Below are 134,148 nucleotides of genomic sequence, written 5' to 3' on the forward strand. Positions count from 1 at the left end.
GTTGTCTCCGCTATGCAAATTAAGCGGCTGCTTAGAAAGGGGAGTATGGCGTATATTGCCACAGTGGTTGATACCAGACAATCAGATCAAAGATTGGAAGATATTCGAGTAGTGAATGAATACCATGATGTCTTTCCGGAAGACCTTCTTAGCTTGCCACCAGATAGAGAAATTGAATTTGCAATTGATTTAATTTCTGGTACCACACCAATCTCTAAGACCCCCTATAGAATGGCTCCAGCTGAAATGAAAGAATTAAAGGAGCAGTTGCAGGATCTTCTTGATAAGGGTTTCATCAGACCTAGTGTTTCACCTTGGGGAGCTCCAGTCTTATTTGTAAAGAAGAAGGATGGTAGTATGAGATTATGTATTGATTATCGAGAGATAAATAAAGCAACAATAAAGAACAAGTATCCTCTACCAAGAATTGATGACTTATTTGATCAGTTAAAGGGTGCTCAGATATTCTCTAAAATTGATCTTCGTTCTGGGTACCATCAATTAAAGATAAGGGCTGAAGATGTGCCTAAAACTGCTTTTCGTACTCGTTATGGGCACTATAAATTTTTGGTCATGCCTTTTGGACTGACAAATGCCCCTGCAGCTTTTATGGATCTGATGAACAGGATGTTCAGACCCTTTCTAGACAAATTTGTAGTAGTCTTTATTGATGATATCTTGATCTATTCTGGGAGCCAGGCCGAGCACGAGCAACATTTGAGGTTAGTACTGGAAACTCTAAGACAAGAGCAGTTGTATGGTAAGTTGAAGAAAAGTGAATTCTGGCTAGATAGTGTGATGTTCCTAGGGCATGTAATATCTAAAGAGGGTATCTATGTGGATCCAAAGAAGAACGAGGCAGTGGTCAACTGGAGCAGACCCAACAGTGTTACTGAGATTCGCAGCTTCTTGGGCCTAGCAGGATATTATAGACAATTTGTTGAGGATTTTTCCTCTATTGCTGCATCTTTGACTCGACTAACTCGTAAAGGAGTTAAGTTTGAGTGGTCAGATAAATGTGAACAGAGCTTCCAGGAGCTTAAGCAACGTTTGGTGTCCGCTCCCATCCTTACCCTTCCCTCTAGTGGCGAAGGTTATACCATCTACAGTGATGCCTCAAAGAAAGGATTGGGTTGTGTGCTGATGCAGAATGATAAGGTTATTGCATATGCTTCCCGATAATTAAAGTCATATGAGGAGAACTACCCCGTTCATGATCTGGAGCTTGCTGCTGTTGTGTTTGCATTAAAAATTTGGAGACATTATTTATATGGTGAATCTTGTAAGGTGTACACTGATCACAAAAGTTTGAAATACCTTTTTACCCAGAAGGAACTAAACATGAGACAGAGGAGATGGTTAGAGTTACTGAAGGATTATGATTTGTCTATTCATTACCATCCGAGAAAAGCTAATGTGGTAGCAGATGCACTGAGCAGAAAATCCACTGGTAGTATTGCTGCCTTACTCACCTCTCAGAGGAAAATTCTGGAAGATCTGAGGAGAGCAGAAATTGAGGTATGTTGGCATGACCCTGATGCACAATTGTCAAACTTACGTGTCCAACCTACCTTGATAGAGAGGATCAGGATTGCTCAAGCAGATGACCCTCAATTGCAAAAGCTTAGAAGTGATATTGAATCAGATTCTCAATCAGAATTCAGACTTCATGAGGATGGATCATTGAGATACAGGAATAGAATGTGTATTCCAAATGACTCTGATTTAAAGAATGAAATTATGAAGGAAGCTCATAATACTGGATATACAGTGCATCCTGGGGGTACTAAGATGTATAAGGATTTGAAAGGTACATTTTGGTGGAATAATATGAAGAGAGAAATTGCACAATTTGTGGCTCGGTGTTTGACATGTCAGCAAGTTAAAGCAGAGCATCAAAGACCGGCAGGGTTGTTGCAGCCCCTACCACTTCCTGAATGGAAGTGGGAACACATCACTATGGACTTCGTCTCCGGGTTGCCTCGCACTCCTAAATGTTATGATGCTATATGGGTGATTGTGGACAGATTGACAAAGTCGGCACACTTTTTGGCATTCAAAGTAGGAATGACCTTGGAAAAGTTTGCAGAGCTCTACATTGAACAAATAGTGAGGTTGTATGGAGTACCCGTATCCGTTGTTTCCGATAGGGACTCGCGGTTTGTATCTCACTTTTGGAGTAGTTTGCATAAAGCCTTGGGGACCACTCTGAGCTTCAGCACAGCTTTCCACCCTCAGACTGATGGCCAATCAGAAAAACCATTCAGACCTTGGAAGATATGCTAAGAGCTTGTGTAATGGATATGAAAGGTTCTTGGGACCATCACTTGCCTTTGGTTGAGTTTGCATATAATAACAGTTACCAGGCAAGTATTCAAATGGCACCTTATGAGGCTCTATATGAAAGAAAGTGTAGATCACCTATCTGTTGGGATGATGTTGGTGAAAGAAAAATTATGGGCCCCGAGATTGTGCAACAAATAGTAGAGAAGATCCAGCTGATCAGGGAACGCCTCCGGATAGCTCAGAGCAGACAGAAAAGTTATGCAGATAATAGAAGAAGGGAATTGGAATTTCAGGTCGGAGATCATGTGTTTCTGAAAGTGTCTCCTACTAAAGCGGTGATGCGATTTGGAATACGCGGAAAACTCAGTCCACACTATGTGGGCCCCTTTGAGATTTTGAAAAGAGTAGGAGCTATGGCTTACAAATTGGCACTTCCACCTTCACTGTCTGGAGTTCACAATGTTTTTCATGTTTCCATGCTAAGAAAGTATATTCCAGATATGAGCCATGTGGTAGAAGTGGCTCCCTTGCAGCTTAGAGAAGATTTGACATATCCCGAGCAGCCTGTACGTGTGGTTGATAGAAAAGAGCAAGTGTTGAGGAGGCGCACGATTCCTTATGTTAAGATTCAGTGGAGCAATCACTCAGAACGTGAGGCTATGTGGGAGCTAGAGGACGAGATGAAGGAAAAATATCCGGACCTTCTTGCAAGCTAAGGTATGTTAAATTTCGAGGACGAATTTTTTTTTTAGGAGGGGAGAATGTGAGATACGGGGCTGAAGTCGGCGAGGGCTGCCGACTTCAGCCCCGATTCGATTTGGGAGGAACCGGAATAGAGGATCGCGATTGCGATCCTCTCCGGCTCCTCCGGGGGACAAACGGGGCAAGGGCACCGCGGGTATCCCGCGGCACCCCTCCCAGTCCATCCGCGGCCAATTCACGTCCGCGGATCTCGCTTGACCGCCGCAAAAATCGTGGCGGAGTGCCGTTGCAATGGGGCGTTAAAACCCCATCTTTCCTTCCCCTAGGGCCACCGCCGAGCCCCCTCTTCTTCCTCTCCTCCCTCTCCTCTTCCTCTCCTTCCTCTGCTCCCGCTTCCCAAGTCGCCGGCGAGCCGCCTCGGCCAACCACCACCACCACCCGAGCCTCCCCTGTTTCGAGATCTCCTTCCTCTTCGGAAAGTGCCGTCGCCGCCGCCGCTTGACACCGGATCGAGCCTCCCTTGGCCGAGACCCACTACCTCCGTCGACCGCCGGTAAGCTTCTCTCCTCCTTGTCTTTGTTCCGTTGCCATTTATCCTTGATTTTCCCCTCTATTTTGGCCCCAAACTGAGACCACTCTCTATCTCTTCCTCCCTGTTGGCCACCGCAACGGCTGCCAGCCGCCATGGCGGCCAGCTGGCAGCCGACCGAGGGGTGGCCTCCGGCCACCCCGCCGCCCTCTTCCTCTTCTGCTCTCCCTCTCAGTTTTCCCCTGCCGTGGGGGGGGGGCGTTGGGGAAGAAGAAGGCCCATGTGGGCCGAACTGAGCCAAGGCCCAGTTCACTGTGGGCCCAACTTGGGCCCAGTTGGAACCTGAAAACAAAAAAAAAAAAGAGAAAGAGATGAAACCCAGTCTAGACCCGAAATCCGAAATCCAGTTCAGACCCGAAACCCGAAACCCGAACTCGTTTAGCCAATAAATGAAATTTTGCAGATAAGCCCTTGACAGTATATTATTTCACAAAAAGGGTATTCTGTAATTTATGTTTGATCCCTATAAGAAAGATTTATTGCGTAAAGGTCCTCAAATATATTATTTAGTCCCTTCACTCAAGTTTTATTATAGAATAGTACCCCGTAATTAAGTATTAGTCCCTGCAATGAATTTTTATTGCATAAATGGACCAATTAGATTCCAACCTTGGGGGCCTTATTGGGCTGGGGTATGCGGGCCCATTGGCCCGTGTTCGATGTGGGCCCTATTGGGCCATGCCCATTATGGGCCAACTCTGGGCCCTGTTAGGCCGTGTCCAATAATATTATTTTTAGTTTTGTTTAGCTCCGAAATTAACAATGAAATTAATTAAATGTTAACAGGTGAACCTGATCCGCCTACCTGAAGTAGGAATTAAGCGAGAAGAGGTAAAAAACTTAATACTTCAAGTAAAATTTCCAAATTATTTGATAAATAGATTAAATTCTGATAAATATTTTGTATTTTGTAAAATGGGTCAGGCATATTAAATGTTATTTAAAAATTATGTTATATGCTCTGAAATCCGCAAAATATGTTTGGATAATTTATGAAATGTATTTTTCTATTTATATGCATTCTCAGCATGGCTATGATCTGTTCTGTTCTGTTCTGGCCCCGCCAATGGGGATTATATGTTGGACCTGTCGACTTGTAATCTGTGAGGAACCGGTTTCGACACCGCGCCACCGGTGATTAGAATAGTGGTTTCTGGACACCGTTGCCACCGGTGACTAATAATAGTGGTTTCTGGCACTTTGTGCAACCCATGCCACTGGGTTACGTGGCCGTAGCCTATCATGTTGAGATTATTATATCAGAGTTTTGTAAAAATGATATTATTTGTGATTTATTCCAGACATTATCCTGTATTTTGATCTGATATGCTCTGACCCTACTCTGGTGTATTTTGTTGCTTACTGGGCTAGTGTAGCTCATTATTCTGTTTTCTCCATTTTTCAGATCCAGAGGCTTGATCGCACGGGATTGGGGAGTGCGTTAGAGTTTCCGATGATTCTTCAGTTATTGGCATTTTTGTTAGTTTAGTTTGGACATTTGAATTATGTTGGCATATGTTATTTTGGAGTTTTGTAAGTCTGCTTTTGAATGATTTTAAGTATTTTGTCAATTTTAAGCATCTGCTATTAATCCTTAAATAAAGTCTTGAGCATCTGTATTTGCTTTGATGTAATCCGATGCCTTGCACGTCTACGTGGCCCGCCGTGCGGGCGTGCGGCGTCTGCCGCGCCTCGGGCTCGGGGGGTGACAAAATGCTTGAAAATGAATGTACTTGTATGATTTTGCATCAGTTCATGCACATCTTATCAAGATTGTATTTCTTTGCAGGCCATGCAGCTGACCTGCTCAAGAATTAGAGGGGTTAGTTGCCACCGGAATCGCACGTGCGCAAAAAAGTGAAGTCTCCACTGGATGAGCCAGTCCAAATCAACCAATCAAATAAACGAATTAACAGTTATCCCTTAAAAGAAATTCAACCCAAATGGCAAATGACACACCAAATGGCTTCTCTCCAGTACTTTTTGTTCATTAGCAACATATTTAGTTGTGTTGCAAAATGGCAATGACCTGCAGTGTGGGCAATTCCGTATTGGAGGGCAAATCCTTCATGACAAATTAGGCTTGGGATAAATATGAGGACCCGTACGGGCGTATGTTTAGTCTCACATTGATTATTCACTGAGTAGATCTTGGATATTTATACAGGATCAAGGAACCCAAATAATATCTTCCAGTCAGCCATTTTAGGTGAGGTTTTAGCTTGTTACAAATGGTATTAAAGCAGACCCGACCCATAACCTATGTAAACTATAGAACACTGCAGTACGGATCCATTACAGCTGACGATGAGCCGATCGTAGTATTTGTGATTAGATTTGAATGGATTTGAACTCTTAGCCTGGCGAGGACGTCAGAGCTTGAATGAGAGGAGTATGTGAGGACCCGTGCGGGCGTATGTTTAGTCCAACATCGGTTATTCACTGAGTAGATCTTAGGTACTTACATAGGATCAAGAAATTCAAATAATAACTTCCGGCTAGCCATTTTGGATGAGGTTCTGGGTTGTTACAGTAAATGTATTATATTTTTATTTTTAGCATTTGCCATCACCAGAGCTTCTTGTTGAAAACTTTGATCCTTCACAGCACACAGCCATATTTTTTTACCACAGAATAGCTTTTATACAAACTCTGTCCTCTTCCTTCCGTGTAAATTAAACACTTCTGGCCTTGTCAGCTGGAGGAAACAATTTGTAACTAAATTTCAATTCAGTATGAGGTATAAATAGTTTGACAGTGCTACCTACCAAGTTGATGGTAAAAGTGCAGCATTTATGTTCTAATTGTTCAAGACAGCTGCAAATTTCATCAAGCTGTTCCCTTGCTCCAATGATGCTGTCTATGTCAAGGGTGGAAAGCAGCGCAGTGTTGAATGTGAGCATAAGTTACTTTATGTGAATTCATACTATACATATAATAGGCGCCAAGGAACTTCTATTGCAAATTTACTCCTTAGCCTACCTAAATCAATAGGCCGCTGCCCCTCTATTTAATTTCTAGTGTGAGGTCATGAAAGGGATGGTACGTAGCAGGATGATGCATCATTGGCATGAGGGCCATGTGGCCCGTTGAGATGGACAGCAGTAATGAGAGAATTTTGGTCAGAGTAGAAGACCATTGATCTGTGCTTTGGGGAACTGGGTGAATTATTCTAGCAATTAAACTTGGATGGACGCCTCTTGTATCTCAGTTACGTCTATGTTTATGTCTGGGGCCAAGGCCAACCAAAGGGCACGCGTCGTACTCTTTCATTTTCTGAAGCTCTTCTGTGACGAGGATCTCGTTTATTTTCTATCTCTTAGAGATAAAGATTCTTTTGAGACTGTAAGAAGTTCGTGTTGGTAGATAAATGAAGTGGCGCATGCGTTTCTGTCCACAAACCGCGGTTCAAAAGCCCACGAGCACAGCTAACCTCTCTAATTGATAAGCCATCTCACTACGTTATCCACCTCTCCTCACTGTTCTCCACTTAGTCAATTGCACCCTCCACCTTTCTCCCTAATGCCCCCACCTTCCCCCTTCTCCTCCTCCTCCTCCTCTCTCTTTCTCTCTATATGTGTGTGTGTGTGTGTGTGTGCGCACGCGTGAGAGAGAGACAGAGAGAGAGAGGTTGTTATGTTATCACATGGGAACTCCACCCACAAGTCAAAGTTCACCTCCTCTCAAATTGGACAGCCACAAAGATTGATGGGTATGACTTGATAGCCTATATAACTTTCTACTACTTGAAGCCCTGGAACGGATCAGCATGCCATGGGATTTGGAGTGAAGGTATGTGTTGCCCTGGGCCTTGGTGCAATAGCATCATCAAATGTTTTATCAAGAACAAGCTAAAGCTATGGAGTTTCTCTCTCTCTCTCTCTCTCTCTCTCTCTCTCTCTTTTGATACTTCTTGCTCTCGTTTTGTAGGTAATTTCAGAGGATAGGCGCTGTCTGAGGGGATAGATTGATGTGGTGGTTCGATAGCATGTTTGGGTGTGTGATATCCTTGCCATGCTTTTGTCAAGTCGACAGTCCTTAGGGTATCAGCCTTGCTTTCGTTGTCTGTTCGACCTTGCATCTTTCTGGTATATAGTAAGCATGCTTAAAGAGGAAGATGCTGAAATTTCTTACACATATAAAAGGAAAAATTGAGATGCTCAAGGAATTTACTGCTCAGCTTTACTAATTCGTTTTCCGAGTAGTAATAGTGGTTGGATCATCAATATATAGCTTCTTTTCAGTCTATGAAAATAATAATAACTTTAGTAATAGTATCTAAGTTAGGGTTATTGGCAAAAGATGATATACGTATGTAAACTAATATGAAACGTGAAAAATATAGTCTAAATAACACTTAGATAAGCATTAGCAAGAAGTTGTGTGACTGAACCCTGGTTATGAATTATGTGTGGAAGGCTTCTGAATTTGAACAATTGCTTCTTGTTATTGATAGTAAATGAAAGAGCATTTCTAGTTATAAAAACGTTAAATAGTTAGTTGTTCAGAACTTGGTTGCAGCATGTCACTACATATCATCTATGGATGGATTAGAGTGGGACAGATTGTAGTGCATAGAGTTGACCTTTAAGGTTTATGAAGTGTGATCAGTAAACAATATATTATTGACATGTAATGATACTTTTTCTTTTTTTGAAGAGGAAATTAAGATATACATATATACTGATGGTTACTACCAAAAAAATTCTTTCATACAGTATGACCACCTTCTTGGTCCAAAAATTATCAGATTTCTATACAGTGTGAACCGGGGACTGTTTATATATCATCATTGTTACTCCCCAGGCAGTTCCCATATCTTTAGCTTTCCCCATCATTTTTTCATTCATTAACAAAGAAAGAGGGTATCTCTTTTCTTTAGTACGCCGACCAACATATGGTGTCTCATAAATTCGCATCCTCATCCTATTATGACTTCAAGGATAACCAACAAGGAAAGAATCTTTCCATGCACATCCAATAGGGAGAACTTTTTCCCCTCTACATGGATGAAAACTTGTTTAGCTAGGTGGAAACGATGTCCATGTCTGGTGTGTTAGAATCAGCAAGCAATGGTTACTTGTAACACAGTTTAGGTTGATTTCAATTGAAGACTACTTGACCAACATGAAGTTCATGCAGTAACCATGAAATCATAGAAAATTAAGCTGCCTCTCTGTCCCTCTCTCTCTCTCTCTCTCTCTCTCCCCACGCACACACAAACACACTCGCACGCGCGCGCGCGCACACATAAAACATAAAAAGAAAGGAAAGAAAAATTAATATTGATGAGCACCTTTACTCTCATATCTTGGTACAACCAACTATGTCTTACGTTCTTTGAACATGCTAATTCTTTATCCACTTTTCTTCAGCACACCTCACGATGGGGAGGTCATGGCTCCCACAGTAAAGCTGAAAAATCTTCCTCCTTTAATCCAAATCGTCCTTCTTTTTCTCGGAGAGGGAGGGAGAGGGGGAGGGATGGAAGGCGAGGGAGGGAGAGAGATCAAAATTAACCATTTGCCAACAACTAAAGTTTCTCCGGAAATGTTTTACAATACATTATCGCATAGAAGCCAAGAAAAGCAGTGAACTCCAGTGATGAGTTATCTAATTAAGATCTTTTTTTTTCTGAAAATATATATAAAGAAATGAAGCTGTGTTAGGAGTTATTGTCCAAAACTTTCAATAAATAAGAACCCTATGGGGTTGGATACGCCTTTGATCGAGCATTTGTGGGGTCTTCAACTGTCGTGGCAACTGAATTTATGCGGTTAGTTGCCGACGTATGTTTTAGCTTGAGCTTCCGGCTCTCTCTCTCTCTCTCTCTGGGGACCAGGCAAACTGCTTGGACCCATACTGGAAACTCCTTTGGAAGCTTTCTTACATGGGTACCACGCACACATCCATGCAAAAAACTGCCAAAAAATTGCCAGGGCCAACTACCAAGTTGGGATCCTCTATGGTCTGTGTTTTGGCCACACAAAGCTACACAACCCTACTAAAAGAGTCCTATTGGGTGCCAAATGCAGCGTGTTGCGAGGATAACCAACAGCCGATCATTTCATTAAAGAAAATGTTTAGCTACACCATGTTTCCTACCAGTTAGGTTGAGGTCAAATAGCTGGTGGTAGGTTGATGCGTTGGGATCCTCTACTACGCATGCTTTACACCAAACAGGGCTACCATATTATATCCATCTCGGAGATTTGGATACTAGGGCGTCTCTATTTCATTTATAAGATCTTTAGTTCTAATATCAGCTGGTGGAGACTGTGTTACTTACTGAAAAATATTTTGGTGACCATTATGTGTCCTTGATGTTCTTATATCATAGTTTATTACATAACAGAATAATTGATATTAACACATAAACAAATAAGTATATAGCATGCAGTAGGTTATTATGGAGTAACTTTATTTGCTTAGATTAATGCAAACATGTAATATTAAAAAATCTACTTTATTATTAAGATCTCAATAAACCCGATTATTTCTTTATAGTTAACCATGTTCCAGTAACTTGTAGACTCCCAAATTCTTTTGTTTTTTCTTGTTGTGAGAAGGAACTTTATAATCCAACTTCAAGGTCGAATAGAGAGCGAAGATGAGGTATAAGCAAAGGACTGTGTATTTGACAAGGCTTGGCATGGATTAAACCATCCTTATTAAATATAATTTATGCAGTTTTCTTATGCAAGGTACGTAAAACTACTACCTTGCTTATAAGAATAAGAATAGTGATTTTGTTTATATTCTCTTATATGAAATGAACAATTGAGTTAAAAAAAGATCAATAAATTAACATATGCAATCTATTCTATTCTCTTTATAGCTTAGGGTGTGCGTGTTGTAATTTAGTTGAATATTGACATTTTTTTAAGAATTTATCTCTATTTTGCAGCAATTTCTTTTCATAAATGATGCATTTTATAGCCTTAGCTTCAAGACACTAACTAAAAGAGACAAGTACAGCTACCTTGCAAAGTAAGAACTCCATAAATGACTTACAAGAAGTACTCATAGATAGAACCCAAAAATAAAAAGAAATGTGTAAAATTATAAACAAAGAAATGCTATGTTAACTTAGAAAAATCACTCAAAAAATCTACTCAACTATCTTCCACCATTTCCGTTTCTACATTAAATGGTACAATTCAAATACAAAAATACAAAGGAAGCAATAAGAGTATAGCACATCGGTGGGATGATTTTTTGATTTACGTTTTTGAGTTACCTAAGTATTATAAATAACATAAGGATATAAAATAGGCAAGCTCTATAGTGGAAAAAGTCTTTTCTTACTTAAGATTGTGAAACAATTACTATATCATATATATATATATATATCCCAAAATGTTAGCATTATAAGTAATATAAAGGCAACCCCTGGGACTTCGATAATTTAACAAGTTATACAAACAAAACGCTGTTTTACTATGTTATCATTAACCTTTGAGATTATTTCTTTTGTTAAACTGACCTAAAACATGGTCTAATACTTCAACTAAAAACCAAGAAATGATATTGTTGTCTTTTATCAAGAGAAAGGTTGGGGGGGGTGGTGTTGTTGTGGTGGTACAGAGACAGCGACCCACCAATATTATAACATGTCCAAATATTTGGGGATGCATCACAAAAGAATTGAACCTAGAAGCAAAGGGATGTGTTATTGTTCCTTCATTGCACTAACATTTTATGCAACCATGTACTAAATGCAAATTAAGTGATATTAAAAATCTTTTAAGGTCTCCACAAAGTAACTATAAATACATGAAGCTAATACCCTTATCTTTTGAATAAAGAGAAGCTATAGTTAATTGTGATAGGCACCACATATTTGATTCATGAATTACAATCTTCAATATTATTCCAAACTTATATTGAAAAATTCAAAATCTACTCATACCAAAATGATTAAAGTTACCTGAAAAAGATAGGCACTCCAATCAAAAAGACTATAAATGGCAGAATTTTTTTATGACAACACAATCATCAACAAAAGTATAACTGTGGTGTTGAAATTAACTTTCATCATGATACTAGCATTAGCGATTTTTTGATTATGAAAATTATTTTTGCTGGAAAATTATACCACCAATGGCGCCAATTCCGTCCATAAAGAGAGAATTTTATTTATAAATTTATCATCACCGACAATTCATAATTTTCATGATGAAGTATTCTGCATCAATAAATATTTATGCTTTTGGTAACTTAAATTGCTCATCATCTATTCTTGTTTCATTTCAAAGAATTAGAAATTATCTATAATTACTGTTTGTGGCAGAAAATGATAGCACCTCCAATGATTGCGATTGTGGTGATGACAATAACGATTTGTCAACAAACTTGTAGCTTTTTTAGTGATGGAAATTATTTTCGTAGAAAAATTTTATCATCCCAAGTATGGTGCCAATGTTTCACATAGCTTTGAGAAAAAATTTCAATGATGATTTTTACTAAACCATGACAAAAAATTATTGTCATTAATAATTCATATAATTTGGGACAAAATCTATTATGTCACTAAATATTAATGCAATTGTCATTTAAAAAGTATAGAAAATAATTATTTGTAGCTATCATTGGGGACAAGAAATTACAAATCCACTGATGACAATTTTCTAATAAAAATAACATTTGCCATCAAATTATTTTTAGTGATCTTTAATAAATAAATTGTTTAATAAAAAATTATAATGATAAATATGATGCCAAAATATCGCACCAACCATATTGAGAAATTCTTTTGTGACAAAAATTAAGGTTTTCATCACCATAAATGAGTTTTATTGATTGTTTAGTGATGAAAATCATTTTCATATAAATTATCATCACCACAAATATAATGCAAAATTTTGGATCACTATATATAATTCTATATAATTAGTATTTGGTGACAAAAGAATTGCATCACTAATTATTTCAAAATATTTATGATAACTTTCCTAGTACCAATTATTTATTTGTCTTAGGCTATCAAAAATATCATCACCAAAAAATCAATTTCAACATAAAAATCTTTGGTGATGAACACAAAATTAGCACGATGATGCCATAAGAAAGTGCATTGCTAAGGTACACAGTGATAGCAAAAATATTTCATCAACAAATAAATTATTTATTGTGATAAAAATATATTTATCACCAAATAGTAAAATATTTGATGATGATAGTTTTTATCACAAGAAACTAAAAATTTTGTCATGATATAATATATTTTTGAACATCAAGGTTTAATCTCTGATGCTATAAATAAACTTGTTGTCAAAGAGGTTATATTTTTTCTAACAATATAATTCATCACAAAAAGTAAAAAAAAAAATGTCAATAAATGATACATCTTCATCACTAAATAATTCAACAAACGTAATAGCTCGGATTCGGTCTTAAAAAATCTTCATCAATAAATGTTATTTTAGTTTTATGATGAGTCAGATTTCATCATAAAATGTTGAATATTATTGTAATTATTTTTGTTACTGAATTTCATATGATTAGGTGACAAACAAATTCTGTCACCAAATATTGAATTTATGAAAATAAATTTCATTATCAAAAGTGTTACATCTATGATAAAATTATGGTGACAAAATATTTTATCAGTAAATAGTAATGAAATTTTGTGATGAATTAATTTTAAAGTTAAATTTTGTGACAAACAAATTTCATCACTAATTTCACTATTGATAATATGATCAATATAACTCGCCACATTGAATCCACGATCAAGATAATGATTCTAAAATTATCAAGAATCTTCAAACCAATATTCATCATCAATGTATATAAAGCTAATCAATATCTATAACATCAATAATAGCTCTAAACTTAATATCATCCATAAAGAAGGAGATAATATCCAGTATAAAATCTCCTAATAACTCATAGACAAAAGAGAGAATGAATAGAGTTTGAGTCATGATTACATAAAACTTTAAAATCATCATAACCATAATAAGCCACAAGTATCATCATCAATCTATATACAGAATATCAAAGATGAGTTAGAGAATCATAGTAAAAGAATTAATAAAAATATATTAGAATAACTCACCAAAGGGATATTAAACAATAGTTTAGAATAGTATATTGCTCTGATCTTACCATGAACTAGGAGGTGCATTTGGAAAGGATGCATAAGTAGCCATAGATCAAAGTATAATTATACTCATCTTAGAGAGTCAATGTAGCCCCCATCTACATTAAGATATTTTCCATCTTGGACTAATAAGTTTGTATCTTATCTCTCAGCTTACGTTGAACTCTATCTACCTCCTTCCGAGTTTTCTGAAGAACTTTCTCCAACTCAAAGTCCTTTTAATGAATGAAGTGGAACTAATTGATTTTGGACTATCCCCAAAGCCTTTAATTTATTGTGACCTTATCCAAAGAACATGATCATATATTTCATTAGGACCCATAGGGGTCTTACCCTCCGGTGTGCACTGAGATTGTAGCTCTATTATTCTATTCTAGGAAAAAAGAAAAGTAATATATATTAGTTTAACATCTCAAGTACGACGATATAAAATTTATCTTGTAAAACACGATATTTTCTTATGTAAACCTTTTTAGCTTCGTTGCACACATTTCTCTTGCCTTCTTTATTTTGGATATGATGGATGAGCTCAATCTATTCATCTTCTTTCGATTTTTCTTATTTTTTTGCATATTTTCCTTCATGACATGTTAGAACTTATAAGTTCATATATCTTAGTAGCAAAGCAACAAAATTAACATCAATGAAATTTCAATAGTAGAAACTTATGCCTTGAACTTTTTAATTTTTTTGAGAAATCCAAAGGGGCAATCTTGAAGTGCCTCTTCCGAAGTATTGTGCTTCTTAAAACACAAGCTTAACTTATATCGCGCTTGTCTAAACAATTTTATTAACTTCTTCTCGCATCTTTTCTCTCACATGATCTATCTCTAATTGTATATGAAACTTTGACAACAAGAATATAAATAACTATATTGTTATTCTAATAGTAAGTAAATAAAATACATAAAGAAAAATTAGAAAAGTTGACACATATAGCATTAAATAACTTTCTAATTACATGCGCCGCTCAAGCGCTTCATTCTTCTCATGATCTTTTATAGCCTTTCATTTTCATTGGCACGAGATGAACCCTCGGGATATGATTCGAAGTACAGATAATAATTTGGAAGATTGCACATAACTAAAAGTTCTCCCCTTCACTTCAAGTACGTCGATAGTCATTTTTCCATGTACCTTTTGGATATATTTTTTGAGATCCTTCCTTCGGACCTCAACCTATCCTAGCTGAGATTAGAACCTGCATTTGCCAAATATTATTGCTTAGTAATTCTTTAGATAGGTTCATATGTCAAACAAAAATACAACCAACTTAATTATGCCAAGTAAATATGGACAAATTCTACCACATGTATTACATACACTTGTTGCTGGAAATTGGACCCGAGGGCGACCAGTGGCTGAGAAGGAGGAGCTCCGGCGAGAGTTGGTGGGTGGCGGTCCGTCGACAGGCGGCGTCCTCCGGGGGACCTGCAAAAAGCCGGTGGCCGGGGTTTTCGGTGTCGGCTCTCCGATACTTAAGTCAGAAGGGGGCTTAATTTTGGAGAATGAGATAGACTCTCCGTGGAAGTCCGAGAGACCCCTTTGAGGGGAAGAAATATTCCTTTTATAGGAGGAGTGCAGGGTTACCTGAGATGTGACTGGACGAATTAACGAGTTACCGTCATGATTGACTAGACGGAGTTGAGTAAGTCAACGAATTTTCGTGGATAGCCCGTTACCATCATGGGAGGAGATGGTGCACAGCCAGAGCTTGCTTGTGGCGCACAGTGCAGTTCATTCTTGGGAATGGTGAGGCGTTGACAGTCGTAGCAGGGTATGGTCCCTGGTTGATATGTCGTGGCATGGCCGCAGCATGTGGACGACGAGGTCGGCCATCTGAGGTTGGCTCGATCTTCTGAGCTCGGTTCGGACTGCATAATGTCGGCCTGCATGAGCTTAGCTCGGACTATATGAACTCGGCCTGCATGAGCTCGGTCTTCTGGGTTCGGCCTGCATGAGCTCGGCCTTCGGAGCGCAGCCTGCATGAGCTCGATCTTCTGAGCTCGGCCTGCATAAGCTCGGTCTTCTGGGCTCGATCTGCATGAGCTCGGTCTTCTGAGCTCGGTCTGCATGAGCTCGACTCGGGCTGCATGAGCTCGGCCTACATGAGCTCGATCTTCTGTGCTCGGCCTGCATGAGCTCGGCTCGGCCTGCATGAGCTCGGTCTGCATGAGCTCGGCTCGGCTTTCTGAGCTCAGTCTGCATGAGCTCGGCTCGACCTGCATAAGCTCAGTCTTCTGAGTTCGGCTCGGGCTACATGAGCTCGGTCTTTGGAGCTCGGCCTGCATGAGCTTGGCCTGCTTGAGCTCGGCCTTCTGAGCTCGGCTCGGCCTGTATGGGCTCGGCCTGCTGTCGGATTTAGGTGCTTTAATTGTACTTGTGGGGTGGTCCATTTTTTTCCCAACACTACCCCCGACTTTCGAGTTCGAGCTGCTTTTTGGCTCGGGCGAAGGAAGTAGTCCAATCGTCGATCATCCTGTAATATAGCCAAATATCTATGAAAATGTATGTGCTAAGTAGGATGTACCTCTCGTGTAGTCAGAGCTAACGTCCTTAAGCCGAACTGTCCAAGCAGAGCTAAGCGACTTTACTTTGAGATCTACTTCAGCAGTCTTCTTAGGCTCGTGGTCGACTCAGCAGGGTGCCCCCACTCAGATCGGGGTGTGTTATCGTAGGAGGCATCGAATAGTGTTGAAGGACATCGAATAGCGTTGAATAGCGTCGAATGGCGTCGAATGTCATCGAATGGTGTCGAATGGCGTCGAATGTCATCGAATGGCGTCAAATATTGTCGAAGGGCATCAAATAGCGTCGAATATCATCGAATGGCGTCGAATATCATCGAAGGACGTCGAATGTTATCGAATGGCGTCGAATGTCGTCGAAGTGGCGTCAAATGGGCATCCCAAGCTTGGTCGGAGCATCATTGGAGACACATACAGGAGACGGACTTCGTCCGTTGGTGATCGTGCGCCCTTATTCAGAGCGGGGCGACGTTGGAGATAGAGATACCCATAGGTCGTTTTTTGGATTCTCCGACCTGAAAATAGATAAAATATTAAAATTATTTGAAGCCAAAGTGGCGTCCTGTACCTTTTGGAGTTATTTTGATGGCTCTCGAGCTTCGAAGTCCCTTAGGACTTGGCTCAGCTTCGGTCTTCTGAGGTTGGCCTTTGGAGCTCGTTTTTCTGAGCTCGGTCTGCATGAGCTCGACTCGGCCTGCATGAGCTCGGCCTGCATGAGCTTGGTCTTCTGAGCTCGGCTGCATGAGCTCGGTCTGCATAAGCTCGATCTTTTGAGCTCGGCCTGCATGAGCTCGGCTCGGCCTGCATGAGACTGTTGCAGGTCGTGGCTGCAGCATGTGGATGACGAGCTCGGCTTTCTGAGCTCGGCTCGGCCTGCATGAGCTTGGCCTGGATGAGAGCTCGGCCTTCTGAGCTCGGCTCGGCCTGCATGAGCTCGACCTTCTAAGCTTGACGGGGGCTTCGGTGATGGCGATGCTCTGCAGGAGAGCAACATTGCGAACGCCGTCCTGAGGACTTACACCCATGAGGAGGGAGTACATGCTGGTCTCTTACTTGCTGCAGGAAGATAGAAGAGTTTGAAGGGCAATGGGATTAATGAGACTGTACCCTTTGCCACATAGGCTTACAATCCCATTTTAAAGCTCCATAACTCTCCTCCTCCAGACCTCAGCTTTTATTTCTCTTTCCCTCCAACTCGTTGACGTGAGACTTGGGCTACTACTTGCCCCCACGTCCCACGTCGTTGCAGCGGGAGCCATGCCTGATTCGAGGCGGCTTGGGTGAAAGTTTCTTCCTCCGCTTAACGTAGCTCCCCGCGTCCCATGCTTTCGCAACCAAACTCATACATAGCTTGGGAAAACTCAAAGATGACACCGAGCTCATCATGCGTGGGTCTCGCACGTCGTGCGTGGAACTCGGAACCGCCAGGGCTCGTCGTGCATGGGTGGGCACGAACATGACAAGCTTCCTCCTCATCGAGCGTGGGCCACAATGGGCGTTTGGACTTGTTGGATAAGCAGGTTGAACTGCTTCGGCTGGATTTAAAAAATTTGGTCCGCCGGTTCAGCAGGGGGTAGACTTTGGAGAAGGTGGCTGGGTGGTGGGACCCGGCTACTTGATGCATTCGGAGCTCCATGACTCCTTAGCCTCATGATCACGACTTGGGCCCTTCCTCTAGCGCCAACTGTTGCCGGAAATTGGACCCGGGGGCGACCAGTGGCTGAGAAGGAGGAGCTTCGGCGAGAGTTGGCGGGTGACGGTTTGTCGGCGGGCGGCATCCTCTAGGGGACCTGCAAAAAGCCGGTGGCCGGAGTTTCCGGCGCCGGCCCTCCGATGCTTAAGTCAGAGGAGGGCTTAATTTTGGAGAAGGAGATAGACTCTCCGTGGAAGTCCGAGAGACTCCTTCGAGGGGAAGAAATATTCCTTTTATAGGAGGAGTGCAAGGTTACCTGAGATGTGACTGGACGAATTAATGAGTTACCTCATGATTGACTAGATGGAGTTGAGTTAGTCAACGAATTTTCATGGATAGCCCGTTCCCATCATGGGAGGAGATGGTGCACAGCCAGAGCTTGCTTGTGGCGCGTAGTGCAGTTCATTCTTGGAAATGGTGAGGCGTTGACAGTTGTAGCAGGATATGGTCCCTTGTTGATATGTCGTGGTGTGGCCGGCAAGCAAAGCATGGTGCGGTGAGGCTGCTGCAGGGCATGGCCGCAGCATGTGGACGACGAGGTCGGCCTTCTGAGGTTTGCTCGGTCTGCATGAGCTCGGTTTGGACTGCATGATGTCGGCCTGCATGAGCTCAGCTCGGACTGCATGAACTCGGCCTGCATGAGCTCGGTCTTCTGGGTTCGGCCTGCATGAGCTCAGCCTTCGGAGCTCGGCCTGCATGAGCTCGGTCTTCTGGGCTCGGTCTTCTGAGCTCAGTCTGCATAAGCTCGGCTTAGCCTGCATGAGCTCGGCCTACATAAGCTCGGCTCGGACTGTATGAGCTCAGCCTACATGAGCTTGATCTTCTGTGCTCGACTTGCATGAGCTCGGCTCGGCCTGCATGAGCTCGGTCTGCATGAGCTCGGCTCGGCCTGCTTGAGATCGGCCTTCTGAGCTCGGTCTGCATGAGCTCGGCTCAGCCTGCATAAGCTCGATATTCTAAGCTCGACTGCATGAGCTCGGTTTGCATGACTCGGCTCGGCTTGCATGAGCTCGGCCTGCTTGAGCTCGACTCGGCCTGGATAAGCTCGGCCTGCTTGAGCTCGGCCTTCTGAGCTCGGCTCGGCCTGCATGAGCTCGGCCTGCTGTCGGATTTGGGTATTTTAATTATCCTTGTGGAGCCATTTTTTTCCCCAACAACACTCATCCTTTCTCCTTAGTTTGTATGAATGAAACAGCAAACATATATGCGAAAAAATAAATAGTCGTTGGTCGCCATGGAGATTATCCCACAAGAAAGAAGCAGCTTGGAAGCAACAAGTGAAATTCTAGTTGCATGAAGAAAACATGACTGGGGATTGAACCAAATATGTACAAAGAGTGAGTGAAAGATTCATAATATAAATATGGGATTAAGTATAACAAAAGCTAATGATTGGCATCATACATAGTAATATTGTGAAAGATTGTTCAAATATGATGATTTGTCCTACATAGCTTAGTTAAAAAATTTTAAAATAATACAAGTTCCCTTTACTTTATTACTAGACTTGTCAAACGATAAGCATTATCCATAACTACCCCAATTATGGCCTCAACTAAATAGGAACCATACTGTATTGTAAAATAGATGACAAGAAAAAAAAGGCGGTTAATCTTACTAGAAAACAATTACAAAAACCTAACTCAGTTTGCAAATTATCTTGATTTGGACCATAACTAAAGCCTGCTAAAACACAATGCTGGAAATTGGACCCGGGGGCGACCAGTGGATGAGAAGGAGAAGCTCCGGCGTGAGATGGCGGGTGGCGGTCCGTTAGCGAGCGATGTCCTCCAGGGGACCTGCAAAAAGCCGGTGGCCGGGGGTTTCTGGCGCCGGTCCTCCGATGCTTAAGTCAGAGGGGGCAAGTGTATGAAGGGAGAGAAAATATATCCCAGAGTTTCAGAGTCCAACCCTTTCTAAGATGGAGGAGTTTTTCTTTTATAGAGGGGTACAGGATTACCTGTAATGTGACGGGACAAACGGGTTACCGTCATAATTGAGCATATCGTATGAATTAATGCACGATCGTGTGAATTAATGCATTGTCGTAGGAGATCAGGCCGGAGCTAATGAGTCGTCGTGGCTGATCGGACGTAGCCGAGTGGGTCAGCTACTTGCCGTGGAGGGCTTGAGATCCGTAGATAGCACGCGCATTAATTGTTGAGTGAGCCGGAGATCAGTGGAGGCCATGCGCATTAATTGTTGAGTGAGCCGGAGATCAGTAGAGGCCATGCGTATTAATTGTTGACTCCACAGTAGGTTATCTTCCCATATTGGCTCGGGGGACCTTTCTTCTTCTTATTCTTTTCCTTTATTCCTTGTTTTCTCCTTCATTTTTCCTTTTCTAGGATGGGTCGTGGTCCTGGTGAGGTCGAGTCTACCCTGACCGAACAGGAACTGGAGTTGGTCCATTTTCGATTTTTCTTCCGGCCTGAATTTCGTCTCGAGCTCGCGGGGTCGGAGGACCGGGTGACGAGACCTCCTCCATGTCGGATCGGAGTGTACGTCGAGACACTCTAGGCCGGCCTGCGGTTTCCTCTTCACGAGTTCGTGAACGAGTTGCTGGTAGAGTACCAGCTCGTCCCAGCACAACTCGCTCCAAACTCGTGGAGGACCATCATCGGGTTCCTATCCCTTTGCCTTGCGCATGGGATACCGACCTTGGTGAACGTCTTTCGCCGGTGCTTCTTGCTAAAGTCGAACCCGGCGAACAGAGAGTGGCTTTACTTCGCCTTTTGGGGCGATATGTCACTCTTCTGAGGTGCCCCTTCCTCTATTCATGAGTGGAAGGGAAAGTTTTTCTGCATTTCCTCCGAGCTTTCATGGGGATTTGACCCGAGATAGGGGCATCCCCGGCTGAAGGCCCTCAACCGGCTCACCCAGCTTTTGGCGGACGAGCAGAGGGCTCTTGATGCTCTACATAGCCTCGGAGGAGATATCCTTCTGACCAGCCTCCTGAGCGAGGAGGCTCTGGTGAACGTCGGCTTGAGCTCGGCGTGCCCCGGGGGTAAAAGTAGTCGCGCTGCTCCTTCTTCATTTTGTCTTATTCATTTCTTTCTTTCTCTGATCTGATACTTAGAGATTTTTTCTTCTTTCCAGACATTCCCAACATGGTGACTAGCAATACCGCGCTTTTCGCCCGATTGAAGAGGAGGGCGGCCGAGGCTGGCGAGGCTCTTCCCGAGCCTAGGAAGAAGGCCAGGTCGGCCTCAACTTCTGCTCCCGCCAAGGCGAGGGGCTCTGAGGCCGGAACTTCCGGATTCATTCGGGTAGAGGCCCGGCTACCGAGCAGGCGAGCTCGGGTTCTAGGTGGGTGACGGGTTCGACGCCCCCTGCTTGCCTCGCCCCCATTTCTCAGCGGCCAGGTCGGCCAGTCGTTCGTCTGCGACGCTCGAGGCCCCGGAGTTTCGAGCTCGGACAGGCCGAGTTCGTCAGGGGCCGAAGATCGCTCCGGGAGGGGGTCTAGTGACCCGGAGTCCCCGATTCATGAGGACAGTTCGGCCCTCCGAGATAGCGACGTCGCGCACGCAGTATTTCGCCGCGTGTTGCTCCCGGCCGATCGGGCCGAGTTCGAAGCCATCGACGTCGGGGATCTTGTCGATCAGACCTACTACAACGCTGTCCGGCTAAGTCGCCTTCTCATTTTTGCTTTGGTTATTGGCATTTTCCCCACTTTCACTTATTGTTGTTTTTCTTGCAACATCTCCATGAGATCAACACGCTGGTATTCATAGCTTCGGGATGCCAGAATGAGGCTCGGAGATTCCAAAGGCAGCTGGAGGTGGCCGAGAAGAGGTTCGCCGACTATGAGGCCGCGCGGGCGGAGGCCATCACGCGGATGGAGGCTGCCGAGGTCGAGCGGCGATCAGCGGTCGACCAGCTCGAGGAGGAGAGAGCCTCGCATACTCTGGCGAGGTCGGAGTTGCGCGCCTCCAAGGCGCATCTAGCCGAGGCCCGCACCAAGGCCGCCGGCCACAAATATAAAGGCGGGGTTCTCTGTCTGAAGGTCGAGCAGCTTGAAACCCGAGAGAAGAGGGCGCTGGAGCAGGCCCAGAACGCGGTGGAACTCTTCAAGGAATCGGAGGAGTTCCGCGATATGTTGGAGGAGGAGACTGTGGACGGATTCCTCCGGGGCTTCGAGAACTTTCGGAGGCAGATGCAGCGGTTCTGCCCTCAGATCAACCTTACTAGCATTCGGCCAAGAATGGGGGTCGGTGCGGAGAGCGAGCTCGACATTCCCACAATCCTCCAGGCCGAGCAGGAGATAGTCGAAGCCGAAGTTGGCGCGGCCGAGCAAGCGGCTCAAGAGACTCCCCCTGGGGAAGTTGCCGGGGGCGTTTCCGAGGCTACTGGTGAAGCCCCGTCTGAGGCCGCCCCGGAAGGTCCCGAGCTAATTCCTGCCAAGGACCCCCGAGTGATCATTGTGGACGACCCTGAAGTCGAGGCCGATGCAGCTGCCGCCCCCTAGGACTTAGCCTTTCTTTTTTCTTTCTTTGTCTTTTTTTGTAAGTGAGGTCGGCCTTTATATACGGTCGAACCTCAATTTTGTACTTGGCCTTCGGGCCTTCATCAATGAAAAGTTTTCTTTTTCCAAACTTGTGCCTGCTTCTGTTTTTGGCTGATTGGGTTGGATTCCTCTTTGGTGAATTTCTTCAAGTCTTCAAGCTTGGCTAAGTCTCTAGACTTAGATTTCGGTAGAATTCGCCAAGTTGTTAGGCTTATCTCTAAACAGGATCATGTTGAGGCTTTAGGCTTAGACTTTAGGAAAACTCGCTAAGTCTTTGAGCTTGGGCTCTGAAGAAGTCCCGCTAGGCCTTTAGGTTTGTCTTCTAGAAAAATTTCGCGAAGTCCTTGGGCTCGGCTTCCAGATTGCCGAAGCTTTGAGCTCGAACTCCGAAGAAGTTCCACTAGGCCTTTAGGCTTATCTTCTGAAAAAATTTCGCCAAGTTCTTGGGCTCGGCTTCCAGATTGCCGAAGCTTTGAGCTCGGACTCCGAAGATAACATAGGTCGAGGTCGGAATATCGTTGGAGCTTCCATGCTTTCGATCTCGAACTTGGTTGGCGCACCAGCAGGTAGGATTAGGTCTTATGGTGAATGGCTTGGCACCTCGGAGCTTGGCTAGAGCATCATCGGGCGGAGCTCGAGGTCGCCGTTACAGGCTGTCTCGGCTTGAGTCGACGTTCGGACTCGGCAAAGCCCTCGTCCAGGGGGTCCGGAGCAAGATTGAGCCGGAGATTGACAGTGAGGAGCTTCTCGCACTCGATCAGGAGATTACGTGCGAGGTCGAGGGAACCTCGGCTCGTGATCAATTCAGGAGAGCATCCCGGTCTTAGTCGGAGTTTCGTTGATCGTCCTATAATATAAACAGGTAAGCACAATGATGTAGGTGCTGGGTGGGATATACCTCTCGCAGCATCGGAGTCGGGCATCTCATGTTGAGGTAAGCGATCTCGCTCTGAAGTTGGCTTTCAGTAGTGCTCTTTGGCTTGTAATCCGTTTTGGGCGCGCCTGCACACCAGGGGGTCCGCATAGGTCCTACCCTTGGGTCAGATATACCTCTCGCACCATCGGAGTCGGGCATCTCATGTTGAGGTAAGCGACTCCACTCTGAAGTTGGCTTTTAGCGGTGCTCTTTGGCCTGTAGTCCGTTCTGGGCGTGCCTGCACACCAGGGGGTCCGCGTAGGTACTACCCCTGGGTCGGATATACCTCTCGCACCATCGGAATCGGGCATCTCATGTTGAGGTAAGAGACTCCGCTCTGAAGTTGGCTTTCAGCGGTGCTCTTTGCCCTGTAGTCCGTTTTGGGCGTGCCTGCACACCAGGGGGTCCGCGTAGGTACTACCCCTAGGTCGTGCACTACGGGGGGTCCACGTAGGTACTACTCCATCGTCATCGTCGCGCGCTGTGGGGGTCCGCATGGGTACTACCCCGTTGTCGTGCGCTGCGGCCGTCCGCGTAGGTACTACCCCATCGTTGAAGGTCTCGGAGGTCCGCGTAGGTACTACCCCATCGTTGAAGGCCTTGGGGGTCCGCATAGATACTACCCCGTTGTTGAATGTCTTTCCGAGGCCGAGGGAGCTTGGGCTTACTGTCGACTCAATCGGGGCATCCCGACCTTAGTCGGGGAATCGAGCACGAGGTCGAGAGAGCTTGGGCTCACTGTCGACTCGGCGGGGCATTTCGATCTCAATCGGAGGATCGAGCACGAGGTCGAGGGAGCTTGGGCTCGCTGTCGACCTGGTGACGCTTTTCAAGGTCGAGGGAGCTTGGGCTCACTGTCGAACAACGGGGCATCCCGATCTTGGTCGGGGTCTTTGAGGGAGATCGAGATCGAGCTTGATGTTGATGTGGCGAGGTGTTCTAGACTTGGCTGGGGCATGACAGTTTTCCTGAAGTTCACAAGCGTCCCAATATCAGGAAGAGCATGGAATAATTAAGGGTGAGCTGTAAACGAATTATCATAAGAAGGGGGCGAGAGTTGTGTTTCCAATCATTGAGGACCTCTGGGGGCTTTACTGGTAATACATCCGAAGGTTTTCGGAATTCCAGCTCGTGGAATGAGGGTCCCTTCGAGAGACTCCAACTTGTATGCTCCGGGCCGCTGGACTCGCACGATCCGGTAGGGTCCTTCCCAATTTGGGGCAAGCTTCCCCTGCTCAGTAGGCTGAGAAACTTCAGTTCTCCTGAGGACGAGATCTCCAACTTTGAAAAACTTGGCCTTTACTCTGGAATTGTAGTATTGTGCCGTCTTCTATTGGTACCTCGCCATGCGAACTTGCGCGGCTTTCCTTGCCTCTTCAACGAGGTCCAAATTGTTCCTGAGCTGAGAAGAGTTGGAGCTTGCATCGTAGTGCTCTACCCTTGGTGAGGGGAGTCCGATTTTCAAGGAGATGACAGCTTCTATTCCATACGCCAGATTGAAGGGGGTCTCGCCGGTGGGCAGTCGGAACGTGGTCCTGTAAGCCCAGAGAACATTATATAGGTCTTCGACCCATTGCCCCTTGGATCGGTCGAGCCTAGCCTTGAGCTTTTGCAGAATGGTGTGATTCGTCACCTCGGTTTCTCCATTTATCTGTGGATGGATGACCGAGGTGAAACGGTGGTCGATGCCGAGCTCGGAACAGAATTTTCTGAAATGGGCGTTGTCAAACTGACGGCCGTTGTCAGATATAAGGATGCGGGGGAGTCCAAATCTATAGATTATTGACTTTCAGACAAAATTCCACATCTTCTTCTCGAAAATTCGGGCCACTGGTTCGGCTTCGACCCATTTGGTGAAGTAATCGATGGAGACAACCAAAAATTTCCTCTATCCGGTGGCCAGGGGGAATGGTCCCAGGATGTCAATTTCTCATTGGGCAAATGGCCAGGGGGCAACGATCGAGGTCAGCGGAGCCGAAGGTCGGCGTTGAATGTTGGCATTCCGCTGACACCGATCGCACCTTCGAACGAAGTCCGTTGCATCCTTCTGAAGTGTGAGCCAGTAGTATCCCTGGCGTAGGATTTTGTGGGCCAATGCTCGGCCTCCCAAATGGTTCTCGCAGATCCCTTCATGAACCTCTCGCATAGTATAATCTGCCTCTGACGGGCGGAGGCATCTGAGGAGGGGAGAGGTGAACGACCTGCGGTAGAGCTTGCCTTCATATAACATGTACCGAGAGGCTTGACGCCTGATTCGGCGGACCTCGAACTCGTCATCAGGGAGGATTTCATTCTGCAGATAGTTGATGAGTTCGTCCATCCAACTCGGCTCGGCCTCGATGCAAAGGGTTGGCTCGGGCTCCTCAATGCTGGGTGTTTGGAGGTATTCGAGTACCGTCGTCTTTAGGAGCTCGCTCATGCGGAAAGTCGCCAACTTCGACAGTTGGTCTGCCCTTAGGTTCTCTATTCTGGAAATATGCTGGATGTTGAAGGAGCCCAAGGTGGACGTGAGGTCTCACACCTTTTGAAGATATCTCTGCATCGATGACTCTCTGGCTTCGAAGTCTTTCAAAATCTGGCTCACGACTAGTTGGAAGTCACTGAAGACCTTTAGGTCCTCCACTTTCAGCTCCTTTGCCAGTTTGAGCCCGGCAATGAGCGTCCCGTATTCTGCCACATTGTTCGAGGCGGGGAACTCGAAACGTAGAGCCCATCCGAGCTGGTGAGAATGAGGTCTGCTCGGTCGCGCCCCGCCTGGAGGCGATAGCCTCTTCGGCCTTCGCATACTTCCGAGCTTGGACCAACATCTCCGTGAAGTCGGCGGGGAAGCTCTTCTTAATAGAGAAGAAGAACCTGTAGGATCGAGCCCCAGTCTTAAGTACTGACATGGCTATCGACTGGTCGAGCTCGCGGATCTCTCAGGTTGCAGCGGTGAAACAGTCGAGGTAGTCTTTGAGAGACTCTCTCTCTCTCCTTTTGCTTGATGTCAAGGAGGGAGTCCGACGTCTGCCGCTGACATCGGCTGGCAACGAAGTTGGAGGCGAACTGCCTGCCGAGCTGCTCAAAAGAGGATACTGTGCTCGGCTTCAGTCCAGAGAACCAGAGCCGGGCCATTCTCCGAAGAGTCGCTAGGAAGGCCTTGCAGAGCACAGCCTCCGAGGACCCTTGCAATGCCATGAGGGCTCAGTAACTCTCCAAATGGTCGAGAGGGTCGGTAATTCCATTGTAGGGCTCCACTTGGGGCATTTTGAACATCGGTGGGACTGGCTCATTCTCGATCTGGCGAAAAAAGGGGAACTTAGTGGTAAACTCAAAGTCACCCTCGCACCTTGCCTTCTTTCTGTGGAGCGCCTTAATCTGGCGCTCGAGCTTCTCGATTTTTCTGTCGAGTTCCCCACCCTGAGGGATCGCCACGGTAGTCTACTCTAGTGCGAGCTATCCCGGGCTGACTCAGCTTCCGATAGCTACGGCCCATTGCCTAGGCCCCTCCCTGGCGGCTCTCTCCAGGGAGACGCTCGGGTTGAACCTTGGCAGCAGCATCGTTCCTCGTTGTTGGCCCTCGAGGAGTCATGGAGGTTTTGGCCTTCGGGTGCCAGTCTGTCTGGGGGGAGTACTGATTGGACCTGGACTTGCGGAGGTGGCAAGGGCTCCACACATTGCAAGCCTTGGACCCCGTGGCCAAGGCTTGAACTTGTTGCACCAGAATGTTGAACTGTTCCGGCTGGACTTGGGGACTGGGTCCGCCGGAGGTCTTGGCGGTGAGTTCTGAACAGAGTGTCCAGAGCTTGGTGGGGGACGTCGGGAGACGTTGGAGGCTCCTTTGCTTCTTAATTTCATGGCCGCAACTCGGGCCCTTCCTCTAGCGCCAACTGTTGCTGGAAATTGGACCCAGGGGCGACCAGTGGCTGAGAAGGAAGAGCTCTGGCATGAGACGGCGGGTGGCGGTCCGTCGGCGAGCGGCGTCCTCCAGGGGACCTGCAAAAAGCCGGTGGCCGGGGGTTTCCGGCGCCGGCCCTCCGATGCTTAAGTCAGAGGGGGCAAGTGTATGGAGGGAGAGAAAATATATCTCGGAGTTTCAGAGTCCAACCCTTTCTAAGATGGAGGAGTTTTTCTTTTATAGAGAGGTACAAGATTACCTGTGATGTGACGGGGCGAACGGATTACCGTCATGATTGAGCATGTCGTAAGAATTAATGCACGATCGTGTGAATTAATGCATTGCCGTAGGAGATCAGACCGGAGCCAATGAGTCGTCGTGGCTGATCGGATGTAGCCGAACGGGTCAGCTGCTTGCCGTGGAGGGCTTGAGATCCGTAGATAGCACGCGCATTGATTGTTGAGTAAGCCGGAGATCAGCAGAGGCCATGCGCATTAATTGTTGACAGCAGTAGCAGGGCATGGTCCTTGATCGAGCTGCAGAAGGATGTGACCGCTGCAGGTGGATAGCGAGATCGGACTTCCGAGGTCGAGGATGCTGAGGTCGGGTGCTCAGGTCGGGCGTCTCGGAGTTGAGCGCCTGGTCGGGCGCCAGGTCGAGGGCCCTGAGGTCGAGCTTCCAGTTGGGCATCTTGAAGTTGGACGCCTCCAGGTCGGACGCCAGGTCGAACGCCCCCAAGTCAGACGCCCTCAAATCAGACGCCTCCAGGTCGGGCGCCAGGTCGGACGCCCCCAAGTCGGACGCCCTCAGGTCAGGCGCCTCCAGGTTGGACACCCTCAGGTTGGGCGCTTTCGTCACGTGCCGGCGATGTGTTCATGCGTTTTTGGGGCGATCTGCTTTTCCCCCCAACAGGCATCATTAAGGTAATAGTAAAAACAATTCATCGTCTATTACAATAAATTATAATAGTAGTATGTCATCCTTTGTCAAAGATGTTTTATAACATGTTTTAGCATTATATGACATGAACTATGCTTCTCTCAAAAGGAGAGGGTATATAATCTTTCAATTTGAGAATTATGAATAGGACATTCAAATTCAAGATCCATATATTTATTGTTATATATATCATTAGAAGTTCCTATAAACCAAAAGTCACGTATTTTGGTGATCTCTATTCTATGTATCAAGTGGATGCAGAAATGAATGGGCTAAATGATATGAAACCATATTTCATTATGATCTAAGAATTAAAATCTATTTATTGTCAATCTACGCATGCACATTTTAGCATGCGTAGATTATGACCAATAAGATAGATTTTCAATTTAAATATTTTATCATGTATTTTAGCATGTGTAGATTAGAGACTAGCAAAATATGTGATTTTTGATTTTTAATCATTTTTGGTGGTAAAGGTCATCATTAGCAGTATAAAACTCCAATCTAGATGCCCTATTATTGATTTCTAGAGAAGAGTAGGTACTCTCTCATCTAGAAAGAAGCATAGTTTATCTCATATTTTAATCCGCTATATAGATATTACTCAAAATTAAATAATATAATTTGATATATTGCTATATTTTAACTATAATTAATAATTTTAAAATAATTTATCATCTTGCAAAATTAGCCAAATACATTCACCCATTCAATGATTTTAGAATAATGGAGACTGGAAGGATAGATACACTTGTCCAATTTCCAAAAATGCCATTCTTACACCTAAATAACCTGCAAACGGTATTCTATTATTTCTTGTCTGCAGCCAAACACTCAAGCATGCAGGATAACTGCAATTATTATATAGGATAATCTTCTATTTTTCTAAACAGCAAATAAGATTTACATACACTAAACTTGGCATAAGCTAAACACTACCATGTTTGACTATCTTATTCTCGATTAGACCGTCCGGATTCCAGACGAGGCCTTAAAATAATATAGGTGTGGCTAGGTATAGGATTGCTCCAAGAGTACGAAGGCCTTGGCTTGGTGCTGGTGACGGGCCAGTTTCGTGATTAATCTTCTCGCCGTATATGATTTGTGAAGCTGCAAAGAACTCAATGTGTTTACTCATGCTTATGAAAGCTATTCCTTATTAAAAGAATGTACGTTGCGATTTGCTGGAGATGACCGGGTCAAGCAAATGACCTTTCACCAAAGGCATGCACATGTAAATAGGACCAACTCGCAGTATGTTGCTGTCCGACCTGCTCCCCCTTTAAAAAGTCCAATTCCTCATACGCGGGTTATCCCAGAGCCAACCCGCTTAGCTTGCTTGGAGCCACACGTTTGTCGGTTTGCAAGACCGGGATTACAGGAGACCTAACCAAATTAAACAATCAACTCGTAAGATATTCGGCCGCCAGCTTATGGCTTGTTTAAGAAGAAATTAAGCCTTTAAATCCTTCACTCCTTCTACTCGCATTCCCTCGCCAGTTACTAGCTAAGGAACTCTTAGACCTTCTTTCATCTAGCTATTTGCACCAACCACCACCACAGCCATGTCCATAGCCGAGTACTTCAAGCTTTGCTGCCACTGCTTGTTCAATAATTTCCTTGCTATTTCACTCGTGTCTAGTCTTATGGCCGCCCTCATCGAGGTGCTTGGTCTTGGTCCTGACGAGGTTCAAAAGCTCTGGACTTCATTCCAGGCCTTTGATGCCTTCTATCTTCTCTTCTTCTGGCTTGCCTTCATCGTCTTGGCTACCGTATACTTCATGTCAAGGCCCCGCCCCATATATCTCGTAGACTTCGCATGCTACAAGCCACCGGCATCATGCCGGTTCCCCTTCTCCAAGTTCATGAATCACTCGACGAAGAACGAGGTCTTCGAGCCCTCGAGCATCGAGTTCCAACGCAAGATCCTCGAGCGGTCGGGTCTCGGCGAAGATACCTCCCTCCCCCCAGCCCACCATGTCATCCCCTTTACCCCCACCATGGCCAAGTCGAGGGAGGAGTCCGAGCTGGTCCTCTTCTCCGTCGTCGATTCGCTCTTCCGGAAGACCAAGGTCAAGCCCAGAGATATTGACATACTCGTCGTGAACTGCAGCCTCTTCTCGCCGACCCCCTCCCTCTCGGCGATGATCGTGAACAAGTACAAGATGCGAGGCAACATCCGGAGCTTCAACCTCTCCGGCATGGGATGCAGCGCGGGGATCATCTCGATCGATCTTGCACGCGACGAGCTGCTGGTACACGCCAACTCCAACGCGCTCGTCGTGACGACGGAGATCATCACCGAGCAATGGTACACCGGGAACCGGCGGTCGATGCTGTTGGCCAACTGCCTCTTCCGCATGGGCGGCGCGGCCGTGCTTCTCTCCAACAAGCGCCAGGAGAAACGGAAGGCAAAGTATGAGCTCCTCCACGTGGTGCGCACGCACCATGGAGCCGACGACCGGGCATACCGGTGCGTCTACCAGGAGGAGGACGCCGAGAAGAAGATCGGGGTGTCGCTGTCCAGGGATCTCACGGCGATCGCCGGGGCCGCATTGAAGGCCAACATCGCGGCGCTCGGTCCGCTCGTGCTGCCGCTCTCCGAACAGGTTCTGTTCTTCCTTAACACGCTCGGGCGGCGGTTCGCCAACCCGAAGTGGCGGCCGTACGTGCCGGACTTCAGGAAGGCCTTCGATCACTTCTGCATACATGCTGGGGGGAAGGCGGTGATCCTGGACATGGGGACGAAACTCAGGCTGAGCGAGGAGCAGACGGAGGCGTCGAGGATGACGCTGCACCGATTCGGGAACACCTCGTCGAGCTCGCCGTGGTACGAGCTCGGCTACGTGGAGGCGAAGGGGAGGATGAGGAAAGGAGACAGGGTGTGGCAGATCGGGCTGGGGAGTGGGTTCAAGTGCAACAGCGCTGTTTGGCGCTGCCGCCGGTCGGTGGGGAGGGAGGAGGAGGAGGCGTGGGCCGACTGCATCGACCAATACCCGGTGCAAGTGGCGGAGAGGGACCTGCAACACTAGAAATTTACCTCCGCCCTGCCCTCTACAATAAGGTTTGGATTAGATTTAATTATGGAATGGAGTGGATTGTGGTGTGGTTGGTGAATGATGATGCGGTGTGGGGTAGGGAGAGGCTTCGATTGCAATGATTTCGTCCAATAAATAGTAGAAGTTGTGATGCAAGTTATTTCGATATACCTTTCTTATTGCATGCATGGTAGTATCGTACTTCATTTGTTTAAGTTACGTAATACTTGGAGTAGTTTAATTCATACAGGTTCTAGAAGAAATTAAGGAATTCCAAAGGGTGTATGTGACTTCACTGCCATATGAATGATCAATCTGTATGAAATAAATTATACTAAAGACATTGCCACTTTAATGCAAAATGTGCTTCTATTTTGACTGTCTTTTTCAGGTATTGTACTATTCTATATGTCATGTCACGCAGTTTGTATGAGAGAAAAGAAAGGCGTATATCTGCTTCAGCTTGAACCTTGCGTTGTCTTGATAGTTGATACCAAATAATAAATATGATGGATGCAGGGACAGAAATACAGAGTTAGTACATCAAAATATTTTTTAATCAATTAATTTTTGAAAAAAATAATGTTTTAAAAATAGTTTTGGCAAAAAAAAAAAAGTGACATATTTTAGAACGGCTTTTGTTAGGCTTAACATCTACTTTTGTAGAAAAATTACATCACCTATCTATTGTGTCCCTCGATTAAAAAAAAAAAAAAAAAAAAAGCTTGTCTATGAATTTTGATAGCTTAATGATAGTTTTTTTAAAAAAAATTCCAATTCCAACCTGTGAAAAAAATAGCTTTTCTATGTTCGTCATAGGTAAGGCTGCAAATAAGTCGGATTGGCCCATGACCCGACTTAACCCGACCCGATTAGACCCGATTCGACCAGTTTAAAAGTAGTAGGGCCGGGTTGGATTCTAAAATTGGGCCGCTCCATTTTTATGACAAGATTTGGGCTTTCTGAATTTGAACCCGAATCGACTCGTTCCGTTTTAAATTTGGACAGTTTTGGATTTCCAATCCTACGACCCGATCCGCCCAAACCCGCTAAACCATTTGGGCCTGTGGGCCGTAAGGGTCCAGGCCCGGCCACCTAGCTGGTGCTTAGAGTACTGGCTTATATCCCTACTTGGACTCGAATCGGACACGACCCAAATCCGAATTTTTGATGTTGGGATCAAGTTGTACATGGACCCGACCCGACTCGAATGACCCGATGGGTTAAAAATTGTGGCCATTGAATCCGATTCGATTTTTTATTGGGTTAGGTCTAGATCCAACATTAGGACCTGAATAAGAAATTATATTGGATTGGGTTAGAATTACTCATAATTCAGTTTGACCCAACCCCTAAGTTTTTTTCTAAAAAATATAAAAATTTTATTTTTATAAGAATCTTATTTTTTTATCTCTCTCATTTAAGAACTTCAATCAAACAAAAAATATTTTTTTGTTTAAACATTCGATGGGCCTGATGAGCACCCTGCCATGCGGTGTGCGGGCCGGCTACGTGTTACCGCCATTGGATGTGCCACATGTTCTCTTCGAAAGCCGCCACCTGTACACAGCTGCAGCCCGAGGAAACGCCTGGTGTTTATAATCCACAGTGTCATTTGTTTTCATTAAAAAAAAGGGAAGGAAAAGACTTTATCTTTTTTATAAAAAAAAATTGGGTGGGGGGTAGAGCATATTTTGAACTAGTTTTCAGCTATTTTTTTATTTTCTTTGTTTCCATAATTATTGTTAGAATATAAAATTATTGTTTTAGTTTTGCATTATTAAAAATTTTATTCAAGTTTTTTATTTGTATATCAAGTTGTTTTTTACTCCCATGCATCCTTAATCCAACGCTTCAGTAGCCGAAGCTTAACAGCCTTCTTGTTTCCGCATGCTTATCCTGACGTCTTACATCAACTGGCCCAGAGACAAGGCCCATCCTCATACTTTGAAGCTAGATTTTGTCCTATTTTGGTGAACAATGATTGAAGAACAAAGTCCCTGGAGAAAAGCACGGTCTGGCCAGCCCAGCTCGAGATTTAGTGGGCTTGGGCCTGAACACCCTGGGACGGGTCTGGACCGAAAGGTAGACACGATTTAAAAATCAGGCCAACCCTGAAAAAATTGAAAAATAGCTCGACTATATATTATATATCAATTATATTAACTAATCATATATTATAATAAAATAATAATTATGGTACAGTTAATAAACCAATTATATTGTTTGGCTAAGATAATAGTACGTAGTTGGAAGAGGATTTTGGGCTTGATGGGCGGGTCTGGGATGGGCACTTTGAGATTGGGCCAAAGCAAAAATGTGAGCTCGATTCACGCAAAGCATGTCTACCAGAAGGATAATGGGGCGGCCGATTGGGTGGATTCCTTTGTTGCCGACCATTCGGAGGGACACCAATAGGTGGGTGAGGCAGAGTTACCTAGTGCTCTTCACGATGTTTTGTATTTTGATTCTCTTGGCTGTATTCATAGACGTTTGTTATGATACTTCCGATTTTAGCAAAAAAAAAAAAGGGCAAAAATGTGAGCTCGATGTTCGGGCTGGCCCAAACCTAAGCATAGGTAAGCCTAGCTTGAGTTCTCTAATAGCCCGGTGCTGGGGTGAGAAACTGCCTCAAACTCGATCCTAAGGGCTCGTTTGGTTCGCGGGAAAAGAAGGGGGGAAAGTGTGGTCAACGGAAAAGTAATGAGATGCCTCTTGTTTGGTTGGAGTTTTCAAAGGAGAGAGAAGGGAAAGTAGTATTCCCATGGGAATGTGATTCCCACATTTCATGGGAAAGTCTTTCCCATGAGAAACATGGGAAAGTTACTTTCCCATGAGGCGGGAATCACTCCATTTTTACTTTTTCCCAAAAAGTCCCTTCAGCATTAAAGAAGCATTAAAGAGGCATTAAAAACTTAATTTTTATTAAGGGCATAATAGGAATTATATATAACTTTCCTAGGAAAGTAGATGGCCAACCAAACATAAGCACCTTGGAAATTTGTCACTTTCCCATGGTCAACCAAACATGCCAAAAGTACTTTCCTAGGCATCCTCTTCCTAGGAATTTGTTTCCCAGGAATCATATTCCTAGGAAGCAAAATGCTTCCCGCGAACCAAACGAGCCCTAAGAGTCTGGAGCTCTTTTCGATCCCAGTCTCGTTTCTTATATATTCTCTTCTTTTTTTTTGATTTTATGAGCTATATTCATACCTATTGGGTGGGAGCCCTAATTAAAATAAATAAATAAATAAAAAGAACCCGGAAGAGAAGCCTCGACTCGAACACGGAAATAAATAAAAGAGTAAACGGAGGTGAGGTGATCGCCAGCCAAAGCAAAACCAGCCAATTGGCCACTCGTTCGATTCGAATTTGAATTTTGAAAGATGACGTACTTTAGTACAGCTACAAGCTACCAAGGGCCATATTTAATGCCCATATTGCCACCTGAGTTATAAATAATTATGCTATCACTCCCCACTTCCACTTGCTTGTTTGAGGGGGGATATTTCAATATTTTACCATACGAATAGCAATAAATAATAATACTATTTATTAATTGTCAATACTCAATAGTATGATGGCCGTGAACAAGCATCATGACAATTATCATTTAAATCACCATGTCTAATAGTTTGCCATGCAAATAGTGATAATAACTAGCACTTACACTTTAGCATGCTTTTCATTGATCACCAATATAATAAGTATTTTTTCATCCTCAAAATTTTCATTCCAGTATTGGACCGGGCGTATAATCGACATTATTTATATTGTTGAATAATATTTTAGAAAAAGTGCTGCAAATTAACTGAATATATTGGCCTAGCTGGGTCTAGTGGTGGCGTGGTTGTCCAATCTACATATATATATATATATATATAGAAAGGCTAATAGGACTTCGGACTGGATAGCCTCATATGTAGCCAATCAGAAGATGCTTTATGGGTCGGAAAGAAGGAGCTCTCTAAAGCGTTTCTGGAGGTACTGCATTTTAATTTTTTTTATGTTCCTACTAAAATTGTATAAATCAAAAAAAAAAAAAAAAAACTGGTCTGGGTAAGTCGGCGCTTTGTAAGACGCTGGTGGCATTTGAAGTTAATCCCTTAAAGTTCGGTGGCATTTGTTTACCAAGTTATTATAATAATAACATACCAGCAATGATAAGGGTCGACAAAGAGAAAACAAAACGAATGGCAACTGCTCATCCCATCCACTTCGGCGATCCGTGTCATGTCTCCTCCACCACTCAGCACGCTCCGATCTCGACCTCCTCCCCACATCTCATCCGTCCATCCCCACCCCTGAACAAGCGCTCCCCTCCCTTCCTTCCCCTTCTCTTATCGTCTCCTTCCTCTCTCTCTCTCTCCCTTTTTTTTTTTGGCTTTTATTTTTTTAAATTATTATTACACTCTTTTCCTTCTTCCAAACCCTTTTTCTTTTCTTTTTAGTAGACACCCCAACCCCAGAGCGTACCCTCTGCGCTCGCCCACCATGGCTACCGAGGAAGTTTGCAAGCCTCCCAATCTCCCTCCTTATCCTGAGGTACGTCCCTACACACTCAAAGAAACATAAAAAACAAAAAATATTCTCGAAATCTTAGGTGTGAATGTTTCATTCTGTTAATCCTTAGTTAGTCTGGAAAAAAATTTGGATTTTTTTGGGAGTTTTTGGTTGATCGGTTGGGTGTGGACTGTAGATGATACTTGCAGCGATCGAGGCTTTGAACGAGAAGGAGGGGTCGAACAAGTCGGCGATATCGAAGTACATCGAGTCGTCGTACGGGGAGCTGCCGCAGTCGCACTCGTCGCTGCTGACGGCCCACCTGGCCCGGATGAAGGAGAGCGGCGAGCTCCTCCTCGTCAAGAACAACTACTTGAAGCCTGGGCCCGAAGCGCCCCCCAAGCGGGGCCGCGGCCGGCCCCCCAAGCCCAAGCCCGTCGTCCCCCCGGACGCCGTCCTCCCCCCTCCCCGCCCCCGCGGCCGGCCCCCCAAGCCCAAGGACCCCCTCGCTGCCGCGGTCGCCAAGGTCAACAAAGGCCTCCCCAGGGCCCGCGGCCGCCCGCCCAAGAAAGCCCGGCCTGCCGTCTCCGCCGCGGCGGCTCCGGCTTCCGATGGCGCTCCGGCGAAGAGGGGCCGAGGCCGGCCCCCGAAGCCCAAGCCCGTGGCGGCGAACGACGAGGCCTGACTTGAATCAATCAGTCTCAGGGGAGGTCGACCGCTGATGAGAGCTCTAAACCTGTTCTTGTTGTTGTTCGCTGTTTCTTTTTCTTTTCTCTCTAATTGCTGCTGTGGGGTTCTTAGAATGAATGGATGGATGGATGGATGGACTCAGCTGTTGTGTTTGTAATTTGTATGTACGTTGTGGTAGCTGCACTCGTTGACCGTGTTATTGAAAATGACTGACTGAATTAATGGTGGTTATCGCGATTTCTAATCTCTTCTTTTTACTGTGTCCAAGATTTCAATTTTTCTATAATAATATTTTCCAAATAATTGTGCTATGGGTGTTGAGAAAAATAATGATAAAATGGGATGCTTATTGTAAAAAAATTTCATATTATTCTTCTGATGATAGAAACTAATAGGATGGTGCGGTAACTTTGCCTGCCTGCTGGTATATTGGTGTCTGTAGTTGTTTTAATGATCCATGATCTCTTTCTGTGATGTCTGTAGTAATTTTAGTGATTGTTTCGAGAGAAAAATGGTAGAACTTGAGAGCTGGTCTTGCATGTAAGAATTGATTGCAGGTGTGAAGATTAATTTTTTTTCCCCTTGTTGTTTCATTTCAGGAGACTTGTTCATGGTACTTCTTGATGAGTTCTTGAAAAAGGGACATCATCTTGAGGCTGAGCTGGAGTAAAAGCAATAGGTGCTCCAAAATTTATTTTCAGGCCTTACATTGTTCAATAGCGTAACATCAGTGATGGACGAATTCAATTAAATGATGGATTGCCAGTTGCTTTGTGATAATGTCCTTGTGTTGCCTTAGCATCATCTCCAATGTAGCTTCTAATTTTTGCACTTTATGTACTCATTATTCACTCTATGTTGGGATAATGCGTATTGTAGTCTAAAGGACTACTTCATGCATCATGAGACTAGAGATTCACTCTTAACTATGGTGCATTATATGGAGCTTATATCCGACATTCTTTTAGATGTTCATGGTTGTTGCATGAAATTTCATATAAGGCTGTCTTCAATGTTGTATAGCTATATATGCCCTTTTTTTTAATGCTGTAACTTTTTTCTTATTTTCTTCAGTGTTGAATTGTCAAACTTGTGGTCTTAAGTTGATTTGCTGAGAACTTGTTTGGGCATTTGTTCTTTAATGAAGGTAACTGGTTGGTTTGAGTTAGATATAACCAGACAGGATTTTCGGAATGGAATTTTATCTTGATCCAAACACGAACAATTTAGTAGATCGTTTGAGCAGGATGTCGATGGTTGAAGCTTTCCAAACACGAACAATTTAGTAGATCGTTTGAGCAGGATGTCGATGGTTGAAGCTTAAATTTTGTGGGTCGTGTTTGATGTTTCAAATTGTTCATCCTAGTTGTGATGGCTTTGGTTTCCTTTGTTTGTTTTATGCTTGTTAGACCTTGTTTGATTGAACCTTCTAATCTTAACTATGAAGATTAGTGGCTTAAGTGTTCAGGTTTTTTTTTTTTTTTTTTTGTATGGGTAGCGTACAATCTAGTAAATTTCATTTCTATGCAACCAACTTATGTCCATATTTACTGGCTGTGCTGAGAGAAAGGTGATACATAGTTCGTTTCTTTCTTTTTTTAATCTTATTTAATGATGTCTTCAGTAGACATAGTTCATATCTTTCTTTTTTTAATCTTATTTAATGATGTCTCCAGACTCCAGTAGGCACAGGCTCCTTATTCTTTCATTTTTTTTTTGTTGAGTTTGCCTCCCAAAAGTTGCGCAAGCAAGCTCTTGAATGAAAACAACTGGTTACATAAGTTGAAAGCCGTGAAAAATTTTCGGATGTGAGTTCCTTAAATTGACTTGTTGTTCTGGAAATAGGTGTAACAAAAGGTTTACAATTTAGAACCATGATAATGAAATGCTCAGTTATGATCAACCATAATCAAACTTGCTCGATCACTCCCAGTCGTATAATTTTTTTTTAACAGGGTTTGTTCTATTTGAATGTAAATATAAAATTGTATTAAAGAAGTCAAAACATTGGAATGCTGATCTTATGGATGTTATATCAAAACAAGTTAACTCATGCCTCGAAAGTGGTAAGTGAATGTGGGAAGTATATATTGTAAGTCATGCCTTGAGAGTGGGAAGTATGTACCGTAGGTCAGTTGCATGAGTTCCTGGACTTTTTTTTTATTCCAAATTTCAGAAAGAGGTTCTAACTTACATGTTTTTTGTGCCCACTTTGTTCAACAAAAGATAGCCTTGAATATGAGGAGATTGCTCCTAAGGTTTCATTTCTTTCTGAATTCTGGTTGTGATTCTTTGTGCCACTTTAGCACTGTATTCTTTTTAGATCATTTTGTGGATTGGGATTAATTTGGATGCTTTCTTGGATTCTAAATTTCCAAATTTCTACACCAAGAAGTTTGCATGTTGAGCCTGGCTTGATTTTGTTTGGGTTCCGATTGAAGGTTTGTATTTGTAGGATTAGCTAGTTTTGTGCGTGATATATTATTTCATGTGGCCTATGTTATTGATTTATTGGCATGATAAAGAGCAAGAATTGACCTCTTTTTTGGCTGAATCTGGTTTATTCCAGCCAAAGATTAATTTGGAACTGGTTGAAACTTTTGTGTTTGATCAATCTTGGTTACTTTCTATCTGTTTTGGTCGATTTTGTGTGGCTTCGGGAATTTTGGCCAAAAAATAATGGAAACTACTATTATCTAAATATAGTTAGCTCTTTTTAAAGTTTATTAGTACTATTCGATCACATATTTATCTATGATTGCAATTATTTAACTAGATGATGCATAAGCTGCATCTAAAATAATGAATAAAATATTTCTTATTTAGATGATTTTTTTCTTGCTTGGATGGATTACTCAAATCTCAAATAATAATTGTTTATATTTTTTTCTGTTTGAACAAGTTTTTGAATAAAATAATAAAATATATTTTGGGTAGGTTTTCTTTGCTAGATGAGTTATGAAAATGAAATAGGATGAAATAATGCTTAGATGCATAGTTCTTGCTTAGATGAGTTATAAAAATAAAATGAAATAAATATATTTGGATCAATTTTTCTTTACTTAAATGGTTTGTTAAAATGAAATAAATTGTGATATGTATAGAGAGAAGTTTAGCAGGATGCAAAAATTAGTGTATGGAAAATTTACAAAAAATAGAGAAAAGTGTATGAAAATTATAGAAGTCAGGGAGAAGTGTAGGAAAACACAGTACATTTTATAGTGAGTGAAAAGCTTAGCATAACATGTTAAGCATCTATGTAATTTAATTTTGGTCCATAACTACCCACAGTATGATCCTGATAACTCAAAACATAGTAAAATAATGTAAAATAACTTTCTTATATGATTGTTTTTCTAAAACTAGGAAAGAAATTACTGAAATAGCCAAAATTGTTGAAATCAGAATTCTTTCTAGGGGCTGAAACCCAAGTTGAGATTTACAACCTTGGTACCCTCTTTTGATCAATTGGAAGTTGGGAACCTTGAAGTGTGTGGTGGGCCTAGGGGCTTTTGTTAACCTTGTCATATTTCAGTCAAGGACAAGGGGATTTTCATCCTTTTTTGGATGGTGACTTGGGTCAAAAGCTTTGTGAAACTGGTAGTAACTATGTATTGTCTAAAATAAATAGCAATGCATCTATGTGATGGAGGAGATGATTGAGTATCATATGAGGATCTTTGTGGAACAGAAGATGTTTAGTGAGCATATGAAGGGCAACTGTTGATGATTGTATAATGGGGAAACTTGACAATGCTGATACCTTGATATTGCTTCTTGCAATGTCCACTTGCACAAAATTGCAGTATTTCTTATATATTCTAGAAGGCCATGGTTCTCATTAAAATTTCAAACATATTTGGAAGCAATCATTTAATTGAAGTGCCATTTTATAATTTATACTGGAAATATAATTCTATATTTATTTTTACAAATTTGTAAATATTTTATTTTATCTTTTTGAGTTTTGAAGTATTTCTTGCTATATCAGATATGAGAATTGTGATGGTTATTCTTGCAAATATATGGTTTCTCTAGAAGCTGCGAACTATAAAGTCTTTCTAAAGTTGAAAAGGTAGTTCTAAATGATTTTGCATTTAGTTCAATGATGTTTTTGTATGACATTCCATGTATTTTATTGAATATTCTATTTGACATATTGTATTTGAATTTTTCATTCTAAGAGCTGTTTGAGAAAGGGTTAGGGGTGTATCTTTCGTGTGAAAGAATGATTCACCTTCCTTCAAACAAATCTACTGTTCATCAGCTGCTCACTTTGAGAGCTGTGCTAAAGGATGAATGAGTGAATGATAAAGTTTGGATTGCTTTGAGATCTATATGGTGGGTGATCGAACATATCTATGCGGTGGGTGATCGAACGGTGGTTTCGTGCGAAAGAAGGTGGACCCTTTTGTACAAAAGATGCAAAACATCGGTAATTCTAGTATCTAATAAAAACATATCAGAGACCACTCAGAAGTACATCCATTGTTTTCTAATGTCGGCTTATTCAAGTAGAGAAAATGTTTAGAGTTTTTTTGTTTATTTTCAAAAGAAGTCTCATATGAATCCTATGCACAATAATTAACATGCATCCAGGACAAGTCCCCTGAATCTGAATTCTATGTTCTGTGAATTTGGAATATGATTTTTAGTAGGTTGATGAAGATGGGAGTGCAGCCACATTGTCATCGCCAATCATTCAGTTGTTCTGATTAATAGTTATAAAAGGTGGAAAGGACTGGTAATGATGTTCTGCTGCATATGTCTGTCAAAGAACATGGTATTTTTTTTTTTGGTAGAAAAAAAGAACATGGTATTTAAAGTCTAACATTAAAGCATTTCTGTGGTCACTTTGGGTGCGAGATGGTTGAATATTCTTTAGGAGTGGATTGTTTACTTGATTAAACTATCGACTCCTATCTGGATTAATTTAGTTCTCTCTTTAGGTGAACATGATCCATTCCTCCTACTTAAAGATTCTTTTGTTGGTACATATGGTGAAAGATATTGAGAAGAGTATCTCTCACTTCACCAACACACCTGAGAGGCAATATAACCATAGATCAGTGGTGTAGAGGCCATGGAGCATTTTGTTTTTTTTTTTTGGGTAATTATGAAGCATATTGTTTATAACCTCCATTGCTGCAAACCGGTCTTTTGTTGCATTTGGAGACCAAAACTGCATGGAGATGAAATGTCAGCATAACCCAACTGAAAAGCTTGCCTGATTGAAAGTTTCATGAGGAAAGCTCCAGTTACAGCTCTTCTCAGAAGAGTGGTTACGAATTCACTCAATGGCTGCGACACCAAATGATTGAATGCAGGACATTAGCTCAGTGATTTTCTTCAGCAAGCTGAAGATCATGAAGGCCGTCTGCACTGAAGGGCCATATATTTTTCAAACATTTCCAGACAAACACGAGTATAGTTGTATTTTGGCAATGCTTTAATCCATGAACAACTACTATTTATTTTTTTATTTTTATTTTATTATAATTTGTATGTTTAATGTAACTTTGTGGCTAGCATTGGTTGAGCCAAGCCCGGCAGGAACAATCTATTAAAATGCAGATCAAAGGGTCAATAAAAAGAACAATAAATAACAATTTGGCAAGATTTTTTTTAATGGTAAGGAGACAATGCCATGTTTGAAGGCATATGCACCAAGTCTAGCAGTCAATACAAGGTTTTAAACATAAATGACAGATATAGGGAAGAGGAATGAGCTCTTCTCTGCAATCAGCTATAAACTTGTGATTATTACCATGCCTTTCCTGCCGAACCGAAGAGATGCATCTTCTCTGCAATCACAGCTTGCATTGCCTCCTTTGCAGACGCCATCACATGAACCAAGTCTTTGTGGGGCTTCTGGAGAGACTCCAAGTAGGAACTCCGGACTTCTGTGTTCACGTTGAACTTTCTTACACCTAATGCTATGCATTCCTGTCCAAAAAGCTAAGAAATATTAGTAGTATTTCAGGCATTCACATCTTTTCTTTCGTTGTTTAACCATTTTTTTTGTCTTTTGACCCAATATTTATTTTACTTACAGAGTAGAAATGCAAGAAAATATACGGAGTCCTGAGGACTGGGAAATATATATACAAAGATTGCATCAAGTTGCTCACACGGTGATTTAAAATACTCAAGGGCTGATAAAAGGAACCAACCACTGATGCTCCCTAGGTCTGTCGATAGATCAGGACTTTATATGGATCTGAACTGAGTTTGATCTGTTTGTCTCGAATTGGTAAGAGTTATCTATCCAATAACTTGATAAAGATGTAGATTTGATCGACCCAATTCTGTATGCAGACAGGAATGAACCAATTCCCATAATAAATGATCCAAATAGTTTATAAATAAGAGGGCAGACTTTGGTTCAATAGTTATTTTGCTCCATTATGACCTAGGTGTCATGGATTTGAAACACGAAAACAACCTCTCCGCACGTGGGGGTAAAGCTGTGTATCTGGCAGTCCCTAGATCTCGTAGTGGTAGGAGCCTCATGCATTGCAACGCCCAAATAATGTATAAAAAATAGAATATACATTGAAAAAAAATAGAAACTTGTAGCTTCATCCTAATCCTACAACATGACACAACTCATGCAAAAGAAAAAGGACATGGTTTCCCATGTTTTTCTTTATTCTTGGCCAAATTAATGGCAAGAAGAGTTCAACTTGACTAAGAGCTTCCTAGTGTTGACCAACGAATCATACTCTGTGCGTGTGACAAGAAATACAAGCAAAAAAAAAAAAAAAAACAGAGTGCTAACCCTTGATGCAAGCCTATAGTAACAAGAAATACATTTGTTGTACTGCAGTAACTTCTAATACTTGTCAATGCCTCAGCATTTATGTCCTTCATTATTTCAAGATACTATTTATATATGCCGTTCCTTCTTAGAGCCTACAAAATTACTTTTCTTTACACCTATCATAAGCATTTTCTAAATCAAGGTAGACCATATATAGACTTTCCTTTTTCTTAAAAACATTATGATTTTATAAAAAATAGAATATACATTGGAAAAATAAAATTTATAGACTTGTAGCGTCATCCTCACCCTACAACATAACACAGTCCGTGCAAAGAAAAAGGCATGGTTCTCCATGTTTTTCTTTATTCTTGGCCAAATTAATGGCAAAAAGAGCTCAACTTGACTAAGAGCTTCCTAGCGTTGAACAACGAACCATACTGATCAAATTCCCGAATCATGCAACTCTTCTTCCCTTCCTATTCCTTCACCCCTCTCTTTTTTCTCGGTTTAGTGCTAGCCGCTAGGATGATGGACATCAGAGCCCACGACACTTCAAAAGAGGTAGCAATGAGATAGCCCACATCAAGTCTGGGACCTGGTACCACTTAAAAAAAGTGATGGGCGACACAAATAAGGTTGAGGAATGCACTTCCCTAGTTTCACTCAGGGATCGGGAGTCTCAAAGTGGCAAAGCCATCACATACCACTCGATTCTGAATTAATTAAACAATAAAAAACTATCGGGAATCATGTGAGGTCCGAGGGGAGTAAGGTATGTGTTTTTGCTTGCAGCCTCGTTGTTCCTTTAGGATTGGGAGCTTCTAGTTACCCAAATCAATGGGATGGTGTAGTGCATTGCCAGTTTTGCCCTCGTCCTAGGTGGGACCATCACGGGACGAGTGAGGCATCCCATGTATGATAGAATCCGGGTCTTGTTTCCATCCCATGCCCCACAATCTCAAAGGAACCAGACAGGACATACAGGATGCCCTTGTCTCAGCGAAACTTAAATCCATGACTTTTAATAAGGGCTTGTACACAGAGGCAGCCCAATACATTTGGGGGCCTAAGGCGAATCCAATAAATGAAGCCTTTTTTTTTTAATAATAATTTTTTTAATAAGTATAAAATACTTTAAAAAATGATATGAAAATAGATAGCTATCAAGTACACTATTTCAACAAAGATACATGAATCTAACAAAGATGGACAAGAAGCCTTTTCAGTTTAATATAAGTTTTGAATGAAAGCACGGAAAAGTAATTATGCTTAAGGAAGGGCCATAAAACTGATTAAATAACTGAGATAATGCTTGGCAGTACCGTTTACCATGTCAAGCAAGAGCAGAGTAGGAAAAGGTTATGAAATACCGTTTACCATGCTTGTCTGGTTGTATTCACGTTAGAGGTATATGAAATGAAATACCGTTTTGACCCCAAAAAAAAAAAAAGGTTATTCCATGGCACTTCATGGTCAAGGTAAAGAAAAGAATTTGTCCAGAAAGGAACCTCTCTATGGGAGAAAGTAGGGGCATTATGGGAAATTCACTCCATCTAATTAATAGAAGTCCCATCCCACCATCTCCCCTTCAAGTGAGTACCCAAGCAGCCACTGCAACATCACAGCACAGCAGCCGTTCAACCCCCCCTCCCTCCTTTTCTTTCTCTACCCTCCAAGAAGTCCATCTCCAATCCCCCTATCTTTCTTCCTGATGGCCCAGCTGGATTAGGAGTAATGTGAGGGAAGGAAAACCAAGAACAAAACCAAAAAAGAGAAGGGATGAAAGATAAGAGTGGCTTCAGACGTGTATCAAGCCAACCAAATCCCTCCTCTCTCTCTCTCTCTCCTGTCTCCACCCAAAACAAAACTACTGTCCCCAACTTCCCAAATTGCCTCTCTGCAGGCCGGGAAACTCTCCACCTCCCTTCCATCAAGGGGGAAGAATCGTAGCCAGCTCCTGTTCCCATTTTATATGGGGCCTTTGCTTCCTTTTGGTCAGCCTCCCGGAGGCCTTCCATTGGCCCGAGGCCTTAGGCGACCGCCTCGGTCGCCTAGGACTCAGGCCGGCCCTGCTTATACAGATGCCTAACTATTATATCCAAGGTCCGCCGAGCCAATACCGAGACCCATGCTCGTTGGCTACTAGTTCCGGTTCACCCTGGTTCAATAGACCATGATTCAAACTTTTTAAAGAGGTAGGGAGCCCAAACTAGTGCGAGCTGAGCGGTTTGCACCGGTTCGGCTCCGAGCAGAGCGGTTCGCACTAGTTCTGCTCGGAACCACCCGGTTCGGAGCGATTCGGGACAGTTTAGAGTGGTTCAGGGCAATTTGGAGAGGATTTCGAAATTTAGGGCCGAACTGATCTGGTTTCTCGCCAGTTCGGTTTGGTATGGGACAGTTCGGCCCGGTTCAGCATATCTTGACTGTATCTATGTGGGTAAGGCAGGAAGTTAAAAGTGAAAAAGGAAGGAGAATGCAAAAGATTAGGCATTGCGACTGATTTTGCAATCTTAATGTTTTCAGGATACCAAAATCCATCTAAAAGGTGATCTTTATATCTTGAATATCTTGCACTTGCAGATAATGGTTCTCTGATTTCTTTGAGCTGTCGAATGTAAGTAAACTTTACATGAGAAGTGCTAGGTAAGCGACTATGTTATGGAATTATTGCAGTGCCTAGATTTGTATAGGAACATCACTTTCAAGGATCTACCGGTCGTCTTGGTTTCCACGTGTATGACACAATCTAGATCTCATTGGGATTTCTCATTTTTCTGTCTCTTACATTACTATTTGAAGGCTAATTATACTAAGGCATTCTGATATTAGGAGTGCTTCAAGGGTCTAAGACTCTTTAGTCACCTTTTTAGGGTATGACAACTACATCTTTACCTAGGAGGTAATCATGAGTTTGTTTCCATGACTGCTATCCATACAAGTATAAATGTAAAAGCAATGTTGTTAAATCAGTGAAAAAAGATATTTAAGGAGGTAAATGATGCTTCTCTTTGTAATTGGGAAGTTTTTGATCCCAGTGAAGCAATTGATCTTCCATATGCTCTCTATGTTCAAAGTTACTTTTATTGAGATGCAACAGCACCATATCTCTGGTATCAGACAAGGTTATTTGACACCACCGAAACATGTTTAGGAGATCTTGAGAAGGCAATGCAAGAGAGTTAATGCTAGGTATGATAGCATGGGGAAGATGCTACCTGACATATACCATGATATCCACGTTTCATTGTCAAAATATACCACAAGCTTCAGATATGAAGTAGATGGTAAAAAAGATGAACAACTCAATAGTGATTGCTCCAATAGGAAATAATATAAAATCAGCCACCCAAAGATCATAATATTGATGGTCAACAATTACAAAATTATTCATTGGAAGATCAATCGGTTGCTAAATTCAACTACCGGTTAACCAGGAAGTTGTGCTTGTGAAAGATTCAATGTTTTAAAAAGTAAAGGTTCCAATCACTAAGAGATAGCCCATGTTTGAACAATAATTTTGAAGTAATATGATGATCCTTTCTTGTACAGATTCATCAGCATGCACCATCTCTTACATAATTTGGATTGACAAGGGGAAAGGCCATAACTAACCAGTGTTGAAAACAGTTTGACCATTGCAGCATACAAGGAGCAAAGATCCCATTCAAATTAGATCCCTGTAGTTGTACTCAATGTTGTTGGATCTAGGAAGATTCTGTTGTACTCATATTAGGTTCAGAGTACTTTTTTTAGGTCTACGTTTGAATCTTGAGTAACAATAAACAATTCCAACCTTTAGGACAATATTGATTTCTAGGGGTGAAATTTTACAGTTGATATATGACTGAGATTCCCTATTCATCTATTAATCAATAGTCACCTAAATTGATATTTGAGGGGCTTATTATGCTGCGTCCTTTAGTATTAGTAGTCCATCATAGGTCTGAATTACCTTATTAATGTAGGATCTCTCTTCTTTATATAGGACCCAATGTTGGGCTGTAGCCCTCAGAATCTAGAGGTTATAATAGTTCCAACACATTCTTTTAATTTGTATCTGTCGATTATATTCAACTAATTCAAGGATTTGTTCATATATAAACCTCCTTTTGTGGTGGCTTTCATGTTGGTTGAGAGTCTAGATTGAATTCCTTAATCAGAATTAATGTATTCCCTCCAACAAGAATTCAATCACTTTGTTCAATATGTCTCGGTGGTAGAATCACCTTACCTTTCTTATTCCTCACTCTGCAACTACCTGACTTTCCACACCCAGTCCTGCAATCAAAAATCACATTACTCTGCGACAACCTAATTCTCCATGTTTATCCATGACTTTTAATATGTATATTATGTCCAAATGGGAAAGTTTACAGTTAGTATGCTGCTAAGATGACCACAAAAGCACTATTTACACATATTGTGCAATCATCCTGCATTGTGGATGAAATGAACTATCTTGTCATTCCAGCTTCCAAGACAGATTAATCAATAAGTATAAAAATATCTTCACATGAATGGTGAGTGTCCAGACAGTTCTTTGCCGTGGACAAAACTATGATTATTGGAACAAATTACTTAAGTTTGAGGAAGTGTGCATTTGCAGGCATATCAAAATGTGATGGTTCTGGTATGTTGCTATCTTATCACATTAACGGGAGAGCCTATAGTGAACTAAATGGACTGTTTAAACTTTAAATGTAAATCTAATTTGTTTCCTAACAGAGGAAATGGAATAAAAATTTGCCGACAGTGAGTGTGAATTTCCCTGTTACAAATTGAGGGTACAATAGGCATTTTATTCCTTTGTAGTTCAGTGTTTATCATCCCCGAAGATAATTCTATATCCTTTTACCATGGAGACATTTCTAAAAATGAATATAACCTATTGAGCCTTACAAGTAGACCGAATATGTTTAACAAGTATTTGGATGATAAAACACAGAAGTAGAGATGCTTTCGGCTTTTGTAGCATTGCAAAATATAATATCATTAAAGGTACCACCTTATATATGCAAACTGAAAACTCTCAAAGACCTGAAAATAAATTGTCAAAAAGCTGACGTAACCCTTCGAAAACATAGCAGTACCTTTATAATCTCTTTGGGCAGACCGGATGCTCCGTGCAGAACCAAACTTACTCCTCTCTCAACAGTTAATGCACGAAGTTTCTATAACAAAATCAAGGAGTTAACAATAATTTGAAAAAGAAAAAAAAGGCAAAAGCAGCTGCAAAAAAATTCTTTGACCATGCTTCGATATGAAATATCAATCATCGGTGACATGATTCATGACTGTTGACACATACCAGTGCCACAACTGGCACAATATCGGTGCAGTACAATATGAAATTTTTTTGGCATACCGTATGTCGGTACGCCATCCGTACCATGTACGGATACCGAACCGGTATGGTACGGTACGCCCCATACTACCTGGTTCGGGCCGGTACGGCGTACCAGGTAGTACGCTCGAGTTCAGCTTCCACAAGCAGTCCTTTTGTGTGTGCCAAAACTAATATGTACTTTGTGCACAAGATATTCTCCTTTAATGACTTCTTAGGGGATTGAGAATTTGACCATGCAAAAAGGGCATTTTGGTAAACAAACTCTTTTCAATAGAATGCACACATCTTAATTTAGCTGTCCCTCTATTTGAGAGAGAAACAAGAGAAGTTCAATAACAAAACAAAAAAAACGATGTATTTGTAAATCTTTTATTAGATTGAGCTCAAAGTCATCCATCATGCTTCTTCTTATGTGCCTTGCATGTGCAAAGTACAGTAGCCCTAATTGGAAGTCTGCTTTGATGTATAACAACCTGAAAACCTTGTATAAAGATATCTTACCTTTAGCAAGTCAAGTCTTAAATTGGGACCACTAGATGGGTATTTTCCATGTACATTTCCTATGCAAACCGCTAAAGCATCAATGCCTGTCTTATCAATAAATTCTTGAGCCTGAAAACAAATTTGTGAAAACTAATAGTAAAAATCCCGAGTAAGATTAATATCTAACAGTTGCCCAATTTTGCAGAAGTTATATATACCTGAGTGACATCAGTTAATCTGGCTTCATAATCTTCAACTGTCAAGTCATCTTCAGTGCCTGACAACCGCCCGAGTTCAGCTTCCACAAGCAGTCCTTTTGTGTGCGCCAAAACTGATATGTACTTTGTGCACAAGATATTCTCCTTTACAGGAATATGTGATGCATCAACCATGACTGAATCAAAGCCCTGTATGATTCAAAGATAAGTAGCACACTGATCAATACACTAAATGATCAACTTGTCCACAATAAAAGTTGGATGCATGGATGCGCATTCGATGAAATTATACACTACTATTAGGGTATTGAGTAACTTCAGGGAAACCGAACCATCTTTCACTAATACATACCAACTCAAGAGCTTCAAGCAGCTCAGTTTTTGAATTTCCGTGATCAAAGTGAATAGCAATTGGCACCTGCCAAAAAAAGGCTGTAAATAAAAACCATATAGAAGTTTAATGAGATGAATAAAGAAAAGTGTCACCATCTTAATAATTTTTGAGTAGAAACACAGAGAAGTGATGGCACCAAGTGCTGTTCTCAAACATTATGAAAAGATACTGTGCTACTCACTGCTACAAGAGTAGCTTATAAGGCAGAATTATATACCAAAGAAATGTATGGACATTTTGGATAACAAAACATGTTTCTTAAAGAGCTGTAACTAGATATTTTGCATTTCGATCTGCAGTAAATGGGTTAAGCAAGAAAACTTAACCTGATGATGATAGTCCAAACATGGAAATGCACATCAAGTTAACATGACAGACCTTGCACTTTTATTTGCTGTTTGACTCTTCCCCACAGAAAATTTCTAAAATTTCTCTGAAGTTATCCCATTTAAAATGAACTATATTCAAAATAAATGCCTGTAAATATATATATTAATGTATGTACACTACATATGTATGTACTATGTACATACTACATACATAAGCTGACAACCTATTACCCTGGGAGGTGCCATGAGTAACTTCTAAAACTAAAAAAACAATCGGTATTTTCCTTGAAATATGTAGTAAGTCCATGCATTTCTAACATAATGCAGGTGGTTAAGACAGAAGACTTGCACAATGGTACCACATCTACATGAACTTACTCTGGCCTGTTCAGCAGCAGAAATGCAACATGCAACCAAAGAGAGCCCTCCTACCTTCAAAGCACCTGGATGTACCTGGATTGCAGAAGACAATAAATTTAGATGCAACAGCTATAATATATAAAACAGTCATCAATTTCTCTAACTTCCTCTCATTCTAATCCTCCAATTAGTTTGCACTTCCTGATAACATAGAACAAAATTAAATAATTCAAAATAAAAAATCTGCAAGTTAAATGAGGCAAATGCAATATAACTATTACACGCCTATCCCAGCATATATCACATAACAGAAGAAATCGCAAAACAATTATGATCAAGGTTCGCCGTCCTGGTACCAGACCCTATACTAGTACCATCTTATTACAATATTGGTATGCCCGGTACAGAGGCTAGTTCAGCGTATTGAGTGTTAGTACGCCCTCTATACCGTGTACTGGTTCGATACCGGTATATAATGGTACAACTGTATGCACTAGTATGGCAAACCTTAGTTATGATACATATTTTCGAAAAAAAAGGAACTCAAGTTACTGAGCATAATCCATTAAAAAATAAAATTCTTAACACAACACTGTAAAAGTAGTTAAACTAGATATCTGAATATTTAAAAGCTAAGCTGGAAAATATGAATAGAGATCAATAACATAACATGCAACATGGTGCACCTATTTTTATGAATAATATGTTCCTATGCAAGAGCTTGTGTGAATCTTTATTAATACAAAAAAATATATTCCATTGAAATTAACTCAATACATCGAATTTACATATTAAAAATCTATAAATAAAAATAACTCTGCAAACTCAGCATGTACACAAAAATATCAGATGACACTAAACAGAGAATCACATGAATCTCAATTTGAAATTTAAGAAATATGTATTATAATGGTAACTTTGTGTAAGTACTAAGTACCCATGGATTCACTTGAGATGATTAGCTCTACCAAGAAACAACAGTGTTCATTCATGGAAAAACACCCAATGAAGTAAGATTCCATGACGAGGGAGAATTAGTCAAAATCAATAAATCATTTTGGAAGCTATGTACAAGCTTATTTTTCCATAAGAAAGACAATGTGCAAACATGTGTACAAGTATATATTCTAAAAATCTATGTTGGTTGTTGTCTAAGTCTCTAATATCTGCATTAGATCATCTCAATTTATTTATTATGGCCTTGCCCCTGTGGGAGTGCAAACTCAGGTGCATTACGCCCATCAGGCGGGGGTTAAGGTACGCCGTACCGGTACTGATAAGCATACCGATCGCCTATCGGAATGGTACGATTTTTCCATTCCGGATTTGTACCATTCAGTCCGGCCCCAAAGAGAGCCAAAACCGTTTTCCACACTGGAACCGGTCCGGTCAGGGTTCGGTATGGGCTGAATCGGACGGCACGAGCCGGTTCAGCATACCATGGGCAGGGTAAAGTTGCCAATGCGATTCATAGCCTGAAGACCTTAACTGAAGCATGATGCTGATAAATCCATTCCACAAGATACTACCTCTAGGGCCTAATGGGGAAAGGCCATCATTAGTTTTAGCTATTGATGACATGGCTGCATCTGGGGCCAGAACAGAAAAGAGGGTTTACAGAGATACTTTTAGATATACATTAATACATCGTAGATGCTGAGTGTGACACGTGTTCTGTATTGTGAGATGCTTATGTAGTGCTTGTATGATTATTATGGTCACTAGTCTAATACATAGATTATGCCTTCAAATCTTCCAAGGGAAGAAAAGAGGGGAATAGTTCAAGTTGGTCAAATACAGGACCCAAGAAGAAAGTACAAGCCACTATTATGTATGGGGTCTGAACTGCTCCATGGTTGTAGACCGAAGAAATGATATTGATCAAGTAAGATGGACAGCAATACATATTACTTACTACATAACCCTGAAACTCGAGGTACCTACATAAATTCTACATCAATTATTGAAGAAGCTTGAAAAATTTCCATTAACTGTTGGATGACCAGCAATTGCTCACCTGCAATATAGCGGGACTGCTTTCAGCCTCTGCAGCTGAAATAACTGCTTCTACCCCTTCAAGATTATAAACATTGAATGCACCAACAGCATATCCACCCTTCTCCGCATTCTTCAAAATAAAAATACTTCAGTAAAACTAAAAGATATATTGAAAACCTTCAAATATAAGGACCTTACAAGAAGAATAGCTTTGGTTGAACTTCTAGGAGGACAGGCCCAGTTTTTTACAACTTCAGCCAGTGCAGTTTTATCGCCAACATTACCTGTTGAAAAGTAGAAATAGCTGAGGACAAGTTAAGGTTACAATCTGTTATGAGATAAATTGGTGAAAATTTTCAATCACCTGGGAAAACAATGTATGGAACCCCAGGGTGTCTACTTTCTGGTCCTAACTGCCATAAGGGCACACCGGCTGATGCTTGTCCAATTACCCTAGCACGCTGGGCTTCTAAAGCTTTCGTAGCAAGATCTGATGAAGTGATTCCACCCTGAAACCAATTCGATTAAATATCAGAATTCAGAAATTTCACAATTATATAAAGTATATTTTTAACTGACTCAAAACTTTACAAAAGGCATGTCTAGTATCGCCATTGTTTGAAGCCATACTAGATGAGGCGCAACTTGTTTCAATAATACAACATAGAGCCTCACTGAAAAAGGCTAGCTAGATGGGATTATTTGGATTTCTTGTTCTTGTAATAAGTATCCGAGATCTACCCAGTGTACAAACGATGCAGGACTAAACACACTCCCTGCTTGGGTTCTCACAGAGCACATATATCAAATTTTGTTGATTCCATGTTTCACTCTTAAATAAGATTCATCGTCTCAATACCGGATTCTGTACCGGTACCATCATTTACAGTATCGCTACGTGGTTCCAATACGGTATAACTCGGCATACCGAGTGTCGGTATGGTATGGTACAGTATATCGATTTGGTACAACCGGTACAGTACGGTACTGATCGGTACGACAAACCTTGTTCTTAAAGTTTATAGTTTTTTGTACTTCAAGATCATTGATGATACAAACAAGTGAAACAACAAGCACTACAGAAACTAAAATCAAGAAAAGTAGTCCAAAATCACATGCTTAAAAGGATGATTAATATTCTATAATAAGCTCATTATATTAGAAGCCAAGTTCCACATTGTTGTGACCAATATAGGAATATCGAAATAAACAAATAGCATTTACATGATTATAATTAAAATATTATTATCAATAGTTGTAGGGTTACCTTAATTATAGTCAAACAACGAAAAATCCTACAAATGAAATATTAGAATAAACAAAAAAATCGACAAGATTATGATAATTTTAAAATGCCATTTAGAAGTATAGAGTCTAGAGCAAGGTAGGTGGAACCGGTATCGGGCACCATACTGGTTCTTCAGTGGCATGAGTCAGTATGGGCCATGTCGGGCCTGTACCGATGGAGGAGACGACACGCAGACCGTGGGAGAGAGGAAAAGAGAAAGAGAGAAGGGGGAGAGAGAGGGAGGGAGCCCGGCGGAGGCCGCGGGAGCGAGGACGCGACCAATTCCCAGAAGGGGTAAGGTCAAGTGTTCTTAAAAGAAAAAAGAGGGAGGGAGCCTGACGAAGGACGCGGCAAATTCTCCTGTTTCGAACTAAACAGGGGTCCAACTGCGACTAAAAAATTTTGCAGACTTCACTTAAAAATCACGAATTTTTTTAAGCCCCGGTCGGACTCCGGTTTTGAAACAGGAGAACCGGCCGCGGCCCGGCCTCTGCTGGCATCCCGCCCTCTCCCTCTCTCCTCCGCTCACTCTCTCTTTCCTTCTCCTTCTCCAGCTCGAACAACGAATTTCATTTTCGTTGCCGGAATTGTACCGGTGAGCCACCGGTATGGCTCGAACAACGAATTTCGTTTTCGTTGCCGGAATTGTACCGATGAGCCACCAGTATGGCTCGGAACGACCAAAACCGCCTGGTTCGGGACGATTCCGCCGTTCTTGGTCTAGAGTTACCTTAATTATACTAAATCAGTGAAAAATCCTACTTATCATTCAAACAGATTACTAAGCTGGTATACCTACCTCCAACTCCGCCTCCCCCCCCCCCCCCCCCCCCAAAAAAAAAAGACAGTGGAACTCAGGGGGTCATGAGTCTTACTTTTGTCCTGCAGCATCACATGAAAGGAGAAAAGAAAATCCAAATTTTCATTGATCATCTATAAAACCTCTGATTATATAACTCAACACAGAAACTTTTAGACTCTTAAAATACCCTCCAAACCGCACTAATTACCGTTTAAAGAAACTATAGTAGAAGGAAGCTAGTAGAGCTTTTGCCTTTTTCCCGGCTTGAGAGAAGTTGAATGCCTCCATTTTCTGCTCGCTTGAAAAAGGGACTGCCGGAAAAGAGACGGCGTGGTTACCGTCGAAGGTAAGGACAGAGACTTCTCCTTTTTGGAATGGCACTACTATTATTGACTGGACAATAATCACTTACAATAACTGAGCCCATCAAGGTTCAATAAGACTGAGATCGTTTAATCTTGGCCCTTGATTCAAAATAACCCAATAATAGCTAAGAATAACAAAAAATAAAAGAAAATACAGTAAATTGAAACTAAATAAATTTAACAGAAAACCTAAGTCCTGTAGCAATCTGACGCGTCATGATGTGATCTTGATCTCCATCATTCACTGTAGCTGCATAGGAACTAGACTCGAGTTTTTTAGTCAAAGCTGCATCAACTTGATCTTTATTTTGATGTTTAATTCATAATGTTCCACTATTGAATTTTTTGGAGTACTCTGAACAAATTATAAACTCCACCTGATGTGTGATCCCCTTGAACATGATTGTACTTGATTAACATATTTCTGGACCCGCTCTGAATCAGGTCCCACAATAATAATCAAGCTAATCAAGCTATGAAATAAGATCCAAATATATGTTAAAGTTCTGTGGAACTTTAGAAATGTAGTTACCAAACAACAAACAATTTTTATTAAAAGCTCTAGTAGGGAAAGCTTTACTACCCAAGCTTTACAGGAAAAAGCGCAACTACCTACAAAATGGCAAATGGGGCCTAAGCATTTCTAACAAGAATTACAATACTAGAACCAAGCCCCATATGGGTAATGATATATAACTAGGATGCCAACTATTCTTTTTTTTTTTCTCATTATTTTTAATTTTTAATTTTTTATCTTAAATAAAATTTTAACAAATACTCATATGTTTTTGAGTCAACGATGGGGTATATGGTGCCAATACTAGTACCAAGGTTTGAATAAAATTAAAAGATTACCAATAGATAGAACTGAAACATCACTTATCACTCCCCTGTTTTTCTCATTTTTGGCCAAACTAGTGGCCAGAAAAAGAGGGAGTGAAGCCTTACAGGATGTGCGAGGATTTCAGTGTTAAGGATGCCAGGTCACACTAAGGGCAAGTCAGATTTGCCGTCTTTTCCCTCCTTATGCCTCTCCCTTCCTCACTCCCTCCCTCTCTTTCTCTATCTCTATCTTGCACACCCCTCCATGACTAGACCTATGAGAAAAGAAAGCATGGCGTCCTGCTCATCTCTTACACTTTTTCTAGAAAACATGCAATCTAATCAGTTTGCACCTAGTCCCAGCCGAACCAGCATTGGTACTAGGTGGTCCTAATCGGGGCAAGCAGGATGTCCCGACCTAATAACATACTCGTGTTCCACACTCGTATTGGGTACCGCTTTTCTCTCGGAATACTACGATACCAATAGTCCTAAACCATTCTGCCTATGCCTAAATCCTTAATTTCTAGAATCAATGATATTAATTACGGGATCATTTGTAGAAAAAAAATTCCATTATCCTACATTGATGCAATATATTCTTGATGAATTTTCTCCCCAGTTATCAAGGCATTGAAGAGACGATCCTCATTTTTATAGTACAGTTTGCCAATGTCATACTTCCGAATATTCATATAATCTGCCAGACAATATTACTAACTTTTTTGTATGAACCCGTAATATGCATTGCTATGATTCTATACAGATCCGAATAGGGGTCGAAATCCATAGTTGCAGCTTACTGATTGATTCAAAGCTCTCATGAGATCTTGTTGGCATGCCTACCAAATAGTGAGAAAGTAACAGGAAACCCTTCCTCAAAAATCTCTGGATAGACTTAAAGCAGAACAAGATTTACCACTTAACCAAAATTATGATAAACACAGATATAAGCAACCACATTTGGAAATCCTATAATAGAAAAAAAAATCATAATATATTTTAAGTATCATTGCTTATAGTTCTACAATATATATACATATATATAATAAAGGTTCAGCTTCCAGCTCTTTTACAATAATATCCTTTTATTAGACCAAGTAAACACCCTTGTCTAGGCCTTAACTATTTGATGTTGGTATCAATTTGTGATAGAAAATATATCAAGTGTCATTTTTAGGTTTTAGATTAAGTTCAGAACAGGGTATATAGTAAGGTATATAATATCGAATCAAACCGTTTAGTTTACCCAGTACCATACCACACTGATCTTGAATCAAAATGGTTCTTGGTCTCGGTATGGGTTTGTGCCTACTCGATTCAAAGCAGATCGACTCAGTTCGAGGGCCGAATTGGTCCAAGTATCTTTAGACCCACCACCCCAGTTCTCACTCAATCCTACTTGCCTCATGCGAGCCTCTTGCTCGCAATTCTTCCTAAGGTTGAGATCCTCGTCGCTAAAGATTTTGACTTTTAGTTGTCATCACCATTGACAACGACACCAATGATGAGGCTGACAAAGCCTCTCCCTCTCTCTCTCTCTGCCCTCTCTCCCCCTCTCCCTCCGTTGGTTCCAGTACACCTTGGTCGGGAAGGTATGTACCGGTATGGTATCAAGCCTATAGCCGACCAGTATGGACCCCAACATTGGTTTGGTCAACCACCTTTAGAAATATTGTTTAAAATCAAAAATCATATTTGTACCATAAAACTAAAGACTTCAAAGTTGAATCTATCGTATAATTAGCCCTTCCCCATTATCTACTCCTCTCTCCTTTCTTTTGAGGTTGCTTCCACAAATTTATTATGTACACATCATGTGAGATATGGATTCTAGAATAGAGAATATAATATCAAAGTCGATAATTGTAATGTAGTTATGAATTTTTGTCAGAAAAAATGGTTTGTAGTCCATATCAAGGTACACCCTCTCAATACCGGGCCCCGCACTGGTGCCACACTATCACTGTCGGTATGGTGCGGTATGGGACTTATTCGGCATACTAAATCTTGGTACGCCCCTTGCACCATGTACCAATACCGAACTAGTACGGCATGGTATGCTCCATACCACTCAATTCGGTATGGTATGGCGAATATTGGTCCATATCATACAAAAAAAAAAAAGAAAAAAAGATCCAAGGGCTGCATGATAAGTGGATGACCTTGAAATGCATTTTTAAGGACAAGTAGCATTAGGCACACTCCCTATCCTATCATGCTTTACTATTCAACCTATATCACAATAACCATCGAGTACCGATTAAAAAGAAGAAAGACCGACACAAAGTTAATGTCAAAAATGAAGAACAAGATAAGATTCGTAGTTTATAATTAGCTATCAAGCCTTAATCCAACAGCATAGCAACATAACTAGAAATCTCTAACGTTTTCAAAAACAAAGTAAACAAATGTTTAGGAAGAAGACAATATATTCCATAAAAACAGGGCATAGCAATATAAGCATTACTTTCAACAGTTTGTTTTGATTCTTTAGACTGCAAACCAACATTAGCCATCCAAATCACATCTTATACTTTATCCATCCTTTGTTCAAATTGATGTTGTATATTGTGAAAACCAATTACAGGACAAGCATTAAAGTTTCCAAAACTAGAACAACTAAAAATTTCTACATTAGCATATAACGTGTCAATTTTATCAAAAATATTAATGGGAATAAATTACCATTCCAACAGCTCTAGGTGTTAAGAGTTAATGCTTCTCCAAAGAGAAAAAAGTAGGACCATAGGGAGCTTGTGATGGAGTACTTGGTCAGTTTCGATCATCACAATGAAGTAAGTAGGCACCTCTATATTATGCTTATTGAATACCTTGGCAAGGATATAACGAGGTCGAGCATTAATTCGCCTAACAACGTCCACAAGTGCAGAGCTGACCTTGTAGTTAATTTCTAAACTTTCTTCTGGAGCTGCATAAGGAAAAGAAACAAAACAGAGTTTTTTATATAGAGTTCTGATTAAGAAATTAAATTAAAATAAAGATATTTCAAAGACAATTATTTAATTATTCCCCATAAGATGCAATTTGATTTCATATAAGATTACATTGAGTTGAGCATTTTACAGTGTTATGGGTCTCCTGATAAGAATGAACAACAGAAAAGTATCTTCAAAAGTTCTTGGGTATTATTGATAAAAATCAAGCACATGCACAGATCTTTTGCTACAAGAAAGCAAATCTGATGGAACTTATCAGTTGGAGAGCAGTCAATTTTGGTTAACACAAAACTTTTGAGAATATCTTTCATTTCATATCAAGGATGAACTTGAATGAGTCATTCCATCTTGAGTCTTGACAAGATTTGTACACATGAATGAACACTGTAGTAGCATTATCGAAGAGTAACATATTCTAGCAAAATATGTCAATTACTACAAAAATGTAACTAATATTGGCCAACCATAGCAAACTAGGAAAATGGATACCTTCACTTATGTCAATATATAATACTGAAAATTGCATTAATGTGTAAACTAGTGTGACTGGCCACAAGTGGTCATAAGATAAAATAATATCAGGAGTTTAGGACTCAAGTGTATATACCCATAATTCACAAGATTTATCCCAACTCAGATTCAAAAGAGAGATTAGAGATGCAACATAGAAATTGTATATACAAATGTTTGAGCTAGTCAGAGCAAAACTTTAGCAGACGGACCCTGTTATAAATCAAGAATAATAAAGATATATTTCAAAACTCTATATGCACCTATAGTTCTTATCTCATGCAAGGTTCACCGTACGTACCAAACTGAGCAGTACGGGGCGTACCCATACTAGTTCGGTACCGATACACGGTATGGGAGCGTATCGATACTCGATACACTGAACCGGCCTCGTATCATACCGTACCAACATAGTGATAGGGTGGCACCAGTACGAGCCCGGGTACCGAGATGGCATACCTTGATCTCATGTATACCGGTTAGCTGTACAGATTAAATTATGACCCATCAATGTTTAAGGACATCATATGCCTACTGCTTAGTTCCAGTATGGGTTCATAACTAGCAATCTGCTTCTTAATTAATCAGGTTCGCTCTAGAAAATTTAGCTTTATCATTTATACAATTTAATGTCAAATTTATTTTTGTTAATAGAAAGAATGTTGATAGAAGTGTCTTGGATTATATACTCTGAATATTTTTATGAGAAAAAGATATAGAAGGAGAGATTTAGCATCTTTTAGGTCTTAACCAATAAACCTTAAGATAAAATTATAAACTTGCTTAACTCTTTTGTATTATACTGAATTATATTGTGAAACAGTTTAATTTGTAGCAACCACAAATTGCTTATTACAAAGAATTAGGTAACTATGCTATATATATAGACTATACACTTAAACAGTTTCTTTAATATCGTTCCTGCATACTACTTACAGGAGCCATTGATTATATATTTAGGGATTATTTTAATTTTCTCTTAATAGTGGATTAATGCAGCATTCTGCAGCCTTTCAACTCCTCTAGTTTCATGACATTAGAATTCCCAATTTGCACATAGGACCATTTGCATGACCTGTGGAGATTGTCCAGTGAAATTAGCTCATTCAAGAGGAAATTCCATAATTTGATTTAATTCCCGTTTAAAGCACATAGTGATAAACTTTCCAATTCTTGAGCCTTGATTTCAAGATAATAAAGTGCTGATCCGAAAAAAATGATCAAAACTGACAAATTTGAAGTCATTGCATGATGTCTAAGATGACATATTATTACTCCATGTTTCACAAGAAAATGACTTTCCAATTTTATGCATTACTCTTTTGGGAACACACTTCTCAATAGCTGCTTTACGATATGCAAAAATGCCTGCTAATGGTTGGCTAATAAAAGGTATTTTACTATGTTTTAGGTCATTCAACAAAAGAAAAGTAGGATTTAATGCAATAATTTCAGCCTTCATAGTGCTTTAAGAGGATACAATTCATGTAGCAGAATTCCAACATACTGTTGCACCATCTAAAAGGAAAACATAGTCTGTTAGGAAGTTGTATCCATAGCATAACTAATCCTGTTGATATCACTATGACCTTCTAAAATTAGTGCAATTTCTAATTTACTGCTGAACTAATGTACCTAAATTTGTTTCTGAAGCATTCCAGTTATTATTGCAAGGTTACTCGCTTATGGACTCAGCAGTATCTGGTCTAGTGCAGATTGCTATGCATCCTAAAAGCCTAGGATTTGAGCACATTCTTCCTGTGATCCAGGGTGCCAAAATTCATTACAAGAATCATAGGCGTAGACATAGCTTAGCAGTCAAAGTAACTAAACTTGTCTAGGATATTGTCAACATGATACTACCGGGTCTTCTATACCTTAAGAAGTCCTGCTAATAATAATATCCATAAGATCACGCCCATGGTATGAAGGGTTTTAGCATGTTATAATGCGCAGCGGAAGTTAGGAATTTTAAAAATTTCTTGATAAAGTTCCTTAACATAAAACCCTTATAAGCCAAGATCACCTTAATGGAAGCAATCAAATAATATAATATAAATGCAGAAATAGAAGAATACCTCTAACGCTAATCCAATATGCAGAATTTCCACTAGGTGCCCAAGTGTTCACCCTCCAACGTTGATCCACACGAAAACTTGATTTAAGTCTTAAGCTCCAAAGACTTTGATCCTTAATGCAGAATTCTTAAAGAACTCTAATGGCTTGCTTTCCTTTCCTTTCTATTTTTCTTTAACCTTCTAAAATCACTTCTAATCCTTTTGTCCTAAAGAAGACCACCTTGTCTTGGCTTAGGACACACTAGAAGCAATGCTAGAAAGAAAGAAACTAATGTAAGAAAGAAAGAAGAGAGGAGTGGGGTGGAGTTGGAATGATGAAACCCATGGAGTGCTAGCCTATTTATAATAGGTGTAGGGATGCATCTCCAAGGGATGCATCCCATCCACACATCCTTTCATGAAAGGACATCATCTAAGGGCCATATCAAATAAGAGGAGGTGCAGATCAAGTGAAGAGGTGTATCAAATGATATGTCCTTTCATGTGGTGCCATATTTTGACCAAGTCAACATCACATGCTAATCACATGTCCATCACGTCTCACCTCTTGATCTTTCATGATGATGATCCAAGGGCTCCAATGCAAGGCGCCATTTACTTGACCCATTATGTCTTCATCCAATGGTGGGATTAAGATCCAATGGTCAATTATGGTAGCCATCCTCTAACCCAATCCAATTGGGTTAAACCAACTCTCCATTATGTCTTCATCCAACGGTAGATCAAGATCTAACGGTCTAGATTGAATGATTTATTAAATCTAATCCAATTAGACTCAAACCAAGCCAATTAGGTGCCAACTCTTGGCTAACCCATATTAGAATATGATCTAATCAAATTAGATCAATTAAGAATCAGATTCGAATCCAATTCGAATCAGATTCGAATCCAATTCGAATCAGGAGCTAAGGTTTGCAACACCTGCTAGGATGTTTATCTTGCAAACATGATCTAATCTAATTAGACCCTTGATAAGTTTTCTTGTGTGTGACCCATTGGGTTCCATACTTAGCCAGCAATAGGTGTGAGTGCGAGTTGACCCAACTTGATTAGAACTCTTCTAATCGATTTAAGTCCAAACTGCGCGAACCCGAACTTAACAATTAGAATCCTTTCTAATTGGTGATCGAATTAAACTCTTTAATTTGATCAAACCTATAAAACAAGATTGACGTCTAGCAACGTGTCATGTCTACCCGGAAAATATGGAATTTGGTGGAAATACCAAAAATACCCTTCAGTGGCAAGTTACCATGCAATTCAATCCTTTAATCAAACTGCATCCCAAATATGTATATGAGTATGAATATATGTCAAACTCAATTTCATATTCATATTTTTCTCAATCTTTTAATGATAATTCAAATAATGAAACATTAGAAACTCTTTCTAATTTTCATTCTGCTTTGATCAAAGGCTTCCTGAATTATCATATGATTAGAATAAATAGGATGCTATCTTCTCTTACTAGAAGTGATTAATTCCTTGTTGACCTACTCATAATCTTCGTACACAATCCACCATATCCAGAAGACCTCGTACATAACTTATTGTCATGAATGAGTGTAAACCAAAACATAGGTTCATGTGCACAAGATACCATGGTGATCTCAGGTCAAAGGATCAGTTGCACAACTCCCACTAAGAGAATCATCTTTTGACATGTAAGTAAGACTTCATAAGATTTCTCTTTGTAGGTCAATTCAGTGAACTCATTTATCTAATGAGCACCCACATCTTTGTATTAGTGTCTCCACACAAGTGATTGTGAGATCAATCACCCTCTGCATCGAGCATACATAAGATGTGCCAGTCTTTCCGGTAAACATTGATCCTCGACTCAATGTACCAATGACTGGAAATATTTAAGATTAGGATTTTAAGATTTTAGGTCTCACTAGTATGATCTCATCATAGCCTCAAAATCATTGTCTTAATTTAAGAGGTTCATCACAAATATAATCAACAGCACAATGCCTTTATTTATATTAAATGTCATGTACATGATTTAGAAAATCAAAAGAAAATCCTTCACAATACATATTGCGATTGGCTTGTAGGGCATCTACTCTTTCATGGTATGCCATACCGGCCCGCACTGAGCAGTACGGGGCATATCGTACCATATCAGGCGGTACGGAGCATGCCATACTGTACCGGCATCCTATACGGATGGCGTACCGACACTCGGTATGCCGAAAAAATTTCGTACCATATTATACTGATACTGTCCTAGTGTGGCATCGGTATGGGGTCCGGTATCGAGACGGCGAACCTTGATCACACCAGCTTCTCCTAAGTGTTTCATTTCATTGACAACGAAATGGTTTTAATCTGTTAAAGGATTATTAGTACATTGACTACATATCCTACAATAATTCTCTATTGCTTTCCTCCTTAAACATGTATCACACTCATCTATTGAACCAAGTGATGCTTTGCTCCTTTGATGCGCATGGCTAAAAGGATGTGAGGCCAACTAATCTGTCTTTCAAATGAAAAAGTTTTAAGGAAAAAAATGACAAATTAACTTCAAGAAGGAAGCAAAATAAGAGTCAAAAAAGGAAAGCATTGAGATGCCCAGCAATGGTAGTTTCTATGAAAGATGTAGAAGATATGAGGCTTTCTAGTGAAGATGCCCCTCAAATGTTAAGGTCAAATACTTGATATATCCAAGGCCACCAAGGACTCAGCTATGCTGGGATTTTCCTTACAATTATAACTGGATTCACAACAATGGAACTTCACATCAACGATTCATATCGAGGTCATCCTGGTTTTCCTACAAAATGGGATGCACCACTTCCGCCCCGCCTCGACAGCAATCTCGGTCAGGCATCCTAGTACTTCCTTGCAACACGCTTTTTTTTTTAATTTCTCTTGGAGATTTTATATGTTTATTTGTTTCTTAAGAGTACTTGGACTTCAAAAATAATGTATTTAGGATAAATTGGCCCTATTTAGTGCACTCTAGGGTTAGAAGCTATGAAAATATATTTGTATCAATTTTTCTTTTTGTCTTTATTGATTTTTTTGTCGCTAATATTTAACAGTAATCCTTTATGTAATTTAGTAGTTAAATTGACCATTAAGATATTTGCATAATAGGTAGCATGTGCGTAATAATAATATAACAATGCTAATTTTTCTTTCCAAAATTATTATTCTATTATTTTAATAATTAATAATTCTGAAAATATAGAATCTTGCTACTTGATCTTTACGCTACAATATACCACAATCTCGTGGATGGTTTTCCTTGTTTTTCTTTATTTTTGGCCATATCGATGGCCAAAAAAGAGCTCATCTTGACTAAGAGCTTCCCGGTGTCAAGCAACCAACCACCTTCATCGAAATCCCGAATCATGAAACTCCTTTTCCATTCCTCTTCCTCTCTCTCTCTTGATTTAGTGCTAGATGCTAGGGTGATAGGCATCAGAGCTTGTGATGACTCAAAAGAGGCAGCAGTAAAACAACCCACATCAAGTGTGGGACTTGGTCCCACTTTGAAAAGAAAACATGATTAGCAACATTGCATGAGGCCAAGGGGATGCAGTTCCCCAACTGCACCCAGGGATGGAGACCCAAAGCATCAAAACCATCAAACACCACCTGATCCCACATTAATTAAAAAATAGAAAAATATTTGGAATCACCTAAGGAGCAGAGGTAGCAAGGGACACACTTTTGCTCGCAACCTCACAGTTCCCTTCATGGATCGGGAGCTTCCAATCATCCAGATCAGCAGGATAGGGCTATGGATCGCATGCTTAACCCCCATCTCAGGTGGGACCATCACAGGACAGGTGGAGCATCTTGCATGTAAGGGACCTAGGGTCCATCATTCACCCCACACCCCAACAATATGAGAGGAATGGGATGGGATGTGCAAGACACCTCCGGTTGCAAACAAAATTCCATGCTTCATATACAAAGAAGTTATAGGCCCAGTAGAAAAGTTGTTTTGGCTGTATCAATGAGTTAAACCAGAATTTAATGTAAAAACAATAAAAAATAAAAAAATAAAAAATAGAATAAAAATTAATTTTTAACAAAAGCAAACCTAACTTAATCCTAGATGATTATAGGAGGCCCTTTTATGTATTTTCTGCCACAAAATGACACCTAGGAGCCTATTTTTTCCATTGGTGGGATAATCATCCATTTTCTTCAACCAGCAGCTCAAGTTTAGCGCACGGCAATCATCAAATTTTCTCTGTTTTGTTTCTCAGGGCTCGTTTGGTTCGCGGGAAGCATTTTCTCTTCTAGGAATATGATTTCCGTGAAATAAATTTCTAGGAAGAGGATGCCTAGGAAAGTACTTTTGGCATGTTTGGTTGACCATGGGAAAGTGACAAATTTCCAAAGTGCTTATGTTTAGTTGACCATCCACTTTCCTAGGAAAGTTATGTATAATTCCTATTATGCCCTTAATAAAAATTAGGTCTTTAATACCTCTTTAATGCTTCTTTAATGCTGAAGGGCCTTTTTGGAAAAAAAATAAAAATGGAGTGATTCCCGCCTTATGGGAAAGTAACTTTCCAATGTTTCTCATGGAAAAAACTTTTCCATGAAATGTGGGAATCATATTCCCATGGGAATACAACTTTTCCGTCTCTCCTTTGAAAACTCCAACCAAACAAGAGGCATCTCATTACTTTCCCGTTGACCACCATTTTCCCTCCTTTTCCCGCGAACCAAACGAGCCCTCAAAGATGATTGGTAGTTTGGTACTGATCATCTCTATTTTTCAATTGTTTAAATTTTTCCTTATGCTTCAAAATGTTTTAAATTTGGGCTCCAACATCCTTGAGCTTAACTATTTTTAACTTGGATGCAATTTTCTCTTGGCCAAAGTCCTGATCCATACAGTCATAAGAAAGGGTATTATCCATCTTGTCACTTTGCATATATTGTTCATGACCTAATTTATCTATGGAAAATGTTTTCCCTATAGTTTTGCATAATTTTTCTCTAGATGTCTATGTATCAGGATGCTCAATGTTGTTTATACTGCTCAGTCACAAGCTTAGGTATCTAATACTTTTTGGAAGGGAGTAAAGATTCAGAATCCCATTAAATTGCAGAGATTTGACTAGTTTAGCAGGAATTCAAGTAATTGTAAAAAAGGTACAAAGAATGTAAAACTTGTGTTACCTGGACACTCACATTCTGCTCCTGGAATGTGCTTCAAATACATATCCAAACTAGATACACATCGGATACTTGGATTCTAATTAGTTTTATTTAATTGCAGAGCAACTTGTTCAACACATTATAATCAAGTTAGAAGCGATATTTTTTTCTTTTTAGAGACTAGTGAAGTATGTAGATGTTAAAAAACCTTTGGAGCATTTTTCTAAATGCTTAAGCTAATTTGGAACTTTAGATGATAAGTATACATATCAGAGGACATTAACAAATAATATCATTTGATGTTTTCTATTTATCCATGCATCTCCTTCTTTCCTTGTGCCAAGTCCAACACTTTGGCACATGTCTAAACTTGATTCTCATGCCTGCATCCATGCAACCATGGTCTGCCGTACCGGTCGGTACGGGTCGGTACCGGCCGGTACATACCGGTACCAGGTCCTACCGGTATGGTACAGCTACATATTTCGGTACCGAACCGTACCGAGCAGTACCGGCCCGTACCGAACCAGTACCGACCCGAGCCGACCAGTCCGTACCGGCTACAAATTTTTTTTGGCTTTCAGCCCCATCGGTACCGTACCGGTTCGGCTCGGTTTGGTTCGGTACCGTACCGGTACCGATGCCCACCAGTACGTTGGTACAGTCGGTACCACGTACTTTGCATGCAACACTATAAAACTCTTGACGTATCTATTTTTCTTTAGGTAAAAATGAGTTTTTTGAATATTAATCCCTAAAATCTAGCATATATGCATGTTAAACCCTCTTGTTTTCATGTTTATAGAAAAATCTTTGTAAGTTCTTTATTTGCACAAATTGGTCCATTTGCTAATTAGGAATGTATAAGGCCAAAAATACCCTTGGCCTAAAAGATGAATGAGACTTCGGGCTTGGCCTCTTCTTTCTCACTTTGACCTCTTCTAGTTAACTTTACATAAGGGGTGCATATTCTAAGATTTCAGGGATTAAAATGAAAATACAAAAAAGATAGGGATCAATTTGCAATATGGAAGATGTCAGGGACTAATTTGCAAAAAAAAGTAAAAAACAAGAAAGTGCAATAATTGCACACAACAGCAAAAGAAGCACCATGTCCAACAATCTTAGAATTATTAATGTCTAATCAATTAGTCCTCTTTGAGTAAGATACGAGTCAACAGTAGATATATCACAAAAATTCTAAAAAGTTGAACAAATCTTAATAATCTTGACTCAATATACCCTTGACTAATGAAAGAATCACTTGGTTAAAAATCTTCAGAGAATATTTGTTATTACGGTAAAGTGCCCAACAGTCTCAGGTGATCAGATTCTTCAATCATTTTTATGTTCGTACTGAAATATCTCTTCATCTAAAATGAGGATGCTTAGGGAGATGGTTAGTCTAAAAGGAGTACTTAGCATACGTAGAAAGATTTCCCATTCATGAAGAAATTTCAACCACATGTATTGAATCAACTGCATCTAAACAAAAGATGAGGGAGAAAAGATGAAACTAACATTTTCCTGTAATAAGTTGCCTGCTGGTCATCAAAAGAGTATCTTTCCTGGCCTTCAAGGAAGCAGATGCAATTTCAGCTAAATGACTAATCTCTTCCTCTCTCTCTTCAATCGACTTCATGGAAATTTTATCAACAGACACCTACTCAAGAAAAAAGAATAGGAACTCAAATACATAATAAAGATGACAAACAATTTAAATCATAAAACAATTTTAAAAAACATTATGTTGCAACAGTCAAAAACAATTACATCTAAAAAGAAGCTTACGTGGAATCACAGAAATAAATAGGAGGTTTTATCCATCTTTCCAAATTCCAATTGTAAGTAAATGATTTCATTTGAAAAAGTAATGTACCTCTATGCATCTTAGCGTATGGCCCAACTGCGCCTTTAGTTCTTCAACCTGAGCAGCACATAATCATACTAAGTAAGATGGATTCACATCAAGAGAAAGGGAATAAGACAAGCAAACGACAAAAAATCAGAAAGTCAGACCTGCTTGGTGGTTTTTGGAACATATGAACCGACAATTATGAGACCTCCAAATTTATCTTTGGTTATGCCAAGATCCCTTGGACAGATAGGAGGCTTTGGCCTTATTCCAATTCGAGCAGATACAAAACTTGCAGCAGTGCGGCATAAAAAACGTTTTCCTTTCATTTCTGCCTGTCAAGAGATTAATTGTAAAATACTTGAGGCTTGAGCAATACATGAACAATGCTAAGCAACTCTAATTAGAATATACAACAAGCTGGCTTGCCTGGATCATTCCTGCGGCGATTACAGTTACATCTCTTTCACTTGCAGCATTAACGATACATATTGACCCCTATTAAACATGCAAAAATAATATGCATTGGTAAGAAATGGATATTGATGATGAACTGACAATACACCTGTAGCGTATGAAAGTGAATACCATGTTATCTTTACAAAAGTAAGAAATACTTCAACTCAAAAAGTTTAGGTTTCTTATGATCCTTAACATTTTCTAAGCTTTTCATAATGACTACATCCATAACCATAACCAACAGGCCTATTCTTAAGCTATGCTGGCTCAGCATTGTGAGTTCTTATATGCCTATTGTTCTGAGTTAAAGCTACCTTTGATGTCATAAAAAAAATTTCGATATCCTTTCTTAGTGCCTCACAACTTCCGTCCATGATAGCTTTAGATGTTGCCTCCTCTTTGAAGACCCATTGATAGACACGAATTTGAACACCTTTTGTCAAGGTTCGCCGTCTAGGTATCGGACTCCGTACCGGTGCTACACTAGCACAATGTCGGTACGGTACGGTACGGAGTTTTTTGGCATACCGAGTGTCGGTACCCCATCCGTACCAAATAACGGTACCGAACCGGTACGGTATACCTTGTCTTTTGTACCTGAGGCCACCAGGTTTTTGTAAAAAAATTTGTTTCCTTATTTGTCATGTTGATTTATTTGTCTTTTTCTCATTTACTAGCAATCATGCACATGCAATGTATGTTTAAAGAGAAAAATGAAAACAAAACTTTAGGCTGCATCATGAGAAAATTACTAAAATAAAAATTTAATAAAATGATTGAATAATTTATTTTTAAATAAGATATTTAATATTTGTAAAAAATATATTTTTAGACTAAAAGAAAAAAATTACCATATGAAGATGAAATATTCAATATTGAATAGTTCTATTAATTTTAACATTTACAATTTAGATGTCAATTAATTTATTATAGTTTAGTTGGTTCGTGATTGGATCAAGGATCGCCAAACTGGTACCGGTTGGCGTATCAGTCGGCGTAGGTACCGGTTCGGACAGGTCCGAACTGGCTAAAAACAGCGCATTGTGGCCTACAGTTATGGCATTAAGCTGTGGTAGTGGCATGCCACAGCCCCAGCTATGGCATTAAATGCCACATATTGAACCACACTCGGTGCTAGTTCGCACCGAGTCCTAGCCGAATTGGACAGAACCGATCCGGTTTCATCCGGTTCGGCCTTGTACCTATGGGGCCGAAACTATTTTCTGTTGCCGAACCTAATAGGTCAGTGCCAGTACCGGTTCGGTACAAGCTGAACTGGCCGGTATGGGCCGATTCAATATTTCTTGGACTGGATACATGTGGAAATTAAATAATTAAAATAGAAAAAAAAATAAACGTAAAAGAGCTACTATGCTGCCTCATTTATTTTTTGAAAAATGGAAGTCATTTGTTTATTGGCTGGATCTACATTTTTCCTAAGATTTGATGCAGAGAGAATAGTAGTTTTAAAAAAGATTAAGGGCATTCTTGTCTAAAATGTTGACAAACAAAATCTAGAAGGGAATATGTTGAAATTCAAAACTATTATTTGTTATTACAGTATGGGTGTTGCTTGATTCAGCTACTAATAATTAGACTCGCATGAATATTTTTCGTTTGAGGCATCGTATTCAAGTGGCTACTACCTTCCACAACCTCAGTCAGCTTATGGGTCGGATTTCACTACCATGATCTTCAAATGGCCTGTCTAGTATCAGAGAGAGGATTGGCATTAGGGTGGCTATCCAGCAAGCATAGGTTTTGGGAATGCAGGGATATAGGGGAGATTATCTATAAATTTGGAGTAATATCCTAAGCCCAGATTATGACTGTGATATCAACATCTACGAGGGACATAGACACACACTCTCTCTCTCTATATATATATATCAGTTTGTCCTTTATACTTTAAGTCCATTCGATATACTATATGTATATTCAATTATATGTACTCATGCATTTATTTATGTTATAATTGCATTAATTGCACTTCCAGTCCATTTGATGACAAAAAAGATATCAACACTATCAAAATCCTAAATTAAACAACCACAACCATTAAATTAATAACTGAAACAAAAAGAATGACAAACAACAAAAAAAAAGAAAAAAAAGGAATATAATGTACCTGTCAGATGAATGGTTTACTATACCATACCAACATGCTGAACCGGTACCATACCGTACCAGTCACTGACCAATATAACTCTTAATACCAATTTAGCGGACCTTGGTAAGGATGGTAGTGATGGTTTCCCTTATCTCAAAACTCCATCATGAAAAAGTGAATTACTTATTGTCTCGACCAAAATCCTAGTTCTGTTGTGGCTCTTATACATGAAATGATAGCAAGTAGGAACAATAGGGAATTACCTTTTGCAAGCTACAGAGATGCTTGCAAACAGCAACAGGCCCTCCTTTACGCAAGAGATCAATAGAAATTGAAGAAACACTGCCGGCTGGAATTCGCCCTTTTGTTTTCTCTTCAACCCACTGTATACTCAGATCAAGACTCACACATATCTTTTCAGTGCTATTTACTTATGCTTTCATACGAGACAGCCTGATTAGAATTTATTTTACCTCTCTGAGATTAGAAGATTTGTAACCAAAGGCAGCATCCTTGGAGAACTCAGTCTCCCCAGCAGGTACAAGCCTATGTAACAGATCAAGCTCCCATTCAAAGAATCTGTATATGTGAGAACTGAAATTTCCAACGTGCAAATCACTATTTACCTATCAGCATCTGCAACATAGTGAATGTCATTAATAGTGTAACGTCCACCTTGTAGAAAGAAAGGACAAATGATCCACGCATCCATCTCGCCTAATACTGAAATAGCCGCATCAGCTTCCTGAAAATATTTAGTAATTAGGATTCGGCTTAAGATTGGAAATACTTTCAAGGTGAAATATTATAACAGATACATAATTTGATAGATTAATAATAATAACAAAGAAACAAAAAGCATAAATAACCTACTTCTGGAAAGTGACCACGAAGAGTTGAATCACCTCTCAACACCACTGTGTAATTAATGCCTGTAACTCTTTTAGCTGCAGTGTCTACATTTCTACAGATATCTTTTGTTAACAAGATAGCCTGTGAAATTTCCAGGACACAAGAATAAAATTATCATGAATTAAATGAGAATATTTTGTGGTTTCTAAAATAAAGTTTCTTAGCAATACTACCTTTCCCAGATGAATTGAATATAACAAAAGCTGAAAAAAAGGTTATAATTGCTCAAATCTTAAGGTTAATGCTATTGAACATTGAGAAGTGTCTACCTTCTCAGTGCTTAATGATCGTGAATTAGTTAAAATAAAGAAACAGGTAGGCCTTTTGCTGAACTGCTCAACAAGTGTCTCAATTCTCCTGCATTTTTCAAAATTGCACAAACACTAAGATGAAGAAATTCACCTGGCAAACAAAAATTATACAATGTTCTCTTCTTCTCATAAACAGTCAATTCCTTCTATCTTAAAATTATTGTAAGTTCATTAAAACTTAAAAATCTATGATAACAGTAAATGAAAGAGGAAACATCATGAGTTTTATCAGCAAATAAGAAAGCACATGCTCATCAAAACATATTGTTTTTCTAATAAAACAAATGATAATCACAGTTAATCATACATTACCAATACCTTTTCATGTCTTCATCTCAATCTTACGACAAGATAACAACAAAGAAACCTGGATAGTTTACCATTCTGTTAAGACTTCAATGTCATGAACAGTTTGAGTTCCAGTGGGGTCATCATCCAAAACTACTAAAACTTTTGAGGTAGTCGGGTACTCCAGTAAATGAAGATCTTCCATTGGATCCGCTGGCCATTCAGATGGAAGAGACTTTAACAGGTCTTCTTTATTAAGAAGAAAAGCTTTCCCTTCAACTTTAACACCAGTTAGTGTCTCATAGACCTGTCAGGACACCACCAAGCTGTGAGTGATCAACAAACAATCAAATGTACAAATGTGAACTTCACATCAGCTTATGTAATCCATGAACTCATAGGTACTTTGTGTGAGTAGTTTTGAGCCTCTTGGCATAGTATAATTAGCTCACTCTGAATTATTGTCCATAAAACAATATTGCACCATATTAACCTTCTTGAGTTTGTGTTGGCCATACTAGTGGTAGACAACATTATACATAAGTATGATGACTTTTGTTCTGCTGACTGAATATAAAATTCTTTTGTTTGATGGTGACTTACAAGGATTAATCTCACTTCAGGAATTCAATGCTTATTAGTTTCTGAAGCAAAACATTGATACATATATAACAACTTATTGATAAACCTGCACTTTCCAATAATTACCTATAATTCTATAAAACAGAATTTATAAGCATTTTCATTGTATTAAACTAATTTCAGAAATAATCCAGCTTCTAAGAACATGATTTGAAGAATTTGACTCTTACAAACATCAGATGTAATATCGATCGAGTGAACAATCAAAGTGAACAACAATGAACTTCATGATCATAAAACTACATTATTTTTTATGTTAAATTAAATAATTATATATTTATCCATGATATATGGATGACCTTTATGTAAGAGAACAAAGAAATCATCAAAAACAGAAGTCCACCATGTAGAGTTTGTAATTGTGACACAGAATGAAAATAACAGATATTACAATCAAATCATTAAGGAACTTAAGAGGGTAACAACATTCCTTCTATTTTACTTTGCCATCATGTAAGTTCCCTCAAGTCTGATATGATAGCAACCTACTAAATATCAAATAAAATTAATATAGAGCACAATATAGTGAAACCTTAACAACAGCAGCATCATCATATCGACCCCAGCCAGAAGCAGAACCTGGTCAATAAACATAACATGAGGCAACCTGAGTCAAATATTATGTGCACTCAGAATAGTAGAATAGTACAAAGATTACAAAGAGAGGACAGATTATCAATTTTAACAATGATGAGTTGAGATGAAATGAGAGTATACAGAACTAATGAAGTTCGAAAATCATAACCTTCAAAAAGAATTGAACATAGGAAGCAAGGATCACTATGCCGATAATGGGGCCCGTACCGGTTGCCCAGCAACACAGTTCAGCATGCCCCCATGCTGTTCCGTGCTGAGGTTGTACCGACACAGCAGAGAGAGCGGGGGAGAGGGAGAAAGGAAGAGAGGAAGAGAGGAAGAGAGAGAGAGAGAGAGAGAGAGAAGTGGGAGGGAGGAAGAGGGAGAGGGAGGGAGAGAGGGTGAAGGTCAGCGAAGCACGGTCTGACACAACAGAGAGGGTGGGGGAGATAGAGAATGGGAGAGAGGAAGAGAGAGAGGAGGGGAGGGAGGGAGAGGGTGAGGGAGAAAGGGACGAGAGAGATAGAGGGTGGCAAACGGCCGGCGGATGGCCTGCGGAGAGGCATGGAGGGGCGGAGGAGGGAGGAAGGGGCCTCCCCCCTGACCCTCCATTGGCCTCCACCAACCTCTCTTTTCCTCCCTCTTCCTCTCCCTCCCTCCCCCCTCTCTCTCTCTTCCTTTCTTTCCTTCTCCCTCTTCCCCTCCTTCACCAGTTTCTCAATTTGATTGCCAGAATCATTCCAGTCCGCCGCCGATATAGCTTGGTACGCTCTAGTTCGGGATAGTTCCACCGACCTTGATATTCCTTTCTCAACTCTCAATAAACAATGATTGACATGTTGTAACAACAAGATATCCACTAAACTTAGAAAACTAAAGGGTAAAGAAGCAATATGAGAAAATGAAGATATAGAACCTGAAAGAAAAAGTTGGTGGGCAGCATTTGAAATATGAAGTGGGATCTTAAGATTGGAGCTTTCATTAGACACGATGCCCTGAATACATCAAAAAGGAAAAATAAATATACATAAGAAGCAACATGATATAATAAGATGATAGTAATGAGTAGGCAGACAGGCGTACAAGATCTTTGACAAAGATATCAACTGCAGAGCATGGTGTGTAATCATTTTCTAACATGTGTGGCACACGATTTCCAAACATCCTGCCAATAAAAAAATAGATGCACTAATACAATTGTTAATAAAACATAAACAACCTGTTCTAGACAAAGATTCTAAGAATTGACATGTAATAGTTTACACTTCATGACTGTTCATACTAAAGTAACCGGTCAAAAGTTTTGTCTTATGAAACTAATACAATAATTTATCAATTAAATACACCTGCCATGCCTGACTTTTTTTCTAACATACTTGCATAGAAGTTACATTTAAGGATCAATACCAATTGTTATATTTGAGGGCAGGCCTTGGCACAATTGTAAGGTTCCCCAGACCCGACAATGGCAGGAGCCTGGTGTAGCGGAGTGCCCTTTTTTTACCAACCGCCACACCCATGGTAGTCTATGGCTCACAAAGTCAGATATCATTTATTGTACCATGCTATGCTATTTAAGTATACTCTAGTGTAGTTTTATCAAATTTTATAATTCCACCCTCCAATCAAATAGAAAGCAAAACCATTTGAGGTTAATTTTTCTAATAAAGAAGAAATAAGTGGAACAAAAGAAAGCATGAAGCTTTAACAAAGAACTCCACTCCACCATGTATCTTCTACCACTGTAGAAGACAACAGAAAAGAGAAATAAAAATGGAGATAGAATCCAGTCACCAAGGAAACAACCACCAATTCACTATTTATTATCCATGGCTCTATGCACAGGAGTTTTCTTTATACAAGATAAGAAGCAAGAATAAAAGGTAACATAATCCTCATGCCCACAGTTTGAGATGGCTGAACAATCCATTCGATGCAGAATACATGAGTTAGAGATAAAATAGGCTGCTCAAAGCAGAACTCCAGGAGATTAATATTTTGAGAATCCAAAGTGCATCTACTGTCTGTTTATCTCAACAATTAGTTGTCCATTTTCAACAGGTAGGATTTTAGGCACCTTAAGATAGACGTCTAATTTCCTACTTGTATAACACATGCTTCTTCCTTATTAAAGATGAAAGTTGAACATAATGTGTAAAGCATGCACCTTGGTGTTCCATGTTTCACCTGCCCAAAATACATTATCTTTTATTTCTTGCACAAAGCACTCCCATAAAATGAAGTGACGAGTTTCACCTTAATAACAGGAAGTCAGTACTCGGACTTGGAGTTACTGCAGACTGATAAACAGAAAATACCGATGAGGGATACACTAAATCTCCAAACATTTCATCTAATGAAGAATACAAAATGTTCATTATGACGCTTAGCCATCTATCCATTGATAAGCAGAGTTCCTAGTAACTATACAGAACAGGAAACTTATGTGAACTCTCTACACTACATATCAAGTTAAGCTCTATAGTAGCTTATTTGATGTTCACACCTAATATAATTTACCAATGGTAGGATATGAGTATGTCCGTTGAAGCAAAAGTTGTAAACCAATTTTTTAGATAACAAATTGGCAAGATATGTGAAATAAGAGGCGAACCATGAATAACCTCCTCCATGTTTAATTATTTCAAAAAGCATTCTGGTGTTTAGATCCAATCGAGCTCCAAATGCCATGGCTTCTGCTGCTGCAGCTATATGAACTCCAGCAAGCAGTTGATTAACCATCTTCACAGAACTGGAAGAAAAACAGAGGTAGTTAGAATTCCTCCCAGTAAGCTAAAAATGTATTTGATAATACATCCTTGAGTTATCATGCTTGCTAAGTTGAAACATCTTACCTTGCAGCTCCACATCCACCTTCAATGACATAGAGCTTCTCACTTAGCGCTGTAATTTACAAAGGTTAAGAACCCATCACATTCCATATTTCATCTAATAATATAAAAGATAGTATCTTTTCCAACAGTAACTGTTCCATATGATGATTACTTGAGAGAATAGAACCAGCACATGAGAGAGCTTCATCTGTGCCCGAAACCATTATCTATTGAAAAAGGAAATTTAAAAAGAGCAGTTTCAGTTAATCAGTTACATAAATCAGTCTCTAATTTCCCTATATGTATTACTTAATAAGAAAATTATTCATGAGACAGGAATTAGATAAATTAGACCTTACCGTAAGTGTTCCATCAGCTGCTCTTTTGACACCACCAGATACAGGTGCATCCACCAATTTTAAGCTCTTGTTCTCATCTGTTAAAATTTCAGTACTTCATACAATTAAGATAAAACTTCACATAACAACAAGCACTAGCAAAAGGAAACAGTGACACAAACGATGACATCGAAGAAGCACAAAATATGATAGTCCTACTCAGGTCAACTGTGAATGCCAGTAGCTTTAACTAGAGGCAAGTTCAAATTTGGGAAAACATCTCATAATTCATTTATGATACATGGTATCCACCATTTGGCCATAATGAGCTAATCCAATTCTTTATTCATGTCTTTACTAAGGACTGGTCGCTAGCACAGTTTTGGGGCATACTGAACCAAACCATTCGAGGACTAGCAAGGTTCTGCCTTTTAAAATGGTTTGACCCCATCCCCCTCACGACTTGATTCCGACTCGATGCCGCACTCCTCTCCTCCTCACAACTCGATTCCAATGCTCTCCTCCCCCCTCACAACTCAATTCTGCACTCCCCTCCTTCTCGCGACTCGATTCTGTGAACTGTTTGCCGGCCGGTAAACCCTCCGGTAATCGTTCAGCAAACCTTGCCTATAGATATATCCAAACAGGCCCATAGAGGTTGAAATGTCTACTTGTAGATCTTGAAATAAGGAGAAAATCAAGAACTAGTTCTACTCCTAGAGGTGCTAAACATGGATGAGAATTAGAGTTGTACTGCAAGGAAGATAATGCAAGATGCAGTGCATTAAATCCTTTAGTGGCATGACATAGAAATTGAGTTAGGGCATAATTTTTAGTATGCAATAGGATCAAACATAGGTCTTTTAGACCACAGAATTTCAGAGTTTAAATATTTTCCTCTGAGATTATAGTATTCACAAAATTCAGTTTGTAGCATATTTGGAAGTTGCTGGAATTTTCATCTTTGAGGCGGATATTGGACCTTGTTTGCCTATCCAAAATTTGGATTTGGTCTCAAATTCTCAGGATTTTAATACACCCATGAACCATTTCCCCAACTGATTTCAGCTTGAAAATCTTATCCTAAGTTGGTAGATTGCACCCAAGGTTCGCCGAACCAGTCCATACCGGCTGGTTCGGACCACATTGGACCGGTCCGGCTTGAAACCGGTACCGGAGCAGCGTGGAAACCGGTTTTGGGGCATTTCGGGCCGGAACCGACCAGTACACATGCGTACCAGCCGTGTACTGGCCGATACCGGTGCCAACCGGTCGGTTCGCACCGGTGTAGTATTTTTTTTTATCCATAGCGCCGTGTGCTATGGATTTTTAAACCACAGCGCGACACTGTGGTGTCAAAGCGCGTGGCCGAAAGGGCCATGCACTACCTCGATGAAAAGCGCCCCGCGCGTGGTTGCCCACCCCCACGTGCAGGGAACTACGCCTGCACGCGGTTCACCGAGCTGAGAACCGCCTCGCGCGCGGTTCCCTGCACTGGGAAAAGCCCCGCGCACGGTTCCCCCGCCCGCGCGCTACCCCGCGTGATCATTAATGCGCTTTGTGGTATTTAATGGGGACCTGCGCATCCGCGCACAGATGCAAAAAAAAAATGGTTCGCAGCGGCCGGTTCCGGTACGAACCAGAACCATACCAGTCCGGTAGGCGACCGGTACACCTATCGGTACCGGTACGGTGAACCTTGGCTGCACCAATCTATTGAAGCTACCAGGATTGGCAAATTTAGAGTACTATTATACTAGATATGTTTCCTATAGCTGTATATTCATCAAATGCCTTGAGGTTTATGAATTGTTGGGGATGATTTAGGACTATTAAATGTTAGGAAGTCATCCATAGGAGTTGAAATATTAAAAGGATATGCCAGATGGTTGATAAGATTAATTATTATAACTTAGAAGGCAAGGGACAAATTTCAGTGCATCTTGTTAAACACCATTGTAAATGATTTTAGATTTGAATGCAGAACAAATGTAGTATCTTTGGGGCTATTGGTTGTTGAAATTGAAAGAGTTCATGGTAAGTGGTTGCATACAATGTGCTTTTTATTTTCTGCTACGGATCATCTCCGAAACGAAACCTATAACCTTTCAACTTGTCTAACTGTTTGTTGATAAAGACTCTGAAGTTATTAGTTTCCTTTAAGTCAGATTATTAGGTCCTAGAGTTCATTTCTATAATGAACAATACATGATTAATGCCACTCATTGAATGCGCACACATGACACATCATGCAATTAGCTTTTTAGTGTTCAAGAGAGGTGGTGTTACTTTAAATGTATTTTTATTGTCGTATATGAGTTATATACTAATAATTTTTGGAAAAATGCAGCTCATCACTTTAGTTATGATTCCATAAGGGTTATTTGTCATTATATTTTGAATAAACCACATGGGAAATTCTATTTAGTCAACTTGCACAGCTTTTTGAAACTTAAATTAGTTTTATTATGAAAAATGTACCATGGCCGGTAGGGGTAAGTTGGCTTTCATGAGAATGGAGAAATGATGCACTATGACCCTGGTCAGCAGAGGTTTATTTTGCTGACTTTGGTACCAATGCACTGTTAAGTCCCCAGGAATTATGTGCATGTGCGGCCCATTATGGAGGACATCCCAGTCCTGGAAAACAAGGACTAAGTTTTTGGCCTTTAGTTCCTAGTTAATACAACTCATGCATTGCACTGTTACTGTACATGTTACAACATACCAAGTCATTTGATGGTTTAATTGCATTGAGTGCAAAGTTCGTTGTTCTAGTACCAGACCTCATACCGGTGTTACACTAGCACAGTTTAAATACAGTATGGTACGGATTTTTTTTTGCATACCAAATATCGGTACATCACCCGTACCAGATACCGATACCGAACTGGTATGGTACGATACACTCTGTACCACCCGGTTCGGGCTGATACGATATACCATAATTGAGCGTAATTATTGCAATTTACTATTCATTACAATATTATTTTCCTCTGAAATATGATTTGCAGCTTGTAGTAATTAGTATGTGTTGCATATTATCCTCCATACACTATCCACTGCCTATTGTTTACATTCTGTTATGTATTGTGCTGTTGTGCTAAAAATCTTTTTTGTTGTGCAGTGCTAAATATTTCTATTTTGTCACAATTGTTTTTGATATACTATTTTTTTTTTTTTTTTGCTAATGAAAAGAGGTAGGGGGGAGGAAGGGACAAGCTCATCCCCGCGTAGCAGCCCCCACTGGGCCCCCGCCCCGCTAGGAGAATGTTCGATGCGGGCAGAAATGGCCGTGTGTTGGGCACCCCGACCGGTTTTACTCATACCCTCCCCACCCGTGGGCCCGGCTCAGCTACTCCTCTGAGCTCTGGTTCGAGTCCCACGTGTGAGTACGTCACACCCGGCACCACTCCGGCTACTAGCGATTCAAGAGCGGTCCTACACCACAAGTCCAAGCAGTGGCCAAAGTAGTGAGCTCCGGTCCACAATTTAATCGTCGCCGCAGCGATTCGAACTTGGGACCTTGTGGTTAGAATTGCTGCCCAGTACCACTAGGCTACCACCTTGGTGGCGATATACTATTTATCTGTGGCTGGTTTTCCATACCATGGTTGTTCCCCACCTTTGTGTGCGTGTGATGCTTACTGCATTGTCAAACTCACTGATTCTACCATTACAAACTAAATAGCTACAGAGAGTTTCTTGACAAATCAGAAAGGCATTGACTATTAATGCTAGCTGGGGAGCTTCATACATATTGTTTCATTTGGTTAAATTATATGAATTGATTTATGGAACCTTGGATTTTGTTTAAGATTTGTTTATGTAACAAATTTATAGACATAGACTCCTTCAGTTAGGATTTGTAAGGTTGAACTTTTTTCTTTGTTCATGACATTTCGTGTTTAATAGATTTGTTGTAACACATTTCTTTTGGGAGATTTCTTTAATTTCTGAATTATGGAGAATTATGTTTAGATGTAACTTGTTTATCTTACGGATGTAGCTACTATTCTTTTTTGATAACTATAGATTATGATCTTGCTCATGCTAAGCAAACTTTGTGTAAGCTAGGATAGTTATTCATCTAGATCCCACAAGCTAGGCTGGGTCCAGGCTGTGACAGATGGACTCAGTAAGGGCCTGGATAAGGGCCTAAATGTGTTTAGAGCCCAAAACCCTAAATAACTAGGTCTGAATAATATATGAAGCCCAATACTCCATTAATGTAGACTCATATCAATATACAAAGACCAAAGCATCTCTCATATAGCCCATAGGGCCAATAGGACACCTTAAAGCCCCGATAGGGCTAACAAAAATCCTCTACAATCTCTAGGAGACCACACTGACAATTCTAGACCCATGTGCACACCCTAGAATCCCACCTATATGCATGCACTTGTTCTAAAGTAAACTGAACCACACATAGAGCATGTGGGACCGTGCAAGCAAGCCAGGCTTGGGATTTCTAGCAAAGAGCTATAGGTGTATTCAAGGGTTTAAATATCAGTACTGAGTCCCTACCAGTTTTGTCCCGAATTGCTACAATACTAGTACGGTACTGGTACCGTTGAAACAACCCGAGAAAGTAAATATCAACAAGAATAAATAGCAACCAGCAATTAACTGATATGGTTGTACATACCGGTTTGGTTGGTAGGTACAGACTGGTTCAAGAGAAAATCGACGTCCTGCACCCATACTAGCATCATTTTTCTGTCCATCAATTCTGTAATGAACTGGCTGTATTTAAATTTGTGGGTGTCTGATAAACATTACATCAATGAGATCTGTAACATCTGAGGTGACCTATACAGTATACACCTATGAATGTAAGTGACCTAGGAAAATAGTACTACATGAATCCCCTAAGATGAAACATCTTGAGATTTAATCCCTTTGTGTAAGCACGATAATTTGCCACTTTCTCCCTACACTATGTCCAATAATTGATGTTAGTATTTGGGAAAGGAAAGTGACTATGTCAAGCTCATAATCCTTTCCCCATCCATCAGGCTCTAGAATTTACTCAGACACTGGAGGAATTATTTCTCCGAAAGCATTTGGAAAACTTTGAATAAACAACATATTTATTTAATATGAAAAATTAAACTTATCATCCACAACCAGCAGCCGTTTGAATGAAGTTTCACCTTATCTATAACCCTGACATATTTAATGAATAAGAAACGAAGTCTTAGTTCTCCTTGATTGCATAATTATCATAATCATATCATTCAATTTCAAATCCATCATTCATACATTTCACATGTTAAGGACATGTAAAGCCAATAAAAATAAGAAGATTTCTCCTCAAAATCCTTACTCCACCATGACTTGCTAAAGGGATAGGCTAACTATGTCAATACAATTTGACCATTTATAGATTAAGTTGATCCATCATTCAAAAACTTCATCACATTATCAAACTGTTTGAAGATTCATTATCATGCAGCTAATATAGAAATTCAGGTAACCCTTCCTTCATATTTCTCTCAATCACACTTTAAAATCTTTCTGAAACTGACAGAGGGTCTATTTTCCTTATTGGCATCAGTTAGCGATAGAATGGGTCATCAAGTTTAATTCTCCCTCCTTGAAACCACCTTTACTCATTCTTCAATTGGATCCTTGCTCAAGATGAAAACTCTATCAAGCTGGTCAAAATTTTGAACTTTCATCTCTTTTGTAGGATTTCTTCTCACCTTAGTGGCCTCTGAAAACAAGTTCAGTCACAAGAAACAATCCTCTTTTTTTACTTTCTGTTGCATAATGTCTCTTTATTTTGTTATATTAACTTTTATTAGGAGTTTCTGTAGGATGATGACAAAAACTCCAGCTTATAGTAAAGTTTTGTTTCGAGAGCAGTATTAGGATCAGAACTGGATGTTATAAATATAGTATTACATGCAATTCACATCTTCTGCAGACTTAGAAGTTAGAACAAAGCTACAGCTTTTTCTTCCTTTTTTGGAGAAGATTTTTTCAATCAGAAACTAAATATTGCAGGACCAGGATAGAAATCATTAAGAAGCTGATTTACGGTAAAACCATGCTGATATCCCTGTTTTACCAAAGCAGAAATTTAGTTGTTGCTTTTATAATATGACAACAGACAATCCATTGTAACATTTAATCATGTTAAACAGTTCTTTGGTATTAAAGTGGCATTCCTGTGAATCCCAGATGCCGAAACATTATCTGCATTTTAAAGTTTCTTTTATTAAGACTGAAAACCCAAGAAACCTTAGACAAATTCAAATTTAAAATACAAATAGCTTGAGATCTTTCTGCATCAGTCCTGAGCAGACATAATCTGGTGCTAAATAGCAAACATTTATTACAAAAGGAGAAATGATATGAAGTCCATAAACTGCATTTATCCAAAATGTAAGTGATACAGAAAAGACTTGGCTGCCTATCCATGTGTTACTCCTATATGAGACTCACAACACAGCTCAAATGCCTTTACAATTCTGACCAATGGAACAGCAGTAAGCACACCCAGAAGACTCAGAATACCAAAAAAGAACCTCAAATTTCAGACAATAAAAAATATCAAATCAGAAGTGATTCCCTTTTTTTTCTCCAGCTCATCAGTATATTAGATAACATAATGCAGTTTGGTCTGAAATTCCAACTACTTCGTCTTTTAGTTGCATTATAAACATGCCTAATCACTAAATCTTGCATAGAGAGTGCCATCTAAACCTATTTATTGAAAGCTATGAAACCTTCCATTTTTTTTACCCATTCAAAACCATATATGACATGCAACAGCAAGTAGTTACCAATATTTTTCTAACTAACCCATCAATATCTTTTCTCAAATAAATAATCATATGTTACCTCATAAAACATTGATGCATAATCATGAAAAGCATATAAAATCATAATCTTATAATGGAGACATCTACTAAGTCACCACAAATGCATAACAACTTTTTCAGTAACTAATACATTTACAAACTTTAACAGTGATGAGCAGATCATGAAAAATTGTAAAAATATGATGCCTACTCATATTTATGCTCTACTAATATTACTTCGTTGCAACTAATTGAATCATGCAAAGGAGAAGCTCAACCTTTTAATCGTTGCTCAAGACGAGTTATAAAACCTGGGGAGACTGTAGAAGAAAGAATTATAGTTGCTCCAGCTGGAAGTGCTGCAAAAATATAGTAAATTAAATGAATGATATATTGTGTAAGGATACTGAAAATGCAAAAGAAATTGCTATAGTTTAATTACAAAAGTACGAAGAAAACACTTAAATTACCAAACACTGAACCAGAATTTCCATATAGAACACTTTCAGCTTGAGCTTCATTTGCAACCATGACAATAAGCACTTCTACATCTGGAAAATATACACATATGAATGCTAAGTTGCTTTTATGATATACTATCCCTAAGAGCAATTACTGCGCTGCAAGTCAGAAAGATATCTCTTAACCAAATACACTCAAAGGGCTAACCAAAAACTTGCAAAAGGAATAATGATATTTTTGCAGTACCACCTCACATATGACTGAAAATATCATATATTCATATGATACATTGCGTGGATCATGGAATTCCATTTTGTTTTGAATTAAAGAAGTCCATAAGAAGCTTTCAAAACAATAAATTCAGCCAAGTAAATTATAAAATGCATGCAGAGACTAGAGTAAGGTTAACCTTATAAAATAAATTAAGATGAAGGAGAAATCTGTTTCTTTTAGGGAAAAAATGCCAAATGTAGACTTAGAAGATAACATGCAACTTGACTGTAATTTGAACAGTATGATTATGGAGGCACATCTTCGATTGCTTGCTATTCGGCTGAGGATCGTCCTATAGCTTTAACCCCTCTAGTATTAGCCAACCTTTACCAAGGCCTCAGGGAGATTAGTTCAAGAACCTAGGGCTATGGAGGCTCTTTGTAGATCTTCCAACTCTAGCTCACATATTTCCCTGAGATCCAACAACCCATGACCGACATCCCTAAAGCTACTACCATTGGTCTGCGATATGCTCGTTTGGAAGTTCCTTTCCTCACCTTCACAAATTACTTCAAAAAGTTCTACAAAGGTTCAGCCTATCAAGATATATCCCCTCAATGCCCTTTTCTTCATACCCCAAAACCTTCTTGGCTCATATTTCCTTAAGAAGATATACCTTCCAAGGAGGTTGAGGCTATAGGGACGCCTCGGAGGGATTTCCTTGTCCCTCGGGACCTTCATGTAGGAATAAGAAATGTTGAAGGCATAAAATTATAGTATGTAATATATTTATATATATTATATAGAATTGGTGAACTATGAGGTTTGAATTAGGTTCAGTTTAGAAATAAGACCCATGTTCCATTACAATACATGAGTGAGTCAAGTTTGCTGTTGAATAGGGGATTTATGGCTTAAGGATCCAATGAATGGAAGAACAGGCCTAGAAGCCATAACCATCGATCCAAGCAACGAAGGGCTGGAATCATTCAATCATCAATCTATGAAGCTATATTTGGAAACCTTTGTTAGAAGCTCTTATAGCATTCATTCTCAATCCTATGTATAAACATGAAAATTAGCTCTACAATATGGTTCACATATGGCACAACATGGTCAACCAGTAGCCATCGTAACTATGAAAGGTTATCAGGTTAAGCAACCTCTTTAAGCACAACTTGAAGGCCTTGAAGATCAGTATGATTTCCAACTCAACAGATTCTAATAAAAATAGACCTAAAGAGTACATTCAAAAGGCATAAAAGCAAGGTCCGCCGAATCAGTACCAGGACTTGTACCGGTCGGTGGCCGGTATGGTACCGTGGCCAGTACAAGTAGGGCACGCCGGTTTCGTACCCGCACGTCCATTTTTTTTGAGTTTTTTATAATATTTAATTGGCAATCACTCTTTTTGAACTTTTTCAATGATTTTAAGTCTAATTTGATTTTTTTTTGGTGTTTTCTTGATGTTTCTTGATTTTTTTTGATATTTCTATAATCTCGGTTTAACCTAAATGATGCATCTTATTGTTTCAAAATGATATAAATCATAAAATGATTAGTGAGATGTTGCAGCTACAAGGAACAATATAAAATATTCTTAAATCAAGAAACGACATAAAAATTATAAAATAATACAATCAATTACATAAATTTAAAATACAACATACTGATATCTAAAATCATGTCGAATGGCGATGGCTTTCAAAGATATCTGGATATCAGCATAGTCAGAAGGCACATCAACCCACTCCTCTAATCAAGCGGCGGCGTAGACTTGCACGTTTATCTCGTAAGAAATGCGCATCGGGTTATAAGCGCTGTCGGATCTCTCGCTGAAGCTCTGGCTCTGAGAGGTGTCTTCTGACTGATAATACGGCTGTGAAGGAGCCCATCCGAATATGTCGACAACAAAATTCGACTCGTAAGATGCTCCAGACTGCGTAGGATAGTGCCATCGGAAAATGTCTCAGACGCACCATATCCATATTCGTATGGGTCATAACCTGCCTGTGGTTACGAATAATAGGATCTAATATATGACTCGAAACCCTATATGTCTATGAATTCTACTTTACGTGTGAGGTCATCTGCAGCCAAGGTTCGCCGTACCAGTACCGAACCCCGTACCGGTGCCGCACTAGTATAGGCGTACCGAGTGTCGGTACGGTACCGTACGCTCGGTACTGACCGTACCGACATTGGTGTACCAATACCGGTACCCATCGGTACGGGTACGGTACGCTCGGTACCGACTGGTACCGACCGGTACAGCGAACCTTGTCTGCAGCTGCATCATGCCTTCCTGAATGACCTCGAGCAGCCCATGTTTTATATGCAATCGTATCTTTACGGACTCTACCACATCGTGCACCATAGTCCCTATCCCGTGTGCTACATATATTTTTCTAAGCCTTTGGGCATGCATCAAAGATTATTTATTTCTTTATTTTTTTTAAATTTAGGCCTAGGACACTATGCGCATGATCGCATCGAAACTTGAATGAATAGACACCATTTTTTTATGGAGAGTAAGTTGCATGCCCCTAAATATGTTTATGATTTTATACTTATTTAATTTTTATAAATTTTAAAAATATTATTATTTTAATCTTAAAACATATTTTTAATTTTTAAAAATTATATATAATTCAAAAATTAAAAATTTTTATGTGATCGTGTAGATCGTCCATAGATCTACAACATATAACAAAATCAAGCCCACATCAAAAAATTTCATATGATCTTTCTTTATTTTGTAATTTTCGGGCTATTTTTTCAAAGCCAAAAACAATGAGGGAATAAGATGCACCTGATTTAGGCTTTTATCTTTCTGCTGAGCTGCTGAATTGGCGAGTTTTTTGATTGTTTAGGAAGGACAAGCTGCTGAAATCTCTTCACCTCTTTCATTTGTTGTTGGGGGCCTTTCCAATAGCAATATGATACTTTAAAAGCATCAGATTAGTTCATAGTGACAATTCAGTTCGAAACCGAGTTGACTCGGGACGAACTGGCCCGATTCGCACCGAGTCTGCACTGAACCGGCCGGAATGATTCGCACTGAGTCTGCACTGAACCAGCCGATTCTGGTCGGTTCAAACCCTTTCCGCCCGGTTTCGGCCGATTCAAACCCTTTTCACCCGGTTCCGGTCAGTTCGGAACCAGTTCCAGCTGGTTTGGTACGAGTTCCAGTGGTACGGGGCCGGAACCTAAAATATAAGAAGAACCGATCCAATGTCGCACCAGGCCGGCTCGACACTGCCCAAACTGGGCCGAACGATTTTGCACCGGGTTGGCTTGGTACTGCCCGAACCGGGTGGTTCGGCCCGATTCGGCAAACCATGCATAAAAGAAAGTGTCACACAACTCCAACTATGGTAAATCCAAAATTAACCTTCAAACATTTTTAATAGATTTTTATAATTGTTTGTTGTATACAACTTGATGTGTTCAACAAAATGCATCCTTTTTTTCCAATATTGTTGTTGTTGCAAATAAATGGGTCTAAATTAACACAAACCTAGGTTCCACATCTTAAATTGTCCGTATTGGAGATGGGCTCATGGACCTCTTGATATTTAGATTCTCGACTTATACCAAATTGGGATCTCATAGGGACTAATATAGAAGTTCAAGTATAGGAACCAATCAACACCATAGTGTTGATGACAACCTTGAAGCTCTAAGAATCAATTCATCATTAACACATACAAGTTCATAGACTAGCAAACCATATTTAATATCAAACTAATACATAAGAATGCTTTGGACTGCAACAGGGCAATTTATGATAGTTTAAGACATAAACAATATTTCTCACAAGGTTTAAGGCTCAGTATTGGTACCCAAAGCTCTTTGGTACCAGTACAGTACAGTACCAACAAATGATATATCGTACCAACAAGTAGTATGGACCAACAAACGATTTACTGACTTCACTTAGAAATCACAAAATTAAAAAGCGGCCAGATCCCTATTTCGAATGAAACAGAGGATCCGGCCGCGGCCTTCCCCTCCTACTCGGGCGTCGGCCTCCGATAGCCCTCCACCACCCTCCTCTCTCCCTCCCTCTCCCTCTTCACCCCCCCCCCCCCCGCTTGCTCTCTCTTTCCTTCTTCTCCCTCTTCGGCAACGGGTTTTGTTTTCGTTGCTGAAACTGTCCCGGTCTGCTGCTGGGACGGCTCAGTACGACCAGACTGCTCGATTCGGGGCGGTTCCGTTGACCCTAAGTATGGTCATTGGTGCTAGAATAGCAATGGTGACCCCAACTATCATATGTTGGTATGATACAGTAACAGGACACATACCAAGTACCAATCTATCACTAGTATTGTGAGGATCCGTGCGGGCGTGTGTTTAGTCCCACATCGGTTATTCGCTGGGTAGATCTTGGGTATTTATACAAGATCAAGAAACCTAAATAATAACTTCCGGCTAGCCATTTTAGATGAGATCCTCGGTTGTGACAAATGATATCAGTGCGGACCCGGCTCATAACCTATGTGGACTAGGGGACACTGCAGCATGGATCCATTGGGACTGACCACGAGCCAATCGTGGTGTTTGTGATTAGATTTGAATAGATATGAACCCTTAGCTTGACGAGGACGTCAGGGCTTGAACGGGGGGAGTATGTGAGGACCCGTGCGGGCGTGTATTTAGTCCCACATCGGTTATTCGCTGGGTAGATCTTGGGTACTTATACAAGATCAAGGAACCCAAATAATACCTTCCGGCTAGCCATTTTGGGCGAAGTTCTGGGTTGTTACAAATGGTATCAGAGCTTAGGTTTCAGATTCCTAGGGATTGTATTTGAAATAGTCAGATGGAGCTTAAGTTTTAGGATCTTTAGGATTCGTCAGAAAGTTTGAGAGATGGGTAGACATTAGGCCATTAGATGAAGGCATTTATTTGCTTTTGTTATTGATAAATTTGAGTTATTTTATCATAATTTTGAAATGCTAAAATTAGACTGCAACCTAATTATGGTCGTAACCAAAGTGTGAATGAGCTACTCTAAGAGTTTTCTTGGCAGAGCAACTTGTATTTCAAGTTATGATTAATTAGATTTTGACTAAATTAAGTGAAGGAATATTAATCATGAGTTATTATCGTGCAATGTAATTATTTGGGAAGTTTAACTTGATATCAGGCACTGTGAATATTGCTTCTAGTTGAAGTTAATTATTTTGGTAGCAATTTAAGATTCATCTATAAAAAGATGTTTAAAGCTTGGACTAGAAAATATTCATTGAAATCTGTATGTGGATCATGCATGGAGCTCGTATATAGAAGGAAAATATACTTTGGGATGAGACTTAATAATTCTTATTTGGCTCTACTTGAGACTTAAAACAATTAAGATTGATATTTTGATGGAAAGTCAATTAGTAATCTTGAGAATATTGGTGGATTTAAATATTTTTTTTGGGTTGGTCGAAAATAGGACTTGCTTGATTTAGAAAAGTTCTTGATGCTTGAAAGAAAATAAAAAATAAAAATAAAAATAAAAATCATTGAAAAGTATAGTATTTTTGATTTTGATCGATATGGATATCATTGTGTTATTAGTAAATTCTCTAAGTCCAGTAGATTTACAAGATCCTGAAATGTTTGCAGTATTACAAATAAAAATATTTTACTTATTTGAGGAGTTGATCTCAATGTAAAATCATAGAGTTTATATCTTTGTGGAATTTCTTGTAAATCTTTGAACCAGATTATTAGATTCTTGTTAGTTAAATATTTATAAATCAAGGCTATGAGTTGATTATGGATTTTGTATCACCGTATGAGAAATGCAAGGGGGATTTCATGAGAGGCCAAAATAAGTTTAGCCTAAAAGAAAAGATTCGGGATGATTAAATAAGCTCCTTAGTAAGTTAATCGATCGAGAATCTTTTAATTATCGAAGCTTCGAATAAATATCAACTTGTATAATAGAATTGTTAAGGAAAACTAGAATTGGCTTAGTTCAAATTTGGATCTAGAATATGATTGCTTGATTATATGATGGTACAAATACGATAACTATCTCAAGGGTTAATCATGATCTAGTGTACTTGGGAAGCAAGGATAAAATTTTGTTTGGATATTAAAAAAAAAAAAAAAAATTTTGCTGATGATGTGGGATCAATAAGAAAGTTTGGAAAATATTGATCAGAGTTGCGCAGCGAAAGTATGATGGACTGAGTCAATTTAAACTGGTCAAAAATATTGACTGTGTTTTGGTAACATGTTATTATGAAAGACTATGTTGTTCAATAATGAAAGATTTTGTTAATAAGGGAAGGTGTATGCTATTGATTCTCAGGTCAATCATGATAAGATTATGTTATCTCTTGGATAGACTTTGCTATTTTTGGGTATGCTAAGAAAAATTTGAGGATATCATGACCAAGATTGGTTGATTATTGATTAAATATGGTCTAATTTGTTAAGTATCGGAATAAACCATGCATTATTTGCTTCCATCTTATGATTTATAAGTTTAAGTTAAAAGCTTTGCGACATATTGAATCATAGTATCAATACTTTGCCTTTCCAGACTTGCTTTTGTGATTTGATGCAAATCATTTTTGAGATAAATCGTTGCTACCTAATGATCATCAGTACATGTTCATTTTGCGAATCATATTCTTAGCAATATAATGATTTGACTCTAAGGTTGGTCATTATCTATTGTGGGATCTGCTCCTTACCATAATATGAGCATCAAATTCATTTTATTTCAAGTTCTATCCCAAACACAACTAATTTTAATCAATCCTATTGTGAATCGATCCTGATCCGATCTCGAGTGAACATGCATCAAGATGATAATTTCAGTCTGAGATTTTAGTTAGTCACTTATCTAGTGTTAATCTTGCGAGTTTATATGAAAGTTTTGATAATTGATCTAAAGCTATCTATCACTGATTTTGACCGAGGAGAACGAGATCTTGGATTTGTATTACTCAATAGGCTGAGCATTTCTAAATTTGAAAGGCCTAGATCTCTCAAATTTCGAGGACGAAATTTTCTTAAGGAGGAGAGAATGTGAGATACTGGGCTGAAGCCGGCAGCCCCAGCCGACTTCAGCCCAACGCCTCTTTTGGAAGGGGCGTAGCAGGGGATCGCGTCTGCGATCCCCTCCTTCTTCTTCGGGCGCAGAGACGCCGCGGGCATCCCGCGGCTGCACCGCAGTCGTCCCGCGTCCACCTCGCGGCCGCACGCACGGCCGCTGATTTCGCCTCCGCCGCAATTCCCGCAACGGAGAGCCGTTGAAATGGGGTGATAAAACCCCCGTTCCTCCTCCTTCGGAGATCACCCGAGCCCTCCTCCCTCTCCTCCATCTCCTCCTCCTCCTCTTCCCTCCTTCCCTCCTCCTCCTCTCCTTGGTGACCGGCGTGCCCTCCCGGCCGAGTACTGTCCGAAACCCCGTCGCGAGTCTCCCCTGTTTTGAAATCTTCTTCCTGTCGGAGAGCCCCACGGCCATCGCCGCCACTTGACCGCCGAACTGAGCCACCTGCGGCTGGGATCCGCCGCCTCCATCGTCCACCGGTAGGCCTCTTCTTTGGCTCTTCATTTCGTTGCCATTTACCTTTGATTTCTCCTCTGTTTCGGCCCTACAAACCGAGATCATCTCGGTTGCCCTCCTCCCCGTTAGCCGTCGCAGCGGCCGGCTGGCCGTCAACCGAGGGGTGGCCTTCGGCCACCTAGCCAGCCCTCTCCCCTCTCCCCTCTCCCTTCTCTTGGTACCCATCTCCCCTGTCCATGGGGAGTTTGGGGAAGATGAAGGCCCATCGTGGGCCGAACTGGGCCAACTTGGGCCTGGTTCACTGTGGGCCCAACTTAGGCCCAGTTCAATAGTGTTGGGCCCAGATGGGCCATAATCTTTTGTGGGCCCAAATCGGGCCCAGTTCAGCCTAGTTCGGGCCCTATTTGGGTCGTACCCTTTTGTGGGCCCAGTCCAAATATGAAACCCGAACCCAAACCCGAATCCGGAATCCGAACCCATTTGGCCAATAAATGAAATTTTGTAGATAAGCCCTTGCCAGTATATTATTTCACAAAAAGGGTATTCTGTAATTTATGTTTGGTCCCTATAAGAAAGATTATTACATAAGGCTCCCCAAATATATTTGATTGGTCCTTCCACTAAAGTTTATTATAGAACAATACCCTATAATTAAGTATTAGTCCCTGCAATAAATTTTATTGCATAAATGAACCAATTAGAAGCCAACTTTGGGGGCCCTATTTAGCTGGGTCTATGTGGGCCCATTGGACCGTGCCCAATATGGGCCCTATCTGGCCATGCCCATTATGGGCCAACTCTGGACCCTGTTGGGCCGTGACCAATAGTATTATTTTTGGATTTTGCTTAGCTCTGAAATTAATAAGGAATTAATTAAATTTAAACAGGTGAACCTGATCCGTCTATCTGAAGTAGGAATCAAGCGAGAAGAGGTAAGTAACTTAATACTTCAAGTGTGATTTCTAAATTATTTGATAAACTGATTATGTTTTGACATATATTTTGTATTCAGTAAAATGGGTCAGGCATGTTAAATTTTATTTGAAAATTTTGTTATATGCTCTGAAATCCGCAAAATATAACTGGATAATTTATGAAATCTATTTTTCTGTATATATGCATTCTCAGCATGGCTATGATCTGTTCTGTCCTGTTCTGGCCCCGCCAATGGGGATTATACGTTGGCCCTGTCGACTTGTAATCTGTGAGGAACCGGTTTCGACACCGTACCACCGGTGATTAGAATAGTGGTATTTGGACACCGTACCACCGGTGCTTAATAATAGTGGTGTTTGGCACCTTGTGCAACCCATGCCACTGGGTTACGTGGCCGTAGCCCATTATGTTGAGATTCTGATATTATGTTTTCTGAAAAATGATAATAAGTTTTGAAAACAACAAATGATGTTACTTATGATTTATTCCAGATATTATCCTGCATTTGATCTGATATGTTCTGACCCCACTTTGGGGTATTTTGTTGCTTACTGGGCTAGTGTAGCTCATTATTCTATTTTCTTCATTTTTCAGATCCAGAGGCTTGATCTCACGGGATTGAGGAGTGCGTTAGATTTTCCGACGATTTCTTCAGTTATTGGCATTTTAGTTAGTTTAGTTTGGACATTTGAATTATGTTGGCATATGTTATTTTGGAGTTTTGTGAGTCCGCTTTTGAACAATTTAAATAATTATGTCAGTTTTGAATAGCTGTATCTGCTTTGATATGATCCGATGCCTAGCCCGCCCGTGCGGCCCGCCGTGCGGGCGTGCGGCGTCTGCCGCGCCTCGGGCTCGGGGCGTGACAGATTTGGTGGTATCAGAGCCTATATGAATAGATATGAACTAGGAGACACTGCAGCACAGATCCATTGGGGCTGACCACGGGCCAATCGTGGTGTTTGTGATTAGATTTGAATAGATATGAACCCTTGGCCTGACGAGGACGTCAGGGCTTGAACGGGGGGAGTATGTGAGGATCCGTGCGGGCGTGTGTTTAGTCCCACATCGGTTATTCGCTGGGTAGATCTTGGGTATTTATACAAGATCAAGAAACCTAAATAATAACTTCCGGCTAGCCATTTTAGATGAGATCCTCGGTTGTGACAAATGGTATCAGTGCGGACCCGGCCCATAACCTATGTGGACTAGGGGACACTGCAGCATGGATCCATTGGGACTGACCACGAGCCAATCGTGGTGTTTGTGATTAGATTTGAATAGATATGAACCCTTAGCTTGACGAGGACGTCAGGGCTTGAACGGGGGGAGTATGTGAGGACCCGTGCGGGCGTGTATTTAGTCCCACATCGGTTATTCGCTGGGTAGATCTTGGGTACTTATACAAGATCAAGGAACCCAAATAATACCTTCCGGCTAGCCATTTTGGGCGAAGTTCTGGGTTGTTACAAGTATGGTACAATACAGCTGTTATAAACTAGTACAACATGGTACTTAAATCCTTGGCTCCTTACTATCTAGTATCATTCTTTAGATGGATTTTATTATACAGAGTTGTACTTAATTTGAATCTTTTGCTTCTACTTTATGTTATGACCAAAATTTCCATATTGAAACACGTTTTTCCCCATGTTGCCAAGATTCTTTTCGAGTCCAGGAGAAAGGGATCTTATTATATAGGCTAGCCAGTTGAAAGGGTTTAAAATGCATCCCAAAGAGGTAACTTTTTGTACATATAAATTGGCCTTCAAAGTTTCATGATTTAGAACCCTTTTTATTTAATATTGCCTAGGAAAAGAATATGGTACTGATTTACAGAGTTAAGAACTCAGTCAAAAAAATGTCCTTGAACTCTACTGAATCATACTCAATCCCTTCTAGTGAAATCCATAAAGACTAGACAAGATTGCAAGTATGAGGTAGCATATAGTTGGTTTCATCAAAGAAAAGACACAAAATTCTGCAAATTGTGGTTGCACTATAAATTAATCTGAGTGGAAGCATAATTTATTATACATTGACAAGTTTTTGGTGCAATTGATATAATGATTACTTTTGTAGTATCATAACATAATTTAATCAGGAGTGGCATTGCCTGGAGAGAATGAAAGCTGCAATGCACAATACTAGCATGGTCACAGTATAAAAAGTAACTAGTAAGACAATGATGCTGCTTGAGCAGAGTTTTTCTTCATTCTTTCTATTGCAGATTCTATATGTAGAGGTCTATTGTTGAAGATACCTTTAGCTACTCCTTCAGGAGAGGACCCCACTATCCCACCTAAATCTGCAAACCTATTTAGAGTTGGCTTATACACCTACAAACATAAAATCAAACAAGCATAAACTAGTAAGTCAATGAAAACTAGAAAACTTTCAATAAAAAGTACATAAGTATCAGAAAATTATACTAGCTTTGTAGCACATTATTGATGATTTACACATAATAGGTTGTCCATGCTGAGTATACAGAAATGAAATGTAGGTGATACAAAATAAAATGTTTTATAAAGAAGTGAGCGAAAATTTAACACAATTTATATGTCATTATTTTTCTCAATAGCATCTAATTAATTATTTGGTATGGTATATGCCAATTTAAAACAAACTTAAAGGGTAATTAAGTACTCATGCTTCCATCTAATATTCTAGGGCACCAAACCAGGAGTTAACCTTTTGAGATTTAATTAATTTGCTGTAGCAGAATAGCGCCTCACAATGAATTCAAATCTTCCATGACAATAAGCAAATTTTAAATATCATATGAGAATAGATGATCAGCACGAAATACCTAGCACAACTCTAGATGTATGTATAACCGCATAATGTGCAAATCAAATAATTAGCGACATAAGGAGTTTTTCTGCAGAATGCCTACTCCAAACATCTCATTCAACCTAACTTGATACCATCTACTAATATATAATGGAAAATGCTCTGAGGCCAGTCAATGCCGCTGGCCTCAGAGCTTGAAGCCTCTTTTTTCCCCTCAAAGGCCCACATGTTTTGGATTTTAAATGATAAAATATATTTTATGCTACTTTGGTTCAGTGGTGTTTTCCTCATAACTGTTCTCTCCTCACACCAACTGCAGTTGTAGGACTCCCACATTGTGCAGCATTTAGGGCAGTGAAATCAGCTATGATTAATAAATAATGCACCCCACAACCATCTAAGAAAAAATCCGTCATGGATCTGATATCGGATGGTTAGTATGCTAATTTTAATGGAAATATTGGTTTCTTGTCAAGGCTGTGGGACCTAAGATAGGACCCCAAGTGGGGGAAAGGAAGTGTCAAACTTTGGCAATTCCTGAACTTCATACATCTATTACATTGAGGACATTTCAGCATTTTTATCAGAAATATGTAGGTAACATAAAGCATGGAACAAGGCTTGCCGTCTCGATACAAGACCCCGTACTGGTACCCTACTGTTATACTGTTATAGGGTCAGTTCAGTGTATTGAGTCTCGGTTCAGTACCAAAATGATAAAGTACACTCGTATAGGGCGGTATGCACTGATACAGCAAACCTCATGGAGGGCTCTAATCCTGTTAGATCCATGATTGCTTTTTTATTTTGATAGCATATTACTTGATAATTCATAAACGGATAGCTTTCTTAGTAAGCACCCTTATTGTATCTATATTTTAGAGCAAACAAGAGGGTTGTATCCCAAGGTCCGCAGAACCGATACCAGGCACCGTACCGGTTCTCTGGCAGCACAAGTCGGTAGGGGCCGTGTCAGACCTATACTAATAGAGGAGAGGGCACAGTACCGTGGGAGAGAGAAAGAAAGAGAGAGAGAGAAAGAGAGAAGGGGTAGAGAGGGAGAGAGACGGAGGGATGCCGGCGGAGGCTGGCCTTCACTTAAAAATCGCAAAATTTTGTAAGCTGCGGCCGGACCCCTGTTTCGTTCAAAACTGAAGAATCGACCGCGGCATCGCTTCCTGCGGCCTCCGCCGGTGTCCCACCCTCTCCCTCTCCCTCCCTCCTCTGCTTGCTCTCTCTTTCCTTCTCCTTCTTCGGCTCCGACAATGAGTTTCGTTTCCATTGTCGGAACCGTACAGGTGAGCCACCGGTATGGCTCGAAACGGCCAAAACCGACCGATTCGGGACGGTTCCACCAACCCTGGTTGTATCTATAAAACAAGCTCCTACTTTTCTATATTGTACTTTCATGATTTATATATCTAATATTAGAATATTCATATTTTCATGTGTCTTATGACTGATCTCCAAATCTTGAAGCTACTATGACTTTTCCTAAAACAAAAAAGATTAACATGTTATCATCCTTTGTTTTCCACACGCATGTTCTTCCAAAAGAAAATTTCAGAGAGAGAAGATGGGTGGATGGAAATAGCATAGAAGCCCAAGAAGCTCTTAACTGAAGAGAAAGTGCATAGCTGACTTATGAATCCTAGATAGAATATGAATCTATTAAGGATAGATGGATACTATATGAATTATCAGGTTTCAGGTGGTCTCATCCATCTAACAGATCCTATTGTTGTTTTGAGCATTCTTAGGAGTACTCTAGTGGAGCCTATTAAATCAAGATTTGAAATTTTGGTTTTGGTTTCAGTTTTGGACAAGTTCGTAGAGTTTCGGTTACAATAGTTTTGGTGATTTTGGCATACTTTGGAGCTCCAGAAAAGCATGATGTTAAACTACAAAAGGTCAAAAACAGTAAATTAGGCATCCCTACCAGTCAACTAGCATTCTAGGTTCCAAAAATGGCTCCTCTCTTGACCAAAGTCGTCTTAGTAGGAACATGACATCAATTCAAAATGATTGATAGAAAGTTGATAGCACTCGTAAAATATTCTTGAACATGAGCGGATCTACTTGTCATTCACAAAATGATGGACTAAAGGCCCAAAGCTTGATGATTGAAGTTGTTAATTAGAAGAGATTAAAGGGAAAAGCAAGAAACAAATGAAAGATATACATGATAAATTGAAACAAGAATAACAGAATAAAAAAGAAAGCTCTAGTAAAATGGTATGTTGGAATAGCTACATCATTTGAAGAATTAGTAGCTAAGCCACTTAAATGGCAGTATCATCTACCTTGAGGCTTAAGCATGAAAAAAGTTGCTGGCAGACACTAGATCTTTATAGGTTGTCAAAGTTTCTAAGGAATAAGACCCATAAGGGATGTAATGATGGATCAAACAAGGATATCATGATCCAAGAGGATCATCGGACTTAATGTGGATCATTTTGGCTTCTATAGGAGGACTGGACAGGGTTCAGAAGAGAGATCCACCACATCAAAAAGTAGAATCACGTGCAAACTTCTGGAGGCCATAGCATGCCCATACTATATCAATTGAGCTCTTTTTTCGGAAATTAGGTAACTTTTCGAGCTATACGATGTGGCACCCACCCTTATAAAGGGTACTGTGCACCAAGCAATCAGGGCCAAATTCCATCATTTGGACCCCAAAATTGCTGGTCAAAGAAAAAGTTTCCTTTTCAAAATAGACTTTAACTAGCCATATCTTCAAATATAGGAAGATTAGTTGGAGCGGTTTAAGGCAAGATCAATGTAGAAGTCAAGATCTACCTTCTGCATGATTTTAGCTTTTTTATGATTAATCATGTTAATTTTGGGAAACCTATGTTCTCTTTCAATTAGAAAAGGAATTCGACCTGAATTGTGCAAGGATGGCCCTCACAAGTATAAACATAAGCTGTTTATCTCAGTTTGTTATTCTTTGATAAAAGAAAAGAGGAGCAAGACCCTACTTTCACCAATTTTCCTACGTTTTCTAGATTTTCTTAAAAGATTCAAGTTGAGCTGGTTGAGAAAATTAATTTCTTCTCCCTAATCGGATAGAAAATTAAAATGAATAATAAAATAAAATAGATATAAAGAGGATGGGCAAAAAGAATTCCCATGAGTCAATGTAGAGGAAATACTAAAGAAAGAACAGAGATAAGCTTAAGACTACAAAAGTTTGTACAAAAATCATCTTATATAATATAAGGTGCATTTAAAAAGAAAAAGACAGTATGAGAGAGAAAGTCATATTGAACTAAAATGACTGTCAATCTCAGTTCTTAGTTCACAGATGGCATACATAAGTTAATTATGTATTGCATTAGTTACATTAATTGCATTGGGGAGATCATCCCTTGTGCAATATTTGAAGAACCCTCTGTGCAAAATTTTGCTTCTATGCTGATGTTATTTAAAGCATCAAAATTAAACCTAATCAAAATCAAAAGAATCTATATAACATGTTAAGTAACAAATGCAGCATCAATGTATTCTCAATCAACAGCTCCTAACTGCTCAAAAACTTGAAACTTCAGGAAACCCATATAGAATTTAACGGAAAGAATTCTTACATCGTAAGCAATGATGTAGAAATTTGACCTTAGCAAATGTGTTGCCATGCCAAAACCCATTGCTCCAAGACCAATAAAACCAATTCTTTTTACACCTTTGGATGTCACAGAAAGTTGCTCTGCTAGGTGACCAGGGTTATAGGACTTCTGATTAGCTGCATCTCTAATATTAACTCCAAACATTTGTTCCCAGATCTGTGTGAGAGTAATGAGACTATGAGAGACTAGAGATACAAGAGTATATTTTGACAACCCAACAAATTCAAGTAAAAATTCAACAGCCTATTGAAAAAGCAATAACAAATATATTGTGATTCACCTTCCATGGTGAAGCAGAAGCAAAGTCTCCACAAGTACATGAAGAGGCTGCACAAAAGTGGTGTACAAGTGAGAAATGTAATGCATAAGCATGTTTCATTTCGAGATCAGGCATTTGAAGAAACTCTGTTCAAATTTGATTAGTAACTAATATCCAGTACCCTGTATTAACTGCTGATATGCAATGACCAAAAGTGGAAGAGGAAATGTGACTGCTTTGGCCATGTCCAACACAAATCCCTTATTTCATCAGAAATGGAAAAGAAAGTGAGTTAAGCAGAAAAACATAAGCATATCAACCTTAAGCAATAAACACTAGTACGTGTACAGCTTGGTAGAACGGTAACAAAGCCAACTTAATGGGAAACAGCATGAATCGATTAAAAGAGTAAGCTAGCACGCATAACATACATTTTGTAAATGGTTATAATATTTTTCTCATAGCACAGTTACTTTCCAACATTTTAGAATCAAAGCCAAAGAATGCTGAACCAGTCCGTGCCAGCCGGTTCAGCCCGTACCAAACCGGTACCGGCGCCGACCGGTCTGGTTTGGCATTAAAAAACGGTTCCCCGGAACCAGCCGGTACTAGATGCATACCGGACGGTTCCGTCCGGTTCGCATCGGTTCACCGCAGCGCGCCGCGCGTGCTCTGTTATGCAGACCGATTCGGTAGACGACCGGTATGCCTATTGGTACCGGTTCAGCATACCTTGATTAAAGCTCTTAAAAAGCTTTTGATACAAGAAGAATAAAAATTTGATCTCCAAACTGACATTCGAGCAGCCATATTTCACTTTTTCTGATTTTTTTTGCCACACTAATGGCATACTTTTAGCAATTTGAAATTTGAAGTTAATAACTTTATAATTGACCATCGGTTTCAAGATGCATAACACTCTAATCTAACTCCACACAAGGGACTGATATTTTAACACAAATAGCAAGCATATTTTTGCTATGATGAGTTGAATTGCGCTCTCTAGCTTTAGGTTCAGTCTGTCTAACCACTAAAAACAATGAATTGAATGATAGGAAGAACAAAAACTACCACATATTATTTTGAATTGGGTAGACGTTTGCTTTTCATGATAGCTTCAATCCCAGACATAAGATGGCACTACACTAATGGATAATAGTTTCCAACCAACAGTATCTTCAAAATAAAAGGAGAGCATCTGAAATTTTCCCTGACCTCTATAATATATATTTATGACATGCAAGTAGACTTGACCTCTACATATAAAGTAATTTTTTTCAAAAATGTTAGTTGGGTAGCTATGCAGGCTAGGCCTCAAGCACCCCTTTAAGTGTTAGGCAGCCCATATAGGTACACAACTCTTAGTGGGTGCTTGGGCAGCTGCCTAGCCCAAGATGAGCATCGAGGGCAGGCCCAACCAGTCTAAACTCTAAACTGGTAGAACAGGTCAGGTTAATAACTGATCGATTTCTAACTAACAGTACTCGATTCATCTAAGTTATAACTCCCCCCACCAACCTCTCCTCTCCAATATTATCCTCAGTTTGTCCAAGAGAGGAAAGGAAAGTAGGAGAAGGTTTTTCCAACGAGAAGAAGGGCAGCAGGAGCTAGTAATGGCACTAGTAGCTGCAGCAGCCATCAGGGAGGACTGACCGCCTAAGAATTATTTTTATTTTTCCTTTCATTCTTTGTTTTATTCTTCTCTCTTTTCCCCTTTCTTTTCCTTCAGTCACCAGGAGTTAGTGCTATGCCAGATTTTGTCAACTGTGGCTTCTCCTGTTGTCTTCAGCAGTTGCTGTTGACAACAGTTGCTGCTACAGGTGTGGCCACTGAGGTCAGAAGTGGCTTCTCCTGCTGCTGCTTCTATCAGCAGTGGTAGATGCTGCTGTTGTAGCATTAAAATGCTGGGCACCAGCCTAGGTGCCTGGAATGCCTGCGTGCTAGGTATGCACCTAGACACCCATCTCCCATATATTATCCTTTAAAACCTTAGACTACCTTTTCTGTAACGAAAGAATTGGATGGCTGACATTAGCGATTTTGATGACAGTCAAAAATGGAGCAATTTCAACTTATATGAAAGCCAGCATGCTAGTAGCTGAAATCTCGTACCTAGGTTGACATGCCCACTCTGGACATGCATGCACAAACAAGCAAACAAACACACATGCAAGCATTCACATGAGTGTACACACTTCAATCAACTCTATCCATTCCTAAATTAATTTTGTGCTATGTTTTCTTTTTGCTATATTCTCAGATTATGCTTCACGTCGTGCTACTAATAAACATTGAAAAGTTCTATGTTAATCTATAATCTTTTATATAGTAATATCTACTCTTATCTAGTTTCTAATATTCCATGATTGCAAGACCCCTACTCCTACTCTCAGATTAGCTTCAACTCCCTCTCCCAGTTCAAATTACCAAGTTTACTACTGTGATCAGAATTTTGGATGTTGGTGAAGCTTCTAAAGTATGCATTAACACCCTCTCCCAGTTCAAGTTACGAAGGTCAGTGCTCAGAAGTCAGAACAGAAATTTCAATATTGATGAAGCTTGATAGAAAGATAATTACAATTTACAACATTATGAATTGTCCAAAATAAAATCTAAATCTTTATTCTTCCTCAGATTATTCCTAACCAATGTTGTAAAGATCAGGATCACATCATAAAAGTAGAGGAGGTTAAATCAAATTTAATCATGCATTGAAACACGAGTTATAAGATCTTTTTTACAATTTCATCTAAATTATAAAAATACAAAATAAATGTAATAATTGGGGGAGGGGGAAAGAATACTCAAACAAATAAAGAAAAATGTCATACATATAAGAAGTCATGTTTCCTCCATAAACCCATACATAGCGTCATAGCGATAGCATGCCTAATGGAATAAATGACAAGTCTACTTATTCATGATATTTGTTATACTACTTATAATTAAAATTATATAGAATATTTATCTTAAGAAAAGAACTGGGATTTAACAAATGGCTTCAAAATACTAAATTTTCCTTTTGCTTTTGACTCCATGAACAAAACTTTTTCCCTCAACTTTTAGAAGTTGGAAATAGTGACAGGCCCACAAATTTTTCATGCTCAAAGTTTATGGTGATAAACAGATAATTCTAGTATATGGTCAAATAAATTATAGATAGTGGATTTCCACATGGATTAATACGTAACTAACACAATCAAGCTGGATCTTGAGATTCAAGGGATTGGATGTTTCGTAACATGGATCCAGATCTTATGGCATTTAATGGCCTCGATCCAAGAATCAGATCCAGATCACTTTGGCCATATTGATACAACTTGTAGATCTTGATCATGGATCGTAAGATTTTGACAAGAATGTTCCTAACCAAGAAAGCACCAAAAATTTGCACAATCTTCCTATAACTTGAGAAGCCCTAAACCTTTTTCAAACAGAAATCCTAGAAAACCTACACTTTTTCATAAGGCAAAGTTATTGCAGAACCAAAAAAGCATTTTATTTTAATAGTCTTGGCAATTTCGGACATTCATCTTGGACTCCTATTTGAGAAAACAATCTTTTTCAAAGTGGTCAGCAGTTAATAGAAGCTTCTCTTTATCATCACCATAACCTTCCACCTAACCTTCCACCTGGACCATAGTAGACTAATTCTAAGGGTCTGGTGGACTACAATTTAAATTTTCATCAGCTACTTCAGAGTCTCATCAGTCAAATGAGTAGAATAAAATTATCAATTATGCATTTTTAGATAGGCATTTAATCATCTTTATAAAGGATGTATGCAATAAGCATCCCTATTATATCTCAAACTCTCATAACAGGATAATGAGTTGACTAGTTATCAGTGCTACCGATCCCATCTAAGGAAATGTATAACAGATGCACAGTGTACAGCCTTATCTCTTTAGAAAAGAAGTCTAGTAATAGACATGCAAGGAGTACAATGCGCTTCGTAAATAATAATGTGACTGCACACACAAGCGAGTGAGACTATCAAGCCGGTATGTTTAGGCACTCATAAATCCATTACATATACATACTATCAACAAAGAGAAAACTGTTAATATGGTTGCCATCAACAAGCATTATCTCATGATTCCCATCAATCTAATGTGAAGCTAAAGCCCTTCATTCTCCCCAAGGACTAAAACCTAAACCAAAGCAACCTATCAGAATGCCTTCCCAGAATTTCCATTTGAGTTTCCCCAGGTCTTCCTCTTCTCTGTTTTGACTTTTCAAAATTCAAATAAATTTGAGTATCTTCCTTTACATAGTCTTTAACAACCCAAGGCCCCACCCATAAAGGTCAGCCAAAAGATATTATTTGGACTTCTTGGCCTGTTATAAGTACCCAAGATCTCCCTAGTGCAAAACATTTCACATGACATTCAGGATTACGGATGTCTTGCCCATCCGGAACTATTTCCTGACCCGTCCTGTCTCGACACTCAAGATGAAGGAACACTTCGACTAGGATTTAGAACCTTACAAGAGTGTATTTAGTCCCACATCAATTGTGTACAACTTCCTTCTAGCTAACCATTTTCAACCATGCCCTAGATTGACACATAAGTTGGATACATACTAAGCATGTGGGGCCAGGCCACAGTGGTAGACTAGAAATGATGCTATAGTCAAAGACTCAAAGGGTTATTAGGTGTAAAGGTAATCAATTTAGCTAGACTTATCAAACCTCATGAAACCTAATAACTAAGTTGGAAGAGACATGAAAAAATAATATTGCAATGATCATGAGATGTAAGTCCCTCTATGTGACAATGCAACCATTTGCACTGACATAATAACAGCCCACAGTCCTTGTGATAAATGGTAATATTATTAAACCCATAACGGTGCATATGGTGCATCCAAGGGCTATTGGCTTTGATCAAACATGAAGAAACTCTTTCTCCAAGAAACATTTTTCAAAATGAAATGTATATTAATCATGGTTTCATTTTTATACAAAAATAAATTCATCAAAACTCTTTATTTAAATGTCTAATCCATGCTAACCATCCAAATAAGTAGTTGTTCCTTCATTTAGCTTCTGCCAATCCTCTATACGAATCATGTACATCCAATCAGCCACCAAACAAACTCTATTTGAACCTACATAGCTTGGCCATCATAGTGACAACAACTCATACTAGTCCACATGGATCACTCAAGTCACAAGACATGAAAAGGCTATTACATTATCAAGAACGTGGTCTATTCTAACAGCGCAGTTTTATCAGATATGTTCTCAGGTCAGCCTGTCAATGTCATGACACACCTGAATGTTGGTATGGAGTCACTACTCCAACATCTAAGAAAGGTTTCCACCATCTTATAGTTATCATCCATGGTTGGTAGTTGTATGAATTAGATCTCCCAACCATATCCATAAATATGGTAAATTTAAGGAACAAGATGCTAGAATCTCATTCTCTCTCGATTACCCAAAGCAACCGACTGAGATTCCTACAATGTCTCTATGCCCTGTTATCTGTAAATTAAATATAATGCCTGTATATGCATACTAGAGAAAAAACAAACAACATTACCTCATTGTGATCTAGTACATCAATTTCTGGCTTTGTTAGGGCCAATGTTTTAAGTCTTGGCAGCAAGCATGGTATGTAGGGTCGGTTCAGCCTGTACCGGACGAGTCCAGTTTGGCTGTGGAAAACGGTTCCGGCCCTTTCGGGGTTGGAACTAAGGGATAAATCCACTATACCGGTGCGAACCGGACCGGTTCGCATCGGGGCAACGCCCCCGTGCGCAGTTCCCTGCGCTGGGCAGCGCGCTGTTCCCCGCGCTGTGCAGCGTGCCCGCAGGGGCGCGTGACAAGAACTGCACGCGGCACTGGGAACCATGCCTGCGCATGGTTTCCGCGCACGAATCCGCCAGCAGCACTCCTGCGTGGGGCCTTTAATGCCACAAAGTGGCATTTAAGCCACTCTGTGGCATCTAATGCGGGCGCGCGCGCACCGGCAGACCTTTTTTTTTCTTCCACGACGCCCCTCTATTCGCCTTGAACCGGTACCGTACCGGTCCGATAGGCGACCAGTACGCCTATTGGTTCCAATACGGCATACCTTGGTATCAACTGCCATACTTGTAACATATTGATACAATATGATATGGTATACCCCATACCAACACATATTACACCATTGAAGTCAGCACAGCACCCATTCCATGTAATGATACAAGGGCATGCCAAGCCTTTGTACCATCGTTGTACCATATTGGTTCTAGAGGCAGTAGAATACAGCCCACACCACACAATATTAATCAGTACTTAAAATCATGATTAAGGAATTACTTCCATCAAATAGTCCATACCTCTCCGTCTGAGAAATAAATAGACTATATCTTACATCAACTAAAAGCTTACCATACTAAAAACACAATATGATCCAATCCAATACATAGAGTACCTTATAGTAGAAAGGCAAAGATATGTGAAACATAAATAAGTATGGTATTGTGTTACTCTCAATCAGCATAAACATGCATCTTGTGATATGAAAGAAAGGAAAAACATATACACCATCATATAAGTGGCAAATGTCTTGAAACAAGAAAAAAAACACCGACTATCATCTAGGGCATTAAGAAATGTGATTACTAAATACAATATTATATTTCAAATTACCCAAACCATATAAGGTACACAATTAGATAATGAATTCTTACCACATTTTTTACTAGAGTGCTCAAAGATTTTGTCAATAAGTGGTCACCACTCAACAATTTGGGAACTGTATCCACAAAGATCCTACACAAATACAATTCATTTATGATATCACAAGCAAACTGACCAAATTGTTTGAAAATCTTAGTGAGTGAAGATATATAAAGAGAAAATAGAAACAGCACAAAACTAGTTATTTGGATGGCCTCGAGCATGTTGACATTGACTACAAGGTTTCTCTAGGGATAAGTTAGGTGCCAACCAACTTTTTTTAGTAAATTATTGCAAAAATTGGCTATCCAAAGTGGGTGAAGGCATCAAGTTTATCAACATTCTACATATAAATTATAAAGGGAGAATCAACTCAATATTTCTTCATTTGACATTAATGAAAATTTGTATCAAATTTTGACAAGCTTTCATGAGCCAAGTACAAGGCATTTCTCTCATGGCATTTTGAAGTGATTGCAAAATTTAAGAACAATGCATAATCAGCATCATAGCAAAAGAAAGAGAACAAATACTACAAAAATGGTACATCAGCTTGGTGCATCTTGCTGACTTTAGCGGAGCTTTAGTTTATCTCATCTTACTTCGCTGAATTAAAACTTAATGCAGGAATTTTGGGATACTATAGCCTTGACTAACTTTAAGCAGCAAGTTTCATCTATTAAGATGCAATCCTATTTATTAATCAAGGAATGTTTGAGACTGCTCTACAACAAATTCTCAACCTGATATCATTAACTCCTAATTAGTGTCCAATTTCTGGCCAAACAACTATTGGCAAGTGTGGGGAATAAGCCTAGAAATCTGGTTAAAAAGTAAGAAGACCCAAAATCATTTATAACTTAAAATTACAATTGCAACCTTAAATTGGCCTTTCAAAATATAGATTTGCATAATAATTATCACTTTGGAAGAGAATTTTAGAGAAGAGGATCACCAAGACTTCTAATTTAGATAATTTACACTGTTTATGCCCCAAACTTTGCTCTTTCAAGAGCAAAAAGGTGGCAAAAACAGAACTACCCAATTTCATTACACAATCAGTAAAATGGAAATGAGCAAGACCAATACATGGTCCACTGTCAGTCTAAAGAAAGAGAAAAGGAGGGAACAAATAGAAGGGCATATAAGGAAGCGGGAGGAAAAGAAGGCCCTAGAAACCTAACAAAAATACAAAAAACCAGCATCACACAACTGCTTCACAGCCAACAGATGAAAGAGGCTTGATCCCTGAAGTCAAAGTCCAGTGCTTAAACACAGCTGGCCCTAAGAAGAAGAATGCCCATTAGTCATCAGAGTATGTCATAAAGATGGAGTGAAGGAGGAAAAAGCCCCACTCAAGCACTTTAGCTACCATCCAACATGTCGGAAGACCCCAGAAACAGGCCAGATAAAGTCAATGACCCCAAATATCCTCATCTTATGAAATTGACCAAGATCTGACCCAGCTAAGGAAGATCATCACATTTCTCTCCTTCAACAATAACAGGCACATCCCAAAAATAGTCATATTCCATTCCATATGCTAGGGTTGCCAGATATTTTCTTAATCACAACTAAGTCAATAAAGTTTTTACAAAGTTGTTCTTCAAAGAGAAGTAGACAACAATATTAATAATAAGATTCATAGCCCAAAAAAAGAGGTAAAACATGAAAAGCGCTCAACAGTCTCAACTCTCGAGCAAGGTCCACAATCTTGGTACCGGATATCATATCGGTACCTTATCGGTTCGGTTCGGTATAGTACAGTACGGCATACCTCTGTACCGAAATAACTATCCTACCTATTTTCTCAATTTTTATCTGGGTACGCCTCGGTACGGACTGATATGTACTTCGGTACGCCTCGGTACGGACTGATATATCTCGATACGGAGCAATACGCCTTAGTACAGACGTACGAGGCTTGTACCAACTTGAAGGTATGTTTCGTACCAGTTTTCTTCCATACGGTACAATATGCCCTGTACCGGGCTGGACGATACAATATGCCCCGTACCGGGCGGTACGCCGGATCTTGGTATCGACTCTCGAGCCTCTTCCATACAGCATACATGTAATGTCACTAGCATCCCATAAGCATATAGTTCATGAACTCAGATAAAATATCCCAAGAATCCTTAGCCTATCAACTAATTTTATAGTTCTGCCATGTTTTTATAACATGATCTTGTGCCATGTGGGTTTCTTAGTCTATAAAGACTTCACAATTTGCCACTCAAATAGCTATTATTTCCCCTATCGTTTATGAACTTATGCTATTAAGTTAGAAAGTATCCTGAATATGGAGAAGGGACAAGGAGATTGATCAAGTTTTTAAATATCATGCAATGGGCCTATCCTAGGTTTTCCATGGAATAGAACACCCCCATTCTGTCCCGGACCATTTCCTGATTCATCCCGTCGCGACATGTGGGTAGTGCCTTGTCTCAACACTCAGAATTGTGGGACGCCCCGCCGTCCCACTGGTATTTAAAACCTTGAGATTAACTATTCCCAGACAAACTCCTAAAATGACCAAATCTATCCCATCCCTTAAGTTAGCATTATAGAATAAACTTCAGAGATGGAAAAAAGGGTTCACATTTAGCAAAAATGAATACAACCCTTTACTTTGCATTCATGATAATAGCTAATGAAATGTAATCCAAGATGCTTAGTGCTGGTCTTTCTCTACTTTGGTAATAACATTGGAGAAGAGAAGTATGTAATGATATAATCACTAATAGGGGCCCATAGCCTAAATATGCATATACAAAGTAGAAGGTATTGTAGTAAGCGCGTACCACAAATTCGATTAAGGAAATTAAAAGAGCAAATTTCCTCCCTTAGATTTGTTGACAAAAGAATGATTAGTGATGAAAATATTTCTAGCATTGTTCAACCAAGTCAGATCAATGAAAACTGATAGCACCAAGACTGCTCCAAATGACAAAATTGATTCAATCCAAAATCCAACTGCGCAGTGACCAAGTAGTGATTCAATTATGGGAAGATTGGATACCATATTCAGCATTAATGGATAAGGTATTTTTTCTCAAATTAGTAGTAGCATAACCCTGGCATAACTATGGGATTTGTTTTCAAACATTTCCTTAATTTTGTGGGAGTTATTCAAGCAATTTATATGTATTGCTTTTGAATGAAGAAATTGGAGAAGCATACTTTCTATTTCATTAAATTTTAGCATAGAGGCTTGTATTTGGAAAGACAGAAATGTATTTGGATTCTTGCCATTCTTTCTAACTTTCTTTGAAAGAAAAAGAAGTCAAATAGGATATGTCTCAAAGAAAAACATAACCAGCAAATCTGGTTACCAAGAACTTCCAGCAGCATTTGAGATTATGTCATAGAGAATAGATGGATGAATTCCTGCTCGAACACCAAGAAATATTGCCTCCACCAAAGCAACAAGATGAATACCCTCAAGCAGATCATTTACCATCCGGATCTTTCTGCAAGCAAAGGAGAAAGTAAGAAAATTTTGATATGGATCAAAAAATTTAAATGTAAAAATAAGACGCCATAATTTATCAACTAGGCATATAGTCCCTTTTTTTTGAAAAAATGACCCATGCAGGTCCAACTAGGCAAATAGTCATCGGTCATCCCAATGAAAGCTAAAAGAAAACCAAAAAGTTTGGCCTGAAAATATATGTATACAGCCCAACGATATATTAGGAATACGTAGTCTGATGCTCAGAATGAGGAATACCTTCCAACACTAACTTCACCTTCATATGAAAAAACCTTTTCACTGATAGCTGCTCAAATGATCCAATAGTCAGATACATAGCTAAGATACAGTAAAAGAGGAAAGCATGAAGATTGTAACTCTCCAGCCTACAAATTCTGCAAGATTTTGATGCTGGAAGTGATTCTACCAGACAGAACAGGTCGAGCCCTCCGCATTGCAATTTGGCTTCCTGATGTGACAACCTGAGATGCAACCAGAAGTGTCAGCAATGCCACTAAATGGCATTTGTAAAGTGAAAAACAATAAGTGATCCTTGATAAGTGTTGCAATTCACGTAGCTCACAATATTTTTTCCTTTCAGAGGCTCCGAAACTCCTTGAAAAATTTGTGCATCGACAAGAACCAGATTCCCTGCCTCAACTGCACAATAAAAGAGATTAATAATTACATTATGTTGTGGAAGAAGTACATCAATAGAAGAATATGTGAACTCTTCTTATATATACATTTGAATAGGTATCCATAGCAATTTATTTTGAATCTCCAATCAGGCAATAATAATAATGAGATATTATTGTCATATTTGAACTTGCTCTCTAACATCAACAACCAATTTCCTGATCTCCAACCATACATCCAGATGTCAAGAATAGAATTAGATTGTTAAACTCATACAACTTTGACTATCCCATCAAACAAGATAAGCACAAATACATGAAAAAAAATGATGATTATGTTAAGTAGCAGCATACAGCAGCAGGGAGAATATGATCAGGGGTTACGATGGAACAATATGATGCATGGTATGCCGTACCGGCTCGAATTGGACAGTACGGGGCGTACTGTACTGTACCGGTTTGGCACTGGTACCGGTACGGATGGCATAACGACACTCGATACGCCAAAAAAATTTCATACCGTACCGATACTATGCTTGTGTGGCACCGGTACAGAGTCCGGTACCGAGACGGCGAACCTTGATATAATGGTTACCTAATTAAGTGACAACAGCTGAAATGTGCTAAATATACAAAAACGGAGAAGAATGAAACTGATTGAAAAGAAATTCATGTTAGAGTGTTTAAAGAAAACAAAAGATACTATGCAATAAACAAACGAGGTGTTGAGAATCGCAAGAAAAATAGGAGAATGAAATATTGAAGATCGGAGTAGACCAAGGTTCACCATACCGATTGTACCAACATACCACTGGGCATCGGTACCGATACAGTACCGAATGGTACTGTACTGGCAAAGACCAAAAGAAAAAAAAAATAAAAAAAAACCGAGCGGACGCGCGCGCGTCCGAGTTAAATGCCACTGAGTGGCATTAAATATCCCGCGCGGGGCAACGCCCGGGCGCGCTGCCCTGCGCGAGCGAGCTGTCCCGCGCGGCCACGCGGGCGTGGAGAGCTGCTCGCGGGCCGGGGAACAGCGTGTGGGCACGGTTCCCAGCTCGCAGGCATGGTTCCCAGTGCGGAAAACCATGCAGCACGCGGCCCCTCGCCCAGGCTTGGGCCGGTGCGAACCGGCCTGGTTCGCACCGATACCGGCTTGTACCGTGCGAACCGGGCCGGTTCGCACCGATACAGGTATAGAACCATTCGGTTCCGGTACCGGTTCGATACCGGTACAGAACCATTTAGTTCCGGCATCGGTTCGGCATGAATTAAACCGACCGGTTCCGATCCGTTTAGCATACCATAGAGTAGACATTGAGTCACTATTACATCAAGATAAAATAACGAGCAGAATAATCATAAAATAAAAAACTAAGATCATTACAAGAGCATTTTGTCAACACCAAACCTTAAGATGAAATATTTCAGAATAAGCTAGAAGTCTTTGTCTCTTGCCAAGAAAAGATGACAACACATATGGATTGAACTAAATAGGATCAAGAGTCAACTTTGGTGTACCAAAAGTTTGAGAAGACACAAACTTGAGATACTCAATTCAAGTCAATTCAACTAATCTTTAACCCAAACTAGTTGGGGTCAGCTACATGCATCCTTTCTCTCCATTCCGTTTTATTTAGAACCACACTTTCTAAAAGATATTGAGCTATAAAGTCCGTCTTTGTTACTTCATCCCATATGATTTCTAGTCTACCTCTACTTCTCTTTCGTACATCCCTCGGTCTATATTGTATATATCCAAACCATCTAAGTTGTTCTTCTTTTAATTTGTCCTCAATTGGTGCTACCTCAACCTTTTTTGCAAATGACTTCATTTTTCATTCTATCTTTTCTTATATTATCATATATCCATCTCAACATTCTCATTTTGGCACATTCATCTATTGCATATGTTGTTTTCTTACCACCCAATATTGTATACTACAAAGCATGGTTGATCGTATGGTTTTCCTATAAATTCTTCCTTTAACTTGGCAAATATACTACGATCATATAATATCCCAATTGTATTTCTCCATTTTATCCAACCTACCATATTCTATGCAAAGTATGCTGTGCCAATACTGGAACCTATATCAGTTCCCTAGCAATATAGTACGGTATGGTACTGTGTCATCCGATCTAAGCCATACCGACAAAGCAGAGCTGGTGAGGGAGGGGGAGAGGGAGGAGAGAGAGGAAAAGAGAGAGAGGGAGGGAGGGAGAGAGGGAGAGGGAGGGGGAGAGAGGTTGGAGAGGGGGGGTGAGATGGCTCTTGAGCCTTCATCCTCCGCAAGTGGCAAGCTACACGAAATAGGGACTCCACCCCTAATTTTTTTTTTCAATTTCTTATGTGGGGGTCCACTTTCCCTTCCTCTCTCGGCCTCTCTCTCCGCCCCCTCTCCCTCTCTCTCCCTCCCTCCCTCTCTCTTTTTTCCTCTCTCTCATTCTCCCTCTCCCTCTCCCTCATCGGATTTCTCGAACCGAGGGGTGAAACTATAGGTCTACCCCAAGTATGGCTCAGTACATTCCACACTGGACCATTTGGGATGATACCTCCTTCCTTGATCCTATGCATAATATCCTCTTCAATTTCTCCTTCTTTATAAATAAACGATCCAAATGCTGAAAATAATTACTCTTCAGAACTTCATAATTCTCAATTTTCACTCCACATTCATCTCCACTTCTCATTTTAAGAAAGTTTCTAATTTACAAAATTGAGATAATAGAAATAATTAATTGTATAAATAAACTTGGTTTATTCTGCAGTTTAGCAAGGTAGGGAGGACAGTGTGGCCAATTATGTAACACAAATATTTGGTTCAAGTCGTAGGAGCATACCCCCAAACTGGAAAAAGTGGTTCTCTACATGTGTATGCAGACACAAAAAAAAATAGCAAGTACAAAGAAGGCTAATTAGGCAAGTTTAGAGGCTTCAAGCTGATAAGCAATGTTTGAACTTTGAAGCATGGCACAAGCAAGCAAGTACCCAAAATTCTATCCAATGGCTGAAGCACTCTCTTAGCAACATAATGAGATATAATGCCTTAATATTTAACAAAAAGAGGATAATTCATCACTTTTATTTCTTATGAGGAGAAGCCTAAAAACATTTTCTCAAGTTTGAAGATTCAACAGTTGATTTAACTTTAGAAAGGACAAAATCGAATGTTAGGCAATGATTTTGGTTTTGGTTTTGATTGAAGTGCAGGCAGTAGTGATCATACATGAGATGATAATAGTAAAAACTAAAAAGATATCAAAGTAGATATCTAGCAAAAGTAGATTCTAGCAAATGTTGGGAAGAAAGAATGAGCAAGTTCGAGAAACCTTGAGTAACACCAAATATGCATACAAAGATGGGAATCATGCAAAACAACAACATAGAGCACCCATAAGAGGGGATCCAAAACTTGAGAGAAAGAGCTTGAGAATAAAAGTGAATAGTGTAGCAGGGAACCTCTATTTCTTTATGATTCACAACTCATTTTTCTTCCTTATCTTTTCTCTACAAAATCCATCTCACGTTGCTTAGCTTCTCCATGTCTTTTGTAATTTCATATACTGGAAGGGCTAACAATAAAACAGCAATGGCAAGTATGTGAAGCACTTAATGGAAAAGATGTGGGCAACAATACAAATTGATGTCAAGTTGTAGAAAAGGAATTATATGTACGACTTTGTATAAATGATGAGACCAAGTTGTTAACTAATCTTATGATTATGCAATCAACACTTGCATCTACTTCATTTATTCTTATTTGCCTCATTAATATGCTATTGAATTTAGCTGATTAGGCATTAGTTACTCAAACTGTTTTCAGTACATATCTTGTAAGCATTATTAAGGGCAGCCCGGTGCACGAGGCTCCTGCTATTGCAGAGTTTGGGAAGGGTCAGATGTACACAACCTTACCTCCACATGTGGAGAAGTTGTTTCTATATTTCAAACCCATGACCTCTAGGTCACAATAAAACAACCAACAAGGCTCACACTAATCTTCTAAGAATATTGTACAGTCTTATTGAACTATGATGCTCTTGCCATATCGACAATATTGGTGCATACTACAAATACCTAAACCTCATTAGACATGGAACAGGCATATAGAACTCTACTACCATAAATGCATACATAGACATGCTTGCGTACCCCATGGCTAAATGTATATCAGAAAGAGTTGTGCATAGAAAATTGCTCATTGTTTATTCAAGATATATGACAAATCAACAACCGTGATCTATCAAAGTTGGCACATAAGAACAACAAGAATATTAAGAAACAAAATCTGCATGCCTGAGAGATTCTTCTCTAGCTTCTGAATATGACTTGGCGATAATGTGGATTGAAGAATAACAACAGCTTCCATACACAATCCTAAAAATAATTAAAAAAAGAAATAGAAAATAGCTTAGTAAACAAGTGGAATAAATAGATAGATAGACAGATAGATAGATAGATATAGATAGACCTCTTACTACACCCTCCTTCCCAAAGAAAACCTCAGTCATTTCATCTGCAGAAGCCACTATTATCATAGCTGTAGCATCTGTACAAAAGAAAATTAAAATAAAACAATATCCAGATCTGGTAATCAATATAACAGTAAATTGACATTCATAAACAGAATATGCACCAGATAATAATACTAATAAGAAGCAGAAGAAGCACTAAGAAAAATGTACTCCTAAAATGAAGAGCAAACTATGTCCTTAAGGATTCATTTCATAGCTTCATTTTCACATATTGATGTTAACATGGTCTCAGCACTCCACCATTTCATCCAAGCTTTGGACAATCATTGGCATTATTAGATAATGATGTTCATAATTCTGCCTGACCATATAGTAATACTGAGTGGTCGAAGACAATTAAATACTATATACTCTATTCATTTTGATCTTTCTGCATGGACTGCCGTCATCTCAGAAAGGACTTCAGAAAAATGGAATTAATTACTTGGTTGCCTTCATTACAGGGTTGACACTTACTTCGCGCTTGTTCTACACAAAATATTTTTAGATTTAAGCAAAATGGAGACCAATTTAAGCACAGAAAATACTACAACTTGGTTTTCCAGCCCTTACAAAATCAAATTTTATTCAACATATTAAGTGACGTTTGGCATAATATATGTTTAAAATTCAATCAGTAAGACAATGAATGTGCCATCAATTTTCACTAGTACAAATACTATGTCCTTAGGTATGACACAGGATGCATGTTAGGCACATATTAGTAAAGTAATAATTGAAAGTTTAAATTAATCAATTGCTCAGGGGGGAGAAAATAGTTGAAGGCTTTAGAAAAATAAGTTACCTTAATTCTGCTCTGCCATAACAGGTAAATATGTTGGCCACATACTTGATAGATGACACAAACTAAATTAAAATATTCTGATCAAAATTGTGTTAAGGCAATTGTGGATTAGATTGGAAACTACAAGAATCAAAATAATACGTATGATCTTATGATCCTATATACAGCAAACAATATCTTGAAGAGACTACTGATAATGTTATATTAAAACCCACAAGGGAATCTGCTTTGCATTGTTCCCTTTCGCTTTCATCCTGGACTTTTGTTTCCCCCATCATGCCCTTGAGCATATATGGAAAACTGCACATGTCCCTTGATGGCTCTGACTTGAAATTGTTTATTGCTTACATTTGTTTCCACAGGCAATGTATTAGTGACAAGGAGATGGATCCAAAGCTGTGGAAACTAGTTTGCGGGGCTGTTCTAAAACCAAGGAGGCAGCCTATTAAAAATGATTTTTTTTTGATATATTGGAGACTTTATGTCATATTCTTTATACATAGAATATTTGCTTCAATGGCAACAGTAACTGGAGAAGGGAACTAGGATTTCAACAAAAGGTCTAAAAATGCTTGTCAGAACGTTAGAATGGTCTTATAGCAATTTTGGAGGGGCTCTGTTTTATTATTTATCAATAATGGAAATTTTCATATTTCATTACAATGATCATTGTCTAATGGAAATAGTTATTATTGTTTAACACTTGCATAACTCAGCTTAAGAACCTTCTTTAATTCAAATATTTGTAGCAAAGATAAAAATTGGTTTGTTGAACAAAGATTTGGGTAAATAATGCTATAAATTTTCTGTTATTTATTATTATTTTCTATTAGAAAAGGAGGTATCAACTGTCAGGATGGTCATTATTTTAGTTCCAAATAATTCCAATGTAGCAGATTGAGCCAAATAGCAATGAATAGCAATTCAGCAGAGATCCATCATATCAGAATTGAGGCAAATAGCAATTCAATATATGTGTTAAAGGGCTATTTTTGTTTTGTGCCTTGGCGATGTATAGAGGAACTGGTACTTATAAGTGATTTTTTTTCTTTGTCACACAAGAAGTTTTTTAAGAAGCCTAGATGCTCTTTAAAAGATGAATGCTACAAGAAAAAGAAACAATATAAAGATACTTTCAACCCCCAAGGTTTCTTTGGTCCATTATGTCAGTATCTAGAGTTTTATACAGGGTAATCTAAAAATTCAGAAGAACTAAATAGAAGTTACATGATAATGTTGTTACAGACAGTCGCCTGGGCACTTGGGTAAGTGCCTTTGAAACTGACATGCCTCAGGACACCTTAGCGACCCTCGGGACACCTAGGCCGCTGACATCATCATTTGAATAATCTTTAGTGAGAAATACAGTGGAAATGCTTCCATCCAAATTCAGAGCGAGATATTCTTCCCAACACAAGCCTTGAGAAGTGCCAACTCATGTAATATATGCTTCTTGAAGACAGATATAATGGCATGAGAGAAGTATGTAGCATCGTATACTACCATGCCCGGCCTATGTAGAGCTTTTACACACTTGTCACCCCAAACCAGTGCTATGTCTTAGAGAAACCAGATCCTGCAAGCCAGCCCAGCCCCTCAACATCACGGCATCATGCAATCACATTGATCGATAAAATTTCTATGCAAAAGGCGAGGTTATACATCAAAGTAACACCTCTTTGGCAACCATTTTTCTTAGTTATCAAAACGTATGTAATAGCTCTATATATATATATATATATATATATATATATATATATATATATATATATATATATATATATATATATATAGACACACTAGGCTTGCTTTAAAAGTCGAACTATCTAAATTTATTTAACCAACTAGTAACAAAACAGAGCAAAGGACTCACTTCTTGCTGCCTCCATGGGGCTGGCACATTTGGCTCCACCCAACTCCAAGAACCGGTCGATCACCGATGACCCAACCACCTACAGCCAGGAAGGCCATGAACCAAGAGACACAAACCTCATGGATTAATCCTCCAAAACACTTCAAAACATCGAGAAATAGCAGAAAAAGACAATGATTTCGATTCAAGATCGCTATCCTTGATTCAAGGAATGATCTCCAGAAGATCGAAAGGCAAGAATCGAAACCTCGAATCCCTGAACGCGGAAGCCCGATCGGATGAGCGAGGAAGCGAGTTCCAAGCTCAGCTCGTCCAGCCCCACGAATCCGACCACGTTTGAAGACGCCATAACCGTGATCTCAGCTCTTCGACTTCCCCTTTCTACTACTCGATCGATCTCTCTCGCGATGGAGCGAGTGAGAACAAGCGCTCCGTTCGGTCGAGAGGGAAAGTCTAATAAAAATAAAATCGGGGTGTGAGACTCGAGAAGAGTTGAAGTTGGGACCATCATGGCCGTCCGTGACGGTGGAAATAGATTCTTCTTTCTCTGATTAGGGATCACGGCATCAGAGGCTGTGATACGCAGTCACGTGACGTGTCGGAGGACTGGGAGTGGCGCCGTCCGGCATCTTGGATACTCCCACTCGTCCTGCGATCCACGGCCTGCGAGCGTGTCAGAGATCTTGTCTTGTAGTAATGGATAAGGCCGAAAAGTTCCTCGCGTGCTCCACGCCTCCACCACCTCACCAGGTCGCAAGCGCGCGAGGGCCGGAAAGTTTCGGCTCGGGATAAGCATCCGATATTTCAAAGCGAACTCACCAAAGGCCGGATCCACGTGCATCGGCGGTATGGATGGTGCCACCTCCTACTTTGAAATATTTGAGCCATGACAATATAATTTTTCAAATCAATTATGTATACAAAAGGCTAATAAGCCTACGAACTGAGTAGCTTTATATGTGTCTAACTATTTTGGAGATATTTTTAGGTTGATAAAAGAGAGCTGCCTAAAGTGCTCTAAAATTTGTTATCTTTTGATCTTTTTAGATGTGTCCATGATTCTATAAAATATCTGTAAAAAAAAAAAAAAAACCCTCATCAAAAGCCAAATTCAGCGCTTTGAAAGGGTGCCAGAAAATGGATAAAGTAATTGATAAATACTGCCAAGATTTAAGTTTATGTAATCATATGGTTGAAAACGATTGTACTCCATGTAAAGATTCGAAATTTTGTTATTAAGAATTTATATATGTATACATAGTTGCATATCAAATAATTAGACAAAACATGAAAAGTCTGAGATTTAAGTTAATTGAATACTTAATTATAAAGATAGTAATCCACAAAAAAAAAAGGAATACTTATAACTATAGTAACTAGCACGGCAAGGGAAGGTTGGTAACCCACTGTGAGAGCGGAATCGAGCTACAGACTGGGATGCTACTCAAATTCCTCCAGATTTTGCCTCTTTAGTTTAACGACATGTTTAGTGTAATACGGTACAGACGTTAGTGTACCACAAAAAAAAAAACAAGGAAAAAAAAACTAGCACATTATGGGAAAGGAAGGAGCAATAAATATTAGAAGCATTAATGGCATGAAAGAAGAATATAGACCATTATTCTTTTGTAATTCATAGAAGTTGTTGAACTAGGAATGAACAATTTGTGCATAAACCACAGAATGTTACTTGGTATGATATAGCCTTTTTTTATTTTTCTTAAAAATCTCAAATTAGTCTTGTCCATTCCTTCATGAAGAATACGGAGAGAAAAGACTCACTGAAGAGCTAGTTGAGCACAATGATAAAAAAAAGTTAGGTGTAGTGGTGTTGATAGACTAATCTACAGAGGGAGGGTGACCCCACTTGGCTACTACGGGCTTGTATTGAAAGTGGAGGTTGGTGCAATTGTCTTTGGAACATCAAGTTCTCACTTTGTCCAGAAGGTTTTGGGCATGTCCAAGGTTTCAATCCATAGAAGAACCTCAGTTGAAGAGGTAAGACCACTAGGATTTGGTATGTGTATTGAACGCCCTAGCAGTTTAGAATTATACATAGATGATTATGGACCTTAGCAAGCCTTGTTTAAAAGCTATTTTGATGATAGGTTACATTAAGAGGTCACTAATACTAGTTAGATATGGTTGTATACTATCTGTTAAATATACTATGAAAGGCTCTCTTTGTAGGGGTTGTTATATGTAGATGCTCATGATATACCTTTCTTCTCCATTTCTTTGACTATGCTTTATTGTGTTATATCATTGGTGTGACACTTAGATTATATTCTTCTAGTGCATACTTCATTTTTCAAATTCTTCCATGTTTCTCAAAATTCTTATAGTTTCTATGTGATTTGAGGTGATAAAAATATGTGATTTGCATCTTTTAAGATCAGAATTATATATGGCTCTTGTCCTAACCAATAAGGAATGTGCTGTTGAGCTTTGGTGCCAATAATCTATATACCTCATGTTAATCTGAGAAATGATGTATATCTATATAAAAGAACTTCAAGTTTCAAGAATTACCTGAAGGAATACCAAAAGAAAATAATTTTTCAGGATCTAGAAGTTGAATCACGTGAATAATCTCTTCCAACGAAAATACTCAGGCCAAATGTTCAATCACAATGGAAAGAACACACCAATCACCGTTCAAATGCTTTTGCAAAGATAGGATGGAAGAAAGTTAATTTATTGCTTAGAACACAACCCTCTTGTTCCTCTCTTTATTTTCTCTTGGTTCTCTTTTAAATGTTAATTGTATGCAGATAAGAGAGGGAATGAGAGGGAAAACTATCCGGTAGTTTCTTCTATCTTATAACTACTCCCTTTCTAAATTCAAACTTTGAACATGTTGATTAAAAGATCTTGATCAGGCTAGCCCAGCATGGGCGGCCCAACTAAACCCAAAAACCAACATCTCCCACTCGCACATGATGGGCTTGCCAAGACCAAAAAAAACTTTCAACTTTCATCCAAATTCTATGCGATTCATACTCAGCAAATGAACCGTGTGACCCACGAGTACACTTGCACTTGAGAGCTCAATACTATGCACCTGTTAGGGAAAAAACATAGTAGCTACTACCCAAAAGAAAAATATAATAATTAATATAAAAATGTCTCGTTGTGCCCCAGACGCATTTTGTTACATTAGTTAAAGCATATCTAATCCCTCTAAGACTATATATATATATAGTTTTAGCAAAAAATACGAACTAAACCGATGATAATCTAACATAAGACACGGAATCGAAAGTTCGCTATATTCCCAATCATCTTTCATGTTCAAATGTTGAATCATCATTGATTTAGAACTATTTGCTCCAACAATTTAAGTTCTAGGTGAGAACTTTCTCAAAAATTCTACCAACCTAAGAACTCCCACTCAATCATATATCAAAGCATATTATTATAATAGCTAAGGAAAAAATGCTTATTGAAAGATACAGTCCATGCCATTTATAATTTGCAAATCAAGTTCATACTTTGTCACATACATAAGAGATTAAATTCATATATAGACACTTTCATAAGTGACTATTTAACATAAAATGATTAATAAGCAAATTTTCGGTGACATTCTCTATAATCAGACAAAGCATTATTTCAAAGCATAATTTCTACTTAGTCTTCTATGCTCTTGTTATGATAATCTATTCCCAATGTCGAAAACCAACTGGTCTAGAACAATCTTTTGTCCCACTCTACCTAGCCATGGATCCTTAGGATCTCTTTCGCGTCCGCAAAAACCTAAGATTTGGAACAATCTTTTAACTTCTCCCTTTCTATATTTCTCCCAAAGAGCGAGTGCAACAGTTTTCCATTCAGCTGTCAAGGAATTAAGCAAAGTAGTAATTTGTTCCCGAACAGGGACTAAGATGCCATAACATCTAAGAGATCTTATTAATATGTCCAATTTTCCTATGTGCATTTGCATGGTATATTTGGAATTCATCTTATAATTTCTGAATTCTTCAAAAATAATATTCTATCCTTCGTCCATACTTCCCTTCCTTGCTTTTTTTTTTTTTTAACTGAAGCAGTACCACAAAAAAAAAACATCATCATTTTTTTTGTTAAAAAAAATGTGTTGAATGATATACTAATATTATAACATGTAACAATAATATTTATGCACATAAGAAAATTTTTGGAAACTTGTAGCTGTGGGCTACGTAGATGTGCTGGGCTTCATGCGGACTTCCCACGTTCGTGCTCGCTGAGGCGCAAAATCGCGTACGGTTGCGATGCACCGCGCAGCGTGCATGCGGGCGCTGCGCGTCATGCGCGCGCAGGGCCCAGCGCGCAGCCGCGGGCCGCGCTGGACGCTTTGGCTCGCCTGGGCCGCTCCTGACGCGCCCGCCTTGACGCGCGGGGCAGCGCGCTCGTGAGCACAGCGAGCGCGCAGGACACATGAGGACGGCCCATCCAGGACACGTGAGGACGGCCTAGCCCTGCGGGCTACGCCGGGAGCGGGACGCAGGCCGCGCGGGACACATGCGCCTAGGTCTCGCGGGATGCGCTGGCCTTGCCGCCTTGACGCAGGCGTCAGCGCGCAAGGCAGCATAATTCTCCGTATTTGTTTTTCAGAGAACCACAGATAAATTGAACGGAATCCCATGGGTTTTTTTGAAAAAAAAAACGGAGTATTTCAATCAAACTGAAACACCTCAAATTTATATTAAAAAAAAATGAATTCAACCTTTCTAGGCTCTGATACCAATGTTAATCTGAGAAATGATGTATATCTATATAAAAGAATTTTAGGTTTCAAGAATTACCTGAAGGAATACCAAAAGAAAATAATTTTACAGGATCTAGAGGTTGAATCACGTGAATAATCTCTTCCAACGAAAATACACAGGCCAAATGTTCAATCACAATGGAAAGAACACACCAATCACCGTTCAAATGCTTTTGCAAAGATAGGATGGAAGAAGGTTAATTTCTTGCTTAGAACACAACCCTCTTGTTCCTCTCTTTATTTTCTCTTGGTTCTTTTTTAAATGTTAATTGTATGCAGATAAGAGAGGGAATGAGAGGGGAAACTACCCGGTAGTTTCTTCTATCTTATAACTACTCCCTTTCTAAATTAAAACTTGGAACATGTTGGTTAAAACATCTTGATCAGGCTAGCCCAGCATGGGCGGCCCAACTAAACCCAAAAACCAACACCTCAAAATTATGGGAGATATATGTACCTTATTTAGTGGAGAGCCTGTTTTACATGTGTGCCTTTGTCAAGGGAAATTTTTGTGCCTATGGGAGTCTTTATGCCCCAACTGAATGGAAGTATGTTTCATTATGAGCATGTATTCTTGACCTATCTCTATCTTTATTAATAGGGTGAATGTTGAATTATATATAAATTCTTTGATTAATACTTGGCTTACTGGCATCCATTTGTTATTGATCTCTGCTCACTCTGTAAAAAGATTTATGTTTCATCCTTGAATCAATTCTAGTAAATAGATCAAAAATTTCAAAATTTTTGTTTTCCAATTTAAGGTCATCTTTATATGCTATTTACTATTACAGATTGAGGATAGAGGTTGTTCTTCGAGCAGCATCTTGTGATGGATGGGTGGCCAGTTTGTTAGAAGCTGTAAGATTTTCCATTTGTTCTTTCTCTATGTTGCTAAATCTTTATGGTCAAGAAATTATTTCTTGCTTATGCTTCATGTAAGCTTTGACGGACAAATTCTAAATTTTAGTTAGTGTTTGGAATTGAAATATTTTTTTAAGTAAAGATTTTAGTGGTTGTTTACAATTTGAGATTGTAGCAGCTCTAAAAATATTTTTGATTGATAATATACTGGTGAAATGATTTAAAGGAAAATTTCAAACAATTAATAAATGATACAAAGTTTTAGAGGAATAACGTATAAATAATTAGTGAAAATTGTAAGATGTCAATATGCGAAGTTTGGGTTGCAAATGGGTGTATCCATTGAATTAAAGATCCAATGGCTTCATTGCTTGATGTAAGATTGCTCAACTGCGACAACATACAATCGGCTATTGGTTGACCTGTTATGTCACATCTTGGCTTCGTCCATCTCTTATTTAAATGGATAAACGTTGTGCCTTATCTAAAATCTTTTTCAAAGAGGAAGCATGTAAGGACCTATGAGGACGTGTGTTTAGTCCCACATCGGTTATACGCAGAACCAAAAAACTCAAATAATATCTTCGAGTTAGTCATTTTGGATGAAGTCCTGTATTACTACAAATGGTATCAAAGCACACTACAGCACGAAAGAATGCCAAAGCTTAAACAAGAAGAGTATGTGAAGACTCATGCGAGCGTGTGTTTAGTTTCACATCAGTACTTATGCAAATCCAAAAAACTCAAATAATACCTTCGAACTAGTCATTTTGGATGAGGTCCTGGATTGTTACAAAGCATGCTAATGTTAGATAGATGATCCAAATTTTGGGTTTCTTGATGTGTTGGGCATTGGCACTTGATGAAGCTTCATTGCACACCTATACTTCATACAATTTCTGTTGCTGTTATTTCTTGTCTATGATTGGCACTTGTGCATGAAAAATTCTCGAAGTCTAACATAACATTATCAAATGTTTTGTCAATTCTTTAGACCAAGGAGCAATACGTCTCGCTCATTACATCAATAAATATCAACACGTAAGTCTATAAGATACAGTGCTCTCTCCTGATCCAGCTTTTTAGAAGTTCCCATGTCAGATTCTTCTGGACACCAGGAAATTTGATGTCCATGTCGTGCGCCTATGTTACATGGATGCATGGAATTTTAGCATGTGTTGCTAGAATCAATGATAGTCTTTAGTTTACAAAGTCAGGATGGCAGTTTATGACACATAACAAGCTCTGAGAGAATGATACCATCACTTGCATTTACTGAGGCAAGCTGATAGCCCAAATGGAATCGTTTGATGGATACATCCTATGTATTAGAACAACGGTACCGAAAATCTCTTTTATGACCATAAACAGAACATGGTTCATCAGCTTATTTTTTTTCTCCTGATTTGGTTTCGTTTAAACATGTTTTTTTTAAAAAAATAAATGTCTTAGTTTTATATTTTCCTCAAAAAAGGCTTATTTTTATACCACATTATACTATATGCCAGCTTTCCTATTGTACATCATCTTGTGGTTATGCTGTAATTTGTTAGCTCTGCTTTGAAGGAGCCCACCTTGGAAATTGAGCTCTTTTTAGCTTCTAATTGTTAGCTTAAAGATAGGTACACTGGTTTTTCTAACCTCCTGAATACCTTAAACCAGTGATAAGAATTAGCTTACAGGGTGCTTCCATTGACAAATAGAACAGCAAATATATCTTTATATCGTTGGACTTTCTCAGACCGCTCTTCAGTTATATTACTAAGGGCTCGTTTGGTTCGCGGGAAAAAAAAGGGGGAAAGTGTGGTCAACGGGAAAGTAATGATATGCCTCTTGTTTGGTTGGAGTTTTCAAAGGAGAGAGAAGGGAAAGTTGTATTCCCATGGGAATGTGATTCCCATATTTCATGGGAAAGTCTTTCCCATGAGAAACATGGGAAAGTAACTTTCCCATGAGGCGGGAATCACTCCATTTTTACTTTTTCCCAAAAAGTCCCTTCAGCATTAAAGAAGCATTAAAGAGGCATTAAAAATCTAATTTTTATTAAGGGCATAATAGGAATTATATATAACTTTCCTAGGAAAGTGGATGGCCAACCAAATATAAGCACCTTGGAAATTTGTCACTTTTCCATGGTCAACCAAACATGCCAAAAGTACTTTCCTAGGCATTCTCTTCCTAGGAATTTGTTTCCCAGGAATCATGTTCCTAGGAAGGAAAATGCTTCCTGCGAACCAAACGAGCCCTAAAAAAAAAGAGTTGTAGTGCCGTAGACTGGTTGGCTGGAATGGCATCTGAAGCTCAGTTGATACATACTGATGAAGGGAAGCATTTCCTGCGTTCTGGATCAAAAGTGCAGGGATGATATCGAATCGATGCAACTATCCTAATAATGGCCTTAGAGCCTCCTTCTACCCAGAGAATATATATATATATATATATATATATATATATATATATATATATATATATATATATATATATATATATATATATATATATATATATAGAGAGAGAGAGTTTTTTGCATAAATACTCTTCTAAATATTGAATTTTGCGTGGATACCCTTCCAAATTGATATTTGCATGTATACCCTCGTCAAACACTTATTTTGCTATTCTGTCTTTTTTTTATTCTTATTTTTGCATATGTACCTATGTCATCTAATGCCATTAAAAAATAAATAGTTTTAAATTAAAATAACTAAAATACCTTTAATGGGTAGATGTGCTAATACAAACACTTATAAGACGATCGCGATGGAGGATGAAAAAATAATTTCAAAATTTTATTTTATTTTTAATTAAAATAAATATGGTTTTTATTAACAGTGTTAGAAAAATCGTTATATTAGGGACATTTATGTAAAAATAATGTTTTATGAGGGTTTAGAAATAAATATAAGTTTTAAGAAGGTATTCACGTAAATTTACATTTTTAGAAGAATACTCATAAAAAAAAATCATATATATATATATAAAGAATTCAAATGATGACCTCAAATGAAGTTTTCTTTGGATTTGTTTGCCATACTTCACTATGTGGATAAATATGACAAGTTTTATTTCACTGGTGAACTAAAGTCATTCTATCTTCTTCCTTTGCGAACCTATAATGCAATCCATTGTTTCTGTAAAAGGTATTTGTTTTCTTAAAAGAATTGAGGACATTTTATCCTACTTGGAAAAGAAAAATAATATACTTGAATTAGTGAAAAATAAATTCTAATAGATAAACTCCTCAACATGCTTCTTTTAAAAATAGAGTCTGATGAAGTAAACTGTGACTGTATTACTTTTTGATAAAGATCGATCTTTAATTTAGCACCTAGCCTCTTAGGTAAGTAGACCATGCTCGCAATCGGCCAATATTTTGTCACAGATTATCTACAGGACTCGGCCTATCCCTACCAGTGCTCTTTAATCATCAATGGGCCAACTGTAGGTTATTCCATGTGGTTGTCCAATGGGTCTAGAAACTTGTGTCTTTTCCTGGTTTCTCCCTTAGCTACCATTTGGCCTTTCTCAAGCCTAGTCACAGGGTATCATCTTAGCTTGTCTTTAAGCCTGTTCTTTTGATCAGGATGTGGTGTAAGCAAGCCTACTGCTCTGACATCAATAAGCAGCCTCTGCATTTGTCTTGTTAAATTGGATCTTAATGCTCAATCTATCCCTTGCACCTTGGTGTATCAATCTACTTCCATTACCAAGGATGAAGCCTCTTTTATTATTATTCAGCTTCTAGTCCCACCTTCCACTATGGACTAGAATGTCATAGAAAGTGATGCTCATTCTGATGGGCCAAAGAGGGTATGCTAGCTAGTACTCTATGATTGCATTAATGACAATAGATGTGGAGAAATATAACTTGAGATTAGTGACATGTTGTTTGTTGCATTTTTAGATGCGAGAGGGGTTGGACCAAGATACCGCCCAAACTAATACATGGGCGTGATATCGGTTCGAGCCAGAAAGGATAGAGAAAGAATAGCGAGTTCTATTTTTTTAAACCTTTCAAAAACTTTCACTACTAAGATGCTACCCGCTCAAAGAGTGGTAACTAAGGAACTGAGCTAATCTAAAGAAAATAAAAAATAATATTCATTGAAAGTAAAAGAGGTACAAAATATAAAATACAATAATAAAAGAGTTTTTTTTTGCATGAATACCCTCATAAATATCGAATTTTGTATGGATATCCTTCCAAAATTGATATTTGCATGTATACTCTCGTAAAACATTTGTTTTGCTATTCTGTCTTTTTTTATCCTTATTTTTTATATTTACCCACGCCATTTAATGCTGTTAAAAAATTAACAGTTTTAAATTAAAATAACTAAAATATCCTTAATGGTAGATGTGCAAACACAAATATTTATAAGACGATCGCAATAGAGGAAAAAAAAGTAATTTTAAAATTTTATTTTGTTTTTACTTAAAATAAATATGATTTTTTATTAATGGTGCTAGAAGAACCGTTATATTAGAAATATTTATGCAAAAACAACATTTTATGAGGATATAGAAATAAATATAAATTTTAAAAAAATATTCACGCAAATTTAAATTTTTAGAAAAGTATTCGTGCAAAAAAAAAAAACACTACCATTCCGTCCACTTTTCGATAGTTACTGCTCTCTCATCATTATCCCCGCTCCTCACATTCTAATTTTCAAAACTACCCACCAACTATTTGATGCAATTATGCCATGATTTGCCCCAAGCTCACAACCATTTATTTGAATTATATTCTAAGTAGGTGATAGTCAACTATGTTCTTCTAAGTGTCTTACCCCTTGCCGATATTCCTGACCACTTGATGTTCTTATGTCCGGGCTAAGCTCCAAGGTGAATTTGTAACTATGGCCAGCAATCTCTATACTCCACCTACCAAGACCGATCTTGACGCTCGAACTGTCCCTCATGTTTTAGTACTCGAGCCTACTTCACTAAACTTCTAATGTCATCACTATGGGTTAAGATATGATGCAAACTCACGGGCCTATAAATGTTTTAAGAATATCTTTTAATAATCACGTTATTGTACTATGGTGGATTTTCTCATATCCTTATTGATTATCATAATTTCGAGAAACATTAGTTGCAGCAAGTTGAGGTATTTTTAAATTATTTAATAATTAAATATTAATTAGTATTTTTTTAATAACAGCGGCTTACATTCGACGGGTGTGAATCCGGCCAACCAGATCAGAAAATAGAAGACTACATGAGGACACAGAACCTAATCTGTAGGACCGTTGGCCTCCATATGCATGACTTGCTAAAAGACATACGACATTCTTTTTTAGCAATCTGCGGGCGTCGTTGAGCAGCGGCCTCTCCTCTACATCATGTTTTCGACTCCGAATCCACTCGATCATCATGACCGAATCCTCTTTTGAAAAAGATGTGATCTGGATCTAACATCCGCCTCGCATAGAAAATGTCCTTCCATGCCGCTCATGATAAATAATAATATGCTAGGACCCAAGAACGGTGGCATAATTACAAAAAAAATAGCCGATCTTGTTTTGAAATGACATCAAAATTAGAATGTTAAAAAATTATTAATTTTAATTAAAATTCAATAAAGGCAAGAAATCATAAACGGCATCTCTATCCTGCTCCCTATAAAACGTGCTCCGAACCAAGACGCCGACGCCTGCCATGATGTGACCTTTTCAAGCCCTGCTCCCCTTCTTTCAGAAAATCCCTCGTCCATCGCTCGTCGCACATGCCCTCCGCGTCTGCCGCCTCGCTGCGACGAGAAAAGGGAATAAAGGCCAAAAACCTGAGCGAAGAAGGCCACAAAATAAATCTAGATGCTAAGCTACGTTCCCTTCCGTAAAATTCCGTGTCCCCTCACATGATTGAAATGCGAGTAAACTATTCGGCCATACGGCCTGCACGGGATTTCTCCTTCCGATTCCACAAGAGCTTCAGCGATTGGGCAGGACTTGGATAAATGCTATCACGACACCCACTTGTCCATGTGGCGTTGCTTTCTTGCTGACGTGGTGTCTGCTATTATTATTATAATAAGTTCTTTTAATAAATATTTTCATAAATATCAAAATTTGTATAAATATTTTTTTTACTATTATGCTTAGTTTTAAATTAAAATGACTAAAATATACTTAACCATTAGACGTGCAAAAAGAAATATTTATAAGACAGTCGCGATGGAAAATAAAAAAATAATTTCAAAATTTTATTTTATTTTTAATTAAAATAAATATGATTTTTGTTAACGATATTAGAAGAACCGTTATATTAAAAGTATTTGTGTAAAAATAGCGTTTTATAAGAGTACAAAAATATATATAAGTTTTAAGAGGGTATTTATATAAATTTAAATTTTTAGAATAATATTCACGCAAAAAGATCTATTATAATTGGTGACACCAAAAATGTCGGAGAGAAGGATGAGGGGAAGAAGGGATCAAGATCATGGCTAGGTTACTTTCAGGATAACTTGTTATGGCCAAGAGTTAGCCAATCATGTAGCAGCTTCTTGGATCTTTGCTGCATGGATCAAATATTTGCCTAACTTTACTGCAGCACCCATTGCATTGAAAACTAGGAGGACATTGTTATAGTTAGTTTCCCATGTGATGCGCACGGAGAGAGGTTGACAAGTCCAAATCAGCTATCTATTTATTTTAGGTGCCTAACATTTGTCCCCTAAAGGGATGCATGCATGCGATTAGTGTCATGATGGTGATAACGATTTCCACAATAGTAAGTTGTAAATGATAAACACAAGTATGTCTTTATTATAGTAATAAGAATCCAATTGAACATTGATCTAGCTAAAGGATTGAGCATAGGTCCAACAGTTAGATCAACCAGTTCAATCAGTGATCTATATGAAAAAAATGGAAATACTGATGCAATATATGATTGCTTATAAACACTGGGTAGCCACTTTGATTAACTTGGTCCATTCGGGTCGGTGAGACTTACTAGATGAAGTGAAATACAATTGGGTCCGATAGATTTCAATAGATTATTTGCTTTCAATTGAATAGTTGGACCGGAGCTAGCTCCAAGTTATCTATTTTCGATCCAACTAGCCGGTCTAGTCTAGGTTTAATATAGATAATATATATCAAAATTTCTATATTTTGATAATAATCTCAACATGAAAATAAATATTAATATATTAATAATACATTTGTGATGCTATAATTTAATATTAATCAAGTGGGCGAGCATCCAAAGACAAGCCTGGAGGCAGAGAGGTGGCTAAGGAGGAGTGAGATTGGGAGTGTAAATTTTGAATTTCCGCCCAATTCTTCTTGTGAACTGTGGTCTCCAACTAATATGGCCTAGGTCTAATTATTAAATGGACGAGACCAATAGTCACCTGCCACATTACCCTCCTGTATTTAAAAAAATTCAGGATCAAATGCGGAGTACCTGGTATCTACCTTGTGCCCTGGGATTTGAACCGGTTCACCGGACGTGGTCCATATAGTAATGAGATGGTGCGATCCTATTGACCCGGTCTACAGCTCAGCTGTAGACCGAGTGTAAGATAAAATTTCTCCTTGTTTTGGCGGCATCCATCACGTGCCCGGGCCCTTCAGCGCACACGCGCGCGACGGGTCCGGTTACCGCTCACCACGCGGGACGTGGTTTTGCTCTGGCGGTTTTAAAGGAAATAAAAACGCCATTGCTATGGTGCCTTGTGGGACGGCAAGTCGGCAACCCAAGGGATTATTTTATTACACTTTATTTGGAGGATAATTGCGGACGTGGCAAAGAAAGGGACGGCTTTGGCTTTCGTTTGCTTACTCCAAAATTACATAAATTTAAATAATAATAATATAATAGTAATAATAGATGGCTTTCGTTTCTTTACGTGGTTTGCTGATGGAGACCACCTAATTGTGTGCGCGCGTGGGAGAGAGAGAATAACGAGGATAACATTGGAAGAAACTCATTGGAAACGGGAATAGCGAGCATAACATAGGAGAGAAGAGAAACGAACGGGTATCTCAATTCTGAGAGCCACCAAAACATAGTGGGATAACGAGAAACACGAGGATAACATCGGACAGAAACTCCTTGGAAACGGGAATAGCGAGGATGACATAGGAGAGAAACGAACCAGAATCTCAATTCTGGGAGCCACTAAAACGCCACGTGTCAACAGGTTATATAGGAGACGCTGCTTTACTCCGGAAACGCGTTTTGGAAACAGGGTTATACAGGAGCGCTGCTAGTTGACGCTATTCTTGATCGGATAATTTATGGAATCAGTGTTGTTGAGTCGAGTTGATAGAATATCATCTAAATTGTTCACAAACTTTTGTCGATAAGTCAATAATAATGCAACGTATGATTTAAATTGCTGGCTTTTTTTTTGGCTCTATCATATATATTCTTGCCACTTTCATGTCTGTTTTTATCTAAGAATTGCATCATAATAATATTAAGGAGCAGCTCAATAAATTTGAAAGTCTAAGAAGAACTCACTAATAATAATAATAAATGTATTTAAAAAATATTTGAAGACTTTCATGCATTTATAGCTAAGAATTTTTTGGAAGCCTCAATGCATTTATAGTTAAGAGTTTTTAAGCTTGGAGGCTTCAATGTTGGTGAAAACTACCTATTCGTGCAACTTCGTCTAAGGATTGAGCCTGACCCTGAGTCTCATTTCTTTGCATAATCTGTGCATGGTATCTTATGATTTCTTTTGTTCATTTATTTAATTTATCTTAATTACAAATTTTGTTTTAAAATTAAAAATTATATATTTTATACTGTGTCACCATATTATGATGCCACCAACTATAGCCGCTTGGTTTTATAGCGACGCATCAAGATGTGTGCTTTAACAAGGATGAGCGGCCATAGTTCGTAGCGCATTTATGACCACCCTCGGGTGGCCGGCTTGTAGCTTGAACTTGACAGGTGTCTGAATCGTAATATAAGACTGTGCAACTCCTGTTGCAGCCGATCCTTGCCCCTCAAGTGGATAGCTTTGGGCCATCATTCCTTTTGGGTGCGTTCGAACTGCGACAAATTTTTTTGCCATTTAAAAGGCATGGCCACATGGCCGATTTGACGATCCGGTCTCCCGTCACTGTCCTCGTTCTTTTCGGCGGCCCATGCATTAATCCATCATTATGTCGGTAGATCTCGCCGAGGAATTGCCGAGGAGTGGACCACGAGCCGGAACGAAGCTTTCAAGAATATTCGCTTATGGCAATTAAAATAAATAATGGCGCACGGCATGGGGTTGAAGGGATAATAAAATTCCAAAGCTGTGGCTAGCCGTTGCTTGTGAACTTCAAGCTTTTGCTCGTCATGCACGAGGTGACAGCTTCCTTGTTGGAATATTAGTTTTTATAAGCCTCAAGATTGGAAGGACAGGAAACTTATGTACATTTTCATGCACATGTACATGGGAAGGACTCAATAAAAAAAGACCAGAGGTGTCTTAAGAAATCAATAAGCATCTGAATCTCGTCTGCAACCTTGTGGAAATAATCACTAATTAATGAAAGAAAACAAATCATTGTGATTCAAATTGTTTAAGGCAAAAGAAGTAGATTGGTTCTGTTGCTCAGCTGAACAAATAAATAAATTAATAAATAAATTATGCTAGCTATTCTTGTCGCACCAAGTATTATTTTTTTTAATAATGTCATATAAAGTATTTTTGAGATGAATGCAATATGGTAAACTTGATCGATATGCCTTGTACAATATCTAGAGTGAATCTTGAAACTGAGTTATATGAAAAATGAAAGTAACATTTTTCTTTTGAAGACGAAGGGTCAATCCATGACTTTTATTAACAATTTTTTTTTGAATCTCTCCACCCCCAAACCCAAACAACAAAAACCCTATCTAAAGTTACAAAACACCTCAAAATGAGTTCATACATGTACCTTAGTTAAAGGGAACAGATACCTGTGACTATGGATCTAACTCTAATTGGTTGGGAGTAAGACAAAAAGTTCACTAAGCATGTGGAGGACAAAAAAGTTCTCTTAGCCCTCAATTATTAATGAGAATATCGAATAAGTTGGCGCTTTCCCAATTTTTTTTCTTTTGATCTTATTGCATGATTTATGCAGTAAAATATATGACATGCAACATAATTGTTTATAATATTATTCTTCATTCTATGCTTAGTAAAGTGAAGATAGGCGTTAAAGGTTACGTGACATTATAGTCCAACTTTACCAACCAAAGATAAGGTACCATAAAGGTAATAGAATATTAGAGGATATGACAATTAACATATGTGGTTATCACTCAAGTATGGAGGTTATTGGAAGTCAAATAGACAAGTTACAGATATGGGGACACTCGCATGCTCACACCTTAAATGATTAAAACAAATCACATGTCATTATATATCATGTACAACTATGATAAGAGGTAATCCTTTGTAATCTTGTCCTTAGTAGATTTTATGTAGAGGTCTAGAGATTTCTATACTGGTAACCTCAAAGTATCTAAAAGTGCAATCTTCGATCTCTCATCTGTTACATAGCCTTGCAATTGGCTTATCTTATATTTAATCGAAATGCGAGCCATGCCATCATTAAGTGTATTAGGTTAGAAGTCGAGAAGACATACTAAGTTAACTATATCTTCATTATTGGTCTTTTTCTATATCTTCGCAATATGGCTTGCATCCTTTTAGTATTTGATAGGTCACCATGTGTTATCTCTCAATCAATTTCCTTTTGATTTGAGAAGTTTACAGTTCGAGTCTCGATATCTTCCAATTTGATCGATGCTAAAACTAGATATGAGATGGCTTTACTCACAACCTAACCAATCAGATTATTTCCTGGCATAAAATACTTGACAAAAGAAGTCAGCACTTAAAGTTTCTTTTTATCGATTCTCAATAATGCCGTTTGCCAAATCAATTTCTCCTCCACTATTCTATAATCCAGAAGAATAACAATATAAATACTTCTATTTGACTAGTTTAGAATAAGGGTTGGTTAATATGTCAATTCATAACTTAAAATAGAGGAGGATTGTAGAGCTTTATTTTCACCTCATTTTTTTCTTGTAGGATTTTTTTTTAAATTTTCAAACGATTGCCATCATGGATCTTTTTAAGTTTTATATTTTTTAAAAGAGCCCAAAAGCCTTTGGCACGGTGTTCGGTATTGCTTATAAGACAAGCATTAGCAAGTGCATAGCCGATAACCTATGGATCTTTTTTGGAAAAAAAAGTAATGCCATAAATTATTTTACCTCCTAAAAGAATAAATAGTGCACACACATACATACATACATACATAATATTTTATATTCATTTCAATTAATAATTTATTTATTTATCGGAAAAAAATAGTCTCTTTGTGGCC

The 134,148-nt window shown here is 39.4% G+C and overlaps 2 protein-coding genes, 1 long non-coding RNA gene and 1 pseudogene across 9 annotated transcripts; 3 read left to right on the top strand and 1 right to left on the bottom strand.

Moving 5' to 3' along the window:
- The first annotated feature begins 6,689 nt into the window (after positions 1–6,689).
- LOC103715043 (uncharacterized) lies at positions 6,690–10,750 on the top strand. Its single transcript, XR_003387167.3, has 2 exons — positions 6,690–7,369; positions 7,508–10,750. It is a non-coding gene; the product is annotated as an uncharacterized LOC103715043 (long non-coding RNA).
- Positions 10,751–29,614: 18,864 nt separating this feature from the next.
- Positions 29,615–31,548, top strand: LOC103715044 (3-ketoacyl-CoA synthase 6 pseudogene; annotated as a pseudogene). The gene has a single exon (XR_015974730.2). The product of XR_015974730.2 is annotated as a 3-ketoacyl-CoA synthase 6 pseudogene (transcript).
- Positions 31,549–35,495: 3,947 nt separating this feature from the next.
- On the top strand, positions 35,496–37,159 carry LOC103715045 (HMG-Y-related protein A-like). 2 transcript variants are annotated; one of them, XM_039117702.2, is made up of 3 exons: positions 35,532–35,731; positions 35,886–36,399; positions 36,979–37,159. In XM_039117702.2, the coding sequence occupies exons 1-2, from the start codon at positions 35,681–35,683 to the stop codon at positions 36,372–36,374; spliced, it is 540 nt and encodes a 179-aa protein (XP_038973630.1). In that variant the 5' UTR covers positions 35,532–35,680; the 3' UTR covers positions 36,375–36,399; positions 36,979–37,159. The 2 variants fall into 2 exon arrangements, with proteins under 2 accessions (XP_008800773.2, XP_038973630.1); XM_008802551.5 differs by lacking the exon at positions 36,979–37,159 and having other exon boundaries at positions 35,496–35,731; positions 35,886–36,532.
- Positions 37,160–41,978: 4,819 nt separating this feature from the next.
- Positions 41,979–117,940, bottom strand: LOC103717358 (ketose-bisphosphate aldolase class-II family protein). 5 transcript variants are annotated; one of them, XR_005507714.2, is made up of 42 exons: positions 117,425–117,940; positions 117,178–117,256; positions 114,457–114,534; positions 114,282–114,362; positions 109,927–110,003; positions 109,771–109,825; positions 109,602–109,650; positions 109,204–109,341; positions 105,880–105,961; positions 99,371–99,449; positions 99,211–99,257; positions 98,892–99,086; positions 94,769–94,844; positions 83,846–83,926; positions 83,654–83,734; positions 76,582–76,658; positions 76,395–76,449; positions 76,244–76,292; positions 76,003–76,140; positions 74,472–74,553; positions 74,305–74,383; positions 73,345–73,391; positions 72,263–72,477; positions 71,841–71,928; positions 71,533–71,652; positions 71,286–71,404; positions 71,133–71,205; positions 70,923–71,042; positions 68,520–68,588; positions 68,255–68,425; positions 68,115–68,162; positions 67,757–67,898; positions 58,386–58,483; positions 52,639–52,783; positions 52,473–52,558; positions 52,294–52,404; positions 50,295–50,369; positions 49,546–49,625; positions 49,194–49,382; positions 48,994–49,104; positions 48,236–48,316; positions 41,979–42,325 (listed from the first exon to the last, which is right to left on the bottom strand). XR_005507714.2 is itself a non-coding variant. In XM_039117701.2 (42 exons), exons 1-42 carry the CDS (start codon positions 117,686–117,688, stop codon positions 42,143–42,145), a joined length of 4,299 nt encoding a protein of 1,432 aa, XP_038973629.1. In that variant the 5' UTR covers positions 117,689–117,940; the 3' UTR covers positions 41,979–42,142. The 5 variants fall into 5 exon arrangements, 3 of the variants coding, with proteins under 3 accessions (XP_038973629.1, XP_088570559.1, XP_088570558.1); XM_039117701.2 differs by having other exon boundaries at positions 49,546–49,611; XM_088714432.2 differs by lacking the exon at positions 41,979–42,325 and adding an exon at positions 47,262–47,423 and having other exon boundaries at positions 49,546–49,611.
- Positions 117,941–134,148: the final 16,208 nt, after the last annotated feature.

This window comes from Phoenix dactylifera, chromosome 18 (assembly GCF_051530095.1).
Source record: "Phoenix dactylifera cultivar Ajwa chromosome 18, Ajwa_hap1_PhDact_Kaust_v1.1, whole genome shotgun sequence".
Classification (NCBI taxonomy): Eukaryota; Viridiplantae; Streptophyta; class Magnoliopsida; order Arecales; family Arecaceae; genus Phoenix; species Phoenix dactylifera.

Bases quoted from the DNA above. Each gene is read 5' to 3' on its own strand.
- LOC103715045 (XM_008802551.5), top strand. From the start codon at position 35,681: ATGGCTACCGAGGAAGTTTGCAAGCCTCCCAATCTCCCTCCTTATCCT. The intron at 35,732-35,885 runs GTACGTCCCTAC...TGTGGACTGTAG, and splicing joins ATCTCCCTCCTTATCCTGAG to ATGATACTTGCAGCGATCGA.
- LOC103717358 (XM_039117701.2), bottom strand. From the start codon at position 117,688: ATGATGGTCCCAACTTCAACTCTTCTCGAGTCTCACACCCCGATTTTA. The intron at 94,845-98,891 runs GTAAGAATTCTT...TTATGTTTGTAG, and splicing joins TCTACATCATTGCTTACGAT to GTGTATAAGCCAACTCTAAA. The intron at 49,612-50,294 runs GTAAGTTCATGT...TTTTTTTGGCAG, and splicing joins CTGCTGCTGAACAGGCCAGA to GTGCCAATTGCTATTCACTT.